Source organism: Asterias rubens, chromosome 1 (assembly GCF_902459465.1).
Source record: "Asterias rubens chromosome 1, eAstRub1.3, whole genome shotgun sequence".
Classification (NCBI taxonomy): domain Eukaryota; kingdom Metazoa; phylum Echinodermata; class Asteroidea; order Forcipulatida; family Asteriidae; genus Asterias; species Asterias rubens.
Genome location: NC_047062.1, coordinates 8,205,803 through 8,339,462, shown reverse-complemented (window position 1 = coordinate 8,339,462; position 133,660 = coordinate 8,205,803). Strand labels below are relative to the sequence as shown.

At 38.4% G+C, this 133,660-nt stretch overlaps 2 protein-coding genes across 2 annotated transcripts; one reads left to right on the top strand and one right to left on the bottom strand.

Moving 5' to 3' along the window:
- The first annotated feature begins 19,663 nt into the window (after nucleotides 1-19,663).
- Nucleotides 19,664-60,283, top strand: LOC117295979. Its single transcript, XM_033778810.1, has 29 exons — nucleotides 19,664-19,678; nucleotides 20,851-21,125; nucleotides 21,740-21,795; nucleotides 26,252-29,839; nucleotides 31,229-31,519; nucleotides 32,837-33,167; nucleotides 33,673-33,775; nucleotides 38,207-38,348; nucleotides 38,964-39,038; nucleotides 40,215-40,379; nucleotides 41,413-41,610; nucleotides 42,167-42,337; nucleotides 42,731-43,006; nucleotides 43,637-43,835; nucleotides 44,318-44,469; nucleotides 45,289-45,521; nucleotides 45,868-46,080; nucleotides 46,501-46,627; nucleotides 47,387-47,491; nucleotides 49,475-49,623; nucleotides 51,266-51,442; nucleotides 51,941-52,067; nucleotides 52,334-52,561; nucleotides 53,470-53,626; nucleotides 54,235-54,417; nucleotides 55,332-55,495; nucleotides 56,056-56,304; nucleotides 57,128-57,151; nucleotides 57,547-60,283. The coding sequence occupies exons 1-29, from the start codon at nucleotides 19,664-19,666 to the stop codon at nucleotides 58,125-58,127; spliced, it is 8,754 nt and encodes a 2,917-aa protein (XP_033634701.1). The 3' UTR covers nucleotides 58,128-60,283.
- Nucleotides 60,284-65,941: 5,658 nt separating this feature from the next.
- On the bottom strand, nucleotides 65,942-114,189 carry LOC117300096 (B-cell lymphoma/leukemia 11A-like). Its single transcript, XM_033783790.1, has 3 exons — nucleotides 114,062-114,189; nucleotides 86,735-87,136; nucleotides 65,942-74,356 (listed from the first exon to the last, which is right to left on the bottom strand). The coding sequence occupies exons 1-3, from the start codon at nucleotides 114,120-114,122 to the stop codon at nucleotides 72,258-72,260; spliced, it is 2,562 nt and encodes an 853-aa protein (XP_033639681.1). The 5' UTR covers nucleotides 114,123-114,189; the 3' UTR covers nucleotides 65,942-72,257.
- Between the last annotated feature and the right edge of the window lie 19,471 nt (nucleotides 114,190-133,660).

The following is a 133,660-nucleotide window of genomic DNA, read 5'->3' as shown; positions in this document are numbered from 1 at the left end:
TGCATCCCCGTCTAGAAGTTATTGATCAACTTTTAATAAAGTCACTGAACGCACCTATAGATAGCAACGTGTAATATCACGAGTACATTAATGCCAAGGTGGGGCTGACAGCAAACACTGTATATTCACACATCAAACATAATATAAACTGTTCTTAATAAAACACCGATGGTTAAATTGCAGGTGTTTTATTGCATTCTAATAGAGGTCTGAAGTATATTATATGTCTGAAGGACGTATAGACCTACAGGTATATGTAAACATTTTTGGACCTTCAATAAACGAACCGGGCACTACTGTACAAAAAGCTGTGACCCCTTTCTGTTAAAAACAAAATTAAAATAACTATTATTATTCTTTACTCGGCACTAAACCACACACAAAAAACAAACATTAGCAAAACAACAGCCAGGTATACATAATGCCCGAAATTAAAAAGTTCACCGAAAAACTGTAGCCCGGGTGCAATTTTTTTCCCCCCAAACGACATTGCAGTATTTTTTCCCCTGTCGCTGTGATTGGCTCCTTCCGTCAGATTACGTCATCATGAAATTGGCATGCTCTTTTACCAAATCATTGCAATGTCGTTTGGGGGAAAACAAAAAATTCGCAGCCCGGGGGCCTTCAATTCCAAAATATAGGGCAACATCAACAACAATTTATTAAAAAATCCATATTTATTTACATTTACGTACATCTTCAAACCTTGAGCCTAAATTTATTGTCACAAAATGAGAGCATCCCTGCGCTGCTGATTTACATCATTCAACACCAGCTTGATTTAGACCCGTTTTGATAAGGTTTCCTGACCCGTGTCTGTTTCAACATAATCGGGTTTTTTAGTTCGAAAATGGACAGGAAATTTAGCCGCTGTCCGTTTGGGCAGGGCATATGGACAATTGTCAAAGACTATTCTCAGTCGGTGTATCCCAACATAGTATGCACAAAATAAAAAACCTGTGAAAGTTTAGAATATTAATTAGCCATTGAAGTGGCAAAAAAAAAAAAAACTTTGGTCGCACAGAACTGTGAGCTTTTAAATGCCAAAAAGAAAGGCTTCATGCCCGAAGCCTCTCAGATTTGGTTATTTATCAGTGTTATACTGAAACTTTACCATTTATGTATAACTGCATCATTGCAAATGGGGTAAATATAAAAAAAATTGTGGCGTAATTACCAATGATATACCCTTCCTTTAACAAAACTGACGGATATACGTTTTACTTGGAACAGGATGCACTGCTGAACGTTAACGTACGAAGCTTCATGATGCATGACAGCGAACGCTCGATAGGTATTTCCCAACAAGCAAACAGAAATGGATCCGGTTTTAATAATGATATAAATTGCAGCGACAGAAAGTCCGTTCATACCTCCCTTTTCGTCCCATCTGATTGATTCATCATTTTATTCAACAAAACAAATCTAATCCCGTGCGAAGTTCAATGTCTCCATGTTTTTAATGTTATATTTTGCAGACAATATTGTTGTTACATCGTGGTTTATCATACTTGGCCCAGATCATAACATGAGGCATCGCACTGTTTTCATTTCTTTCTGTTTCTTGCTCTGTTCCCAAGATTTCGAAAGCTTACTATGAACCACAGGGGGCAAGCCGTTACAAAATAATCGTGGCTGTGAATTTAATGGGTGGATCAAGCTGGAAAATGCACAAAGGTGTCTCTAAAAACGTCTTTCATCATTGTTGCAGTCCAGCGGAATGAACTATTCTTTCATATTGTAAGGATAGTCACCAGTTGCGTGAAATTATAATTGAAACGGTGTTTTCTTTACTAAGAGATTATCCGTTTCGGACAATCTCTATTTAATTGAATGCTTTTTGTCCTTGTATGTTATTGCAATGACGTACACTGGCCACTGACACAGGCCATCGTGAACAGAAAAACACTCGAAAAAAGGAAAAACAATTCGTTGTCGTAGTAGACCCTTGAGCGGATTTCACTAGGAGTCATGGCCTTATCGTGAGTAAGGACGAGGTAGGAGTTACTCGTCATAGTTTAAGTTGTTAGTATCTGTTATTTTGAGGCATAACATGGCGAGGTATCAATATATATTTGGTTTGCAGTAACACCATGTGTGTACTATCTACTTGCCTGGTAGAATTTGTTCTTCACAGAACTCTCTTGCTATATATTTTATCTACCAGACTCGTCCTAACTCTTCTTGTGAAATGGGCCCATGATTGCCGATATCACAACACGAACTGTCCGCAACACGAATTACTGGAGAACAGATATCTGTATCACACAAACGTCAATCAAAATTTGTAGACTTGGCCACTAGTCCTTCCGAGTCAGCCTACAAAACAGTCAAAGTAACACCCTTTAACGGTAAGGACTTAGTACAACATCAGGGTCGCCAATTAGGACTAATTATAGACCCGGACTATTGGTCCCAGAAGTCCTGACTCATTACTGTGTCGACTGAGCCGGTTACTGGATCAAAATTCATTAACCCTCGATTCGGCGTCTTTTTGGATAAATTTCTGGGTCATTTTGCAAAAAGGTTCCATAATACATCGACTATAAAAAGGGAATGGATCTGTGGGACCGAGAAGCGGGTCAATACTTTGTGACCCACAGGAAGTTTCAGTGTGCGTATTTTGGAACTGCTTAATCTATGTCACGACCCTAAACTCCGTCAGTTCGAGCTCACGAAATATTTGGCTCGTCACAGAGAGTAGCATCATGTCAGAACAGCGTGCATGTACAACATTAATGCATTTGAAATAAAATTGATGATGAGAAAATTATCTTTTTCAATTTGGGAAAAAATCTAAGTGGGATGGCACTGCCGTGGTGCAATGAGATAACATCTTCGGAGGAGATTGGGACAGAAATGTTGCACTACAGCGAGGAAGGGAAATCGGTGAAGGGGAGGGTGATGGGGATACCAAGGTTTTTCGGGGTGTGCAAACATCTCCTCATAACAAAACTAAAATCGGCAGGATGGGCCCTGATGTGTCTCATTTCCTTTATTGTGACACACAATAATTAGTTTATGCAAACACAAGGTGAACCATGTGCTTATGTGTCATGATATTACCGAGTAATTATCAAGTAAGGATTTAGCCTTCAAGAAAGACTCTGCTGGGTCGACGAAACGTCATGACGTGTATAAAGGCAGTGGACACTATTGGTAATTACTCAAAATATGCGCGGCGTGGGTAAGTTACCTGTCAAGAAAACTACCCAGGCTGTTCGCAATGGACTTAAAATGGGTAAGTTACCCATTGGCTCGGTTAGTTTGCCCAAATTAAGTCCAGTGCGAACACGGCTTTAGCATGAACCCTTACGTGGTGACGAGATGGGGAGCTGTTGGTAGTATAAAACGTTGTGAGAAACGGCTCCCTCTGAAAAAAACGTAGTTTTCGAGAAAGAAGTAATTTTCCAAGAATTTGATTTCGAGACCTCAGAATTAGAATTTGAGGTTTCGAAATCAAGCATCGTAAAGCACATATGTGCTTTTTCTTTCATTGTTATCTCGCAACTTCGATGACCAAGAGCGTCGAGTGTCTTTAACAATGTTTTTTTATAACAGATGTCTATGACTTACAGATGTAACTCTTTATGTCCGTTATTACATTGAATATGCATTCTGTGTTACTGTGTTAAGTTTTGACAGTATGGAAATAAACGTGAATTGAATTGAATACAATATTATAGGCATATACTTGGATGAAGATCGGGAGACATCTGGCATCCTTGTGTGGGTCCGAAGGTATAATTATTATTCTTTCAAATTTAGAGGGAAATCCACAATCACAGGTATTATAAAACATTGTCTTGACTGTATTAAAGAGATAACAAAAAAGAGTTACATTAAAGCGTCCTTTAAAGGTATCATGGAGGTACACAGACAGTAGCTGGCAGGGTTAGCACTTTATGTAATCCTCTGAAGGGCCGGGGCGGGGGCCCGGGGTGGGGGGGGGGGGCATACACGCCGATGCTAAATACTTGTAGAGCGCTTTGCAAAGGAAAGGCACGAGTGCTTGAACATATGAATGATTTAAAGGCACTGGGCCAGTTTGGTAATATTGTCAGTATCCAACATTAGATAAATTTCACAGAATTGTTATTAATAACAATTCTGTGAAAACTTGTGGCGGTCATCGATTGCAAGAGAATACTTACAGAAACAAATATCCTTGTTGCATTACTTTGTGTGATTTCAGATGCACAATAAAATACTTTAGCTGAAGTATTTTATTATTGAATGAGAAACTAACTCTTTCTTAAAAACTATCGTTTCTTCAGAGGGAGCCGTTTCTCACAATGTTTTATCAACATGCATTGCTCGTTGTGACCAAAAAAGTGTTTATGCTAATGATTATTTTAAGGAGTTATCAATGGTGTCCAGTGCCTTTAAACAAAAAGTGTCGTTGTTTCTTAAAAGTCTGTTTGTGATTCACACTTCCTTTCGTATTGTTACTTTAATTTGAAATATTGGCGTATCCCTATAAATAATACCAGAGCCTACATCGAGAATGAATGACACGGCTGGAGGCAACGTCTAAACACGGTAATTAATCGGTATTTGGCGTTACCGCATCGCTTGATTCATCCGAGGTTCAGGTACTAGATCCATCAGTCAATATTGTTTACTTCGCAGCTGCCGAGATCCAGTCATACAATCTGTATTCTCTATAGGCCTTGTTTAAATTCACGGCTTCAGCTGTGGATTCGGCTTCAGGTTCCTTTCTCATGTCTGGACCCTGAGCACCCAGTACACAAAGCAGGCGAAATTGTAAAAACAACCGCGGGGCCAAGTTAGCCTGATTCTGGAGCCGAAGCCGTGGTTTCAAAAAGGGCCATAGAGCACACACAAATACACGAAGTCTTGTTTTGTTTCGTTTCATAAGCTGCATTTTAATGATTTATTTTTCAAAGCTGGTTCCAACAAATCATGAATATAACATAATGCTTTAAATATATAAGTTTAAACATGATCTACCGAAATTGACAGTATTAGTTAATGACATGCTTTCGATAATTGAAATGCTCTCCCCACAGGGGAAAAATGTGACGTTGTGGAGGCACATTCATGACATTTGGATCTTTCTTACTGTTTAAGGAACACATGATTGTCTTGGATCGGTCGAGTTGGTCCTTGTGAAAGCGTTTGAAACAGTTTGTTATTAAATACATATGATTAGAAAGATAATTTGAAAGTAGAATAGACTGATCCACACAAACATCCCTCGAAAATGCACGGTTTTCCTGTTTACGTCGCGAACAAACACGGTCGGCCACTTTGTGGGGTCAAAATTTTGACTCCTTAAAATGGCCGACAGTGTTAGTTCAAGACGTACAAGAAACCCATACAATTTTATTTTGAGGTATGTTTGTGTGGATCATTATATTCTACCTTTCAATTATCTATCTAACCATATGCATTTTATAACAAACAGGTTTCAAACGCTTTTGAAAGACCAACTCCCGATCCAAGGCAACGTGTTCCTTTAAGGGGATGGCTTATACGATAAAATCTAACAGCATTTTTTTTTTTTTTTCTTTCTTTCTTTTCAGGGTGATGGCGGTCCGAACTAAAATTTATAATGCAGAAATTAAAGCACAGACAAATGTTTTGGATACTAAAATTGAGTTAGAGCGAGACAACAGGACCCAATTATAAAGCTGTTTAGCAGAAAATACTGCTTGGCACGATTCTTGCTAAAGCGAAAAATGAGTTGAGTACCAGTCGCAACAATGTAACTTTGATGGAATGTCGGACATGGTTTCTGCTTAGCAAGATTTGTCTGCAATTACTAAGTGTTGTACCTACAGGGTTATTTAGTTAAGCCCTTTGCCCAATTCCATGATTCCATGTACAGAAAGCACAATAATCACTGCGCTTAAAAGGCAGTGGACACTATTGGTAATTACTCAAAGTAATTATTAGCATAACACCTTTATTGGTGACGAGTAATGGGGAGAGGTTGATGGTATAAAACATTGTGAGAAACGGCTCTCTCTGAAGTGACGTAGTTTTCAAAAAAGAAGTAATTTTCCACGAATTTGATTTCGAGACCTCAGATTTAGAACTTGAGGTCTCGAAATCAACCATCTATACGCACACAACTTCGTGTGACAAGGGTATTTTTTTCTTTCATTATAATCTCGCAAGTTCGATGACTGATTGAGCTCAAATTTTGACAGGTTTGTTATTTTATACATATGTAGAGATACACCAAGAATGAAGACTGGTCTTTGACAATTACCAATAGTGCCCAGTGTCTTTAAGGAAACAGTGAACTACACGCTTATTGAGGCATACGTCAAGTGTACTTCACAGCCATGAAATTGGGCCGAGTTGTAAAAAAATGATCTTATTCTTTTACCGGATATTTGTTTATGATGACTACTTTGTTTTCTCCATGCTTAGCCTGTTGAGTTTACAATCGTTGTAAAAAATGTGCCTTTTAGTACTACTAATCCAAACTGAAATGAATCGAGGAAAGACAAAAACTGCTGATATTTGTTTTAAATGGATGTACAATCCCATCTCTAACTACAGGAATATTTTTCTTCCACCTTAAGCACACGGGACGGGATGGCCTCTTCTGCACCTTCTTGGTTGTTAACTTCAGCAACCTCCAGACCGTCCCATTCACGGTGGAGGAGCATTATATATTGACGCCCTTCTTCAACCTTTGTGTTCGCACAGTCCCAGGACCCGCCAAAACCCTTCACTCCCTTCAGCAGAAGAGGGAGCTCTGCACCAGCACCGTTTGTGTCTTTATAGATGCACATCACACTGAGGTCTGCAGTGTAGGGACCTCTGGATCCATGGGGACCGGGGTAGACGGCATCGACGCGAGCAACGATGGCGAGATTGACCTCATCTAACTCGATCCGTTCCACGAGGCTCTTGGCGTGCCATCCTGGGGGAGGCAAGCAGAATCCAGACGTGGTGCTTGTCAAAGTAGTGGCGATCAACACCAGAGAAACAATTGCGTTGGAGATCATTGTTTGTATATCGTAAACCACTGTGGCACCTGTTCAAAAAAGAGGAACGAGAAATAACATTCTTTAAAAGTATGGTCCTACTAGCAAGCTTTGTATTGGCATCATGAAAAGTAAATCGGGCCCAGGTTTTTGTGTGTCCCCCCCCCCCCCGAAAAAAATCTCTGTTAACATCTTCGATTAAGTTTTTTCTTCTTTATAGACAGTTTATAAGGTGGCAAGTCAATTTCGCCAGTTTTTTAATGTTTTTATAATGTTTTGAAACTGAGCTGAAAACAGAAATACCGTTTTAGTTATTAATTTTATTGCAAACCAAAAGGAAAAACGAACTCAGGGTGTGCGCCTATAACGTTGGAAAACTGCTCCCAATCGGAAACGTCTTCACGTATTCTGGTATAACCTCAGTTTCATTGTTTTAAAAATGTTCGCAGCTGTTTATGACCCAAAGAAGCCTAGATTAACCGAAACCTTTGTTTTGTTGCATTATGGGTCTTCATTATGGCCGAAGTAGTATCCGGTCTACGTTAAAGGAACACAGTGCCTTGGATCGGTCGAGTTGGTCTTTGAAAAGCGTTAGTAACCGTTTGTTCCAAAATACATATGTTTAGAAAGATATTTTAAAAGTAGCATATAATGACCCACACAAGTATCACTCGAAATTGCGTGGTTTTCCTTTTACCTCGTCAACTAACACGGTCGGCCATTTATGGGAGTCAAATTTTTGACTCCCATTTTTGACTCCCATAACTCATGGCCGACCGTTCGCAAATTAGAAGGAAAACCACGCAATTTCGAGGAAAATTTGTGTGGATCATTGGATTCTACATTTAAATTATCTTTCTAACCATATGCCTTTTATAAAAAACGGTTACAAACGCTTTTCGAAGACCAACTCGACCGATCCAAGACAACGTGTTCCTTTAAAGGCAGTGGACACTATTGGTAATTGTCAAAGACTAGCCTTCACAGTTGGTGTACCTCAACATATGCATAAAATAACAAACCTGTTGAGCTCAATCGGTCATCGAACTTGCGAGATAATAATGAAAGAAAAAACACCCTTGTCACACGAAGTTGTGTGCGTTTAGATGGTTGATTTCGAGACCTCAAGTTCTAAATCTGAGGTCTCGAAATCAAATTCGTGGAAAATGACTTCTTTCTCAAAAACTATGGCACTTAAGAGGGAACCGTTTCTCACAATGTTTTATACCATCAACCTCTCCCCATTACTCGTTACCAAGTAAGGTTTCGTGCTAATAATTTGTTTGAGTAATTACCAATAGTGTCCACTGCCTTTAATACGGGGATGAACCAAACCCGTAAATTTTACAATAAAAATAGGGTCTTATAGCCCTCTACGGCCCGTAACTTTCTTGTTAAACACAGTGGCACGGTACCACACAAAGGAGGCGAATTATAGGGCATGGGCCCACAAATGCATAACGGTATTATGATGCGCTTTATAAATGCCGTTTGTTATTTAATTATTGTACAGACCATATATGTAACTTTTGTGTAAGTAAAAAATGAGAGTGACTTTACATTCCAGCACCTTTCTGGGGACTGCACTGGTCAAAATGCTCAAGTTGAATACTGTGTCGTAATTTCCATATACATTCAATAGTTAAAGTTAGACCATGATGTCCAGGCTTTGTGGCTATTTGTATAACGTATTAAGTCATTAGGATGATGGTGGTTAAATTACTCCAACCCAATGACGCCAACGAGTTTCTGCTTGAATAAAACATATTTAAAAAAAACAAGCTCGATAGAATGGCAAACCCAGTAGACAAACTCATACTGCAATAAACATCTGTAGCATAAAAATATATTAATATTTTACTTACCTCAAAGGTTTGTGGAGGAACTTGTGTTGTCTGGATGTGGTGATGCAAAGTGAAAAGCTGTTGTGTTTGGCAGAACAACTTCCCCCCAAATTTATACTTTTTTTCATAGATATTTTTTGATCACACGTGTCAGTAATGAATACCTTTCGTCACTGACACGTGGGTATTGTCTTCCTAAATTACAGCGATTTTACAGCATTCTTTCACCGAGGTCATGATTCACTTTATAGTGTCACGTTTAGTAAGAATGCGCAACTGTAGACAACTAGCCTTCGAAATTAAAGATAATTGTTTCGCAATACCCAAAATTGTGCCTATCGTTATTGAACCGGGGTCACTCCCCCCCCCCCCCAGAACACGTGGTCCTACACCAGACATAAAACCCGGTCCCAAAGTTTATAGGCAGTGATTCAAAGTTGGTTGGCAATTATTAGCCTCTTCCTTATTAATATTATAGTCTACGGGGACGGGCAGGGAAGGTAATACAAGAAAACCCGATTTCACAAAGCGCGGTAATATGGAGTTCAGCCATCAGTATGTTGGTACTGGTCAATTTGAATCCTTTCTATTAAAGGCAGTGGACCCTATTGGTAATTGTCAAAGACTAGTTGGTGTATCTCAACATTTGCATAAAATAATAAACCTGTGAAAATTTGAGCTCAATCGGTTATCGAACTTGCGAGATAATAGTGAAAGAAAAAAAACACCCTTGTCACATGAAGTTGTATGCGTTTAGATGGTTGATTTTGAGACCTCAAATTCTAAATCTGAGGTCTCGAAATCGAACTCGTGGAAAATTACTTCTTTCTCGAAAACTACATTACTTCAGAGAGAGCCGTTTCTCACAGTGTTTTAGACCATCAACCTCTCCCCATTACTCGTCACCAAGAAAGGTTTTATGCTAATAATTATTTTGAGTAATTACCAATAGTGTCCACTGCCTTAATTACGGTGCTGCTCATGGGACAGCTCTGAATTGCATAAGCCTAGAAATAAGTAACAATTCGTTTGCAGTTATGAGCAGGATATCAGTCAAAATTGTACATGCGACACAGCAATTTAGCTGGTAACTTTATTTTGGTAAGCTACCTTGCTTAAAGCAGCTGTATGAAGTTGGGCCCATGTGACATGATGGACAACGAATAAGATGCGAGCTCAGTGAAATGTTGTCACTATTATAAAGAAAAGGTTTTTCGACGATTTTGGCTGAACATTTGGAAGTTTGTTGGAAGTATAGTTGTTTGTTGGTAAACGTGATATGTTAATTGCGTCTGGGCTCAATGACTCATCTGTCTTCTTGCCACTGAAGTTAATCGTACCAGACACGTTCGTGTCTGGCACTAACCCTGGGAAATATATATTCCCGAAAATGGATCTCCGTTTGTGCCTGGGAAATATATATTCCCGAAAATGGATCTCCGTTTGGAAATAATCCATTCTGAAACTGAACTACTTTTCAGCTGTTTGCCCCTAAAAAAAATACAAAGAGAACTTCGACCTCGAGTTCAATGGATGTAGCTGAAATGGATCTCCGTTTGGAAATTTTAAATACAAATTCATTCTGAAAACTGAACCTTTTGCAGCTGTTTGCATTAAATATATAGACAACTTTGACATCGAGTTCAATGGATTTAGCTGATGGTTTACTGCAAAAAATAAATACAACACATGCACAATCATCAGGACTAAAGACAAACACTGAAGACGATGCGCTTGGCTTCTTAGGGTTATGTAATGACTATAAGGTTTCCCTATAATGTGACACGTGGCACGATGCATAGTCTGCTTTAATACAAAGTTTAAGGTTTACTTTACGCATGAAGGAAGAAAATTATAGACGATACGGAATACATTGTGCAGGGGCCTGAATATGCAAAGTCCAATCTCCTAAATGTTTTATCGGAACACTTCCACGCGCAAGCATTGACGCAATGGGAGGTACTACAAGTCACTATTAAAAGTATCTCTCTCTGTGTTCAGCAGGACACTTCCAAAATTTAAAGGCACTGGACACTATTGGTAATTGTCAAAGGCCAGTCTTTTCACTTGGTGTATCTCATCATAAGCATAGAATAACAAACCTGGATTGTGCAAATTTCGGCTCAATTGGTCATCGAAGTTGTGAGAAAATGATGAAAGGAAGCACACCCTCAAGGGACGAATTTGTGAGCTTTCAGATAAGAATAAAAGACTTCTGGCTAAAAGTCTTTTATTATTTCAGTGAGAAAAAAACCTTTCTCAAAATCTATGCTACTTCATAGGGTAACTACCAAACGTGTACCTTCCCTTTAAATGAAATGTTGAGTGATCATCGACGAATTATGTAAAGCCAAATGACTAACTACAAGTGCGCCTGTGAGTTTAGTTTTATTTGTTAGCACAACAGCAACAGTGTCCCTTGCAAGGATAAAGACACTAAATTGTTTCACAGAACCAGTGACTTAATTGGATACAATGATTTCATTGGATAAAAGTGTAGTGACGTAAGCTTCCCATATCTGTGTTTTGATTGGTCCGAGGTGATGTTTTGGTCAACTGCGCAAGCGTGTTTTATACATGTATGTAGGATTTGCAGCACACTCCACGTGAAAAGAATGTAAAAATGAAGGATGATTGACGTAGCAGATCTCTTTAAGGCTACGTTTCTCCCAACCCTCGTAGGTTCTCAAAGTTCAAAGGTCATTCTGTTCTGGCTAAACGTTAAATAAGTCTCATCACTCAATGGCACTCGTAGTTACTGCGGACTACTTGCATAACTCCATTTCTGTCATCTTGTCTTTTGACACAAATATTAGGCTGTTTGAGATATGGCGCACACCATAGCATTAAACTGTTTGGTTTGGGTGTATACAGGCAGATTCACCCAAACAATATCTTAAAAGGGTTTAAGGCCACTTTCCGAGAAGATAATAATAAATGATGGTAATACAAGAAACTTATAATGCACCATGTCTGTCACAGGAACCCTTACAAAGCTTATAATGTAATGATCCACACAAACATGCCTCGGTCGGCCATTTATGCGAGTCAAAAAGTTGACTCCCATAAATGGCCGACCGTGTAAGTTCGTGACGTAAAAGGGAAACCGTGCAATTTCGAGTGATACTTGTGTGGATCATTATATTCTACTTGTACCAAATGCATTTTATAACAAACGGTCACAAACGCTTTTCAAAGACCAACTCGACCGATCCAAGGCTACGTGTTCTTTTAAATGAACAGAAGGAGAAGCAGCTGATTAGAAGATGACTTTTGAGTTGATCCTCTGCTTAAGCACAGTGTCACCTCTATGAAACTGGGCCCTATTGTGCAGGGGCAGACTAAAGAAACATCCCATCGCGACTGAGAATTTTGAATGATTGTGGTTTATCTTAAAAAACAGGCAGTGAATTATCTGAATCATGTGCAGCACATTTGTCTTCGTTGTGGTTTGTTTTAATAATTTACATCACAATAATAGTTTATACAAGTGATTAATATTCCCCTGTGAAAACTGAAAAATATTCATCAAATAAAGTTTTCAAATACACAAAACTACAATAATGAGATTGGGGCTACTTCCTGTAAACAAGAACAACTCAAATAAAGCTATGGAATCCAAACAAATTGTGAAAAAAAAATGAAAATGTTTTTCTTGGTTGGTGTTGGATTTCACTAATATTGTTCTAATAAAGTGTATAAAGTAAAAAAACTAAAGACAAAGTGTTTTTTTAAAGACAAAATATACTTGGGAAAAGTATTTACACAAACTTTAAAACGATCGCAAACAATGTATAGTCCTGATTGGTCTCTTAAATATTTTTAGCCTTAATCACTTTTTGCCTTTACAGAAAAAGTAATTTCCTTCTAGTCATTGTTTCCAACCAAAATATATCTTTACGGCCAGGAATTTCATCTTTGAGAGGGCAAGGCCACTTTCATTTTTGCAAGGGGCACTTCCATTAGAACATCTTAAAGTCAATGGGAAAGTTTTGAAGGGACACCAAGGCAACGGAGGCCATGGTCTCCGTGTAATTCCAGCCCCCCCCCCCGCCCAAAAAATGCAGGTACGAAGTGTCCAGTTTTCTCATCATTTTAATCAAAAATTTTGAATCATAAAAAATGGCATGCCTCTAAGCTACTCATAATTATCTCTACCTGTAACTAAAGAAATAATGAAAAGAAAATCTGCAAATTAATGTACATGTTTACATTAGTGTTTTGTTTTTGTTTTTTTACAACTGTACAAAGATGTTGGCACACAAAAAGCTTAGATTCAGCAATAAATTCTTACCAGTCTGGCTTTGGAAATAATTGATATTAAAAGACCAGTATTTGCCTTTTTCTATCATGAATTCATGTTGGAGAAATCTCCTTTTGAATCAATATCAAATACATGTACAAAAAGGCACACACAAAAATGACACAAAGTGCAGGAATTCTGAAAAAAAGATTGCATTGTCACTGTTTCCTCCACATTTCTTGTGGACTAAAAAAAGAACAATCACGGTGCAGTGCCTTCCCTTCAGCCACTGCATTAAAACTTCAAAACATCAGACATGCAAAAACGTATTAAATCAGGGAGAGTTCAGAAAACTGGGGTGCGTTTTGCCGGTCGTAACAAATATCTGTTCTGTCGAAAAAGTTATTGGTTACGACTGCCAAAATGCACCCAATATTTCTCAACATGTTCAGAAAAAACTTTCCTAACAAGTACAGTAAGCCTCGGTTTAAGTGGTGTTTGAAGCTTTGCATGGTGTGGACAATTAGTTAAGAGTCGTCTATAGATAGTAAACTTGCGGGTACAACCGTGTGTAAAATCAAATTTTGAGGAGAATTTGTGTCCATGCGGTCTTGACGTTTCGAACAGTACACTCTGCTCGTCTTCAAGAGAAATGAGCAAAGTGTACTGTTACAAACATCAAGACCACACTCTTTTCAGAGTCAACACTCCTCTAAAAGAGATTTTGTACACATGGTTGTACAGCAAATTTATAATTTATCGGTAATTCTACGCATAAGTCTTGGGTTGTAGATTTACAAGTACTGTCTGAGTACAGAGCAAAATGCAGTGCAATGCTCAGGTACTCAACTCTGACTGAATGAAACATATCAGCACTCCAAAGATCCTGTATTTCCAACAAGGCACACTGGGTATAATTTCATCTACCCATTCACCAATGTGTGGTAAGCACTGTGTACTCAGTACCTTAACATGCATATTACTCAGATGGGATTCAAACCCACGACCTTTGCAATTTTGGAGCAGATGTCTTACCACTAGACCATCCAGATGGCCCCGTAGCTACAAGCAGTTAAGTTTGAACCTTATATTGCAGCAGCGGGTTTGACAATGTTATATTTCTTTGATGGAAGTTTAAAATCTATTCATAAATACCCCAGACAGTTTTGCTATTCCTATTGGTGGAGAGCGCATCACGTGGGGGTGGGGTTAATAATGACCAGCTGGAGCTATTTATAACCAGTTGTTTTCGGATACGTTTAAATGCATACTACTACGCGCACAAATGCATACCCAAAAACTGTCTCAGTCACAACAATGCAACTCACTTGCAGAGCTCAAGGACGTTGGACGTTTTCTTTCATTATTATCTCGCAACTTCGATGACCGATTGAGCTCAAATTTTCACAGGTTTGTTATTTTATGCATATGATCAGATACAGCAACTGTGAAGGCTAGTCTTTGACAATTACCAATAGTGTCCACTGTCTTTAACCAAATAGGCATTTATGTATGGGAATAAAAGAGTAGTGGCCCATTCTTAAACTGACATTTAAAACATTGCAGGGTCGACGACCCTGCCGGTTTTTAACGACCGATTAAGAACTCGTCGCAACCCTTTCATTCCCTTGGCTGCAATGCCATTGTGGCCATCAGCAGGCCGACGTTAATTCTGTGCACAAATCACCATGAATCATGTCCTGGCTTGATCTTGTTGCTGAATGCTAACCCACTCTGCTATCATCCCTCGATGGTCAACTCGTGCATCTCAATGTCTTCAAACTGTTCAGCCATCTTCATCGCCCAATCCTTTTCTGCAATCGCAACCTATAAAGAAGAGGAACACTAATCAGGAGGCATCAAATACTCACTAAAATGTTATAAAACATTGGTATAAAATTGTAGAGTGGGTGAGTGGTTAAGAGCATTGAATTCAAGTTCTGGTGCTAATTCACCAGAGTGTGGGTCCTTATCACAACTTTGTTGGGTGTTGAGAATTCAGTTTGAGAACAACACTGGTTGTACCTTATCGACGAAATGCTTATATGAATTTATAGATCCACGTAGAAAACACATTGAAAAAACTCAAACATTTTTTGACTCAGAACTGTATCTGTGTGACCAGTCATGTGACCCCAGTATACCAAACACACCTCAACTATCCAACACGACATTCAAATGAGTTTACACAATGGAGAAACCCACACAAGTTCCTAAGAATGAAATGAACAATTCCTCTTACCGCAGGATCCTGCTTCTTTCGCCTAAGTCTCTTGGCAGGCTGTTGATCCGTTACCAAACTCGTCAAGTCAAGGCTCGCCGACACTTTTCTTTTTACTGGAGGTGAGACTGTGTATGACTCCAACTTGGAGTTATCGGCAGCCACCGACACATCACCGAGAGATGATCTCGATATAGGCTGGTGATTAGGAGGTAAGACGTGATCAACGGGAGAGATGGGTGCCAGAGGATCCGGCGTTACCAGGCTGTCAAACCCAAAACAAGAGTCATTCAAGTCTGACCTAACGTCGCCGACCATGGAAGTTGGCGTGGAGGTATCAGAAGCATTCATCTTCGGCAAAAAGCGTCGGTGAACATTTGTAAATGGGGAGACAAACATGCCACTATCACTCCGTAGGGAAGGCTCATCATCTTTAGGGGTGTCATCCGATGATCCTTTGCTTGCATATTGTGGGGTGGTTGAGGTGCTTGACTTTCTGGATGTACGGCGCAGACGGGTAGTCATTTCAGGCTTCGACAGTCTCTCTGTTGTTGTTTCATGGGATGGGTTGAGTGCTCCAGTGTTGGACTTAAGAGCTTTACCTGAGTTTGAAAGCAAAGAGGTTGGCATTGTCAGTCGAAAACTAGTTATGAATGCAAAAGAACCACACGCAACTAGCAAACACAAATCATTGTTCGTTTCAGAACCAATCAAAAAAAGTGTCTCAAAAGTTGGTTAGGCATGATTGTTCATTGCCCCTAGTCATGGCCTTTGTGCCCCTTCACAAGTTTCCCATAGACTTGAAGATTTTCCAGTGAGAATGCCCTTTTCAATCTAAAAATGGCCTCGCCCTCTCAAAGATTAAATTCCAGGCTTGCCGTAGTAGTTTTTACAAGACACTGTTTGCCAGGCTGGTGTTAAGGGCAGGCCCTGGGCCCAAATAGAGCTGCTTTAAGCAGACATTATAGCTTGAAAACAATTCTGCTATTAAAGCCATTGGACAGTTTCTGAAAAGAACAAAAATTTAAAGTTCACAGCTTTACAAATGGGTTTACAGAAGGTAATGGTGAAAGACTTCCCTTGAAAAATTATTCCATGAAATGCTTTACTTTTTGAGAAAGTTTCCACATGTTAAATGGTGTTTTGGCTGGTTATCTTATTCTGAAAGCCACCTTTTGTGCTTAAACAGCTCTATAAAATTGGACCCCGATGGGGGAATGAAGACACAATCCCTAACCTTTATTTGAAGAGGTTGTTGAAGCATTAACCCGTCTAGATGGTGAGAGGACTTGTGTGATTCCTTGTGCATCCAAGCATTCCATGTCACTAGCTGTGTCTACTGAGGTTGCAGTATCGACCTCGCTTGTCTCCAAATCAGCATCATACGGATCAACCACCTTTAAAAACCAAGACAAATATGAAATCTTCAAAGGCATTACACAGGATTGGTAAAGATAACAAACATCTTTGTTGAATTTCAGTCTGAAAACTTACTGATTGTAAAGTTCACACTAGGACCACTTTTGCTCTGAAATTTCCCCCTGATATGAAATCATATTTGATGAAAACTGTACGAAAACCAAAAAAAACAAAATAGCTGATTTTGGTTGTTGCAACCAAAGTTGAGGACAATGTGTATTATGTGTTGTGCTGACCATACTCTGAATGACTCTCTGTTTGCTTCCTTGGGAGTACTACTACCCAACCCTTAAAAACAAACGATTCCAAAAGGATAGTGATCTTTATAGTGGCATTGGTGGCTAGTGCCTAAAAGCGCTCGCCTCTCACCACTGTGACCCTGGTTTGATTCTCGGCAAGAACAATATGTAAGTGGAGTTGTGCATTGGTTCTCTCCTACGCAGTGAGGGTTTTTGTCATGGCCCCTCGCTTTCCCTCCCTCCATGGTCATGGGTGGATGTGGCTGGCTGCTTGCATGCCTGAGGCTTGAACACTTCGTTGCTGCTCGGAGTAACAATGACTTGGTTCCTTAATAACATGGCGGTAACATGATGTTGTACGATTTAAGTTATGATTAGTTTGTTAAGTATAAAATTAAGTCACAAACTTACCCTTTGAGTTAATCTGTTGTTTTCTTTTTGATCGGAGTGCTCAGTGTCTGTGCTGGATTTCTTTTTTAAAAAAAGGAAAACGGTTACAAAACTAAAGTTGAGTTTGGAGCAACCACATTGATCATCCACTATACATGAAAAGTTACATAACTAAAATAAAAGTAGAAACAAAACTGCTTCATAGGCCTACACTTTTATATGCGCATTTTCAACTATGGAGCAATAAGTTGTAATGTAAATCTAAAACATTGGTGTGGTTTGCAGTAGCATCATACCTCTTGAAGATGATCAGAGAATAATGAAATGTTGAATTGTCAACTACCAGTTTTTCTCTGACCACTACTCAAAAGAAGCTTACACATAGTTTTGGTGCTACTGCAGACCTTACCTAATTATAATCCCACCATGCAATATTTTAAATCCCTACTTTACTTATCTCAATACAAAATAAACAGAAGATATGAAATCCCCCTGAAATACAAAACAAAACCAATTTATATTTAAAAAAAACGCTTGAGTTAAATGACAAATGAAGAACTTTGGGCTTTCTCTGAACCTCAGCTTAGGCTCCCAACTCTGGCTTTGGGCTACGATCCATGCTGGAAACCCTCAGCAAAATGTACACGGCTACAAAATGATAGCGTAGCCCATGCCAGAGCTGGAACCAGAGCAGAGATTTGTTAAAGTTCCTCAGAAAAAAAAAGCTCTAAAAGTATCGCCATAAAGACAGAAAGGAAAAACCAGTTCAAAGATCTTGTGGACACGACACAATCACTCATTTCAAAGTACAAAGCAATCATAGCAGACACATGTTCTAACATAATAATAAAATAATAATAAAAAGATATTTATAATGCCTCAAGGTACCAAATGGCCTCAAAGCACTAAATACAAGGATATAATAGGCAATTGCTAAATTATAACTCTAACAACATACAAAGGGGTTTCCGAAGAAAACAGATTGAAAAGGCAATTATAAAATGATATGATGTTCAAGGCAGTTTAAAGGGAAGGTACACGTTTGGTAATTGTCAAAGACCAGTCTTATCACTTGGTGTATCCCATCATATGCATAAAACAACAAGCCTGTGAAAATTACGGGTTAATCGGCCATCGAAGTTGCGAGAAAATGATGAAAAACAAAAAATACCCTTGTTGGACAAAATTGTGTGCTTTCAGATAGGAATAAAATACTTCTAGCTAGAAACCTTTATTACTTTAGTGAGAAGTTACCTCTTTCTCAAAAACTACATTACTTCAGAGGGAGCCGTTTCCCACAATGTTTTATACTATCAACATCTCTCCAATGCTTGTAACCAAGTCAGTTTTTAAGTTAACATTTGTTTTGAGTAATTACCAAACGTGTACCTTCCCTTTAAACATTTAATATATCAAATTTCTTGGCATTGTCAAATTTGTATCAGTATTTCAAACAGCTCAATTTCAAAGGAACGGATAGGTGAGAACAAATTTTGTAAACCTTTTTCAAAACAATGTTTGTGATTAAAAGGCATTGAAAAAAAAAGGAAAAAAAAAGACATAAATATAAAGAAATTAATACACACCAGTAGGTATTTCTTGGCAAGGCGAATGACTATGTCTTCTGCAGTGCATCGATCCATTTCTTCTGAGGATGATTCTGTAAAGAAAACAGTGGCATTTAAAAAATAAATTTAAAAGAACCTGTTTGCAGTCTTTTTTGTAGATGGAGAAGGAGGGGAGGGGGGGGGGAGCAACTGGAGCGGGGGCACAGATATTACACTTGTGCCTCCATGCAGAGTACTCCTAGAACTTGTTGTATTATGAGGTTCATTCCATTAGAGTTAGTCAAGACGATAGCGGAACAAACCTCATAGTAAGTTCTACGAGTACTGGAAACCCTATTGGTTGGAAACCTACATGTATGACACACCAGGATACAAACTGACAGGGACGCCAAAATGGCATAGATTAATGGCATGAGTGATTTTGAGACATTTTGTAGTGATAATTACATTATATAATACAGTCTAGACCCAATATTCAGTAACTGGGCAGGCGCTGTATTCCTTTTTTCCGAAATTTTGACATTTATATTTTAAAATTCCTTTTTTCAAAAGTTTTACATTATCGGTCACCGATATTAATTTAAATGTCAAAATTTTGAGAAAAACAAAAACAGCGCCCCAGTTACTCAAGGGGTCTAACTCTAAAATTTCGTTCTAGTGCCTGTATTTTTTGTGCAGACACCTAGTCGGACAACTCGTCCGTTCGGACAACTCGACGACGGATGATTTATTCAACCGTCAGACAACTCAACGGTCGAGACAAGTCGACGGATGGCCGTGACGGGGGTAAGCTTATAGACAGGGACTCAGTGCGGGGCGGGAGGGGTCAATAGCGCCCTCGGGGGAGGGGGGGGGTGTGGTTTACTGACTTGGCACATGCACGGGCATTCCCCGGGGTTGGGGGTGTTATGGTTGGTGGGTTTAATATCCGGGTGAACACCGCTTTTTAATATATTTTTTACCATTACCATTTTCATTATTTTTTTTTACCATACATTTTTGAGTTGTTTTTGTTGTAATTTGTAAAGTTAATAAGTAAACCTTGTAAGGCCACATAAAAAAAAATTATTGATCGTCCCCGCCCGACCGTTCAAAACCCCCTTCCCCCCTTTTTTTCCCCACCATGTCGGGATATCTCTTTATACAGCTGATATTTTTTTCAAAATGTACAGGTTTGAAAAGAAGGTTTTTTATTCATGTTGGCAAAGCAAGAACAATTCTTCAAATATTTACTTGGGCTCCACTGTGCTTAGGGGGTTAGTTGTTTGAAAAAGTTTACAGAAAATGTCATCTAGGAGTTAAATTTGTCGAAAACGTCAAAAACACAAAAACCCTCTGTGTTAAAGTGATTGTGATGATTTCTTTCTTCTTGATTTCATATTTGGCATGTCAACAAAACTTAAAAAAAAAATAAAATATAAAAAAACCTCACTCCCTCCCCCATCCGCAATTTTTATTATTATGTGGCCTAATAATACTACTATAGTAGTACACATGTAGATAGTCGAGCTGTATAATATAATTATGTTTTAATGTTTTTTTAACCTGTTATTTTGAACTAATTGAAGAGAACTGCAGCTTGGTAAAGAGTCATACACAAAGTCTCACCACAGGACATAGTCATAACACTAGCTAACAGATATTTCTTCCACCGTATGGCTTTATTCTGGCCCTTCATTCAATCATTCTACCTCCATGATTATGAATGATACTGGGACACCACACTTTCAATAATTGATAAATATTATAACGATAAATTATAGAATCGCAGGATTTAGTAAGGCTTCACAGGAAAATTCAGAAAAGTTTCAGTTTGGCGCCACCACTTTTTCATTCGATATGAAATAATATAGCATCTAATTTACCTCAATGAGATATCCCTTTTTGTAAAAATGCTCGAAAAAGTGGTGGCGCCATATGTAGTTATCCTAACATTCGTGTAAACATGACTGACGGAGGTCAGCCGCTCGAGTTGTCTATTGACAAATGCAAGTGCCTCCACCTCGGGCATAGAAACATCAAGAAACAACTACTCCATTGGTGACAGTATAATTCAGACAGTAAGTGAAGAAAGAGATCTTGGGGTAATCATCCATCAGTCACTAAATGCAAGTACCCACTGTGCGAAGGCAGTCAAAAGCGCATACAGAGCCCTCCCTAGGGCTAATCGACAGAACCATTACGAACAAAGACAAAACATCAATCATCATCCATCAGACTGTACAAAGAACTGGTTAGACCACACCTAGATTACTGTGTACAGGCGTGGAGGCCTCATCTTCAAAGGGACATTGAAAGAGTTCAAAAAAAGAGATAAGAGCATTGCGAATGTTTGGAGGTCTATCTCACTATGTCTAGCTATGTTGACAGACTCAGGGAACAAATTGACCACCCTGGAGTGCAGGAGGCTGCGAGGAGATCTTATCGAGACCTTTAAAAAAGATACTCAGGGGCCTCGAAGGCTTGAATCCGGAAAACTTCTTTGATTTGTCAACCGTGCAGCACAGGGTCAGGGGTCACCAACTAAAACTGTACAAATCAAGATCCAACCTTAATCTGTATCTGTATTGGTCTCCGTACAAACACCTGTTGAGGTTGTCGTCGTACGTCGGGTAGGGGTCTAAAAGACCCCTCAGGAAGTTCTGGTTTAGCCAGAGACTGGAGAGTGGTCAACTACTGGAACATTTACATTCTCCCTCGAAAGGCAATTGAAGCTTCAAGTGTGAACATTTTCAAGGGACATGTGGACAAATTCTAAGAACGTCGGGGGGCTCTACATAACTATATAAGGCAGCGTCAAGCCTAAGCTGTCTGCCCCAGTAACCAGAACCACCGTCTCCTCCCCAGTTGTGTGATGGCGTCGTTGGATTCAGTTCAAGCATGGAGGAATCTCCATGATTCAAGTAAGTTCAAGTAAGTTGTCCGAACGGTCGAGCTGTCTGAACCGTCAAAAGACAACTCGACCAGCGCAGTCACGATCGACATATTTTGCAAAACTGGTTGTATTTACCATGCCACGTTACTTACCTTTAGGTTTGCATGATTTCTGTTTCCCCTTGCCCCTAACTCGACCACGGCGTTTAGGTGGCATCCTGAATGTTGTGTGATTTTGTTTACATAAGCTCCAAAATTTAAGAATAAGTGCTTATAAATTACGGTTCTAGAAATTTGCTTCTGCAGTTATCTTTTTTGTTCCATGTTCTGCTGCTGTGTGTGTATTGTGAAAACAGAGCAGCGACGTTTGAATAACGCGCCGTTTACCACCTGTGACAGCATTGTGTAATTTTCATAGTCGCCGCCGGATACCAGTCACGCTCCAAGCTAAACTTGACCAAGTCCACCACCAGTTGAAACATACGTGGAGGTTGATTCGTGGACCTCCATGCTTTTTAAGTGATCGGGGAAAACTCATGGTAAAATGGAAAGCTTTTTCTTACTCAAATTAATATTAAAAGACTTTTTAGGACTCCCCGAAGCCTGTTCCAGGCATGTGGACATTGTGCATTATTCTCTTGCAACTTTGATGACCAAGTAAGAGTCAAAGGTTTCACTGACAGATTTGTTATATAGAGCAAGTTGCTCTATGGTTATAATATGCACGACAAAGATACACTAAAGTGAGAATACTGGTCTTCTAACAATGTCGAGTGGAAATAATAAACAAAACAGCTAACTTCAGATTGTTCTAATCTCACCGAATGATTTTTTCAGGTTTTATATCTAAGAGTAAGATAATTTAATTTTGAAATTGAAAGAAAAATCATTCTTGGATGACTGGGTTGATTAATTTAACCGATGCATGGAAAACCTAAGCTGGAATTATTAAATTTTCTGCACTGAGTGGCAGTGTTAATTACGCCTATTGTTACCGGTATAGCATATTATTGAATAAAACAAGATGGCGGATGACCTTTCCACCAGAAAGGGATTAGTTAACCCATAGTGCGAATGTTGCCAAATCGACCACTTAATCCGTCGCTTAGTTGTTCCTAGTGATAAAGCTGTTGCGGGTACCGTTGCATGTAAACAGCCACTGTTGAGAACAATCTAATCTCACGGATAAAGACATTGATAAAGATGTTGATGTATACAAAAATCACGATCGTTAAGTCATTGAGTTTGTCTGGAAAGAACATGGCCGTAACTAAGGCCTGTAGTGATGAGCCATTATATATCTGCTCTGACCATGTCCAGGAGGTAGGAATGCCTCTCTGAGCAAAGTCGTCCACAAGGTCTCGATGAACAGAATCACGCCTCACATCACATTATAGTTTTCCCCGAAACTTCCTCAGGATGAATTCGTGTTTTCATGGATGACAGGACAATAATGCTAACGGGGGAGCGCAACAATATAATGCAAAACATAATATGCTGCACTAACAAATTCATTGTGTAAAATTTAATTTGTATATTAGATTTATAGCTTCTGGAATATGTGAAGATGAAAATGCAAAGAACGGTGATTCAGTTTCAACTTCAAAGCCCGCACTTTGATTATAGAAAGTTCATATTCATATACAGGAACGGCGACATAAACAAAACACTCGGCTGTTAAACTTTTGAAGACACTGTAGGGTGTGCGCAGTTTTTCTATGGGAGCTTCTCCTATTGGTCAATTAAATCTGCATAGATTTATTTGCATCTTTCAAACCGAAATGTTGATTTTATATAGTAGATGTTTACTTTGCACTTCTTGGATAAAGAATACTCATTTTGGTTTTACCCATGATACACCGATCTGTGTAAGCACTATACTCTGACTCAGTACTTTCCCAGAGTTCTGTGGGAAAAAAAATCACAGGCATAGGCTATTACTCGGCTGGACTCGAATCCGCGACCTTTGACATTCAAGTTTAATAGCAACTAGACCACCAAAAATGTTGCTGTCATTTTTTTTTTTTTATGAGTGAAAATCTGTCGTGAAGGTCAAATCAAATCAATTTTGCTACGTGTGAGTATATTTCTAATTCCAAGAAATTTTATTTCTGTAATGTTGTTATATTCCAAAGACCCAGATACCTAACAGGGGGGGGGGGGATTACCAGCGGGAGGGACTGTGGGGTACTACGTGCCTCCTTCGTGACGTACCTGCAAATACTGTCAATGAACTAGAGTGGGAAAAAAACGTCGGCTAAACTTTGAATGAACATAACCCAATTATATAGGTTTTCACTCAACTGACCACAGATTTGGACGAACGCTTCATCGGTTAATTGTGCATGTGTTTTGAGAAAGAAGGATTTGAATTAATGCCGCATTTAAAGCACAGGACACCTTTGGTAATTGTCATGGACCAGTATTTTCACTTGGTGGTATCCAAACCGTCATAAAATCACAAACCTGTGAAATTTCTGCCCAATCAATGATTTGCAAAATGAAAACAAAACAAAAACAAACTTTCTTGTGCTTTACTTTGTGAGCTTTCAGATGCATAATAAAAGGCCTTCAGCTGAAGTCTTTTATTGTTTTGTGTAAGTATTTCTTTCTCAAAAACTACGTTACAAACTACACAGGGACCCGTTTCTCACAACGTTTAATCAACAGGTCTCCATTGATCGTTACCAAATATATAGGTTTCATTCAATCAATTGCTTTGAGAATTTTGTAGGACAAAAAAACAAAACAGATTTACATTAAACTAACACAGTTTGAAGATAATGATGGTAGAAAGCTTCCCTGAAAAAAGGTACTTGCTGAGGTGCTGTATTTTCTGAGAAATGAGTAAAACAATGTCGTGAAAATCATTTTCGTCTCAGAGATCATGAGACGAAAATTATTTTAGCATGTATAAACGTATTTTCGTTACATTGTTCTACTCATTTCTCAAAAACTACTGCACCTCAGCAACTAATATATTAAGGTACGCTTTCTACTATCATTATCTTCAAACGGTGTAAATTATATGTAAATCTGTGGACATTGTGTTTTGTGCAAAAAGTACCAAAATCCTCAGAAGTTCTCTGTTCGTTTGGGTTGTATTGTACAAATTTATTTACTTGGTCACTGCCTACTCACATCACATAATATAAATATATTTCACATTGTTTATTTTGTGTATGGATTGGACATAAAATGAATTGTAGTATTGATGATGATGACTTAAAAATTCCTTAAAACAATGAAGTTTCATCCTTACCCACAGGCGTGTATGTTTTACGATGGGAAGAAACAAGTGAGTCCAACGATCACTTTATAAAATTTACGATTCATGTGAACCTTTTCTTGCTTGATGCTAAAATTGGAGACCATGGTATTGCACCATCAAGCATTTACATAGACCCTTACTCTCTTTATGCATAGACCCGTAGTGGAATCAGGGAAAGTAACAATAAAAATGTGTTCGAAATATAAAATTAGCTGCTGATACAATCATCGAAACTTGGAAGGGCACAGTTTATTAGTTTGCGCGATCGGGCACCAAGAGATGGAGGTGGGGAGACTGTGAAGATGAGGATTAATTGTTAAATCGAAACATTATGTCACTGCCCCTGCTAGCTCCTACAATGAACGCAAGGTGACGCAATACTGACCATCACGTGGCAGTGGGTGGCACCGATGGACTGGTGCGTCTAAGGTGTTCAAATGGTTCAAAACACAGTCTGTCCTTTCGATTGCATGACTCTGGTGGGTGTTCATTTATAATTATAAATTGTGATACTGGTTTCAAGTAACTGAATCACTTATTTTTTTAAGTCTAGAACAATGTCCAACATCTTACATGTGATAATTATGATATTGTATGTATTTACTGTTATCAGAAAACCCCGAAAGCATAATATTATACAAAATAAGTCCAGACAAAAAATATACAAAATAAAAGTTTGACCAAGTTAGTCAAAATTTTCACATATTTTGTAATGTTGTGCTTGTGTTGGATACACCGTTAGTGAGAGACAAATTACCAAAATGTGTACAGTGTCTTTAACACATCTTTTTGATGCCAATTTCTTCAAACAAATCCTTGGATGGCAACCAGCGTACACAAAGAAATGCAACTTTTTTATAACAATAAATAAATCGATCAAGGACGGTAAAGTCTCGTGAAATGTTCCAGATAAGAATGAGTGGAAGTTCTTTATGGTGCAAACGCCGTAAATAATTAATGGCGATAAATGCCTGCCTGGAAGGTATTGAGATATTGATTTTTCTCTCGAAGCTAAGCTTCTGCCTCAAAACCAAAAAACTTGGATAGTAGTTGGTAATATCATACTTGCGATCGGTGCAAGAACAGCCAACTTTAGTTGGTTTGTCAACCTCATTGGAATATTATACCTACTCCAAGCTTCAACAACATGGATCTAAGGGGGAGAGGAATATTTCCCCTGATAGTGTTGCTTGCTCTTCCGCATGCCTCCATAGGGCAGGTAGATCCTGGGCGATTTGGGGGATTCGGTGGTGAAGAAAGAATGGATGATGTATTTGATGTGGGAGGGACTGACTTTGAGACTGCTGGTGAAACGGATGGGTTTTTGGGTCAATTTGACATCGGCGAACTTGAGGGTGAAGTTAAGATTGACCCCAATCAATTCGAGGAAGGTGGCGAGTTCGACTTGATGCAATTCGAGGAAGGTGGCGAGTTCGACTTGATGCAATTCGAAGAGGGGGGTAAGTTTGACCTGGGAAGGTTTGACGAAAGTGTTGAGTTTGACTTTGGTAATTTTAGCGACCCTGAAGATACGGGGCTAAGTTGGTCATGGAGCAGCGGGGGCGAACTTGACATAGATGACCGTTTATTCCCAAGTCCTGGTGTAATTTTTGATGACATTTCATTCGAAGATGTTGTGTCCGTTTTCAGCAGGGTGGTCAAATCTGACACAATTCTCCTCTCGGCCGGAATCGTATGCGAGAACTTGGCACCAGTGTCGTTTCTTCTGTCAGAAGAAGTGTTTGCCGCTTGTGATTTAGTTGTAGACGCGGTGTCCAATGACCGGCCCGTTACGGGTGTTGAAGAGTTCTGCGATGAGAAGTGGGTTGAAGGGGAACAACAGGAGGGTGACGATTTCAGAGGAGAAACGGGGGCTCCGGGAGGTGGTGAACGTAAACGGAAAAGGAGATCGGTAGACGCCGATGAGTCAGAAGATGATGAATGGGAGGAGTTCGAAGATGTTCCATTTTCTGGTGTGTTTTACTGGCTTCACGAACCGCTGAGCAAAGGATTTGGGTTTGACGTCTTTGAATCAAACGGTACTTGCATGGGAGTAACTGATTACATCCGCAGTGACTCCCAATCAGTGAAAGACATCGTCCGTTACATTACGGAAGAAATCATGCTATCCGTGGTGGAAATTTGGGCAAGAGGTTGCTATGGTAAAGAGGGTATTTTTGGTGGAAGTGATTTTCACTCTATGGGGTCATATTTTGGATCTGATTCTGGGTCAGATTCTGGGTCAGATTCTGGGTCAGATTCTGGGTCAGATTCTGGGTCAGATTCTGGGTCAGATTCCGGGTCAGATTCTGGGTCAGATTCTGGGTCAGATTCTGGGTCAGGTTCGGTGTCGTCATGGTGGGGTGAAGGTTCAGAACTAGACTTTCTTCGTCATAATGTGACCGGTGTCGGTGGCATCATTGGTCACATTTTAAGCGCTATCGCCGGTTATGAAATTTCATACATTGAGCAGTGCCATGATTTTAAGCAGTACGGTTATAACAACTACAGCTATGTCAATTGTACTGGTGACTATTCCAATGCTTCTGGTGACTGTTTCAATGCTACTGGTGACAATTTCAACGGTACTGGTGACTATTTCAACGGTACTGGTGACTATTTCAATGTAACTGATGTTCTGGTAGATCACCGGGGTCTTGCACACAACTTGACAGTTAATTTACTGAGTGCTTTGGAAGATTATGATCTTTGTGTACAGATTGGACAGCCAATATTTGGTGATCTTTTTGGTATCGATGTTGAAGAAATGTGCTTGGATGTGGTTAGCGCCTTCAACAATAGTGGGGGTAGCACTTACATTGATACAGAGGATATTCTTAACAAGATCGAGGACCGAGATGAGCATGACAGACACACAATAAGGGGATCTTACGAATCGAGCGAGTACGACTCGGTCGGGTCTGATTGGTGGGATGACGAAGATCAGTTGCTTCATTGGTACTCCGTGTTTGAGCCTCACCTGTACGGTCCATTCGCAGTTTTGGCGGAAGTTCCCGCAGAAAAACTCATCAAATTATTCGGCAGTATGTACTCGTCGAGTAATTCGAGTAAAGCCTTCCAGGTGATGTGCGACTCTTTCAACTCGTCCATAGTGGGTAGTGATTTTGAAGCTATGTGTGCGGCTTTAGAGAGCAGGGACTACAGTCATTTTGAGGAAGTCTGTCAGTACTGGGGTTGGTATGGTTTGATTGAAGTATTTGACTGGGAGAGGTGGGAGGAAGAGCAAGAGGATATATTCATCGACTTTTTCCTCGATTACTGGCATGAACATGAGTATTATATTAACGAATATATAGCATACGACGCCCTCTACACTGTAGCATGGACATGGCAAGTAGATTTGCATCCTTTTGGAGTGTGTGACTTTTTCTCCGAGCTTATAACACTAAACCAGACTGGACTCCGGGCCGGTGCTCATGAAGCCCTCGATGCACTCACGGTGCGAGTATTTTCCTGGATTGACGAACCTTGCTGGATTGCCACCGACGAGAATTACACTTCGATCTTCGATTATTTCAATTCCACCGACCGAGAGCCAATAGGTAGCCGAGATGTCTTGTTGAAGTTGATGACTTACCTTACCTCTTCCGATGATCCAGCCTCCTTCTGCCGTGGTGTTCAGGCAATTAATTCTAGTTTCTACGACATCACAGCAGACGATGTATCGGGCATGCTAGTCGACATAAGAGACAGGTGGGAGGATGTACTGAGCAGTGAAGCCACGTGTGGTGAGTTTTTCGAGTATGCCTTCGCCAATGAATTGACGTTTGACGTCTACAACAACACTGGTTTCCAAAACGTCGATGCACTGTGTGTAGCCCTTGTGGATGCTTACTTAGGAGACGGCCCGACTGTCGATTGGGATGCAATCGTCGACCCATCATTTGATTTGGCTGAGTGGGATGACATCTTGGATTGGACACCGGGCATGGTCTTACCAGGAGTGTCGTTTAAGTTGATTATTTCTGCCTTGGGTACGGTATGGAATAGTGACGTGATGGGAGCTGGGCTTGGTCTTGTGTGCACGCAGGTCAGTCCACTGATTTCACAGTACACCGATATTGAGCTTCAGGAAATTCAAGGCTTTTGTGATTCTATCTCTGAGATTGATTCCGAATTGGTCAGAAAAGAATGCGACGCAGTAGCCGTGCCGTTGTTCGAGGGCGAGGACAGTGACAACCGTCCCATGTTCCGGGACATTGATACCGACCGATTGCTGGAGACGTTGCTTGAGGCCATCGGGATTGAAAGCTATGAGAAGGACGACGTCTGCCCTGGCATAGAGGCCATTCTCAACAGAGACATCAGTGCGATAGACTTTGGGTTCAACGTAGCGGCCGCCATGTTTGATTTCTTCTCAGACTACCTCTATACGTTTTGCACGAACAAGGAGAGCTTAATTCAGTTCATGCTCGAGGAGGACATCCCATTTGAAGACATTGACAACCTGATAAGCATCGCCACACGGACGCGTGGAGTTGATGAGATATGCGACACCTTTCTTGAGATAGAGGAAAGTGGCGACCAGGAAGGAAAAGAAGATATGCTGGAAAGCTTCAAAGAGTCCATCTTAGACATTCCGCAAAATATTGACAGATGCAGCGTACTCGCCACTGAAGCGATAGGTATAGTGACGAAGGCTTTTGACATACCCATAAACTTTTTTACCGGAAGCTCAGCCGATGATTGGACGGAGAACCCCTTCTACTGGATCACTGGAGTCGCCAGCGGGAATGACATGTGTAAGACGATCGTGGAGATATTCACCGGAGAAGAAGCAGGTAAGATCAGCTCCTGTAATTAGGCCTATGTCTTTACACTGCAATAACTGGGGTATTAAAACTGATACCATGGATGTTGTCACATAATAGAGTATCACGGCCGAGTGGTTAAGAGCTTCGAATTCAAGTTCTGATGCCAAGTCACCGGAGTGTGGGTTCGAACCCCGGTCGTGACACGTGTGTCCTTGAGCAAGATACTTTACTAATTGTTTCTCTCCCCAGGGGTATAAATATGGGTACCTGCGAGGGTTTAGGTTGATATTGTGAATGACAAAGCCTTCGGAGCGCCACAGGAGCTGAGAAAGATTAAAGGGATGTTATAGGCCCAATGACCAGGGGACTAATGTAAAGCACATTGATACGGTTTATTGTGAAATGCGCTATATAAGAATTTGTTATTATTATTATTTATATACACAGAAAAGAGAATCAAAACTTACATCACACATGGTGTTAAAGGAACGCGTTGCCTTGGATCGGTCGAGTTGGTCTTTGAAAAGCGTTTGTAACCGTCTGTTATAAAATGCAAATAAGTAGAAAGATGTTGTAAAAGTAGAATACAATGGTCCACACAAACATGTCTCGAAATTGCACGGTTTTCCTTTTACCTCGTCGACTAACACGGTCGGCCATTTATGGGAGTCAAATTTTTACTCCCTTTGGACGACCGTGTTAGTTCGCACAGTAAAGGGAAAAACACGCAATTTTGGGGCAAATTTGTGTGGATCATTGTAGTCTACTTTTAAAACATCATTCCAACCAAATGCATTTTGAAACAAACGGTTACAAACGCTTTTTATAGACCAACTCGTCCGATCCAAGGCAGCGTGTTCCTTTAAAATAACACCAATGTAATTGTTCGGCAGTCACACATAAGTGTTATTTTAATACCCCTTGGTGTTAACAGTCTTTTGATTCTCTTTTCGGTATATATATTTGACATAACACCCATGGTGTCAACTTCATTACCCCATTTTTTGCAGTGTAATATACATGTATTGTTATCATTTTGCAAAATTGAGAAGTTTAGATTCCACCAGAAGGCATTAATGCAACATAACCTTAAGAAAAGCATTTTATAATTGTATAATGATATGAATATTGTGTTTAAACGTTATGGATCTGGGAACAAAAGAGATCAACACAGTGAAGGGACCGTTAGCCACATTGTGGACAATATTCCACACACAGCCATACTGAACCGGTTTGTATGGGTCCTGCAATTGTTTTCTTTTGTGCTATTATGCCCTTTTTTAAAGAGTTCCCAAACTCTCAATGACGAAGTGTTACCAAGTATGTTTTTATGTCAAAACAATTATTTTGAGTAGTTACCAATAGTAAACGCTTCCATTTCCTCTCATTTACAATGTACGTTATTCCTTTTCTCAGAGGTATGCCGTGGTATTTTTGACTGTGCCGGCGTCTGCAACGGTGACGCCCGGCGGGACTGCGAAGGTGTTTGCAACGGCGAGGCCACCTTGGATTGCGCCTTCTCGTGCAACGGAGGCGCTTACATCAATAACTGCACAGAGTGCGTAGCAGGAAGGACTGGCCGACCGGCAGACTTCGGCACCGACAGATGCGGGGAATGTAAGAAGAAACAAGGCTACCGCGAAAACTGGGACTGTTACGGAACATGTGATGGGTTCGCCTTCATTGATCGGTGTGGCGAATGCGTTGGTGAGTATATAGGGGATACAGGGTTTAAACCGTCTAATTTTCTTATTTTAACATACAGCTGTTGTTTCTCGAATATTTTGTTTCGTCCTCTTTGAGTTAGATTGTTAATGGTTGTTTGTTTGTTGCTTTTGTTTTGTAGTTGTCAGGCATTTCAAAACTATCCTTTCTGGGCCCTGTAAATGCCCCCATGCTGGTTTGCTCCGTATCCATTACATAACTTTTTTTTCATTAGTTTTCTTGACCTGTTCTTGCCTGTCTTTGACTTAAGTGACACTAGACACTAATTGTCAAAGACCAGTCTTCTCACTTGGTGTATCTCAACAAACCTGTGAAAATTAATTTGAGCTTAATTGGTCGTCAAAGTTGCGAGAAACAATGAAAGAACAACACCCTTGTCACACGAAGTTGTGTGCTTTCAGCAGATGCTTGATTTCGGAACCTCAAAATATAATTCTGATGTCTCGAAATCAAATTCGTGGAAAATTACTTCTACGTCGAAAACTACGTCACTTATTTATAGAGAGAGCCATTTCATACAATGTTTTATACTATCAACCTCTCCCCATAACTCTTTACCAATTAGTAAGGTTATTTGCTAATAATTACTTTGAGTAATTACCAATAGTGTCCGCTGCCTTTAAATAAATGTACTTTATTTGTTTATTGTTGTCCTTGTTTGGACAATTTATGGAAATAAATGATTGAGTTGAACAGAATAACTACCAATATATGAAGCCAAATTTTGTTCCTGCATTGAGCATCAAACATCAAGTGCCATGTAACATCAGAATCACGTCCAACCTATTTTCTTGCTCATGATTTGGGGGTTGCGACTTGCTATTGGCCTACACGAGTGTATGGTTCACATACTTAATTTACTTTGAGATATGAATGTTTCACACACACATGGAGTTGCAGTCTGCCTCATTTTCAGTCACGTCTAGCCAGAGGTTGAACATTTTATTTATCCACTTCCTGAGCACTGCTCTTGAGCGTTTGGTGTTATGGTAAAGGATCCACACTCAATGGTGGGTTGGCCACCTCATTCTTTCTTGGGTACATGAGGGGTATACAACACAAACTATCGTTTTTGCTCAATATTGACAAATGCTAAACAATACTTAATACCAAGCAACTAATTTATTTCTTCTTTAGAACCAATCCAATTTTATAAACGTGATCGTACAAAAGTGAATATGAAAATTACCCATAATCGCCCTTCTTAATTTTGTCAAACTCTGATATCGTACATCACATTATTGCAAATGCAACTAAATAACTTGACTCACAAAATCAACTGTTTTTTTCTCAATCAAGGTGGTCAAACTGGGTTCAGTTATGACACAAACGACGGGAGGCTGGACTGTAGAGGAGTGTGTGATGGAGGATGGGTACAAGACACCTGTAACTATTGCGAGCCGGCACCGAGGTTAGGCGTGGTCTACACCGGTGGTAGCAAGTACAAGGACTGCACTGATGGTTGTATCCGACCAGGGGTGCCACGAGCCGTGGAGAACGAGTGTGGTGTTTGCGTCGGTGGTACTACTGGACTCGACCAAGGGGCAGGGCAGAATGTTTGCGGCCAGTGCGAGAGCGATCCAAATGCAGATGAAGCCTCTTGTGCCGGATGCGATAATGTCCCCAATAGGTGAGTAAGATGTGCAATCGCAGAGCAAGGTCCCTTGCTAGTTTTTTTTAGCACGACTGCGAAATTTAGGAAACAAAGCACCTTGTGAGACAGCGACAACAATTTCGGTACTGTCCAATATTATTTTTGAAGATTCTGAATATTGTGAACTCTCGTCAAACCAATTATTAAGATATACAATTTGAACAAACCAAAGCGAATTATATCCCGAATATAACAAACAAACAAACAAACAAACAAACAAACAAACAAACAAACAAACAAACAAACAAACAAACAAACAAACAATCAATCAATCAATCAATCAATCAATCAATCAATCAATCAATCAATCAATCAATCAATCAATCAATCAATCAATCAATCAATCAATCAATCAATCAATCAATCAATCAATCAATCAATCAATCAATCAATCAATCAATCAATCAATCAAACAAAACAACCATGATAAACTTTGGTCTAATAGAATGACTCAGAGTCAAGTCTTGTGTTATCGTTGCAGTGGTGCCGTACTTGATACATGTGGTGTATGTGGAGGTGACGGCACAGACTGTGTAGGCGTTGGACTCCTGTATCCTAACATTGTGCCAAATAAGGAGACGCAGGTAAGAAGAAAATAAACTGGCCTATCCTGTTTGTAAGTGTGACGTCATGAGCCACGCCTACTTCTCACAAACTAGTTCCATTGATTACCGGAAGCCCATTGGCCCCTTAGAAATAATGATAAGAGTGCACCAGGCGTATAGAGACAATGTACCCCCAAAACCGCCCATTTATAATGGCTTATAGGACGGCATTGGGCTATAGTTTTCCTGAAGAAAAGTTGACTGGAGGAGAGTTTGATTAAAAGAAAAAGGGCACTTTCAAATTATAGGTTTTCTCGGTCAATTTCGGTAAATGAGCAGCCAATTTAACCGAAATCGAGTGCTATACTGAAAAGGGTAATTCGACTTCGTTTCATCATTCGATTTAACCAAATAATCATTCAATCAAGGCAGCATTCAAATTCGCAGACGCTTCTTTAGGCGTGTGTGTCACGCGAAAGAATGACGATACGCTAAATTGAACCGAGTGCTAAAGGTATTTGACTCAACTCAAAACAAACTTGAATGGCCGAATTCTGAATTTGAAACGCCGTAACAATTCGAACGCATGAAAATGAAATTGTCTGCTCATTTGCCGAATGTGACCGAGAAAACCTAGGTTAAAAGGGGTAGGGTGGGGTGGGGACAGAATCTCCGGCGGCCTCGTCGCTTTCATCGGGCAGCCTTGTCTCTGTCATTATGTAGATCGTCTTGAGTAGCGTACGCTCATTTCCATTGTTTGTCATCAAAGATGGCGTTGGTGCAAGGTGTTGACCATTACAATCGTCAACAACCAGCTATACCTCTTTATAATAACCACCGTGGCAATCAAAATGCTATATGCATTTGGGATGGGCTGCAAACCATTGATCGTTTAACAATGGTTTAACTAAACACCAACAATCCTTAAAATAGTCCAAACTAACATCAATACAAGAGGACGGAGAGAGACAATGGTGGACATAAAGGTTTTGCAGGGTGTAGACTTGATTCAAGTCCTGTTCTCGTGTGTGAGGGGTCTGACATATCGCGCCAACTATACACCACTGCAGCTGCTATAGGAAACTCATGGTCCCGCGTGCGGAATTACAGGTAGGGGAATGCAGAGCATCACAAAACAATAGTTTGCTGGCGATGGCCGGCACGGGATTGGGACTTGAGTCAAGTCTATGCAGGGTGCGCAGCATGATCTATCAATCTAACTCCACGGGGCCATCCCACTTCGTATCCACAGATCGAAGTTGCATTTGGTCCTATTATAGAGTCCCCCCCCCCCTGAATAGGATCGATCAGGCAGCAGCAGCACAGCGACCGCACGACACGGATCAATACTTTTAATTTGTTTATTTGTTTATGAGGGTTCTATTTTAGTAACTAAAATGTTTCCATTGTGATATTTAAAGGTTGATTTGATGTTACCATAGGGTTGCCTGGCCAAACAAATAATTCAGATTTAGAAAAAGAACCTGACAAACCGCCAGGCATGGACGGATGAGTCAGCAGAAGGTGCCAAAGCGCGCAATGGCTTTGGACGGCAACATTCTGCTGGAAAATACAACAATTATTTTGAGGCAAAATTTAGGCCCGTGGAGGGTGAACGAGATAATAGATAGGAATTAATAAATTTAGGTAATAAATCAATTTTCCAAATTGGATATATATTGTTTTATATAGCAAATCAATAATTCAGTCATTGACAATAAAAATGTTGCATTATTTGGACAAAATTCTGAATGTTAGTATGTTGGGTCTTTTAGGCCGGCTCTATGAGTATTAACTCAGCGGGTTTCACTGACGCACTCTATAAAGAAACCCCATCACCGCAAATTATTATCCTGCGGCCACTACTGACGGAGTATCTTGTGGCAACAACCATAGAGGTCACAAACAACTTACTCGATGGCCGCTATTGGACACTATTGGTAATTGTCAAAGACCAGTCTTCACAGTTGGTGTATCTCAACATAGCCTATGCATAAAATAAAAAACCTGTGAAAATCTGAGCTCAATTGCTCGTCGAAGTTACAAGATAATAATGAAAGGAAAAACACCCTTGTCACACGAAGTTCGTGTGGGTTAATAAGGTTGATTTCGAGACCTCAAATTTTAAACCTGAGGTCTCGAAATCAAATTCGTGGAAAATTACTTCTTTCTCAAAAACTATGTCACTTCAGAGGGAGCTGTCTCTCACAATGTCCTATACTATCAACCTCTCCTCATCGCTCGTCACCAAGTAAGGTTTTATGCTAATAATTATTTTGAGCAATTACCAAAGAGTGTCCACTGCTTTAACGGGTAAAAAATATCGCAAATACCAATACGCAAGCGCAGACTGTTGAATGAGGTGCATTGTGGGATATATATGGATCAAATTTGGATACCAGCAAGACCACAATGCACCTAATTCCAAGCTTTACGCGCGCGCCCCGGTATTTGCGAAAAGGTCTATAGACCTTTCTTTTGACACGTCACGAGTCACGTGACAAAACAATTCCGCCATTTTGGTTGGCAAAAGTTTGTTTACTTGTGTGTGAATGTATACAGATACGAACTTTACAATCGAAATTCTTCACGAAATTACTGTACGATTCTATAGCGACTTGTTAAGTTGTAAGCCCAAAGTCTCCATGTACTGTCAGGCGACATTTTTATAAAGTAACTTGCCAACCAGAAACTGCGCATGCGCTGGTTTCGCCCCAATGTTTATCAACAAAAGAAAGGTCTATAATATGAATGTAGTGCGCCCTCTCTAGTCATGTCACGACACAGTGCTACAATCTAAGATGGTGGCATAAACGGAAGTCGACGTGTGTTTACCGTTCTTTCAAGTTGTAGTGGCCTTGGTTGGTTTGTAAAATGGACGAAACAGGATCGATGATGTTATTTCTGAGGACTTGCTACAGATTTCGCCAGCTGGACTGTCATGCGTCTCAAGTACCTTTATTGTATGATTTTAAAGTTCATCAACAAACTAAAGCAGAAAATGCTGTGTTTAAAAAAAAAAAAAAAAGCAGACGACACCGGTGTGTCGACAGCAGAATACTATTATTTCAGAAATTGGAAATGGCTTGACATCATGTTGGGCACTGCACACATCATCGTCAACAGTTCTGCATGTAGTATATATAGTGAAATCTTTCCAGATTTTTTTTTTTTTACTTAAAAAAATATATACATTTTTTTAACTTATAACTTAGAAAGTCTTTAGACTATTCTAAGTTTGATATTCTCAATCAATTAGACCCAGTTACTGTGGGGCTGTACGATACAGTATCGTAGCGTCATACGTTATCGACCCTCATATGTTTTCGGTCCCCAACTTTGATTCCCGTTTACCGCGAGATTGTGCAAGCTGCACCGGTGACAGAAGCTATGCAGTTTACTCACGGTCTGTATTTTCATCAGGCTTAATCATGCTGAGTATAAAGTTTCCTGTCGTTGGTTATGCTCAAACATTTATAAAATGATTGATTTTTGGTATTAATCACTAGAACATTATTATGCCAACATTCAAATGAGTCAAAGAAACATCATCCATTCTCGAAAGTTAAAAATAAAATTGCTATCTGCTAGATTGAGTTTCATTCTGCTTTAGTCACTAGATGGATCACGTGAGGTGGTTACTATTTGGGATTCTATGGTGTGCAAATGTGGGGAAAATATTGAAATATTTTAAGTGAAAATGACTGCATACTGTAATAAATTCTGATAAGCGTAATAAATATTAAGTCTACATTTAAGAGAAAATATCATAGATTGGTTTCTTATCTCCTGAAACCAAACATTACTGGACTGAAATGGGGGAAAACGGATTGTTATGAAGTGTGAGTGCATCAAGGGGGGTGGGGTGTTTTACTTTCATGCCTTATGATATCTCTGGATTCTACTATATTAGCCATAATGCCTTTAGGACAAAAATGTAATTAAATTTGTTAAGTAGTTATTGAATAATATTTTTGATTTGTTTTGCATGCCATACTAGCTTCTGAATATTCAATAAAATACCAACCAATAAAAGGTTGCTCCAATGTCGTGCATGCATAAGCGCTGTTAATGGCGGACTGTCTCTCGCAAGGTAAAACCAAAACTTAAAAAATTTCAACACACATGAAGTGTAAGTGTTATTGTTAAAAAATTGGATAGATGATTTGATAAAAAATAAATTAGTTTTTGATTGTGAACAATTTTCCTGTTATCCTACTGAAAACACATGACACCAGGATACTTCTTGTTCATGAAATTTGTCATTATCGGTCAGATTAATCCCTTTTTTTCAAAATTTGTCATTCTATATGATTATGAAGTTTTTTATGGCTATACGATAGCGGAACAAACCTCATAGTTCTAAATCTAAGAGTTGGTGCCATAATGAATCCAACACTCACATGCAGAGTTTTCATGCAAGTCAACTTCACCTCTGACCTTTGACCTTGAATTGCCCTTTTGTTACAGATCTTTGTGATAGGTGCTGGATTTACAGAAGGGTCTATCCTGTCTTGTCTCTTCACCGGTTCTGATGGACAGACAGCAGAGTCTAGTGCCAGAAGGAGATCTGTTGTCGACCTTGTGTGTGAAGTCCCAGTCTTGAGTCCGGGTAAGGGTTACCTTTGTAATCAATTATAATTAACAATAGGCCTAGATGTTAAAATGTTGCATGATTCGAACTGCCTGTACTCTAGCTACTCACTCCCGAGTAATACACCTTTGATTTTTGTCACAGAACTCGGGGAAAGTACTGAGTATACAGTGCTAACACTAAGTATAGCTAACACACATCGCTATATATGGGTAAAGCCAAAACGAAGATAATAAACAAGAAATGAAATATTTTACCAGATAAAACTACATCTCTGGGGAACTGGCTTGCCCTAAAAAACGTTTATCTGGGATCAACTTCAATTCAGGAAGTCGCAAGGCATAAAAAGGAAAGAGGGGAATAATACATTTTGAGTTATAAAAACCAAAACATGAATGGTACAAATTAATTTTAAGACAAAAAGTGGGCTCACCAAAATTCAGCAAAACTGAAAGTGAAAATTTAGAATTTAAACTCCGAGAGAGCAGTTAACATACTATCAAATTTATCTTAAAATGCAAAACAAAAATCAACAAAGTTGGAGACGTTTTCTTGAACAGGACTAAATTTGTTCATATTTTACGATAGATTTTATTTGTAAAAAATAAATTGTTTTGATTTTGTTGCAAACAGGGGATTATGAAGTTGGAGTTCGTCGAGACAATGATGTACCGACAGACATCACAGCTACCCTTAGGGTCTTTGCAGGTAAGTTAAATATCGACAATTGAGATAATCATCTCCTCTGAGATTTTTAAAAATAGTGAGACCAACTCAAGAACTGACTCTGATCCTTAAAGCTAAAGTAGTAGTTCCATAGTTAAAAAGCAGGACAGTTCTTTTCAGACCTGGAAAGATCTGATGAATCTGTTTCGCGGTAGTAGAATAAAGAAAGACGGTTCTGTAAAGAACAAACTTTACCTGACAAGTAGATACACACATGGTGTTACCGCAAACAAAATATTAACGAAATTTCAAGTCTGCACTCGGGTCAACAACCACTATTTGTGTTTAATGTTGTCTTGGATGATTAAACTGTATTATGAGCTGTTTGACCTAACAATACTAGTTTACCGATCCAGAGAACAGCTTGTGTTTAGGCATGTAACAATAACAACTGATAATAACAATAATCGGCACTTCTGACTCCTTAACAGTGGTCCGCCGGACGAACTAATTCTGAGGACCATTCATAGTTTTGTCCTAGTGTTCCGACAGGCTAAGGCTACATATAATTAACTGACTGCACTGATTGTTGGTGTGGTCTCAAACTTAGGATGACAACTTCAAGATAATAGTAGTAATAATAATAATATACAGCACTTATGAAGCGCACAGAATCTGACAAAGAAAATGCCATTCAAGGGCGCCGGTTCCGAAAATCAAGAGTCCATGATTAAGATAATTGTTTGAAGAGATGTGTTTTGAGCTGCCGTTTGAAGATTGAGGGATTACCTTGTGTTCTGAGGGCAAGCGGCAGTGAGTTCCAAAGACGAGGTGCAATGCTGTAGAAAGCTCTGTCTCCATAGCTAGCGAGGCGGGATATGGGTACGTGGAGTGTGAGAGCCGATGACCGTAGACCAGGCCCGACATTACGAAGATAAGGACGAGTGAAAAAGCTTGGGGACTGGACTGGTGGTTGGCCTTGTTGTTCCTGGTTTGAATGGCTGCATATTGTGCCACAGCACCCTGTAAACCTTTATAACATAGTGCTACGAAGGAGTAGGTCTCATAATTCAAACGTAGTCCCGCATGCCTTGCAAGAAAATACTGAATGTCGAAGCGTCTTGAGTGTCACTGAGTGACAGATATGAGCGCTATTTAAGAAACCACTATTAATGTTATTATTATTATAATTATTTGTGTCATTATTTTGTATTGAAGACATTGCCGTAGTGAGTTTGCAGCCGGATAGTATTATAGTGAACCGGTCTCTGGATACGTTCAATGGTACTTTGAATGTGGCAGCTGGAGCATTCTCAACACTGCGATCTTACTCTACCAGTGAATGGACCGTACAGCCTGCGATAGCAGTCACCCCTGATGACGGTAATGAATAGTATAGTCGAACAAAACAAATAGTGTAGTTTATTTATTTATTTATTTCTTCTTTACCCTGGGGAAACCTCTCAGTGAAACAATATTACCAAATTACTTTTAAATGCCACCATTTAGAAAACAAACACAAATTAATGAAGAATTTTAGTTAGCTAGGATTTTTTGTACAGGAAGACAGAATGAGCTTGTTTGATACCTAAAGGCAGTGGACACTATTGGTAATTATTCAAAATAATTATTAGCATAAACCATACTTGGTAACAAGTAATGGGGAGAGGTTGATAGTATAAAACATTGTGAGAAACAGCTCCCTCTGAATTAACATAGTTTTCCCAGAAAGAAGTAATTTTCCACGAATTTGATTTTGAGACCTAAGAAATAGATTTTGAGGTGTCGAAATCAAGCACACAACTTTGTGTGACAAGGGTGTTTTTTCTTTCATAGTTGTCTCCCAATTGAGCTCAAATTTTTACAGGTCTGTTGTTTTATGCATATGTTGAGATACACTACAACAAGTGAAAAGACTGGTCTTTGACAACTACCAATAGTGTTGAGTGTCTTTAACATTATAACAAAATAGCAAAATAATTAAGTTGTTAAGGTGCTGTTCCATTAAGATCATAGCGCACTTGAAAGAAGTTAACATGGAAAAAGGTGAGTCTTTAGGACTTTACGAAAAGCAGATAAAGTAACAGATTCCCTAATGACAGTAGGGAGATTGTTTTAACCATTGACCCAGCTTCACTGGAAGCTTTTTGACCTAGATTTTTGTTTGCTTTCAAATTCCCTATATGAGTTCATAACATTTCAGGTCATTTGTCTTTTTCGTTGGTTTGCAGGATATCGCCAGATATATTACGGAGTCTTTGATTTTGATGATACTGTCACCTTCAGTATCTTCAATAGCAATGACAATTTTATTTTAACACTATATAAAATATGTTAGTTTAATAGATTTTAATTCTCAATATGACTTCATAACATTTCAGGTCATTTGTTTTTGTCTTTTTCCTTTGGTTTGCAGGATATCGCCAAATATATTACGGTGTCTTTGATTCTGATGATACCGTAACCTTCAGCTTTGGTATGCCGTTCAACTCGATGCATGCAACAGTGTCTCCATCACTCAATGGTGGAGCGTCTATTCTTGGTGATATAACACAGGAATTTTACGCTTACTTTGAGGCTCCTACCGTCCAGGAAATGAAGTTTTCACCAATTGGTAAGTTACCCAATACCCGATTGGGGATTGACCTGACTTCACAGTGAACTTAGTCGATCCATTTTTTGAGCAGTGGCGCATATCCAAATTGTATTGTATTGTATTGTATTGTATTGTATTGTATTGTATTGTATTGTATTGTATTGTATTGTATTGTATTGTATTGTATTGTATTGTATTGTATTGCATTGCATTGCATTGCATTGCATTGCATTGCATTGCATTGCATTGCATTGCGTTGCATTGCATTGCATTGCATTGCATTGCATTGTATGAAATACTAAACTAGTTTTGATAACCCTTATCTCATTATTTACTTCCCAATAAGTGAAACTGGGGTTATCCTATGTACAAACACAAACAACAAATTGGACCAACAGCTTTACGTTCTGTCCGAAGGGCAAAGCAATATATTGGATACATGTGTCTGATGAGTTTGATGATTGCAGGGTCTTGGAATTTGTATTGTTATTTTCTTTCTAGAAACCAGTAGACAACACTGAGATGGTATTTAACTAACTCCATTGTTCCAAACCAATTCTCTCTCCATTCACAGGGGCTAGTATGTTTGTCACCTTTGACAAGCCCGTTGATTATGAGAGTCTGACGTCTTGCGGGGACATCTTTGCATCTGTCAGCCTCCTTGGCACTGGGGCTCGGTGTCTGTGGCTCAACCCAACAGTCCTGTATGTTCTTACCGGCAGAGGGAACTCATTGGTTGAAATAGGTAACGTACTTTCATACTTCATTTTCAATGACAATTTTATTTATTGGCACTGGACATATTTGGTAATGGTGAAGGACCAGTCTTCTCAAATGGCGTATCACACAATGTGCATAAAATAACAAATCTGTGAAAATGTTGACTCAATTGGTCAGCGAAGCGATCGAGAATAATAATGAAAAAAATCACCCTCATTCAGATTCCTAAAAACAAATATTAAAGTACTTCAGTCCTGAAGTCTTTTAATATTCGAGTGAGAAATTATCTCTTTCTCAAAACTTTGTTACTTTAGGGGGAGACATTTTTCACTATGTTTTTAACAGCTCCCCATTGCTTGTTACCAAGTAAGTGTCCAATGGCTTCAAACAATTCCAACCCGATTTTCTTTACCTACAGGGAGTGCTCTGCAGATCAAAGCGGACTCAGTGAGGTCTTTCCGTCAGGACTACTCCCTGAGCACTGCTTCCGACAGCTTCTCCGTTCAGGGACCAGACACACCTGTCCAGCCGGTAGCCATCCTCACCGGTCCCCCTAAGCTCCCAAGCTGTGGTAATATTCAGATTGATGCACGACGCTCTACTGGTAGCGGTGGTCGACAGATGACGTATACCTGGTCGGTGTCCAGCACAGGAAGCACAACGGCATTGGATTCAGCTTTAGCTACTGCCAATGGTTTGTCATCTTTTATTAATAATAATTATTACTAACAGGAGTTTCTTATAATAGCGCTCAAATCGGTCACTCAATGGCGCTCATGGCACCCCAATAGTAATACCCTGGTCACTGAGCCAGTTGTTTCATTCATTAAACCATTTGAGGGGCGCTTGGGAGTATACACCCATTGTTTCCAAGTGTACCACACCAAGCTAATCATATAATCACAAGAACCTTCTCTGCCCCCACAGTACCAATTTACCCCTGGTCCATTATGCGTTGTACATCAGTCCATCCCAACACCTCTGGATGAGGGGCTTGGACCGAGTGAACAGTCAGTCCTTCATTTCCCTAGTGATTTCAGCTCATGCATCAAACCGTTCAGAGAGTTCTCATCAGCCTTCTATTCAAACAAATAATAATACTACTACTAATGAAGACTTGTATTGCGAACATAATAATATCCACCCTGTTGGGTTTTCAAGGGGCAGTAAAACCAAAAACAAATAAAAGGACACAGACACAACTAAAATCCTTGAAAACCTGTGACATAAGCTAAGTTTTGAGCGGGGATTTGAGTTTTGTGGTACAAAGACAAGATCTAAGATTAGCTAACCTTTGACCCTGTCTTACCATCGTCTTCTTCAGGTGATAACCCATCTTCCTTGGCCCTGGATGGAGACCTGATGGATGCAGACACAGACTATGTCTTCACCGTCATTCTGACCAACTTCCTTGGAGGGAGCGACAATGCGTCATTGACTGTACACCGAACAGGCATCGCAGCACCAGAGGTGAAAATCCTATCGCAAGGAGTGGATCTGGATGCAGTCCGTGTCTCAGACAGGTAGAGTCAATTCAAAATGGCCTGGAATTATGTAAAAGCCATGGCCTTTGTTGCCTCTGGGCCTAAATTCATAGAGCTGCTAAGCGGCCGATTTGATTTCCATTTCATAGCGCTGCTTACCGTAAACACACAGAAAGGCGTGCTAGCCTTCTCTGGTGCAGGAAAATAAATGACGTAACAATACAAACTCATGGTGAATGTGCAAGATGTTCCTCTAGTTTAGCAAATCTTTCTGATACAGAAAGCATACCAAATTGTGTACTGTTAAGCAGTGTTATGAAATTGGGCCCTTGTCTAGGCTTTGGTGCCCCTTCAAAAATCTACCATTGACTTTATGATTTTCCGATGGAAAGTGCCCTTTGCAAAATAAAATAAGTACTTGCCATGTCAAAGATAAAGTTTCTTTCCTGTGAAACTGTTACCGCCAATACCGTCCCTCTTATGAGCTACTGGTTATAAACCTAATAAAACCATATTTTCAGTTTTGAGCTGACTGCCTTTGTGAAGTTCTACTCAGCATGTGTCCCTGCTGGTGCGACGTCCTTTGAGTGGTCAGTGGACAACAGCGAAGTGCCACTCAATCTGAAGACACAGTTTACAAGATCTCTGTATGTTCCCTCAAGCAGTCTGCCAGGTACAGTCACTTTTATCTTACAGGCATGATCTTATTCCTACTATAGTCTGATTTCCGATTTGTTTGCCCTTTGACAAATTGTGTTTATTAAAAAAGCCAGAAACTTATATTAAAGACACTGGACACTGTTGGTAATTGTCAAAGACCAGTCTTCTCACTTGCTGTATCTCAACATATGCTTAAAATAACAAACTTGTGAAAATTTGAGCTCAGTCGGTCATTGAAGTTGCGAGATAATAATGAAAGAAAAAAACACCCTTGTCACACGAAGCTGTGTACTTTCAGATGCTTGATTTCGAGACCTCAAATTCTAAATCTACGGTCTCGAAATCAAATTCGTGGAAAATTACTTCTTTCTAAAAAACTACATTACTTCAGAGGGAGACATTTCTCACAATGTTTTATACTATCAACCTCTCCAATTACTCGTTACCAAGAAACGTTTTATGCTGATAATTATTTTGAGTAATTACCAATAGTCCACTGCCTTTAAACCCAAGGTCAGATACTGAGACCAAGGACATAGGGTCAGGAGACAGAAACTGAAACCAAGACTCTACGAGACCCGAAGGTTTGAGACCAAGACCAAAGCTAAAGGGTTTTGAGACTCACACCGGGACTAATATCCAAAAGTCACATACTGAGAGCAAAGGGTACAAGATTATCAAGACCGAAACCGAGACCAAGACCTTACAAGACCTGAGGGTCCAAGACCGAGATTGAGACCACAGAGTATCCAAATTGGAACTGAGACAGAAACCAGCAAAGACACTGAGAAATAATTTTGTTAAAAAATGTCATCCTTTTTGGTTTCCCCAGGTGGAGAGACAATCACTTTCACTGTACGTGTGTACAAGACGGACGCCCCGACTGAATATGTAGAGGCTTCGATCCAGGTTGTTACAATCTCCTCACCTCTAGTGGCTGTACTGAAGGGGGGCTCTGAGATCACCGTGGGTAGAGACAGTGGGGTTGTGGAGCTGGATGGATCTCTGTCTTATGACCCTGATGAAGAGGCTAGAGACTGGGTGTATGAGTGGCAGTGCTTACAGGTAAGAGAGTATCTCAAGAGTCGGGCATGATCTAGACGTGAACATGCAACTGGAACGCATTATTGGGCCACCCTATGGAAGCAATCCTACTTGAGTTAATACGCGTTAGTATTTTAAATGGTCTAATGGAACATTCTGGCTGTCCAGCAGAATGGTGTGAGAGCACGCATTGGAATATTTGAGAAGGTTCCTACTGTTCTGAATTTTTTAGAGGCTCCTTAATAAGCGCTGGAAAAACCTAGATGGATTGTAACGTTGATTCCAACCCTTCACCAACAAGATTAACAATACTTTTCTGCAATGAATCCTAATTGCTTCCACTACTCTATCCTATCTTTGCTTCCAGACAACTGATAACAGTGCCTGTTGGTCCTATGACTCGGACAGTATCGGCACCTTGATTAACAACGGTACCAACGTGGACGGAGCTTACCTGACATTTACTGCTGAGAGTCTACAGGCTGATAAGCAGTATCTATTCACTTTGATCGTGTCTAAGCTGGATCGATCATCCTCAACTTCGGTCACCATCAATGCCGTCAATGGGGCACCACCCAAGGTAGGTTTGAGAAGGGATACTGTCCTAAGTTGGGCTGTTTGATACAGCCACAGAAAACAAGTCACTGAAGGAGCCCTTCCCCCGTAGTCTTACTCTAGCTAGCTTTATTTTGTTGTGCTTAGCTACGTTTTTTGTGCTTAAGAAGCTCTATGATTTTTGTTTTGTTTTTACCTTCACACTGATGTCCGAAGCACTGAATACTCTATACTTTCCTGAGCTCTGTGAACAACATTCACAGGCATATTACTCAGGTGGGATTAGATTCTTTGCATTTCTAGAGCAGATGTCTTCCCAACTAGACCACAGCTCTATGAAATAGGGCCCTGGCTGTCACACCTTGACTGAAGTTTTCCTAAGATGCTTTTTCACAATATTTGAAGCTAGATTCCTATGTAATATTCTTGTACCTCTCGATGACAGATTGTGATTCCACCGCGTCGAGATAAGGGTGTGGTGAAGGATACGGAGCTGTTGTTCATGAGCGCGTATATCGAACACGCTACAGATCTGATTAATGTTACATGGGAAACCACTGGCACTGAATCAGGTACGTAAAGAAATTTGTGAACTGGGGCCAATTTCATCGAGCTGCTTAGCACAAAAATTCGCAAAGCATGAAATTTCTTCCTTGATAAAAACATGCGGATTACCAACAAAGTTTTCATTTGTTACGTATTGCTTGTTACTGGTATTCAGCTGTTGTTTGCTTATCCTGAAAATCACGTCAACATTTGGTCGGTAATCCTGTTGTTATCAAGGAAGAAGTTTCATGCTAAGCAAATGTTTGTGCTTAGCAGCTCTATGAAATGGGCCCAGGTGTGGGGAGGCAGGTCTACCGACCACAGTAGTTAGTTTGCTTTTGTTTCTCGATGCTTATCTGGAAGTATTTTTATATTGTCTTGTATCGTCGAAATGGCTGAAGAAACAACAATAACCAGTATCAACCAAATGTTGAGGGAATTCCATCTAGAGTTCTTCTGAAGTTTGACCCAAAATCAATATTCATCGGGCATCGGGTTGGCTGAGTGTTTCTTTGTTACCTGCCTTTCCTCCTCTGGGGACCCTGGTCTGAATCCCTTGCAAGTGGATTGGGTTTTCAGTCCCTACCTGGTGGTGCGGGTTTTCTTCATTTGAGTGTTCAATCATATAGTTGTTTTGGTAAAGTTTTTGGTAACCATACGTAATCTTTCATTTGTTTTTAAATCTTGAATCTCCAGTGACTGATATATCTTTCCTTTAAGCCAGGAAAATAGGACATGAGATTTCAGGATAAAAAATGGTTTTTATGATTCTCACTTCCTTTCAGGTTATGGTTTTATTGATTTTGAAGCATCCTCCAATTTCTTACTACCACCGACCATTTATCCTGTCAGTGCAACTTCATCGGCTGCAGTTGTGGGACTTCTACCAGGTAAGCTCTTAAATTAAACAATTTCCAGATAATAGCGAATAATTTTTATGAATCATGCACTTTGAAGATATGGTCATATTTGGGTAACTACTCAGAAACTAATGACCAGGAAAAGTTTCTTAGTTCGAAGCACTGCTTCTATTGACAGCATATTGAAAAAAAATTCTCTTCAAAAAAAATTATTTTTATTTTTATGGTTCACCAAATAACATTTTAATATAAACCACAGGGGAAACTGACTGGGTAAATTTTGAAATGATTTTTGGGGTTGAACAAAGAATTGACTAGAGTGGGATTCGAACCAACGACCTCCGGATAAACGTGCCGGCGCTCTACCAAACAACAAAGATATTGACAAAAATAGGGACTCCGCCAATATAGGGCTAGATGACGAATGGCGACCGCTAAATGATGAATGATGATGATGATAGCTCAGTTGGTAGAGCGCCGGCACGTTAATCCGGAGGTCGTTGGTTCGAATCCCACTCTTGTCAATTCTTTGTTCAACCTCAAAAAATACATTTTAATCTGAGAGTCGATTCATGCACTGCACCTTGAGAACTCCCAGCAGGGTGGATATGTGCACATTACAAATCTTGGGTATTATCTCAGATTTTTGAGGTTTGGCGTCAGTACGTGAATGCTGAGATCAGAGATGCTGTCACCTTACAGACATGCCAACTAGTACGTTTTCCCGTATTTCGTACGGGTTTTTGTAAAAAATATGGGTACACGGGTTTTGCAAAAAAAATACGGTTTTGAGCATCGCCACCGCATTTTTTATCCCAGTTGGCCGTCGTGCCCTTTTTTAACTCAAGTTCAATATTTTTTTTATTGACACAAAGTTTTCGGCCGACTACTTACGGCCGATAATGATTATCCAGTGAACTCTATTATTCCACTGGGGTATTCCTTATTCAACTTTCACCACACATCGAGCGAGCGCAACGGAGATTCCAGTTTATCTGACGTCCCGATTTCACAGGGAACCTGTCTAACACAATTCATTGAACAACAGAGGGCGCTGTTGTCAAATGCCCTTATATGGTATCGGTTGTTTTGTGAACGGACGAATCGAGTTTGCAAAATAATTTTTTTGCCAAAATAAAGACACAAAAGATATAGAGCGCCTGAAGCGAGATTTTTATAAGATAAATTTAAGAACTATGCCCCCAAATACAACAAACGAAACTTTTTGGGATGATTTATTATTTGTTTTTCTTCTTCATTGAAATTAAATTGTACTTGTCTTCTTTTGACAAAGAAAATGATATTTAATTAATTGACAAGGGTTTCTATATGAAATAGGATATGATTAATCAATTTTTTTAAGATATGATTATCAATATCTTTTTTCCATACAAAACCTGTTCCATTGGGTTAACCACCCGTAGGAAACCTCTGCCCAATTTTGTAATTTTTTCTATTATTTTTTATTTTATTTTATATTTTTTATTTTATTTTTATTTATTTTTCTTCAAGTTTTAATTAACTGGTTTAATTAGGCTGTTTGATAACTAAATGGCCTTCACACCTTCTCTATTTTGCCTGTCTCGGGGCTTAAAACTACGTTTACGCGTGTTTTAAAAAAAAATAACAGGTTTTTGATGCAAAATACAGGTTTTGGGGTTTCAGAATACAGTTTTGTGATCCCAGAGGTTGGCATGTCTGACCTTACTAAAGGTGGATGGGTTGGGCGTTCTTGTGAAAATATTTTGTTTCATTTCTACAACTTTTAGTCAGCAAGAAGACACTGTATTCAACTGAAACTTTCACTTATGACTTGTATTGTGTCGTGCCTTTATAATGTTGCCTATAAATTTATCAACGCTACATTTAATAGTAACAAAAGCCAATGTATGACCCTATCTTTAATAGGCATTTGTAAAACACACGCTTAACGCCTGAGTGAATATTTGCCAGACTCAATGTTCCTTGATGTGATTGCACAAAGCCTAACCTTTGTATTTTGATGATGTGCAGGTGTTGTGAGTCGTGGTACAAGCTACTCCATCCTCATCACTGCTAACTCGGTGGATGTAGCTGGACTTGTCAAGACTACCATCAGTGTCCTGACTGGACCAACATCTTGTGAATTCAACCTGCCTGCCAACTACACAGAGTTTGACGAGGTAGTTATGCACACTTGCCTGTTGCACCTACAGATGTAGTAATTATTATTGTTTATTAATTTTGTATGTATACTTCTGGTAATAAAACCAAGGATGCCTAACAAGCCTGAGGAAACTTGTATAGTTTTAGGTGCTTGCTGTGTTTACCAGAAACTACAGTGTTTTAACACCCTACTCTTCCACGTTAAGCGTTCTGTGTTCTTTTATGGGCACTACATTCACAAAGAACCTTTCATCTGAAGGGAGATGGCAACTCAATTTGAAAAGAAAATAGAACCCCACTCGTTGGCTCAACCTTTTTCCTTTTCCAAGATTACTCAATTTAAACCCCAAAACGTGAAGTAACTATATCTGCTAACTAGTAAATATGACTAGTAGGAAAACTACTAACTAGTAACTATAACTAGTTACTAAACTAATGGCTATAACTAATAACCACTACCTATAACTATTAAGTAAACTAATAACTAAACTGCGCCAATAAAGTATCTAAACACTTACAAATGGTCAGATATATCGGAACCTGAAATAGTATGCCAAAAAATAATTATTCATTTCGAGTCACCGTTAATTTCTGCACATTTTGACACATCTTGTGTTGCGCTACGATGTTGTTTGGTGGATTTACGGGCACTTGAGTGGCTTAAGGTCGAATTTCAAAAGTTGCAAAAGCCCCTATTCAAGCTAAATCGTTGTATTGTGACGAGTAAGATCAGCGTTTCTTTTGCCCGCCTTTTATAAATGATTTTTTCTTTGGTCGCGTGTTGGATAAATCGTTTGCGATGAACATCAGCAATAGTTGTCAGTAACCAAGCAAAGGGGTCAAAGATGGGAGGCATACAACAATGGTAAGCAAGGAAAGGTGTTTCAAGATAAGATGGCTCAAATGACCAAACAGGAAAGAGGACGGATCGTTGGTTTGATAAGCCGGTACGTCGATGCAAGCTGCAGCTCATCAGGTAACAACGTCACCAGAGACGGTCAGTAAATGGTGGAATCGCTACCAAGCTCAGGGAAATGTGGACGACCTGACAAGGAGTGGCCGTCCGAGGGTGACTTCTGCAGCAGAAGAAAGTGAACAAGTCCATCAAGCCTGACACCACTCTTGAGGGATTGCGACGCATCCTGATCGGTAAATGGCAGGGGATTGACCAGGGATAGATCAGAGGTCTCATTGAGAGTATGAGAAGACGACTCCTTGGCGTTCATGACAGTGTGATGGAGGACACACCAAGAATGGGGGACAGGATATCAGCAGTTTTAAAGTTAAATATACGGCAATTAATTTCATGGTCATATAACGAAATGAGTTTGTGTCTTTTGTCTTGATTTTGTCTGAGTGTGATGCTTATGTGAGTTCCCTTCTGGAATTGGGGTGAATGGGGCTTTTGCAACTTTTGAAATTCGACCTTAAGCCACTCAAGTGTCCATAAATCCACCAAACAACATCGTAGCGCAACACAAGATGTGTCAAAATGTGCAGAAATTAACGGTGAATAGAAACGAACAATTAATTTTTTGTATACTATTTCAGGTTCCGATAAATCTGACATTTTGTAAGTGTTTAGATACTTTATTGGCGCAGTTTATAACATGTAACTATAGCTAGTAACTGAAACCCAAATGTTGTCACCTCCTGCAGGTAATCTTCAGTCTTGAGAACTGCGTCTCTGAGGCTGAGCCGTTGAAGTACCAGTTGTTTGTTGAGGAATCCGATGGTAGCGTGTCTGCCTTCAAAGACACCACCTCAGAACCAACCTTCACTACGGTGGGTGCACCTAGATTGACTGACTCCACAACACGTGTATACATCATGAAGGTAAGGTCCCAAGCAATACTACACATGTATACCCATAGCAACAGCAGCTTCTTGTCACCTAGATGTTGAGGTACCTAGCATAAGCAGCTTCTTGATGCCCAGACATCTAGGCACGTTTTTGGGATCTTATAAAACAAATATTGATGCTTTTACTCATGCTATGGTTAAAACTGCAACTCTCTCAGTAATCACTAAAGCAGTCCATCTCTTGACTTCGCCTCAGAAAAATAGACATTCTGAGATTACCTCGGGAGTCAAGGTTCTAATAATAGGACTCAAAGCATTGACTTAAAGTCATATTTGTCAGGCATGTTATTTTTCCTTCTTTAGTCTGATAAGCTTACACCATGTGTCAGTTTATGTCAGCCCCTGTTCCTAACTAAATTTTCCTACTTTTTTCAAGGACTAAATATCATGCCTGTTCTGCATATGATGATAAAAATTAAAGAAATGCCACATACACGACGTATTTACTTGTTTATGTTCTGAATGCTCCAGGTATGTGATGCGAATGACATTTGTTCTACGTATGAGACAAACTGTACTGTCCTGCCAAAGGCTGAATTCTCTACTGCGGAAGTAGCGGCCTACATAGACGATCAAGTCAACACACCAAAGTTTGCTGGTAAGTCAGAACTCGCATAGATGAGACGCTTGTAAATAACTCAAACAAAAATGTTATTCAACTGTTGGGTTAAAACACTAAATAATTTAAATATGTAGAAATGCACATAATTATTGTGTGGATGCTCTTCACATCTTTTGGCTCACTAGCTTCAGTAAATTTTGCCACAAGTGTCCACAGACTGCAGGCAGTGATGAATTTCTAGCATTTTTAATGTTCTTGGTTCCTAACTCTTCTAATGTTCTTGATATCCTCCATTGTGTTAGGTGATTTCTCCCTGGCCTTGACTAATCTGAACATGGTGAGTGATCGTGGTCTAGTCAATCGGCGTAGACGTCGTGCAGCAAGCGCCAGTACCTCCTCTAATACTGAGGATCAATTGGAGCTTATTCAGCTGACGTTGGACGAGACTGTACTGACCACAGATCGAGCTCAGCTTCTTCTAGATCAGACGGCATCCGTTGATCCAGCAACCATGTCACTCGCCGACCAAAGTAAGAGATGTGCCTAAAGATCAAAGAATTTGCTGTTTAAAGGGGTTATACAAGATGGGTAGAGCTAACAAAATAGTAGCAGACAGTGATCATGTTTTGTGTGATCAACCATAAATATGAAATAACAAACCTGTGAAATTTTTGCTTAATTTGTTGTGCGATTTCAGGAGAAAACTGTGAAAAATCATGCCCAATTTTTAAGCTTGTAAACTCACTTTTTTAGTATGACTTGATTTCACAGGGAAATGTCTCGCAGAAAAAAAAAAAAGGTTCTAGTATGAGCTTTAAAAAAAACCACATATGTATATATATATGAAATAGTTTTATCCTCGCCAATATTGTAAAATACCTTTTAATCAATTGATTTGATTTATCCAAGCCTTCTAACCAAACGTTTTTATTGCCATTAATATGAGAGTGATCACCAAATGTATATCTTCCCTTTAAGCTTATCATTGAAGGAACATTACAAAATTGGTTTTTGCTAACAAAACAGTTGCTGGCAGTGTAAACACTTCAGGTAATCCATCATATACAGAAACTGACAAACCTGTGGAAGTTCGAGATCGATTGGCCATCTGGGTCACGAAAGAATAGTGAAAAACTGATCACACATTTTGCATGACATCAATTTAAATAAAAAATTAACAGAACGTTCACTGAGCGCTAAACTTCAAGCAAGAAATTAGTTTTATTTATTTCTCACCAAAAATGACATTTCAGACAGAAATATTTCAAGGGATAATTTATACTATCATCATCATTAGACTGTTTAAGTTTTATGTAGATATGTGATCTTAGACAAGTTTTGTTCTTACATATTCTGCAATGTTCCTTTATTCTACATGTAGATCAAAGTTGACAAGTCACTAATCCTCCAATCTCCCCGTGTTCTTATTTTCTGACAGGTGACTTTGTCGATCAGCTGGAAACCATTATCGATGTTTTCATCTTAGATGGAAGCTCGGTGCCCACCACTTCAGCTGAAACCGTGTCAAGCAAACTTGATGTCATTAGCGATGGTCTACAACCATCTTACAACGCAGCCATGTTGAGCAGCATCAAGTACGTTCCCCATCATCATGAATTGATTTTTTTGGAACAGCTAAATATCTTGAAGAACAAGTTGACAAAGATCTGTATTATATTCAGAAATTGTTTTCTTCATTCATTCATGATTCATTTATTCTTTTATTTGTTACATATTGTACACATGTACATGTGCATGTACGTTTATTTATTTTGTTCACAGGTAGAGTAGCCCAGTCAGTTTTAAACCAACTGTTCTCCTTGGGGCCCTGAAACACATTGTCAATTAAACCAAGATGTTAAAAAAAATGCAAGGATAGCAATTATGATGCGGTCTATGGGAATGACGTTCAAAATATGTGTTTATTATTTAGCAAAATCATTACTAATTTTTCATTCATTAAATCAAAAGGTGGTGTGTGATAGGAGTGGAAACATTTCGGCATGAAACTCCAATCAATAATTCTCAATTCTGTGACACTTTGTATTTTTTGCATATTCCATTTTCATTGAGCAAATACTTACAGTTAACAAACATTTTGGAACATGTTGCCAGTAATTGACCTCTTGTGACATAACCCTAAGCTATTAAATAGATAAATATTATTCCTAACTTGATATCATTTGTTTTCCGTCTCTCGTAGGAGCGTAAGGAAGAAGCTCAGTCGGTCCATAGCAAGCTCGTTAGCCGTTGGATCACCTCGTAATGAGATTAGCGGTACTGACGGTGTGTCTGCGGTTCTTAAGACACTCTTGTCTGATCCCATTGATTCCAAATTAACAGGATCTCCAATCTCAATCAACTTTGGATCAGAGTTAAATGCACTGTAAGTTTCCTCCCAAAACAATCTTGTTGTTCTGTTATGTTTTGAATAAGTTTCTAATGATAGATGGTGTTAATTTTGACCAGGTGCATAGAAAGGTGTTTAAAAGTGGGGTGGCAAATTTAGTGGCAAGCAGTGGTGCTAATATGTACTAACATCTTGACAACAGTATCCATCAACCATGGTAGTGGCTGGGGGGGGGGGGGGTGGGCTTATAACCCCCTCAAGAGAAAAAAAAGAGAAGAATTTGTGCGTATAACATGTATCCGGGCAAAACATTCCGAGAACATGTACACACATTACAAATATTTTTAAAACTTAAGTTAAACAACAGTGGGATGCCCAGGTGAGCGTAAAAGTTAAAAATAAAACTGTCACCTTCAAGCCTTTGTGTCTTAAAAGAGAATATCGTGTCAAGTGCCGGTGCTCAGCATAATAAATCAACTGTATAGGCTTACAAAGCTAATGAAATTTTCCATCTTTACCTAGGTTTCATCTTATATTTTTAATGAAGACTTAAAAGAAGATCCAGACTCAACACTGCTACTTGGTTTGGGCTATTTTAGTTAAAAATGTTCATCATGTCTGTTTCCTTGAATTTGCCAAAATTGGGGCTGCTAATGACTGACAGCCAATGATAGCTTTTCACGCGTGCACGATTCATCAAGGATGGCACTAAATGCAAGAGGTGTATAGGGAACAAGTTTGTCAACTTCCACTACCTTGGGGAGATAATATCGACTGTCCACCCCTCAAAACATATTATATTTCTAAACTGTGTTTTTCCCGTCCTGTTAGACCTCTATTGGGTCTAAAGAAAACAAGTTTGTTGTCTTCAAATACCTCTAGGAGCTAATATCGACGGTCCAACCCTCAACCCATATTTGTAAACTGTTATTTTTCCCCATCCTGTGTAGGTATGGTGCGGCATGGACCTGTAGTTCAGGAAGCACATGTTCTGGAGTAACACTCAAAATCAATCATTACAATTCCGATGTTGATTACTTGTCCACCAGTCAGGATGATATTGACAATCGTGCAGCTGATATTCTTGGCATTGAGCTGTCGGACCCAGAGTCAGGTAAGTGTATTGGATTGAGATGTTGGCCACAACTCATAATTTATCCAAAGGCGTATTCTTTTGCCCCATGTAAATTTTCGGTTGTTATCATTTTTTCCAGTCAATTCCTTAATCTAATTCTATTAGTATTCAAACTGAATTGAGCACCCTCAACACCAAGTTTAGCATAAAATGCTGCTCAGCAAGTTTCTTTACTGAGCAAGAAATGAGTAGGGCACCAGTGGCAGTAAACTGTTTCTGCCAAGCAGCATTTTGCTAAGCTTAGCAAGATTTTGTGCTATAACAGGCTTTATGAAATTGGGTCCTGCTGCTAAACATCTTCATGATACCGTGATGAAATCGCAGCAATGATTATACCTTGAATAATATATGTGGCACATGTTAACGTCGAGGTTTGGTTAATCTCTCTAATTCTTATATGTGAAAATGAAGACAGCGATGAATGACATGTTAAATATGTCTTCATGGAATGGTATAAGAGGAGCGAAAACTTTATGAAACAGGTCCCAGACCACTATTTGATGAACTAAAATGAATTGAATTAACCGTTGATTCAACAGATGTGACACTGAATGTTTCGGGGCTGAGCACCCCCATTGAGCTCGGCTTTACTCTGGCCAGTGTTGATATCGATGTAGACTACAGTTGCGTCTATTGGACTGGTAGTGAGTGGAGTACAGATGGTATGGCCACCACTGATAACTACGACGGGACCGTGACATGCACCACTGACCATCTGACGGAGTTTACCCTCATGGGAGTTCCCAGGCCGACCACTGAGGCGTCTGACCTGAACATGACTACCCCAGGTAATCCTATTTAATAACAATAATCAGAATAGTTTTTTTTTTTCTTTGTTTTTTTAATACAAAATTTTGATCAGAAAATAAGGTCTATTGAACAAAGTTGTATAAAGAACTACTACGGTTGTAATTGTACTTATTATCACACTGAATCAGAGGTATTTATGGAGTCATATTCAAAAAACCAATTCTATTAATCATATTCAGAACTTTTAATTTTTCGGGTAGATAAAAAGTACAGTATATTTTATATTTGAAAAGGCACAAAAGCCACAAAAGACCTACCACAAAATCAAGGAACACCAAGAAAAAAAACTCCATTGTTATTATTATAAGACAACAAAAACAGGACGAGAGCAAAAAAACCCAAAACGGCCCGACCAAAATGAACAAAACCAAACAAATTATGGTGTGAGCTATGGTGAATATGAGCCAGAAATAAACGGTTTGAAAAGCTGAAACACCCAAGATTTCAAACCAAAATATTGTAGTGATGTATAGTATTATGTTGTAGACATTACGATTTGAATAATAAAGTCACCCAAGCGTGCCAGTGGCTGGACTGTGCGAGCGGGCCAGCCACGAGGCAGTCTTGAGTCAGCTGTTAACCTTGTAAGACGTTCGTCCTCTATACCTTTATTCAGCCTAGACTCAGGACCCAACCCATAGCCAAGCGCTATACTACAATATTATTTCCCTGTACAATAGTATGTTATGTTTGAAGACAGTACAATATAATTTTTTTTTTTAAATATCATAAAAAAAGTATGCTTTAATTCAAACAAAATGCTTATATCCTCTTCTCTTCTTGTCTCTTCTTTTATTGCAGTTACTTTTGGGGATGATTCAGGATGTAAGTATTTCTTTGTTAAATGTTTTAACACTGTTCTCTGAAAAATTCAGTGTGAATTACAGTGCCAAAAATCTGTAACATTATTCATCACTTCTTTTTGCAGTTATTTGCATGCTACACAATGGAAGGATTGAGTGGACAAAAATGTCAGCCAAAAATAAAATTAGGAAAATCTTAAGTTGTTCAAGGCGTTGGAAAACGCCTGCCGTATTGTTTGTCCAAAAACAACATGCCATCCCATGTGAAGTGGTTAAACTGTCATTATCAAGTTGCACATATCAGGTTCTAGTCGAATGCTGTTTCTTGAAAGAATAAAGACTGTTTCATATATTTATGAACATTTATCAATTTCATGCCAGATCTTTTATGAAGGGTTTCTTACACTTTGTTTTTAGTGACATTAGAAATGATCATCATTATCTCCGTGGGATCTTTCTTTGGTGTCATCGTCCTACTACTGTCAACAGTCTTCTTCGTCAAACACTGCAGCAAGGACAAGAAAGGTTCCTCTTCAGGAGCAGATGAGGAGCTGCAGCCGACAAGGCAACCAGAACCACAACCTCAGCAACAGGCACCCATGGTCATGGCTGTGGGGATACCGGTCATGGCTGCCCAGGGCTACAACCAGGGGTACAACCAGCCAATGGGTGGTCCATTAGAGAACCCAATGATGCCCGCAGCACCCATGTACAACATGCCACCACTGAACTTCAGCCAGCCTGCCGTGATCGGGAACCAGTACGGTAACGTCACCGCTGTGGCACCCCCTGCTGTCACCATGGTTGGGCAGAACAACAACCTGATGCAGGTGGGTATGTCATTGGAGCCACCCCACTACGAGAAGAAGGCGACTGGTGAGATGTCCAGTTTCATGGATGCTTGTACTACGGGTCTTCCCAGTGTGGGCGCCACTGAACACATCCCCATGAAGTCAACTGTGGCTGGTAGTAAGGCTTCTCTTACTGGTCATCATTAAAGAACGGACAAACAATCAAACAGACAGGATTAAGACAGGTCAGGTCAAGTTTTTTATGATCCACTCTTTTTCCAATAGAAAGAGACCTATTTGATACTCTTTCAGAGCGAGTTTTGAAACATGATGCCATCAGAGAGCAAACACAAATTGGTCTTTAAATTCCACAGAGACTTGTGCCAAAACATAAGCTCCAATTCAATGTCGATTGATTTCATGGCATCTGAGTTTAAGAATGAATAGAAAATTAAAAATGTACAGACCATTTAGAAATGTAACGCCGTCGACTGTTTTGGACTTGAACAAAATTGACAGTGGCATTTTTCACCATTTTGGCATGAGGTTAGAGACTTAGTATTTTTTCTCCATTTTTTAAAGACTCTATTTATTGGAAAATGAGTGGATCACAAAACTGAATTTCACCTTGGAGCCACTCTTATGGTATAATTTTGCATGGAACAAATCATTTAAAATGACCTCCGCTCAATAAAAAAAATACAAAAACAATTGAAGTTGTGATTTGGATAAGAAAAGATGGATCCTGTTCAAGTCGTTCACCAATGATTGTTTCGATTCATTTTGTAGAATAGTGACTGGGTTGTGGTCAAGGCTCTTTCAGAGTGTTGTCTGCAAAAATTTAGTGCCTGAACTTCTGTAATCGGTCGTGTTTACTTTTCATTTGATCAAAAACATATGGAAATTGAAAACTTTAGTTTTGTAGTTTGATTCTAGATTTCAAAACTTTTTTTTTAAATAGAAAATTTATTCAAATAGTAAACATTTTATCTGGTGGTCGATGCATGAAGCAGGCGCTTGGGAACGGGAAACGAATAATTGAAGTAACCCTAATTTTGTACATTTGATGAAGTAACTTCATTTCATTCTAGGGAACCCAATTCAAATGTCAAATAGACAACTTACTTGTGAGATATAGAAAGGTTTGCGGCAACACCATGTAATGACTAGCTCTTATGAGTTGGGGTGGTTCTGAAAAGAACGGTTGGTTTCAACTCGACGTTTCGATCAGTATGCTCTGATCGTCTTCTGGAGAAAGTGAGATTTTCTCATTTGTAATGAAGCTTGAACTTTGTAGACTTGACCAAAAAGAGCTTGAGAACAACATGTGTATTCAATAGTGTCAAGAAATTTAAATATATATATATTTTGAAAGAATTAATTTTATTTGATGTGCTTAATGATTTTATGGACCTCTTGTGTGTACACTTACCATGTGGCTTGGGTTTGGGATCTGGCTTACTTTCCGCTAAAAAGAAATGCATTTGTGATTTAAAAAAAGGGCCATAGTTACCATGAGTCCACCATGGTGGTCAAATTACAAAGACGAAATCTAAAAGTCTGTATGGTTCAAGGTTCACATGGAACTCACCTGGGTCTAATTTCACGAAGCATGTGCGCACACAAAATTTGCTTAGCATGTACAAATATTGCTTAGCAGAATCTGGATACCAGCAAAAATTCCACAAAGTTGAAATTGTGTGACTTGTACCACCTTTTCTTTTGTTAGCATAAGATTTGCTTGCAGTATTTTCTGCTTAACAGTTTTATGAAATTGGGCCCTGTGCAAAGATTATGCACACATTGTGTCATGATATGAAGAGCCCCAAAATAATCACAATAGGTTCGAACACCCACTCAGAAACACCAGAGGTTGAGTCCAGTGCATAGACACACGATTTAACTTAGCTGACAAGGCCGAGGAAACCTGATCAGGGGTTAACTCCTTCTATCCAAAGATCAAGGTGATACTACATGTAGTTAGCATCATTGAAATAATATGTAAAACATGGTGTCCTTGTCAGACCACTCAATTGTGTGACGACCGTAATTAAAACCTATTTGGTTGAATGTGACAATAATAGATTGTTTGATAGGTCCAATATTGGCAACGGCTACTTCTAATTACCACCACACTTCCTCTGAACTATACATGTAGATTATACATGCTCATTAGATTGTAGGACTTCCAATTACATTGGTTTGTGATAATTTGATATGTTTAGTGTCTAGATAACAATTTTAAATTTGGGTGTTGCAATGTGTTGTTTTGAAAGCTTAATTAAATTTTTCACAGTTTAATGATTTGATAAGTTCCTGTAACTTCTAGTTGAATATTAAAACGTTTGCACAAAATTGATAATGCTAGAAATAAAAAGATTTTTTTAACTGAAATCGTCAATTTTTGATATGACGCTACTTTGTTTTCTTTATCACTGTAGTTGGACAGCCAAGGTGTACAATGTATACACACAAAAAACTTTGCTATAGTCTCGAGTGAATTCAAAGAAAGACTTGTTTTCCCCTAGGCCGTATTTGAATTGTTGGCTAAAGCTACGGCTATGGCTGTTGCCAAGGTGTGTTGCTACGGATTTCTTATATTCCAATGCATGATGAAGCGGAGATCTAGCCGTAGTCGTATCCATAGCTGCCACATCAGACATGGCCTTGGGTTACAATATCCATTGCATTAACATGTGAAGGAAACACAACTTAGCACTTTGAATGTTAAAGACTTTCAATTTTTCTACTGATTCAAGTGAGTGTCACTCATTAATATTGAGGGTAATGCACAACAGAGGGTCAAAGAATACATGTCGGTGACTAGGCATATGTTTTCATTGCTGTCCTCGTCATACAATGGGAGAAATTCTATCTCAACAGTTAAGCACGGGGCAATATCATTGGCCGGTAATGTCAATACATGCACTATGGTTAACCGGAGTCGGCCAATTGGGCAATGGGTTTATTGGGGGTGCCTGATGCATGTGCCTGATGCATGTGCATGCAGTGTTTACTCTCCCGATAATGGATCACAATTTGGACGGTCAGGCTCGGTCCGTTTCACTGCAAAAAGAAGGTTGCTTTCACTGAGTGGAGAGATCAATGCTGGCCAATCAAAGTCAACATTCCAAGGGTAATTGAGAAGTACGCTGAAGCAAAATTTCAACCTGTTTTAATGAAGTGCAGTTGCTCTTCCTAATTCTTCTATCAGAACCTTGGAGGTAGGATCTGAACCATTAAGTTAGGATCCGAACCAAATACTTAGATTGAGTTGTAATGGAAGGTACTTTTAACGCTACATTTTAGAGACGAACACAATTACACGGTTTGAAACTGCATGGCACAAATAGAGAAGTTTGCAATAACACCATGTGAATATCTCTTTTTGAGTAGGAAGTGGTTCTGAAAAGAACTGGTGGTTCACTGCTCATCTTTTCAGAATAAACACTGCTCAAAAACATATCTTATTAACAATTACATGAAATAAGTAATAAAGACTATCAATCACATAGCTTTGGTCTTACTAGGAATCCAAAGAGTCGAGTCTCACTCTGAATAAAGGTTTCAACCTAGGTCAGAGTCTTCAAAACATATGAAATAAAGATATTTCAGGTATTAAAGGCAGTGGACACTATTGGTAATTTTCAAAGACTAGCCTTCAATGTTTCTCAGATTAAAACTTTTGAGCTGCAGTGCTTCTCATTAAGTAAGACTTTAAGTAAATTAACTGCATGCTGGAGTAGAATATCAATCTATACTTTCAAATATCATGGACTAGAAGAATAGACACATGAACAAACATCTATTTTTCAATCATTCAATATTTATTCCAAGAATAACACAAAGGACAAAAAAAAAGCATCTCCGAGTCTCAAAAGCGAAAAAAGAAAATCATAAAAAAAACAAAAAACTGACCGAAAGATCGGCCTACATCATATGCAAGGCCGATCATAGAACATATACTGGTTTGTAAACTAACACAAGTAACCTACTAGGTACAGTCTATGATTACCATTAGGTTATTATACAGTAGGAAGTGGGCCGAGTTTCCCTCCAAAGCAAAATGCTTTTCGAGAATGAAAAAGCACAACATATACAGCTTATGAACAACAAGCAAAAAACATGGTACATAAATTATGTAAAAATAAAAAAAACTAGTAAGCAAAATGGGCTACAAAGGCTTATAAGCTTAGCTTGATACTTGCATTAAAACATTAACATTTATCCACTTTATGCGGGCAGTACCATTTTGATTTTGTTTAAAAAATTCTTTAAATTTTCCCCAAAGTATTATATTTTTTCCCTACCCAGTTGCTGAGTATCAAGGAAACATAGAAAGATTGATAATTTCTTTCAGCAAAAAAAGAAAATGAAATGTAGATCTTTTAAAATACACTGACCTAGCATTTGTAATCGATTATTGATTGAAATGTATTTATCAGACCTTGAAAACTTCTTTCAATCCAATTCCTACTTTTATAAAGTATTTATTGGTTTCCAATCGGTCAAATTCCATGGGACTGACTGATTTTGCTGAAACGGCACCATTTTCTCAGTGGAGAAACGCTATTATAAGTCTCAAGCCAAAATCACTGTGCAGTCTTTCTAACTCAAGGACCTACACCATCTAGTGTAAAAACAACCTGCACGAACGTCTTGATTAAAGACTAATAATCCAAAATCTAGGTCATTGTATTCTTTCATCCCATTTCAGATCTTTTAAGCCAAGACAAAAATAACTGACTTCTTTGTCCTTACCCCAATCTATCTTTTAAGATTAAAATACATTAACAACAACAAACTTATGAAAAAGGTTCAACAATCATAACCACCCGACTCGTAAACAATACAACCATTATCTTAATCACTAGTCAAAAACCGTTTTAACATTTTTACTTGGTTAAACACTAAAATTTTAATAAAAACTTAATCTCAACCAATGTTGTTACACCATCTATGCTTAGTGCTTCTTAGTGTCCCTAGAATAAACAGACAAGAAACTTTTGGATTCCTTCGTGTGAACAGAACTTATGAATGTCTACCTTGATGGAGCGCTCTAGGGCGCAATTTCGTGGAGCCGTTATAACAGGAAATATTGCTAAGCAAAACTGACCAGGATACCAGTCACAAGTTGTACTTGAGACATGATTGTTTGGCTGGTGACCTTATTCTAGTAAGCATAATTTAATTGTGCTTAGCTACTTTTTGAGCTTATACGCAGGTCTATGAAATTGGGTCCAGCCCACATGCAGGCATCCTGTGGGTTTTTATGCTAGAAATAGCTACACTGCTAAAACCTTTCAACTTGCCCGAGCAGGAGGAAACCACCTAAGGTCTAAAGTCAACCTCTTGACCATTAACTGAAACCCAAAGGTGACAGGTTGACTGGAGCTAGCATCAACTACAGTCAAGTTCAGATTCTCTAAACAAGTTCTCTTTAAAAGTTCAAAAGTGCAAAGTCTCCAAGTTCACAGACACCTTTTCAAGCACCGTGTGCAGAGAGTACCCAGATTACACAGACACACATACCTGTTTATCCAATAACTGATGCAGGAGTTTTATTAATAATTAACAGGGAAACGGGTTAGCTTATGATCGCGTCTTATATTGTCCAAGACTACTTCAAAATGTGAAACTCAATCTTGTCCTGCTTTAGTTTTCCGTTAATCTGGTTAAAATGTGTGAGACAAGCAATTTTTATTTAAAGTTCTTTCTCATAAAAAAAACTCCAAACTGTTTTCTTCCTTTGACAATGTATAACATTAGAATCTGTTTTCATTGGGGGGGGGGGGGGGGGGGGGTGTTCAGGTACCTTTTGTCTTCAGCTAAAAACCAAGCACTTAAATTAATTTAGGGTCATGCAAGTGTATTGTATTGGTCAGCAAAGCTCTGTTGCCAGCATAGAAATTTGGTGCTTACTTCGTAAGCTGAGAATGGTCACGTAAGCTAATCATGCAGCAGTTGATGCACCTGACTAACCCAAGCTTTTGCTCCCATTGCTGCTGGGTTTCATTAAAGCTGTTTAAGCAGAGAATACCGCTTAGCAAGCAAATTTCTTTGCCAAGCAGAAAATGAGTGTGGCGCCAGTTGTAACAATGTAACTTGTTTCTTTCAGCTAAGCATAATTTTGTGTGTGTTAACCATTGATTTTTGCTTACAGGTTTAATGAAATTTGGCCCTGGGCTTAATTTCATGGCGCTGTTTACCACAGAATTGCAAAGTTTCCCCGTTTACAGCGTCATAAATTTGACCATGGGTTAGTCACTTCCTTTAAAGGGACGATGGACAGATCTATCTATACAATGCCAGTCAATAGTTTGTTCTGACTGACAGTGAAGGAATTAGTGCTTGATATTGGTCCTGTAGAACTTGAGGGCAGTAAAATAGTAGTCTTTATCAGGCATTAACCGGTCAAGAATTCTTTTGATGCATTATAGGTATTAGATAATCGCAATGAAGGCATTGGTAGGATTCTTCATTAGAACAGGGGAGCTGAAAGTTTACTTCCAGAGCGCTTTTTGGCTTGGAAACATTTTGCAATATTTTGATTTCAGTGAGAATTTTTTGTTCAACTACAAGGTCACTGGGCCCAATTTCATAGAGCAGCACAAGAACAAAAGTAGCTAAGCGCCTCAATATATGTTTAGCAGAATTGCGTTACCAGTCAAAACATGACATGTCATGTGTACAATCTGTGACTGGTATCCTGTTTCTTTTTGCTTACAGCTGAGTAGCTCTTTGAAATCTGGCCCGCGTGGGTGACCACTCAGTACTCAATTGCGTAACTGGTGTTTCACTCTGAGCTTGGAACAGAATGAGTACATTATGCACAATTAAAACAAACAGAAAGTCTACAAATTGCCATGAAGGAACCATTGCTTGCACAGATCTAACTTTGCATGATGTTATTATAGAATCATACAAAAAGTGCATCATGGTTTTGATATAACAACATCCAAATCACCATACAGTTTTCTAAGGGTCAGTTGGAACCACTGCATTTTGTTTGCAAATAAAAACAGGGTTTGTTTTTTTATTTATTATTAACCTCATTGTTGCATCATGAAAATAAAACAAATGAATTGAGAGAGGGACAGTTGGTGCAAAGCATGGATGCAAATACAACGGATTAGGAAATATCCAGACTGCCAGTTCTGACCGGACCTTTCAGCATAATAGTCCTTGCTCCATGATATCAGCTGTACTTTGACAAACTGACTTCACAATCCCAGTCAATGATCAAAGTAAGCTATGTCCGGATTGACAGATTTGGCTCTGGCTTAAGCTAGATCAACCACAGACGTAACATCACCACTGCAGCAAACGCCACAAGCCTAAAGCCAAATCCAAATCCACTCACTGCAGGCATAGGGCCAACCACAGCCCCATTATATACATTATTATACCTAAGGGCCTTGTCACACGGGGCAACTTTTACAGGCAACTTGGAGGCAACCAACTGCAGTGCTTGCTGCAGGACCACTTTGGTAGCACAAGTGAGCCCAAAGATGAATATGTTAGCATTCAAATGTAAATGACTTTTCTTCATTGAGATGCCTAGAAGGGGTTGCCTGTAAATTGCCTTGTGTGACATGGCCCCCTCACAGTGCAAAATATCACCAAGTTTCTTGCCTCTGAAGGTCCCATTTGGTTTTGAAGCGTGGTAGTACACCAACGTCACTTTCTGTTCATACCAATGGGAGCCTTTCATTAGCTGCCGTAAACACATTTAACAAATAACCATCAGAACAAATTGAATAACTTACTGTGATGTATAATATTGAAATAAATCGTATATTATTCCTTCACCACATAATGGCTCCATTTAAATGAGTTGCTGTTACATAGTGATTACACATAATTCTGTTAAACCTATTTTTATAAGACATGTTCTCGGTGCATAATGAACAACACTATACAGTTAGAGAAAGTGGCAAGAGAAGATAGTATGTGTGGTTTTTTTTTTAACTATTTTTTTTGCAATTTTGTCATATATTTTACCTTTTTTTTTTTGCATTTCAATTTTTTTTATATTTTTTATATAAAGGAGTTTTAAAATATCAATACACCAATAATTGTATGTTTTATTTAAGGATACAAGTTAAAACTTAAGCTACACTTTCAAAAATACTGTGAAAAAATCACCCCATAAAGTGGTCATGTGAAGTTCATTTTTTAATGACACGTTTACTAAAAAGAGTACCCTACGAAATGGTTTGCTATAGTAATCACTAGGCACATAACTCAGTTTTGACTGATGGGTCGTTTAGATCGTTAATAGATTTACAAATCATGAATAGAGGGCGGTATTTGCAAAATTCATTGTCTTGTTTGCGTTGTTGATAGTTTGTGGAGAGGCACGATAGGCTGAAACACTCAAGGGATTAAGAACATTAGAGTCAATGGTAGACTAACAAAGTCAAAACACAAGCATAAAACCACCAGGGAAAGATTCAACCATCCAGGTGTGTACAATGTGGACTTATGCTTTCTCAATTTACTGCCATTTTTTGGCAAAAATCCAAAATATTCTCCTTATTTGTGATAATTTATGTTATTCTTTTAAAACGGTCTTCTGAAAGTATATTCACTTTAAGAGCAGCAGTATGGACCTCTCTTCTGAACCTTAATTAGAACTCCATCATAAGTCTGGATCAGTGTACATTTCGCACGTTGCTTCAACACCAATCAGAGCCTGGTCTGGAGCCTCGAACCCCATGCCCGGAACTCGTAGCCCAGATTTGGAGCCAAGGTTTAATAGAAGCCTCAATATGACCAATAAATGACCAATGCTGCATCCTGCTGCACCCGGAGTGGTTTTTAGCAGTTAATCGAGGATAGAGTTTGGGATTTTCGTCCACAACACATTCATTCTCAAACTTATTGAAGAGCAGTGGATCGGACAGTAAAACATTTGTGAAATATTCTGATAAATGTAAGAACAACTATAGGGCCCAATTCCACTTAGCTGTTAAATAACTTCTAAGACTTTCTCACGCATTTGAAAACTTCTATGCAATTTCGATAACCAATTGAGCACAAATAACTACCATAAGTATACCCTGCCTTCAAGCAGGCAATTCTGCTCAGTAAGTTTCCTGGCTAAGCAGAAATGATAACTGTATGGTATTGTGGCTGGTACTTTTGCTAGGACCAAATTGTCTGTGCTTAGCAAATTTTTGTGCTTAACAGCTTTGTGAAATTAGGTCGTGTTGTGTGTGAGTGCTTTGTGACATTACATCCAATCTCAATGCAGTGAGACCTACCATGGTAAATTGCATACGATCAAGTTGCAGATAAACAATGATCAGAATCTTACTTAGTGAAATTATAGGAGTGAATTAGTAGCCTCCAATGGTTCAAATGTTACAATTTATCAACAATTATTTTACCTCTAAAAATGCATATTTCATGGTCATTGTCACAGGTTTTACATTTATTATCATTTTATACTTAGAGGAAGATATGTAACAATCAAGTGAGATGAGTGAAGTATTAAAACAAATATCATTAAAAAGTGGAACAATTGGTTTTTCAAACTGTGTATAAATGTATATTGATTTTGTATTTAAAAAAATTCAAACTCAATAAAATTCTGATGTATGCCATTAATTGGTATATTTCAGTTTTTCAGTTTTTGGATTTCAGTTTGTCAAGTTTTATAATAGTTTGAACATGTCATGAACAGTTAATATGTTGACAACAAGATGTGTGCCGTTCCTAAGGAATATGAAGTTAGGGTATAGCATACCCCTACTGGTTATCATCATCCATTTCATTCTCTTACGGAAGTCAGAACAAATATTTCTTGAAATGTAATAGTATGCATAGATCTTTAAAAATTATGTTACTTTTGATCAACAGTCATTCTAAAGACCAGATACATGTGCCTTTATAGTTTAGTGGATCAGTTAACCTGTATAGATTAGTGGATCAAATAACCTGTATAGATTAGTGGATCAAATAACCTTTATAGATTAGTGGATCAAATAACCTTTATAGATTAGTGGATCAATCAAGGTGTATCCAATTAGGGAGTAAAGTTTCATTGTAATTAGTCGTTTCATGCAAGTGTTCCAAACATTCTTCTATTTTGAATAATGAAGAACTGATTTTTTGGCATACATATTGAGTTAGGTTTGCCTCTAATCCCAGACAAGGTAGATGTAGGGAAATATCTGTAAAATTTAAAGCCCCCCTTTGAAAGGATTGGAGAGCAATGTAATTTACGACCCTATTTGTATCAACTTTACCTTGACTTAGTACAACCCAAACTAAACACAAGAGGAATACCAAAAGGCTTAGGTATAAAATATTACAGATTTTTGTCTCCAAACGGGATCAACTTTTGAAGTAATTGAAGAATAAAAAATGAACCCTCATAGAAACATCTTACAGTTTGGAATTGGTCGTTCAATCTGTGATAATTTTGTCGGTGATAAATTGTACACTTATTGCATATTGGTATGATGGGAGACATTTTTGTAGAGTCAAGATGATAGACCATAGAGACAACGGTAGTAGAGTGAGCCTCAAAGAGGACTTGGACTCGAATTATTCGTCCAACAAATTTTTATATATTTTTTGTTTCAGTCTGGAAAGAGCTGTGTTGAACATCAATTCAAAATGCAGGTTTCTACCTTAACACCATTTTAATTTCTGATTAACAGGATCTTAACAATATATCTGACTTTAAGCAACTAATTGTAGATTATTGTGTCCTCACACATGGAAGTACAGAGCAAAAAAAAAAAATCTAACAGTTTATCTTATACATGCATGATATTATATAATAAGTGCAGCAAATAAAAATAAGACTTAAACATAAACTTTTATAAAGTTTTTAAACAGCATTGGTATTATTTATCTCTTGGAGTTAAAGGTAGCAATGAATTGCTTCAAAAAGTCTAGGCACTGGGGAGATTTCCAAACTGTTTATAACAGAGTTCATGATAGGCTTACAATATTTCTTTTATTCTGAGACTATAATCTCAAGGGTGACAATAGGGAAATATTGAAAATCTTTTTAGGAACAAACAAAAAACTATTTAAACTTTGTTTAATGAGTTCCACTCAATAACCCGAATGTAAGAAGAACATGAGAGCAATAAAAGCATTTAACAAGCAAGCTAAGTAAAATACATATTGTAAAAAACTGTTAAAAACATTTTGTGAAACACAAATTTGACAATAAAGACATTTTTTTAGACTTACTTAATTAATTAATCACCCCCTTTTCTACATGATGACTAAAGAAGAAACACTGTATGAGCCATAAAATATTGAACTCCAATAATTGGGTCTACAGTGGAACAATTCATGCCATAATAGTGGCCACTCCGGACTCAATAGTGTACTTTTCTTGGCATTTAAAAATGACACAAAAAATGTGCTGAATTTGATAGAGATAATGGATGCCGCATTATGTGTGACATATCCACAGGTTATTTCAGTAAATTTGGAAAAAATTCAATTCTATTACATGTTCGTTACTATGTAACTATTAATAAAACTCTATTATAAAAAAAGCAGCAATATGTGATTTAAAATAGACCATCTTATTTGGATGGTGGTTAAGTCTACAATGTCATAAAAGTGAGATGAGTTGTGTTTAAATACTTGCATCAGTGTGTTAACTAACAAGGGAAAGTTGGGACCTTGCATTTGGCTGTGCACTACACAAACATACAGTCCATGTTTAAAAACTGTATAATTAAACACATCCAGCAGTGCACCCTGCCATGGAATTTCTGGATTTCCAGCAGCCCTGGCCAAAACCTCTCATGAACAAATCTATCGTCCCTGACTGGCCATGCCCCAACGATGTGGAAGATACACACAAACTAGTGTGTGAACCTCGTTCACTTAACGTGAATGCATTCTTCAGTCAGAGGTTTTCACCGCTGATCAAAGAGGGTGGGGCATTTGGGTTAAGTCGAATCGTGACCACGACAGAACGACACCAGAAAATCCTTCTAGAACCTTACGCTGACTCCTACTTTCTAAGCACCATCTTTATGGTATCATAACTTGCATAAAATCACAGTTCAATTGTATAGTTGCAAAGGCCAAACGACAAATAAAATTCCTAGATTTTTGAAATCTATACACCTTAATAATACGTGTTGCTTTTAGCTTGAAATCACTTCGTTAACAAGGTTTAATTAATTTTTTTCTTGTCTCAAAGACTTTTTTAATATTTTTATTTTGTTTAATTACGTCAGTGCTCTCTCCTCTCACATTATGATGACAGTTACTGACAAAAACTCAGCTGCAATGTGTCTCTCTTTTACATATCTGTTGTTACAACCTAACCATGTATTTTATACATGATCGGATGCCTTCATGGGCTATTATACACAACACCTACCTCCATCTAAAACTCATGCTTAATAATATATAAAAATACACACAAAAAAAGCCAAACACCATATTTCTTAATTCACGCAACAAGTGTAATTATAATATATATTTTATATTTATATTTGTAACAAAGAGCCCTTTTTTTTATTTTTGTTTTTTAATTGGAAGCCAGCTGCATATCACAGTAATATTTACAAGCATAATAATGCAAATTACAAACTAAAGAGCGATAACAGGTTCAAGACAAAAATCAAACCAGAAAAACGAGAAACACACATTTCAGGAACCAAGTTCCAAGTAACACAGCTTTGGCACAAGGACGTTTATAAAAAAAAAAAAAAAAAAAAAAAAAAAAAAACACTTGCTGACTAGAGCTACCGTCAAGTGTAACATACAACTCTGGTTTAACCAGCTGGAAGATACGAACCACATGAAAGAAAGAAAGAAAGAGCCACCACCGTCTCTAACGTATGCCTTAATTATCAACTCTGTAAATTTCACAATATACTTTACATATAATAACGTTTGCAGCTGCAAGTGATTAAAAAAAAAAAAAACAAAAAACAAAAAAACAACAACACCCCAATAAAAACATTATCACCATCACCCCCACTATGAGTTCCAGAAGAACCATAGTCTATACTAAGAACCAACTGGTAGTAATATGTCTGTGTACAAGTTTGTACTACACTTTGAAGTATGATACACATTTTCTGTTAAGCCAGAAAACCAAGAATAGTTTCTAAAATATTGCACAAGTCAACCTTTACGCGTATCACATCTCAGCTATTTCATTTATAGAAATAAGGAAGTCCACGTATAATATGTACGTGGGCCCTTATTACGCCATTCAGTGTGGGCTAGTCAGGTTTGGGAGAACTCTTCACAAAAGTCATCCCCAAACGGCAACCCTTTATTTATAACCCCAGTGTGGATTTTGCTATAAGATGATAGTGTGCATGGGTGTGCCCTTACAGGTGCCAACTTACGGGGTACTTCTTTGTTCTAGCGGTACCAACAGAGAATTTCTTCAAAAAAGGGAACAATAGAACAACAATGATAGTACCTTGTAACTGCCATTAAGTCAGGGTGTGAATGTGTGTTTGTGCTTGATGAAAAGGTGTGTAACAAATTACATTTGGTGCACACACTCTTTTGTCAAATTGATGTGACAACCAATTGCAGCAAGGCATCGCGCTATTCTGTAACCATTCATATGCTCACTAAAGATCACATGAACATTCCACTTACGCCCAATACAAAAATCATTTCATCCAACTTCCATCCCAAAATTCTTTTGAAAATAGAAGGAAAAAAATTATTGTGGAAAACGATGCTTCACAAAGTGTTGTTGACTTGGTGCAAGGAGCTTTAAAATCAGAACTATTGTTGATTTGTATTTTCCCCATACCACAACTTAAAAAAATATCAGAAATAATTTTGTAGTTTTAATTCTTTATCAGAATGTACCCTTAAAAGATTTTAAAGGAGTAAACAAAAATATTATTTTGTAAATTGATCAATTAAACCGATATATAATCACCAAGAACAAATGGAAAAATCAGGAACCTAGCCCAAGCACCTAATATCCGCTAACTTATTCTGATGTAGTACAAAATTGCGGTAGTACAAAGCCAACATTAAAGAAACTCTGGATGCTTTGTGCATAACTGGATCCTAAAGAGTTTCATCAAAATCAAGAAAGCTTCTGTAAATGTATGGTCAATTCAAATTTGGGTGCTTTTTGTTGGTTTTTGTCTTATTAAAGACATGCCTTTTTTCCCTAACCCTAAATGTCATCGAAGTAACCACATAATCAACCCAGAAATTAAAAAATAATATGTATCTTTTAGATGTTTGACACATTTTATTTGCAGCTAAGTATGGCATTAATTTTGGAAACTGACGCCATACAAATCTGGATTTTTCTTGACAAGAACCAAGATGGTTTTTGTGGCATTTGAGACGTTGTCAACGAGTGGTACCTCTAATATTACCCCAATGATTTTTCTTCATGTGTTTCTCCAGCGTGCTGTAAACCGAGAATGGCATGCCACACACCTCACACTTAAAGACTTCCTTTGCACCGTGCCCATGCGTCTTCATGTGACGTGTGAGCTTACTACTCTGGGCACAGGCATACGGACACAACTTGCACTTGTAAGGCTTCTCGCCGGTGTGACTTCGTCGATGCACCGTCAAGTTGCTGCAATTCTTGAATACTTTGCCGCAGAATTCACACGTTCCACTGCGCCGGTCCATTGCTATCTGCTTTGGGGACTTGTGCATGCCAAGACTACTGTAGGGCAGAGTGCCAGATGGGCTGGAATGCGGGGGCCTCTCCGTGGTGTTGCTTCTGCTGTAGTAGCTAGAGAGTGTCCCATTGGTGGCACTTGTGGAAGGGCTACTCTCCGAGGGGTGACCCGGTGAGTGGATGAAAGGGTCTTTACTGGGAAGGCTGCTGGACTCCGACGGCCAAGTTGGAGATGACGGCTCTACTTTGATACGCTTGGTCACCTGTTCCAACCCCATCATGGCATTTCTTGGCGACAATGTTGGTGATTCCCGAAGGTAGGCCGACTCCTTCTCATGGTCTCGGAAGCTGGTGCCAGCCAAGACGTTTTTCAGAGTCTCCTCACCGGATCCAAGTTCTATCTGATGTCTGTCGGGTATTTGTCTTGCACCATGCTCCTCTATTCTCGATGAACGATGACAGTCTACAAATCTCTCAGCCATGGCCTGACGATAGGCCTCATTATACTGTTGAATCTCACTCAGACCTGTACGTTTCATCACCTCACTCAAGAGGGAAGAGTGGTTCTCTTTCTCTCCGTGGTGATCCTCCCCAGGATTCCGACTCGGACCTTCTGTATCCGAGGAATTTTCGCCAGCATTCTCGTCTTCATCACTGATTTCCTCCATCTCATCCTCATCTTCAAACTCCTCTTCTCCTTCTTCCTCCTCCTCCTCCTCCTCTTCATCATCGATTGATGTATCTTTGCTGGAATATTTACTCTCACTCATGTATCTGTCCACAGCAGTTTTAATGAGAGAGCTTGCACTGGTCTCCCCACCGCTGGCCTCATCTCCCAGGCTTTGATGTTCCGAAGATGGTGATGTCAGCGTAGATGGTGGCTTGTTTATATGCGTTTTCATATGTCGTTTTAGCTTGCTGGCCTGACTGCAAGCGTGATCACACAGCTGACATTTATATGGTTTTTCCCCTGTGTGAGACCTACGATGCACAATCAGGTTGCTTTGAAACTTAAAAGTCTTCCCGCAAAACTCGCAGGCCTTCACTTTGGGTGAGAACGGGGACTTGAAGCGGGGAGCGAACACCGGGTAATGGAACCCCTTCTTTTTGGGATGCATCATCGGACCCGCTGCAGCAAGGTCTCGTAGTCGCTGTGAGTACATGTCAATATTGGCTTCCACAATTGAAGGATTGGTTGGTGGGAATGCGTGATGGGAATTATGATCATAGCCTTGCGACATCATCATGTGGCTATTCAGACCCACCCGCTCCATGTTGGGATGGTCTGGTGCTAGAACCTCCCGTAGTGTCACGCAAGAGCCAGGGTTGACAGTACCACTGTACATGTGTCGCTCATTTGTTGGCGGTCGCATGAACATGGAGAGTGGATTTCCATCGAGGGAATGTACTGGAAGGTGGGCATGGGAGCTGTGGACCAGCAATGGGGGGTGGTGGATTGACGGAGGAGCTGCAACAGATGATGACACTGGCATGGAAACAGCGGGTATTGGAGGAGGAAGTGGAGGAGGTGGCAGAGGGATTGCGCTTGATGAGGACGACGATGACGAGGACGTGGGTAGGATAACCTTGACGTCGCTGTTAGGAGACTCCGGTGTGTGAGTCTTACGGGACGTCTTGGCCTCCGTTGAGCATCGAGAGCTGCATTCTGATAGCGTACTGTTACTGTCACTGGTCTTCCAGGGCTGTTGGTAGATCTGCATCCCGTGGTCACACTGGACATGTTCAAGTAGACTTGCAGCATTTTCAAACAAATCTTTACAGGAGTAGCAAATGTAAGTCTTGGACTGTTCAGGATCTGCAAATGTAAGACAAACAAGAAATGATTGGTCAGTATCAGGAATGCAAATTCAAACTCAACTTGTAAATCGAATGAAGTATTACCCCACCACAACAAATTCAATAGCCAGTGTGCGAGAGAGAGAGTCTCTCCAACCGCCAACCCCCCTCCCCGCCCCCCCTCCCACAAAACACCAACAGATAAAAAGGTTAGACCTTCATCCTCGTAGCACCTCCCTAGAAAAGAGGGTGAAGGAAAGTTAGGGCAACCATCAAAAAAGAAGTCCTGCCTAAGAAAATGTAAAAATTATCAACAACAATGTCCTTAAAGGCACTGTACACCTTGGTAATTGTCAAAGACCAATATTTTCACTCGGTGTATCCCAACACTATGCATTATAAAATAACAAATCTGTGAAATTAAAGTAACAAGAGAATAATGAAAGAAAAAACAAACCTTGTCGCACAAGTTTGTGTGCTTTTAATACTTGAGTGAGAAATTACCTCTTTCTCAAGAACTATGTTACTTCAGAGGGAGCCGTTTCTCATAATTTGTTGACTATCAACAGCTCCATTGGCCGTTACCAAGTCGGTCTTTATGCTAACAGTTCTTTTGAGTAATTACCACTAGCGTCCAGTGCCTTTAAGCCAGGCTTTGGTTAAATATACAAATCAAATTGTGTTCCACAAATGTGAAGGGCAGTATCAGGGCAGCACTATATAGTCATTATTAATCTCTCCTATAACTGCTGTATATTTCCGAGGCACATACACAAAGTTATAACAGAAGTTTAAAGACACTTGACTCTATTGGTAATTGTCAAAGAGCAGTCTTCCCGCTTGGTGTATCTCAACATATGCTTAATATAACAAAGCTCTGAAAATTTGAACTTAATTGGTCGTCGGAGTTGAGAGATAACTATGAAAGAAAAAAACACCCTTGTCACACACAAAGTTGTGTGCTTTCAGATGCTTGATTTTAAGACCTCAAGTTCTAAATCTGAGGTCTCGAAATCAAATTCGTGGAAAATTACTTCTTTCTCGAAAACTACATCACTTCAGAGGGAGCTGTTTCTCACAATGTTTTATACTATCAACCTCTCCCCATTACTCGTAACCAAGAAAGGTTTTATGATAATAATTATTTTGAGTAATTACCAATAGTGTCCACTGTCTTTGACCTCAGCAAGCTTTATACTCTTCTCACATGAAATTTCCATTTGAAGAAGACTTTTATTTCATTTGCTAACCCAAAGTTTTAAGTATGAACTTCATTTTCTTCCTCCCGCCTGACAGTTTCATTGCAAACGATCTTTAATTTCACCATTTAATTGTGTCTTACAATCCAGGTTTTGGACAACATTTTTTTCGGGGTGAAGAGGGGGGGGGGGATAAGGGTGGTTGGTCTTCTGCTCTCTGTGTAAAAATGTAGGCTCATGAATTCAAACTAAATAAATGACCTCAAAAACTGTACAGGTAAAGTACAGTTTCAACAAGGATAGGCGCGAGAAATCCCACGCCACAAAGACCATTAAAAACAACACGCATGTTCAATTACTAATCTACACGGGTATGTGCGAATGCAGCCTCAGTGGGAGTGTACTTACAAGCTACATCTCTACGAACGGACAACTTTCTTGAACTGGACTCATCAATAAAATGTCAGTCGTTCCAGCCACTCTCGGAGGTATTTTGAGGTTTGGGGAATTGAGGCTTATTGCCTTCGAGCGAGGGCTTATTTTAGACTACCCAATACTCAAAGGTTTTTCAGTCATACAATTTTCAAAATATATTTCTTAATAGCAATCAATTTTACAAAACTACTCTCGTTTATTTCAATTGTTGTCCCAATTGCATGTAAATGTTAACATTATTTTGCGTTAAAAAGAAACTCAACTAAAAATCCGAGTATAGGGGACTAAGCATCAGGAAATAGTTTATACACTGTTTCTTTCATGTTCAATAACTGCTTAATCTTTGTGCGAAGCTCAGGTGGGAATATCTATATGTTTCGTTATTTCTTCTACAAGTATGTCAGAATGGCACTGCAAACCAAAGAAAAATTATTATATTTCCTTAGAGAGCATGTTGCCTTTGCATTGAGAGTGCTTGGTCTATAAAAAGCATTTGTTTTGGAATGAATATGGTTTGAAAGATGTTGAAAAAGAACAAATGATTTACTTAAAGGCAGTGGACACTATTGGTAATTACTCAAAATAATTGTTAGCAAAAAAACTTACTTAGTAGCGAGTAATGGGGAGAGGTTGATAGTATAAAACACTGAAAAAGCGGCACCCTCTGAAGTGACGTAGTTTTTGAGAAAGAAGTAAATTTCCACGACTTTGATTTCGAGACCTCAGATTTAGAATTTAAGATCTCAAAATCAAGCATCTGAAAGCACACAACTTCATGTGACAAGGGTGTTTTTTCTTTCATTATTATCTTGCAGCTTCAACGACCAATTGAGCTCAAATTTTCACAGGTTTGTTATTTTATGCATACGTTGAGATACACCAAGTGAGAAGACTGGTCTTAGACAATAACCCAAAGTGTCCATTGTCTTTAAACATGAGGTCATTGTTCTAACTCATATATAACCTGTACTTTGGAACTCTCTGCCAAACCACATAACAACTGCCAAGACTGAAAATCAGTTCAAATCCCTGCTGAAAACCCATTTAATAACACAAAAAATCTACTGCTTTTTGTGTTTATGCTTCAATTTTTTACTTTGTAATAATTTTTCTTGCTAAGCGAATTTTGTATGTGTGAAACGCTATATAAAAACTGTGTATGATTACTATTATTATTATCATTGTTAATAATGTTTGGCTTTTGTGTAACTTTATGACAGTTCAAATTTGTCAGTCCACAACTTTGCTTGTATGTTCTGCTGGGTGTATTTCAAGAGGTAAATTTGTGTGTTTTACTCACTACTCACTAATTTGCAAAAACGCAGTAGATGTTTTAATTTATGATTTGTGTGTGTGTGCTGCGTTGAGAGAGAGTGTTTAGTTTTGTTTAACATCTTTATTACTTAACAGCAAGAAAACAGCTAATGGCCTTACGTTTCGACCCAAACAGAGTCTTTCTAAAAGGCTAAACAGGGCGACATAAAGTGCATCACTATCAGCCTTTTTCTCCACTGATTTACAAACTTGTCCACTGACTCCGTAGAGCTTTTTCCTCGTCAGAAATAATACAAACGAAGTGTTGATGTCCGCGTGGTGCCCATAAGAAGAGTGCAGCAACGCTTCGACACTCAACACCAGGGGTGCTCTATCACGAAGGACTAAGGGCGTCTTTGGCCACTGCAGAGGGGTACCATCACAGAGGGGATGGGTCCCCTCTTGGCTTGGAACATACCCTAGGCCAAGGTGAACAAGAGCGAGGCTAGAAAGCCCTCCACTGTAAAGGGAACAAGCGTACGGCTAGAAAGTCCTCCACTGTAAAGGGAACAAGCGTACGGCTAGAAAGTCCTCCTCTGGGCTTGCCGTGAACTGCACAGCTTTACTTTTAACACATGGTCAAGAACACTCTCATCTTATCTCAACTGAAATTTTAAAATGCCACTGAAATATATTTTCTTGCGTTCAAAATGATGTAAATCACAATTTGGTTAGGCTAAGTCCGAATAAGTTTACTTTTTTTTTTTGTAGCTAGAGGCACTTGTACAAATACTAACTTTCGTCAAGTTCACAAAGCTCCCCTTAACATGATTTGTTTATTTATATATTTGTTTACTTGTTTGTTTAGAGACTATATGATCTTTTTTAATTTCCAAGCAATAAGCTACAAGGGATGAGCCTATAAAGGGTCAATTTTCATTCCATTTTGGTGTGAACAACGAAAAAAGAGGATCTGGAAAAAGAAAAGAGAATACTTTCTTACTCTGTCGTACATATTCTGAGGCAATAGTCGAAATGACTCCTTCTGTCTCCTTTTATCTTTGCCAAACATTCCCCGATCATAAATGAAAAATGTTGAACATAATAAAAGGCCATGGACCCCCAAATTTTTTCGTCACATTTATGCTTTATCTCAAGTCACTAGTCAAAAGATGTCACTGATTTGGACAACTCCCCTCATTTATCTTGTACTTTTCTAGTTTTCTTTGTTCACCCCAAAACTTTGTTTTGTTTTTGTCAACGGTTGATGTGATCGTTGCATCAGAGTAAAACAACATGTCACATCACAAACAAATTCAACCATAGATATGGATCTCTTGAATATAAAGTGACCATCTGTACCTTGCATCCAGGCCAACATTTTGATAGCTATTCTCTAAAACCTTGATAAGCGTTTTAATTATTTATTATCACATAAAGACCAGAAAAAATGCGATTAAAACCAAAATAGAAAAGTCAGTCGCATTTGCCAGGCAATATATATCGTCTTTTACAGGCTTCAACTCCTATACCGTTGCTGGCTGAATTTAATTTTAATAGTTTAACTTCTTATTTATTTATTAGCTGTTTCGTAGCGAAGCGCAGCGAAACAGCTCTTGTTTTTGTTAAAGTTTTTTTTATTATTGTTTTTTTTTTTTTTTTTTTTTTATTTTATTTGTCTGATTCAGTACTCGCAATTTTTTGCATAGTTCCCAAAGAGCAATTGCAATGAAACTTTCAGGGATTGAAGGTTATGGTGCAATAATGATCCTCAAGCAAGGATGTCATGATGACGTCATCACTGGTCACGTGATGTCATCTTAAAGGTGTTTTATGTTAAATGTTTGAAAATCTATATCAAATCAGCCAAACGAGACCGTAGGTTTCTGTTTGCGGGATGTGGTAGGGATAAATTAGGTCTTCATTTTGTTTTGTGTGCGTGACCTCACATGACCTCTACTTCCGGTTGAATTGGGCAAAAAATGGAAGTGCCCTGTAACTCAAAAGTGGTAAAAGTTATGAAGTTGCTTTCCAAGGACGTAAGTGTCTAGCAAGGGTGGGCAGTTCAAAAAAAATATTGATGACGTCACAAATTGCAACAGCGCCCTCTAGCGGCAGGTTGAAAACTCGTCAAAATGGACTTTTTGAAGATGTGTGTGGTGAAGTTTTTTGTAGTCACTTCAAATTTTACACACACGTTAACTGTCAGGCAGCCATCATATGTGTGAAGTTTCAGATCAATGACGTCATCGGGGGTCACGTGACGCGGCCTTAAAGGTGCACTTTTTGAACTAATATAACTCCCTAAGTGATTATGCGATCATGTTGAAACTTGGTAAGTTGTTGGATATTGACAAGTTCTTTACAAATGTGAAATGACGTCATGATGACGTCATCAAATGATTTTTTATGATTTTTTCCATTTTTGCACCTTTAAATCATAAAATGCTATCCGAACATGGTATAATCCAAATTATTAGTTTTTTAATAGGCTGGATTGGTCATAACTACTTTTATGCAAAGAGAATTTCAAATTAAGTGGACAAAAATTGAAAATTTTCTTAACGAAACAGCTCTGCATTTGTGCACAAATGCAATCATGTCTAGTTTTATCTATTTCCCTTATTAATTCATCTACCTGTACTTATTTATTTCATTTGGGTTAGGAAAAAAATAAAATAAAAACTACTAGTGCAAAATTTGTACCAACGAACTCCGGTTGGCCTATGTGTGCGGTCTCCCTATTTTGTAAATATATCTTTTTTTCGGCGGTGCCAATCAGAAGCTGACAATTAGTGGGAGGAGAATACAATAGAGGGAAAACCCACACGACCAGGTAGGGATTGAAAACCCAATCCACATGTTGCCTGAGATGGGATTGGAACCCGGGTCCTTAAAATTGAAAAGGCCAAGAAAGAAACCACTGCTTCCATTATTAAGGAACCACTGAGCCAATCTGATACAAAGAAATGTATTAGAAATTAATAACTTTCCAAAAGTCTTTTAAAACTAACTATTTTGTTTGTTTATAACCTAACCTGAATAAGGCCCAGCGTAACAATAACTGGAAGGCAGGGTGTGGTGACAGATTTAAAAGACTTCAAACAGATTGAGTTACAGGGAAAAAAATCCTTGACATTCAGACACAGTCTAACCACATGGCCACTCGGGCCGTCTCTCCAACCGAATGGCCCACAAGGTTAGGGTACAGTACTCTATGGTCAATCATGCGACAAGGTGGCTACTACTTTTTGCAATTACCATTTTGACAGGCGCCCTTTGATTGTTAAGCTCACGTTCACTGTTGGGAGTGGATTATTAGATACTAGTGGGTGTGCAGTCCTAGCCTGTGATTGACCAATTCAAACGTTACAGCTCTCATGAGCTGAAACCTGTGGATTTGTCAGAGAAATAATAATCGGTCATAAATTGCACTTAATCCTCCGAGAGACAGAGATGAATCTTAAAAAACCTGCAAAGGTCATCACATCAGAGAGAACCTTGAAATAATACCATGCAGCAGCATGGAAATGAATGATGAGATGAATTGAATTAGTTTCTTCAATTGAGGATGTTTTATACATTTCAGTGGCTCTACGATCAATGATGCGTGCAGCCATGGTTTGCGCCTTGAACATTTTCAATGGATATGTGCGCCCTATAAATGTACATTATTATTATTATTATTATTATAGTATTTTGATGTACTCTTTTTTAACCCCTCGCACTGGTCCAGCTTTTCTCTAGGTAGAAACTTTGTGAGGGGACAACTCTATAAACAACGTTTGTTCATAACAAACCAAGCAACCATTGATCAAGCAACCATTGATCTACTTTAGTGACCATTCATCACTGTCTGGTGTTTACAGGCTAGCCAATAATATCTATATGACAATATTGTGCCAGTCTACTGACTTCATCCACACTTGGCCGACTTTGAATGGCTGTCCTGAACTGTAAAAGTACATCACAAATTTAATCCCAAACCCCTTTTCCCCCCTAAGAAAAAAACAACAACAGAAAAAGGGCAGTGTAAAGGATATAAGTCACACAGTGCAATTTTTACAGGCAACTCGGAGGCAACCAGACAGCATGCACAAGCAATACTCCAGTAGCACTAGAGACATCAGTAGCTCACTATGCCCAAGAAAAATATCTCTTAGGTCTCCTGGCAATGACTAGAGCAAGCTAATAGAAACTTTGAGATAAATTTTAAGAACTCACTCCGTGGTAGTGCAGTCAATAATGATCCTATGAGCTAAAGTAGTAGTTAATGTATATTTGGTTTGCAGTAACACCATGTGTGTATCCTAACTTGCCAGGTACAGTTTGTTCTTAGAGAACTGTCTTTCTGTATTCTACTATCGTTGAGTAGATTTATCGGATTGTTCGGGAGACTTCTCAGTTCTGAAAAGAACTGTCCTGCTTTTTAACTACTACCAGAGTGGTAGGTAAAGAGAATTAGCTGGGACTACTTCTATAGCTTATAGGATCATATAAACTGCACTACCCCGGAGTCAGTTCTTGAATTGATCTCAAAGTAGTAGTCCCAGCTAATTTTCTATACCTTCCAGAATCCGCCCAGATAGAAGTTAAAAAGCAGGACAGTTCTTTTACCGAACTCAAGTCTCACGAAAACCTGATAAATCAACTCCTCGGTTGTAGGCAAGACAATTCTCTAAAGAACAAACTCTACCTGGCAAGTTGATACACACATGGTGTTACTGCTAACCAAATATATATTGATACCTCACCATGCAATGCCTCAAATCATATAAAATATGTTTCTTCTGGGGGATTGCCTGTAACTGGTTGCCAGTAAAGTGCCTTGTGTGACACAGCTTTAGGGCACAGAAGTACTCAGCCCTGGAGTTCATTTTTTTAGGGGTTACCTTTTTTAGGGGTGATTGATTCTCATTATCACAAAAATGGTGACATAGTTATTTCCCCAAAGCTTAAATTTGTCATCAGGAAAACTAAATGGCGGTAAAGAATAAACTTTGGATTAAACAGGAACTCGATTAAACAAATCTGTAAAATAAGTTGCCATTTGAAGATGGGCATAATGTTCTGTCCTTGTATAGGCCTATTTCTTGAGGTTCAATTTAATTGTACTATACAGAGTTGTTAGAGCTAAGAAAATAGTCACAGACAATGTTCATGTTTGATGTGATCATTCATATTTGATTTAACAAACCCGCAAAAATTTGGGCTTAGTCCATTGTGTAAATAGAGAAGAACACACACAATTTCAGCATGTAAACACATTTGCCTTAAATTTGGTCGTAACAACCGAAATCAGCTGTTGCATTTTTCTTTAGGATTTAGGATACAGTTTTCTCGAATATGAAATTCAGAGAGTGATATAATACAGAAACAATAGTTCTAGGCGTTCTCATAATCAGTATAAGCTTCCTGACTAAAACATAACAAGGATGTTTTCTATTCTTAACCACCCCTTTACCATTGAACTTCAGGGAAATTTTTTAAGAGTTCAGTGAGAATTTTACTGTGTGAAACTGCACGTTTGATATGGGATAAAAATTTATAGAGCTGATACATGTACAAGCTCAAACAGACTATCCAACTTTACTTCAACTGTAAGAATATCAGAAAATATCTTGATGTTTTGGAACATAATAATAGTCTTAGATAGAAAATATGAAAATACTGATATAAAATGTATACACACGTACATGGATATAAAAATCATACACAGCCAAATCCAATTGTTATTATTATAGATTTTGAAACTTGTAATAATTTAGGCAATGATGTGTAACTTGGCTGCGCCGTTTCACCCCATCGCTAAATAAAACCATGTCTGCTCTGAAGAGTTGTGTTGAAAATACGTTCACAATGTCCTATTCGATCCCCCACAGGTAAAAAGCTTAGCGCTGCAAAATGGCTAGAGTCTAAACTAACACTTAATGTTAGGGATGGTTGACCCCAAGTTCATGATCTGTCTGGATGATTTGACCTTTGACATTGGAAAGCAGAGGGCGAACGCATATGGTTTGCTCCCTGGCTAGCTATATGTCGTCATAGGTCATAGACTGTGTATAATATCTTTGGGTCATATGTAAATGGTTTAGCTGGTACAACTTCTACACAACAAGTATAAGCCATGCCGCTCGCTCGACGGGCGATAGATTGTCATTTTTATGTTTGAAAGATGTTTTTCAATCTCGCTACATGTATGATTTATCGGGTGGTTATTGCAAGCAAACATTTTCTGATCACCTCTTGATCGATGGTATACAAGTATTAGCATTTCAGCACTATGTGTTCTTGTGTTTTGCTGTCTATGCTTACAGAGCATTGCTATAATGCTGCCTACATGTATGTATAGGTATTAGAACTTCACTGTCTGTATGCTCATTGCTTGAGTACTTGTGAATTTTAGAAGATGACAAAAATTCCAACTTTGAAAGTATGCATAATTTATGTATTCAAAAGTAAAACAAATTGAAGATATCAACAGAAACTGTCCTCCGTTTCCGGTTACTATTAAACAATGAAGATTTTGCCCAACTGATGTGCATGTTATCGTTAAACCTATGTAATGGTAGCACACATTTTGGGCGTGATTAGCAAAAAGGGTTTCGAAAAATAATGGTAAAAATTACTATTCATGGGATTCACCATCATGTGTGTTAGTTTAATATGAAAACCATGTAAAAGCAGCAAAAAATCTTTTTTTTTGCATTTTTAACACATTGCCATGTTTTAGTAATAAAAAAAATTGTTTTACTGTATGTAGTTTCATTCTGTGTTTTTATTAAGTAGATGAACACAAGACAAGTTTATCAATCAGTCTCTGATCAGCCAAGATGGACTGTGAATTGTTTTTAAAGGTCAGCGTAAAGGTTGGTGATTAGAAAGATAAAAACAAAAACTAATAATACAATGTATTTTTTAAAACTGATCAGTTTCAATGTGAAAGCTCACTCATTATAAAGCTCAACATAAGTACCGATCCTTCAGACAAAGATTTCCATCTGAAATACTTTGGATGTTGCACACCTCACAAAAGGCTGATAGCCAATTTGATTGCTTGTGGCGAGCCTGGTGCAAATGTGTACAAAATACCTGAATAAACGTCAGAAGTGTTTTTGTTAATATATGCTTCAGAAAATTGAAAAAATCAAAACCTTTTCAGTTTGGTAATCTGTGATGGCGGATAGATGTTCATGTAATTTCTGATAAGATTTGATTGTCAAATCAAAGAGTGTAATACTTTTTGTCAAATCTTTACTTTCAAATCCTAAATTTGTCTTTTAATCTGTGGCAAAGAAGATAAAGCACAGACTCAAAATTCACATGAAATCTGCTTAAAAAAGTAGACGACCAGTGGGGATCTAGGTTGTTACTATCACCATAATAATAATAATAATAATAATAATACACAGGTTTTTATATAGCGCTTCGAAGCGCTTTACAAGAAAAAAACAACAACAATATTATAAATTAACATAATTAAAGATAAGCATATATACACAGAAAGCGGCAGAAAACAACAGAGAACTAATTGAATAAATAGGTTTTGAGCAGTGATTTGAATTGATTAGCAGTTTGGGCAGTTTTTATGTGGTTTGGCAGAGAGTTCCAGAGTACAGGTGATGAGTGTGCGAAAGACAATGACCGTATGTCTTTGTACGTGTGACTGGTGTTTGAAGTTGGGATGAAGAGGCAGATCGAAGAGCTGGAGATGGTTTGTGAGTGTGAATGAGTTCTTGAAGATACTCAGGTGTTTTTACCATGGCAACTAAGACCCTCATCTGGGAGCCAGACAGAATGGACAAGGTAGTGAATCAATACATTTCACGCATCATTGTCCACAGACAACATTGCAATGTGGTTTCATGTACTACTACTGTGCCATTGCTTCGTCATGAACTCATGTGTCTATTAATTCTGCTGCTTCAGACACAGGGGTTAGAAGAGATGAAAAGTAGCGGCGCTTGCATAATTTAAATGAAGTACACAAGTGTCTCTTGCAAACAGTGAACCTTTGTGACAATTCTAGAGACTTTTAAAGGGTAGGCGCACATGGAAAAACACCTGCTGTCCTCGGTAAAAATTGACTTTGATGTAAAAAAAAAAAAATAGCTATGCAATCAAATAGACACAGGTGTGTATATTTGATACCTGCAAGACAACAAGATAAACAATATTTCTGTCATTGTAAACAGTAGTGTAATAAGCGAGAATCAGCAAAATGGCAGAGTATTTTATGATGCATTGTATTCCAACATAGTCTTAAGGAGCATACTGATACAAACACCAACAGGGTCTCACCAAGAAAATGACAAGCGTGAGCCCAAGTTTGGTACTTTGTTCACTCAACCGTCCCCCACCCCCCTCCCCAAAACAAATATGACAAAATATGGTTGGATGTGAATTCATTGTTCCATTGCATCCCGGAGCTGCCAACATTTGCATCTTGCCAACATTTGCATCTTCCAATCAGGAAGATTTTGTACAGCAATCAATGAGGTGTTTAGAATAACCTTCAACATAATGGGAACAAGTTTCCCTGATCCAAGAAATTGTCAAATGTTTTCATCAGAAAGATTGGTTTATTGTCAGGGAACTTTCTGCAGATACAGGGAGAGTTGCCAGCTCTGGCACCCACATCTCCTATAAAGACCACAACTCCCTGCAAACTACAACATATGAATATGCCTCTGTATTCGCACTGAGCTGGCCTGGGCCCACCAATCTCATAAAGCCATCGGCTTAGTGTCCAGCAATGGTGGTATTAAAAACCATTTTGTTCACGAACACAAACTTGTGTCAAGACTGGGACTCGAACCCACACTCTGCTGATCAGAAACATCTGAGCTTGAGTCCAGTGCTCTTAACCTCTTGGCCACGCCACACCGACATAGGAGGCCAATATTGGATGCTTCGCAGCGTCATTCCCAAAATAATTGTCCCTGCCCTTTTGTCCAATGGAGGCAAGAATGTGTCGAAGCAGACAAGGTTGTGTCAAATGAAGTTTTGTGATGCACTGAACTTCCAATATATAGAGTCCTCATGAAAAGGGGGAAAAAGGGTTACAAGTCTCGTTAAAAAGGTGTCAAATGTCATTTTATGTGATACTCTTTCAGCCAAAATTTTGAAACATGGCATCAGGCAGGAAAAACAATTTGGTCTGTACATTTCAAAGATAAATTTATGTATCTCATTAGCTTAAACTTAATGCCATTTGATTGAATAGACCAAGCATCAGAATTCTGAAATGAACTAAAAATTCTCTGCACAAAAGTGTACATACCACATTACTTGAAATGTATGATGTCATCGAACATTTTAGGATTTTGACAAAATTTGCACTTGAAGGGTATCGAACACATAATGGAATTTTGCACCATTTATACGTGAGGTTAGAGACTTTCCCCTTTTATATGGCAACTCTTTCTATTGGAAAATGAGTGGATCACACAACTTAACTTAACCTTGGAGCGCCTATTTAAGTAAGACCTGTTGGAGTAAATACCAACCTGAAGTTTGTGTTTGTGTTTGCTTGACTCTAGGTGAGATTAGATCCCTCTGCATTGATGACGTTGATGATATCCTCTTAATAGGTGTGATTATCTTTGGCTTTTCCGACCTCACTACCACATCCATGATAGTGACCTCTTCCTTGTCTTCCTCCACAGTCTCTGTGCTTTCTCTTGCCTCGTCTGTGTCCGTCTTGCCCAGGGTTGCATCCTCCCCATTTTCCCCCTCTTCCGAAGGTGGCGACTGTTGTATGTGATCGTTTCGTGGGTAGCATTTTCGTTTGTGTTCAATAAACTTGACTATATCGGCCAGGGCAAAGTCCTTGTTGCACTCGCCACATTTGATGAGGTCATGGGGTGGCGCCTCGTCCCCTTCCAGGATTCCATGAGCCTCGTCTTCATCTGTTTGAAAAGAAGATCGGGAGATTGTGTCAGGTTAGAACGATAAGACGACAAACATAAACCTCCAGATCAGGTGAAAGACTGATAATGTTCGCATAACCTTCAATAGCCAGTTCCTATGTTTTTCTCTGGTGTTTCTGATCAGCAGAGTGTGGGTTCGAATCCCCAGCCGTGACACCTGTGTCCTTAAGCAAGACACATAACCATTGCTTCGTCCTTCGGATGGGACGAAAAGCCGTTGGTCCCATGTGTTGTTTAAACGCATGTAAAAGAACCCAGTGCACTTGTCGAAAAGAGAAGGGGTTCGCCCCGGTGTTCCTGGCTGGATTGGCAGCATATTGCGCCACAGCACCTTGTAAACCATTACATTGTGCTTAAGGATTAGGTCTTATATTATCTCAAAAATCGCCCCAACTCCTTGCAGTAATAATACCTGGCGCTTTGTATCCTTTGGCAAAAGGCGCGTTATAAATACGGTTATTATTATTATTATTGTTTGAATCACGATACGCCAAACCGGACTGTAACGCACCAGATCATCGTTCTCGATAAGAACATAGTCTATTCATTACTAATTTGATTAAATTTAGCAATTTCATGTTAATTCTGGCTAGACATTCATTCACTCTTCTCTGCTAACTGTCAGTCAGAGAGATAGAAAGAAGGAGAATCGGAATCAAATGGTACCTCTGGCAGTACTCCAATAAGTACTGCACAGAAAAACCTCATCATGTACAACCCTGATCCCAATGTCATTGCACTGCATACCGCAGAATTTTACTCTTACGGCTCGTAGACTTAAACACTTTCAGGAACCCCCAAAAGATTTGGATAATTTGTCACCAACCCAAAAAACATTTGAGTCAGTGAAAAATGAATCATGCATGAATCGTTTATCAAAGTTCTGAGGATTGGTGCTCTTGACCAGAGGTGCACAGGTACCTCACAATGCACACAAGCACCTCACAAAATGTGGATGAATTTAAAAGTTTTGTGAACAAACTGTGATGGTTTCTGCTGTTTTCACAATACACCCGGATATGAGGGTAACATTTTCATACGTAGCTTTTGTGATACTTTTCTTCACAATGCTACCTATGAACTACTTTTATTGTAAGCTGTCTTTTAGATTTCTTTACAGTCCTGCCAACCTTATCCAATCTATGATCCCTGCCATTAACCCAAAGCAGTGAGCCACAATAACAATACTGTACCATGTCCACTGACCCTGACCATGATAAATATCAGCACTCTTTACAATTCACTTCAAAGTACCCAGCACTGAGCTCAGGCTACTGGAGTGGTCTCCAGCCTGTAAACACCATACAACCTTGTATAATAGGCTGGCTGTTAATCACATACCACTAACCCAGACAATGTCAAGGTAGAAAGGAAAGGCTGTATTGTCCTGAGCTGAGGTCAAACTCCCCTGTGTGGACTGAAGTCCTTGAAATGATCCTTTATTGAGCTGGCTGGACATTACCTGACCATGATTACATAACCTTGTTGACATTATTGCAAACCACAAGGGTAGCTGTGTCAATAGACAGAGGACCTTGTCCTCAACTAGAGGTCATGTAGCTGGCTGGACCAACACACAGCTTGGGGTCCCTGGGAACTGCAGGGGAGTGGAGATTATCATAACCAAGCCTTGGGGCCATGGGCTAGATCCTAGTCATTGTCTGACACTGACAGGAATAGTTACAGCTGACTACCACTCTCCATAGAGCTCCTCGCTCTATGCTCTCTCTGACTACAGCTCTACTGACTACCTAGCAACAGCAACTGCTCAGTACTGTCTGTGCAGAAAATGAGCAGAGTTTCATTCAGACATTTGTGGAATACCTAGGCTGGCTTGTGCCCTTGACCAACATTGCAAACTGGTCTAGTTTAAAGGGAATGGGTAGGGTACAATTATGGGTTGCAAATTAAGGAAGTTATATGCCATTGCCATGTTATGCAAACATAATATCGCTTTAAACAAACAGTGTAACGTGTGCATATAACAGCGTCAAGAGAAAGTGATTTTAATTAGCCCCACTTGCATTTCCATTTAATAGCAAAGTATGTTTCTTTTATAGAAATATTGTCAAGTGTTTTCGGCATTTGAAAAAGCATTTAACAACTAATTATATGTGCCTGACTCCACTACTAGGAGTGATATGTAGATCCAATCCAGGTTCTTTTTAAGGAAACGATTACCTTGCAATACACTGACAGATATTTGAAACATGTTGGTAAACAATGTTTAACCTGCAAATGTTTAGTGAAAAATATAAATGTCACAAATAACTTGACACTTTTATTCAAAATTTCATTTCCATCATTTTATTAACGGTACCTTTTACTCTTTTTATCCTTAATAAAATATAAAAGAGATAAACAAATCAGAAAATGCAGTTGAACATTTGTGTCCTTAGTCAAATTTTCCGGAAGGCAGAAAATATGTTGGCAATATAGTTTAAGATAAATTATATCATAGGCTACCAGACAAAAATATTTAAGTGATGATTTTTAATTGTTTTATGTAACAAGAAATGTTTGTTTAGGTCATAAGTTTGTACAGATTTTGTGTAATAATATTGTGTAATAATAATTTGTGTAATCAAAAATGGTTTAAAACAACACTTTGTAGTATTGCTTAGAAGATTTAAATATTTGTTAAATAGGAGAAAAGAAGAGCAATTAATATTTCTAGCTGACTCATCCAATAATGTTTAACACAGGCGAACAACAGCACACAATAACGTCTTTAATTCCCAAATGCCGAACAATACGATACAGTCCTTTAATTAGAGCACAACATGTCCTCCCAATGTAATTGCTATATTATCCGATGCCTGGCAAAATCGTCAGACCTCACCACATGATCCTACCCATGTACAGATCCTCTTCTTTGGTAATATCTAGGCAGGGCGATCCTCAGTCACTCAAAAAATCAATACCACATCTTTAATGGTCAGTGCAGTAGATGATTGTGGGGGGAGGTTTGGTTGCCAGGGGGGGGGGGGTTGTTAGTTGCAGGGGCTTGCGTTGGCGGCTGCACTCGGTAGCGCAGGGGGCAGACACACACACATGTCCAACGAAGCATGAATAAAGGGAGCGACCCAACTAGCCTTATTAAACCATGGGTCTCTCCTCTGTGCAATAATTGAGTGCCAGACATGTGATGGGGGACAGGGCAAGTCCATCTGGTGTTATTTACATACCTGCAGACCAGGCTGAAGTAGGCCAAGCGAAAGCAATGTAGCCCCAGATAATGCGCAGTCTGTGGCTGTGAGCTAGGAGAGCCCGCGCTACTGCCGTCGTCATTGCACAACGCCTTCGCAGATTGCTCATAGAAAAATACTCTGACAATGCATCCAAGTAGGTCATCGTTACTGGCGTTGCTGAGAGCCATTTTAGTCTGTATTAAAAACCTGTATACTGCCGCTGATTTCAAATACTCAGTTGAGTGATTTTACATGTCGAGTGATGATGACATTTTAACTTCTTATCAAATACCGTTTTCCATCATTGGCACATCATATACTTGATTGCACCAATTTAACAGAGCCTGAATGCATTTCAATTTGTAATTTAAAAAATTTAACAAGTTCAAAACGAGCACAACATTTTCAGAATCCCTTCATGCTTGAAAGACTATGGATGAAATGTGATGGTCTAAAATGATGCATTGTATTTAATAACAACAGCCTAAGTCTAAATGGATCAAGCGAAAGAGTCTTTATTGCGAATTATGTTTGTTTCTGGGACAGCTTGTCACTTTAAGGACTGTATGAAGAATGGTCGAATATTATAAGCAAGCGCACCATGAGCATCAAAACTTGACAGATACCGGCGCGTAGTAAGTTCTCAAAATATATTATTTTGGTTACCATAAAATATAAAAAATAATACAAAATAAGTAAAACAAAATGAAAATGTAAAACCAACAGGAAACTGGTGTTTATAAGATTTCTTAATTTCTTTTAAATGAGAAAATCTTCACGGAGGAACTATTTATCAAAACTTCCACTGCTATTATCAGTGTCATAACCCAAGGTGGGGGAGGGGGCTTGGAGCCCCACCCCCCGAGTCCTTGCCCTTCTTGTCCAAAATGAATGATCTTGTGTTTTCATTCCAAAATGAATGAACAAACTCCGAAATGAATGAATGATCATTCCAAAATTAATGATCCAAAATAGCCCCACCCTCTACTCGAAAAAACATCCGTCTTTCCTCCGCTTGCCTCCCCCCCCCCCCCCCCCCCCTCACCCCCAAACGAAAATATTGGTTACATCACTTCTGTCCAGATTGAGATTTTACATTTCCTGACTCAAGAACATACTGAGTCTAGAACAATGTCATGCGTTATAAATGCAGATCGGAAAACATTTTACTCAAAAAGTGCACTTTGGACTGAATGATTTTTTTTTGTTAACACAATCCCCTTTATTTTTTAGGTTTACCTTTCACGACATCTTAATATTAAATTATCTGAAACTAAGGGACCAAACTGTCCCGAGCAGGCACAAAGAATTACTGGGAATTCAATTTGGGAAAATATGAGCTGGACGAGTCGCCTATGCTTAGGGATTCTCACATTATGTAGTCCTTAAAGGCACTGTAAACCTTTTCTAATTGTCAAAGACCAGTTTTCTCACTTGGTGTATCCCAACATATGCAAAAAATAACAAACCTGTGAAAATTTTGACTCAATTGGTCATCCCAGTTGCAAGAGAATAATGAAAGAAAAGCACAATTGTTGCCCAACTTTGTTTCCTATCAGATAAAAGGCTTCAGGCCTTAAAGTCAGTATTACAATATTGAGTGAGAAATTACCTCTTTCCCAAAAACTACGTTACTTCAGAGGGAGCCGTTTCTCACAATGCTTTATACTATCAACAGCTCCCCATTGCTCGTACCAAGTAAGCTTTTGGGCTCACAATTATTTTGAGTAATTACCAATAGTGTCCAGTGCCTTTAAAATGTAGACCTATGCATTTCCCACCATGTTAACTGTCTGGCTACTGAATTCATTACCTCAATGTTGTTACATGCTGGGTATATTACACAATCCGTTTTTCTTTCAACACTTTTTGTGATGTACAGGGTCTCCAATTTTATTTGTTTAACTCTATAATGACAGGGCTGGAATACACTGGACCACCGGCCCGAGGCCACTGATGTCAGTGTTGGGCCAGTAAACTCAAAACAGGACAAGTCAAGTGGTCATGTTTCTTCCTTTCAATTCAACATCTTTGTCTATTGACCCATTTCACCTGACGTCATCATCAGAAAAATCTTGAATGCGCCATACTGGTGGGCAATTTCACTGTGCGTTTTCATATATAAATCTATGCTGTGCGTTATGCAGTGAAGTGTGCATTTTAGGCGACGCGGCGTTAATACACGTAAACTGCCCACCAACATGGTGAGCATGGCATCAGTCGCTGCGTGTGACGCGCGTGCAAGGGGTCAATAAACTAAAAGAAATGTTGAGTTTCAGTCCTCCTGACTTTCAATCCTCCTGAGCATCACCGAATAAAACAGACGAGGATCGGAAGAGATAAATCTTCTCTTACTGTCCCTTTTTTCAGGCTTAGATTTAGTATTATTTAAATAAAACAGCTTCAGAATGTTTGCTGCGATGATCAATTTAAGGATGTATCTTTAATTATTCATCGAGAGGATCTGACCTTGAGGAGTTATGATGTTTTCCCCGACAACATTCAGTATTCTCTTGGGTTCTAAAACATTTGTTTATCCTGAATTTGCATTTTAAAACTCAGCAGTCTGCACGAAGCTCTGTCTTGTATCAGATGGTCAGTAACCATGAAAGAGTTGGTAATTATGCAAATAAGAACAGCACAATTGTGAAGGTGAATGCAACGTATCACATTGATTTTGGGAGGGGGGGGGAGCAGTAGGGGGAGGCAACCAACATTGTTGCAACACTATACATTTCTGGTCGATACATTAATCAGACACTACCAGCATGTACATTATGTTACTGTTAAGGGTTCCTATCTTGAAGTTCAGACTGCTTGAGTTATTAATATCATGTTGTCTCTTCAAAACCATACAGGTGGGCTTTAACAGTTTTAGAGAAGCAGGCATCTTTTATTAATTAAGTATGGAAGAGGGTTGTCCAAAGTTTTCAATCTCCATGGTAACACAGATCAGGGTAAAATTTCATGGCTACTCTTGTAGTCAAATTCTGCGCTTACGATCAGCCTTCTCCGCTTACTGTGCAACCTGCTGCTGCAAGTGCTAGCAATTCTTTGCTTACTGTAAGCAGAACCTAGATATTGGGTCCAGATTGTGCAGTGGGTGAGAGTCAACAGTGACCACAAGGTCTGAAACTAGAATCAAAATCATTATATTCTACTTTTAAAAGATCTTTCCAGCCATATTTGGTTTATAACAAATGGTTTTCAAACGCTTTTCATAGACCAACTCGCCTGATCCAAAACAACGTGTCCCTAACCTTGGGTTCCCCGAACATGCTTTGATAAAGAAACAAACATGCACACCACAGTTGGAGTTCCCATGAGACTTGCAAAGTCTATCGGCATTACAATCAACTTCATGAAAAATATGGTTTGAATTTTATTAAAAGCCCTTGATTTGGCCAACTGGTCATGACCAAGAATTAGGATTGACCACTTTATGAAAACAAAATGCAGGGTTTTACCTATGCACCAACTAGCATATGCAAAAATTGCGCACCGCTATGCACAATTTTTACGATTGTGCGAAAACAACCCCCTTTTTTTTTTAAGAATCACCACAAAACAATGTCCTATAAATTGCACAGTAGACCTTTTAAAACCAAGATAATTTCCAAGTAGAAAACTTTCTGAAGAGCTTGTTTCAATTCAGCGTGCTTTGGCAAAACATAAACAAAAATTGGGTCTAGAATGTCTCTAGTTCTAAATTTTCTTAGGGACAACCCAGTATAATGAAATGACATCCCTACATGGATACTATATAACATCACCTCACCATTTACATATATTAATTTCTTTTCACATTTGTTTATTCTTATGAATTTATACACATGCAGAGAGGACCCCCCCCTCTGAGGTATTTAAAAAACATTTCCATTGTCTTGACCACATCGTCAACACCTGTTAACTCATACGTCATGATATAACCAGGATTTGGAACATAACGGTCAATAATTTGCATGATATATTTAAAGGCAGTGGACACTATTGGTAATTGTCAAAGACTAGCCTTTACATTTGGTGTATCTCAACATATGCATAAAATAACAAACCTGTGAAAATTTGAGCTCAATCGGTCATCAAAGTTGCGAGATAATAATGAAAGAAAAATAACCCTTGTCACACAAAGTTGTGTGCTTTCAGATGGTTGATTTCGAGACCTCAAGTTCTAAATCCGAGGTCTCAAAATCAAACTCGTGGAAAATTACTTCGTTCTCGAAAACTATGGCACTTCAGAGGGAGCCGTTTCTCAAAATGTTTTATACCATCAACCTCTCCCCATTACTAGTCACCAAGGAAGGTTTTATGGCAATAATTATTTTGAGTAATTACCAATAGTGTCCACTGCCTTTAATGATTGAATGTTTTACCAAACGAGGTCAACACATGCTTTTGGTTTTAAAAACACAACAGAAAACAAAACAAATTTGGTTCATACAGAGCTACCTGGACCAAAAAATGTTTTTGCAGGAAATCCGCTGCTACCTTGAACATTTTACATCAACAAAATAAACAAAATAAAATAAAAATGAACAAAAAGGCAAACTTGTACTTGGTTAAAAACATAAATTAGAACAGAGCTTTGTTTATTGGTTACTTCTTAACAAATTGTTGTTATGACTTTGTACTATTTTCGTGAAAGATGGAAAGAAATGTGAGTTTGAATTGATTGAACAGGGTTTACACTTCTGTGGAATCATGCCAGTTTTAAAACAGCCAGTTTTTGTCACAAATTGAATTCAATTATAGACACCTTTTTCTATCACCACAGTTGGCATTTCTGTCTTGCTGAGCCTTAATTATCCGAGCATGGAAGGAAGATGCGTCACGCCCCCATGCTAATTTTTTTCTTGGGGGGGGGGGGTTAGATTCATACATCCGCTCTAGAAAACATGAGTTGAAGGGTGAAAAACGCAGCGATGACTTAACAGGGATGTGGTCATCAAAGCAGGTCAAGCTGAAGCATTAATGTGCCTTGGGCAGTGAGACATCGTACTATGATCAATCTCATTTCCAGAATGAAAGGGAAAGAGTGCAGGGAAAAGAGACGAAAGAGCCGACCATCATGGGGGGGGGGGGACTTGTGGGCAGATCAAAATAGGACATCAGCCATGCGCATACCCAAATCATTATGGATGGCCGGATATGTATGCAACATGAGTTCAAAGGCTAGGGTCTGTGCACAGCATTGTGCTGCTTCGTACAGAGTGGATAATGTTAATGGATGGCCGGATATGTATGCAACATGAGTTCAAAGGCTACGGTCTGTGCACAGCATGTGCTGCTTCATACAGAGTGGATAATGTTAATGTTGGCTACGATAACACCACAGAACTTGTTGTCTGATATAACAAATTGAAAAAGTATTTAGGTTGGAATGTCATGAATCCACTAGTCTGCTTTGGGGCCATTTCGTGGATTCATTTGGACAACATTTGTCGATAATTATGATCTAAATCCAATTCAATGTCTTCTTGGAATCACTCTCAATCCATGATTCACAAAAACAAAAATACTCACGCAATTATAGTAATTGGATAAAAATGGATACCAAGAAGCAAAGAAGAACACCGACGAATCAGGAACCGTCACAGGCAACATGCACTTTTTTTTTTAATTAGTTTAACTCTCCGCAGTCCAATGTGATGTCTAATTTAATCACGACTAATTCCTTCATACAGAAATTCCTAATCTATAGACACTGTTTCATTAAAAACTGGTACGCAACATGCACTGTTTGGTAGAGCTTGACACAATCTCGGACAAGTTTTGTGTTGAAATATTTGTGATTATTCTATCACACTGGGTCAAAATAATTTTTGTGGTGAAACATTTTGTGATTATTCTATCCCACTGGGTTGAAATAGTCGTCAACCTTTTTTGAGACATGAGCCACGTCATTCCCCTATGCATATCTGATAATGTATGTGTAGATGGGTTCACAGGTTACAATCATCTGTGTGAACGCTTCTTGGTCATGGCCATGGCCGGCGCCATGATGAACAAACCTCAAGCCAGGTAACATGAATCAGGTCACTGTGAGTGGGCGGAAACGTCGCATAAAGACACATGAAATCTAGCCTTGACAGCAGCAGTTCATGTCTGTATCACGGCCACCGAGAGTACATACAAGATTTTCCACGGAAATCAGCAGGAAATTTTGCCAGTAACATGTACATTGTAGTGACGTGAAAGTCCCCAGGCAACATAGATTGAAAAGCGGAAACATAGATTAAATGCTGCTCCTGAACTTAAGGAAGCTAAAGAAAATAAGATTCATGTTGTCAAGTTTACAGACAAATTGAATGTAATTGGATTGAAGTTTAACACAAGAAAAGTGACTCAAAGTCCTATACTTTAAACAAAAAGTTTGAGGAGAGATTTTCTATTCTAAAGAATGTAATGAGATATCATTCCTTTATTTATAAAATCTGAGGAGAGCTACAAACTACAAAACTTATTAGTCTAAAAAGTTATATTAAAACAAGGTTTTAACAAATCTCACCCTTCATTATGGTAAATTTTATATGAATATTCAAATTTAGATGTGCGTATCAGATTGACAGTTTTTATTTATTTATCCCAAAACAGCAAATAAACATGTTACAAAGTTTGTTCCTGCTATAAATCCAATTGTGTTTTTTATTATTTTTTAATTCCCATTTAATTTTTTTAAGTGCTATATTTAGTACTTTTTGGACAAAGTAAGGGAGTGCGGAGTGAGAATGACACTAAAGCACTCTTCTCACTTGTTTCAAGGGGTAAGGTAATGACTACAAGGTTTTTGTAATAAAGCATGTGTCTGTTTCCGAGGGTATCAAGGCAAGGCATCAGGAAAACTAAGTTGTTCTGAAGAGAATCAATGAATGTATGGAAAAAAACAGTCTCAGAGTTTTAAAAGCCAAGGTTTTTAAAACTCTTGTATAACATCTACTCCAGCCAAACACAAAACCTTGTACATTAGGGTGGGCTATAATGTATAATCCAAATGTCTTCACATTTTATCTTTTATTGTCAAATCAAATTAAGATTCACTAATCAATTGAAAAATGACAACTTAACAAGAAAAACAATACAATAATAATAAAATTATTATTTTTGATAATCTTCAAAATATTTCAACATTGATTGATTTAGTTAAAAATCTATTTCCTCCCTACCCTCCAGTCAATAACTGTCTGGATATGCCCTTGCAACTAATGATGTTGACTTTAAAATAAAAATAAAAATGAGTACCTAAACACGTGAGCATGTCAACATAAATGATACCATTCAGTCTCAATATGATTACTGCTTGCCAAAACTGATTAACAAACTAAAGTTGTTTTCCACAACTGTCTCTGAATGGTGCATCACATTCTTACTGAGACTCGTATCTTCATCCACATCTGGGTAGAGAGTCTTAAGAATCGGAAAGGCGCATGTACTTTCAGAATACTCAGAAGTTCCTTAAAGGGCGACAACACCAAAAGAACTAGCCCTGCTGCGTCACCCTCTGGGGGTAACCATAAGTACAGGTGTTTGTTACAAAGCGAAGGAGGGCTATACAAATATTGGCATGGTTGTACAAAGAGAACAATAAAGGGTGGTTGGGGGAGGGAGAAACTGTGTAGAACTTTAAAAGGCGTATACAAATGTTGATGTTTCTGCAGTAAGAATCAAGAGGGAAAAAAGGCAGACAAAGCCCACTGAGAAATCTAGCACGCATTGGGAGAGACTGAGGGAGAGCGCTACTTTAACAAGTTTTACATGCACTCTCAGAACCACTTTACTTGCAGCTTTGGATAACCCCCAGCCGTGGAAGGACTTCAGTGCCACTGAGGGGTCTAACCTGGGCTAGAGGACCCCTAGCATGGTATGGAGTGACACAGAGCCGATGTAAGCTTGACCTCTATAACCCCTGACCTTTGCCTTGGTGTCCCTTACTAAATGGCAATGTTACCATTTCAGTAACCTTTCTCAGGAATGAGGAGGCCTGCTGATGATGTGTCCGTTGTGCCTCTTTTGAAACCCACTCTTATCACAACACTTAAGTCAAAGAATAGATGCTGTTTCTCTGAAATTTCGACCAACAACATCATTGGTCTTCTACAAATGAACAATTTGAATTCAGAATTGTTAACACTTTACATGGTGTTCTTGCACTTGTTTTAAATTCCATTGCAAAGGAAATATAAATGAAATACAACAAAACACTTATTAATACTGCAACAAACCCATCTTTGATGAGGATTCAATTTTTCGGGGGAAAAACCACAAACAAGGCCATAGGGCTTGTAGCTCAAAGTATTCACTGGAACAGAAACATTTTTGAATCACTATTTTGTTCTTTTAACAGAATTGAAAGTCAAAGTGAATATTTGAACATAACTTATTTTAAAAATATGATATTTGAGTGTAAAAAAGCCTGCCAGATTTATCCAGTCGTGAGCTTACTGTCCTTGTGGGCCCGCAAGCCAGGGTACCCCCAGTGATTATATTGATAAACTACTCGCCCTCTTTGCTTTTGGAGCAGATTTTGTCCGACTCATCCACTCCCCTTATCAGATCAACTCCGAGCCTATAATGGAAATTTTTAAAATTTGATCCACCTGCGGTCAAGGGAGCCAATTATACAAGCATTCCGTACCGAGGGAGCAGTGGAGGACAATTTTAAATCATGCACCACAACACATTTTATCCCTAAAAGAAAACCAAGATGCTGTGGAAACAACCAAATCCAGACTCAGTATAAATCTGCCAGAGGCAGAAGACAAATAAATATGCATTAGGACATTATGACTACATTACCTAAACTTGTAGGAAACATTGCGATTTCTAAAGGAGTGGTTAAAAAAAAAAAAAAAAAATTGAAATGCTAAACAAAGGAGTCAGCACCAATGGCCTATCTCTTTGAGGTATGAAGTTGGGATCATTCAAAACTTATCCAAGGCTTTTTATTTGTGTTCATCACCTTCCGTCTCCACATACGACCCCGGTTCGAATCACACCGGGGGCAATAATATGGATTGGGTTTTCAGCCTCTACATTATTGCGTGGGTTTTCCCTGAGATAATTCTCTGGAGTTTTCCACCCACATCTTAAACTGAAACTTCCCTCTTTGTCTTCTCTCCATTAGGGTTCTTTGCTAGTACAGTGATTAAGTTTGCTTTTCTGTAAAAGTCCTTGGATTCACAACCCGAATAAATGAAATAAAATGAATAGAAATGTCTTCTTTACTTTGTGGCAACTCATCTCTTCTCTCACAAACATTAAGAAGCCAGGGCAAGACAAGTGAAAAGTTAAACAAAAAACAAGAACACCCCTGACAAGTAGCACGCCTGTTAAAAACCAACATGTAACTGATTCGTTCTCATCAGTTATTTTCTTCATCTAGTCATCTCTTAAATTGCTTCTGCTGATAAGCTGGGCCCCGCAGAAAATTAGACCTGTCTGTTTGCAGCTCCATGTGAGTAAGAGTATTTTTTTTCTACTAGGGTCAGTTTGCTTCTTAAAAAAAAAGTTTCTGTCAAAATCCTGAAATGTTCCAGCATCTTCTTCATGCTGCTCTCCATCTTTCATGTCTAAAGTGACTAATTTTGACTGACGTGTACGCGTATCTTTAATGGAAGCTTCAAGCCCGACAACGTATAAATGCAGCATGTCAATTTGTCATCAATGTTCCGTATGGAAAGACATTATTTTAGGTTAAGGTCACGGCTAGCGGAACTAGCCACTAGAAGTTTAATCCTTGAACTGTAATCAGTCAGACGATGGTATTCCAAGGTTTCTAGATCAATTTTAATGAAGTAACTGCTCTGTCCAGCTGATAAATATCATACAGTTGATTGTCATGTTTTTCAAGTTCTTACTTCATAAAAGGAAATAATTTTTTGTTGTTCAATTACAGTATTATGTTAACCATGATTTATTAAAAAGACTATCCATGTTTGGTTTTGATGGTCATATTTTTGGTATGTGTCTAAATATTTATGTTGTTGTGGAGTGGTTAGGTGTGGTCAGAGTAGTTTGGGATCAGTTCCTGTTTACTCTTTAAGAGTCTGTATTATGATATACTCATTCCTAAAAGGACGCGGCCAATAGACCAAATTGAATATGGCATCACCTTTGGTCACATGGTGTTTGCGTGCATGTGTTGTAGCAGTCAAACTGGGAATGCTGCGTGCTTCCTTAATGTACGCATCTGGACGCGCATAAGGTTTGCCTAACAGAACAGCGACTTTCATAGCAACGAAGGTTTTTTTCAATACGGTCTATTGTATCTGTCAAAGAAACCAGTATCCGCATGCTATGTGACCCAACACAAACATGAAATGAAAAACCTGTGAAAGTTAAGCTCAATCTTAGTTGCCTTGTTCTTGTCTTGGTGCCCCATCAAGTGTTTTCCATAGGTTTTACAATGTTACAATGGCAGTGCTCTTTTAAAAATAAAAACATCCTAGCCCTCCAACAGATTATTGGCAAGAGACGGTGATAACATCTTTCTCCAATCTGTTTGACCTCTAGGAGAACATCTTATCTACATGTACATTATGTAACCTTTAAACCCAGGATACATTCCAGAGTCTTATAAAAGTCATTCAATATAACTGCAAATGTCTTTGTCATCAGGCATGGGAATGATTTTTTGCTCAAATTAGAAAACAAAAAGTGTTAATATTGAATTATTGGGAAACATTCCATCGCGGCCAATGGCCTATAGTTGCAAAATCTCTAACAGCACACAGAAAAAGAAAATCAAACACAAGAATTCAAATCAATAAAAATGAAGTATACATGAAGTTGCCGCTAGATAATGCGTGCCCAGAAAGGACTTATAACCAGGACTAAAAGTTACCGGATAAACAACAAATTATAAAGAGAATAGGACCAGTTTAATGAGTGTCTAAAGGCAACACAAGAACTTGGGAAGGACAACAACAAAATGTTCAGGGAAAGAACCAACAAAATGTTCAGGGAAAGAACCAACAAAATGTTCAGGGAAAGAACCAAATAAAATTTTCTTTGAGTAAGAATTGTCAAACAATTAAGAACAGAGCCAGACATTACACCGCAGACAGAAGAAAAGTTTCATCCTTGCCGGTAACCAGCACTTTTCATTAAATCTTAACAGGCATTCACAGCTGCATTTATTTTCCCGAGAAGGGTAGAATATTATGAAATAAAAGATTACTCAATCAAGCCACAACAAAACACCTCGCCCACCTAAGTTATAGTTAATGTCTTCATATAAAAAGAGCTCCTGGCATATTTGATGTCGAGTGTTCGCCAGTATTTCAACCATGACCTTTGACCAGACATCATGTTTAGAAGATGGTTGTCCACACTTTATGATTAAAATGTGAACGAAGAATTAAGTTTTAAATCTGTCTGGCGGTTTACCATGTTTATACAAAAGACATCAGCCCATTCATATGCGATATTAAAGAAACCGAAAGAACATCACTTCATTTGGCCTAAAGAGTAACTCCAAGGTCAAATTCAGTTTTGTGATCCACTCATTTTCCAAAGAGAGCTCTCTTGAATGAGAGGGAAAATTTAAGTCTTGAAAATTGTGTAAAATGTCTTTTATTCTATACTCTTTCAGAGTGAAGTTTGAAACATGATGTCATTGGACATCAACAACAATTGGACCTGAAGATAATTAATGGGAATTTTTTAGGCTAGTCAAAAGATGATTTTTTTGTTGCTAATTTGATTGAATATCATCAAACATTAAGAAAAACTAAAATAGTCCTTGTCCTTGTACGGACCATATTTGAAATTTGTCATTTATCAACCATTTTTCTATTTTTTCAAAAATAACATTTGAAAGGCCTACTTTCATAGGTACTCTATCTGTTGGAACATGACGGGATGACAAAGCTCAACTTAACCTTGAACCCCTCTTTCAAAACAAACACAGAAACAAAAGTACAAGTCCCTCCCAGTGTCCAACTATGACTCTTAAGGCCGGTTTATGGTCGGTCGCGCGATGGTCGCGCGATGGAAATCTTGCGCGCAATCCTAAGACCGAGGCCTAAACACTGTGTCTTTTTATGATCGCGCGTCAATATTTCCATCGCACGACCGACTATAACTCGGCCTTTATACCAAGACCAGTGTTTACTCTTCCATTGGTCATATTCACAGGTTGTTTGTGTGGCAGGTTTTGTGAAAAGTAGAGGCCAATTATCATGCTGGCACCATCTTGGTCTTGTTCCTTGTATCAAACAACAGTTATGAATGCTAATATGCATGGTACAAAAAGGAACACGACTGTTTCTCCTGGCAGCCTCGGTCTGGTTATATTTATTTGAATTGGAGGAAAATCAAGATGGCTGCCTCATGATAAAGGTCTTTTAGAGGAGTGGAATTAACTTATTCCTCCCAAAACAATGATGTTCTTTCCCTTTAAGTAGGCTAAAGTTTTCTTATTTCCATACCAGAACACATTGGTGATTGACAAACACTAGCTAGGGAATCGCTTTTCATCACATAAAGACGAACTAACCCGAGATACGGATCCTGATTTGAGACATCCAGTTTGATATCCAGTTTGAAGTCAAGATGTCGACAATCTTGGCCAACGAATCACGGCCTATCTTAAGAGTTGCAGAGAGCATGTAACAGGATACCATTGCATCTTATACAGTCATGACAATCTCTGAGTCATGTGGCCCTCTAACCTTGAGACATAAATACCACTATGGCCACAACCAAAGCTCATTGCTAATATAACTGTAGAGGGGTAATGGTTCCAATTAGAAAATAATTACTTTTCCCTTTTAGATGTCAGCTTTCTGAGGGATGTGACTGTGGTCTGCGCACTCATGTCTTCTCCCGAGATTTTGTGTTGTATTCGTGCCAATATTAGTATTGACAGCCACAGCAGAAGCATCCTGGTATGTACGAATGTTGATCAATCAATTCATTTGGTCAACTTAAACTGTGCCGTCAAGAAGCTAGAGGGAGATGATTTCCAAGATAAACAAAGAGAGAGTGAAATAATGAAAGGCACCATGTTCGGGACCTGTCCCCAAACCAAATTATTTGAAAGATAATCTTTAAGTTTCTTCCCACAAATACTGCCTAACTATGGAATTCCTCCAAAAGTTCCCAGCAACTTGCAATTTTGTGGAGCTGCTTAAGCAGCCAACATTGCTTGTAAATTTTCTGCTTAGCAAAAATAAGAAGACTACAATTGGTACATGTGGATTAGTATTTCTGGTAAGCATGATTTTATTGGCTGAGCTTCCTTAGTAATTAAGCAACTCAAAGAAATTGGACCCCGTTCTTAAAGGTAGGGTGATATTGGTAAATAGGCCTACTCCGAAAAAATAATAACCATAAAAAACTTACTTGGTAAGAAGGTGTTGAAAGTAAAAAAGTATTTTGAGAAAAAATCCTTTCTTAGTTATATGGTTTGGAATATTGTTCACCCAAAATCTTTTGAATCTGAAGTAACCGATTCCTCATAACCACAATTTTTGTCAACTTGAGTCCAAAATTGCAAGTTTAGTCCCATGTGACATTGGTGCAGGGTGTCTATATCACCAATTTAATTTGCCAAGACCTCAGGGAAACCTAACATCACATAGCCCCCCCTCCCCCACTAGTCTTAAAACTCGCACTGCTAAGGGCCCATCATTTATTTTGTAGCGGAATTGGAAGTGGCTTCCTGATAGGCAATTAAACCAGCTCAATGTGTGAAATGACAGAAAAGTTCAAGGTTGCAAAGGGGTCTAGAGAGGCAGTCTGTCGCCACAAAGATATCATTGAAAGATGATACTAGTGACCATTGTCATAACCCAGGCCTGGGATTTCATCTTTGAAAGGGCAAGGCCGTTCATTTTGCAAAGTCAATGGGAAACTTTTTAAAGGGGCACCAAGGCCAAGACCAGGGGGCAACAGAGGGCATGGCCTTCATGGCCTGCATAACCCAACATTACTTCATCACCCACCCCCCCCCCCCCCCTTGCGGATATAACCAGGCCACCCTTCATGGCCTGCATAACCCAACATTACTTCATCACCCACTCCCCCTTGCAGATATAACCAGGCCACCCTTCATGGCCTGCATAACCCAACATTACTTCATCACCCACCCCCCCCCCCTTGCAGATATAACCAGGCCACCCTTCATGGCCTTCATAACCCAACATTACTTCATCACCCACTCCCCCTTGCAGATATAACTAGGCCACCCTTCATGGCCTGCATAACCCAACATTACTTCATCACCCACCCCCCCCCCCCCCCCCCCCTTGCAGATATAACCAGGCCACCCTTCATGGCCTGCATAACCCAACATTACTTCATCACCCACTCCCCCTTGCAGATATAACCAGGCCACACTGTTGAACTAAAGAAAAGGGAAGCACTATACACCTGTACATACAAAAAGGATGCATCAATTACTTGTTAATTGACTTGGTAATCTTATCACAAGATCTAAAGTCATTTAAAGTGACATCCATAGATCATGAAGGGCAGGGCGGGTGAAGGGTGTTACCTGCCCTCCTTTAAGTTAGAGAAAGTGTTGTCAAACTCATCTCAAAAACTAAAAAATGACTGAGTCAAACATAAAGCTCCAGTCCCATCTGTCTTGGGGGTTTATGACCAATCCATCATAAAAAGAAGTATTCTTTTGGTAGCATCAGCAACTTCCACCGTTGGGCCGGAAAAGACCCCTAACACAAAAACTGTTTCTTCAAAGTCAAGAGGCCTTAGACCAAATCCAGATTGATGTGCCCCAATGAGGAGGGCTGGCTGGCCAATCCAAAAGAAATTAGCCACGGCTATGCAATCTGGAGTACACCCTTCATAAAACCAGCCTAGATAATTACTGCACATAAACACCCAGGTTGGGGCCCAGGAAGATTGATGGCTCAATGAGGCACACATGATGTTGCTGTGGCTCAAACAGAACAGGCAACCTCTCCTCAATTTTAACAGGTGGGGAATAGTAGGGGCGGTTTTTAGACCAGGGAAGTCGCATTGTGGAGTAGCAATGTCTTAGTAGGTGGTATTGGTTATTTTAGTAAAGTTGCCCTGTTAACTATCATCTCCAAACTACGCAAGTGATTTTGATCTTCCACGTCGGCTTGCATGTACTGTAATTATGTGTGTACACAATATAGGAAACCATTATAATATCTGTGCTGAAATATCCCTCTGTTTTGTGTAATGAATACAAACGGAACCCTTGATGATAAAGTGTTGCTTCCTTCAGAGTGAACCCTTCACCCCTAACAAGTCAGATCAAGACACTCCAGCTAAACCAACATTATTCTCCACAAAAGATTACTTTCACAAGATGTCGGCAGTAGTTTGACTCCTAAAGTCTTGCCATTTTAAAAATAGCCCTATCAATGAGTCCAAAGCTGCTGGAGTGTGTACAGTTGAAAGTGCCATGCCCTTGGACTTGGCCTGTACCTCTACCCAACTTCTGATGTGCCTAGTTTTCCTCCCATTAGTCTCATTTCCGACTTGATAATAGACCTCCCTAACATTCTTAATGCTACATCCCATGACTCTATATCCTTCAAGTTCCTCTAGTTCTTCTGGAGGGATAGAGGTTACATTCGACATCCATGTTGAATGTTAAAAGTTGAATCTTATTGGCTCAAACTTTTAAGGGTGAAGTACTTGTAAATTAAGGCAACAAAAACTTGGTGGCTGAACTTGTTTTATACAGCAGTAGTATATTTATATACAGCGTTTGAATCATAGTACTACTAGAGTCAACTTTGGGTTTGAGATCGTCACAGTGTTGAAGAGTGAACTATCAAAATCCCATGCTAAGATATCATGTGCATTATTTTATTCACAAATGTCATTACTACCTCGCCCCCCCCCCCCTCTTTTTTTTAATTGTGGTGGATTCTTGTATAACCGATTGAGATATCGACCGTCGAACTGGTTCTGGGAACCTTTGGGATTCAACCAAACTCAAATATTCACAGAAATAATGTAATGTCAGGGTAGGTGAATGTGCTTTGACAACTGAAGCATGAAATTGATGCCGCCACTACCACTAGACTCAGTCCCATGGTCTGACTATTTTCAAGCTATTTTGGTGTCTTTTCAACAATGTGGCACATGATTTGTCCGACCCGGACAATAATGAAGTAGCAATAAATGGCGTGTGTTTACTCATGTGCAATACCTTTGTTGCAATTGTACGTAAAGACATGACCATGACATGCACATGTACTTTCTGCCCAATAATAATAATAATAATAATAATAATAATAATAATAATAATAATAATAATAATAATAATAAGACTTGTAATGCGCACATATCCACCCTGCTGGGTGTTCAAGGCGCAGTATATATGGATTATGTTTAATACATGCGATTAATGTTCTGATCGTATACTGTTAAACAAGAATGTTGAATAGAAGGTGGTATCAAAGCACCAATTTGCATGCTGAAGAAATTTAGTTACAGAGTTTCCTACTAAGTGTTTCTTCATTTAGTAATGTAATTTTTAATGGATTTTTTTTTTTTTTAACATGAATAGTATTTTTAAAGTCACCTGGAAGTGGTATTTTTTCAAAATAAAGCTTTTGTCACTAATATATGTGTTTTGATGAGTGGAATGTGAATAAACAGTTAACTAAGGTTTTAAAAAATCAGTTCTTATGTTATTTACAAATTTAAGAGTAGACCCCGACCCGAGAGGGCGCTGTTCGTGACGTCAATCGAGGCAGACTTTGCCTGTAATGCGTAGAGTAAACACAATTGCAAAGTACATGTACGGACCAAGTTGTGAGTTTGTACGTTTCGAAAAAAAAAAAATTGTGTCTTTTTCCGGCAATGCCGACCAGGTTTATTGCTGCTGAATGCAAATAAACACTTTTTGAAATGTACCAACTCACGACTTGGACGTAAATGTACTTTGCACGTGTGTTTACTATACGCATTGCAGGCAAAGTCTGTCTCGATTGACGTCGCAAAAGGGGTAGGCGGAGTCAGCCCCCCAAACAACTTTATATATTTTTTAAACATATAAATCGTGACAAACAATTACTAAAAAAATTGTTTTATTGTTCGTAAGTATATACTCTTATGTTTGAAAGAAAAAAAATTCTATTTCCAGGTGACTTTAATTATATTTCTGTATAATTTTATGTCATTTTTTACTATTATTTTATTTTATTAATAGAGTTTGTTTTTAAATCAGGCAGGGTATTTGGTCCTTTGGAAAAAGTAGGACTAGAGTACTATCAAGAAGTACAGTACATTACCTAGATGCAGATAATATACATGGTATATAGCCTAGGCTTAGACATTCCTTGGCTATTTCTTGCCATTTTTTAAAGTTAATCCTAGGGCAAATAAAAAAAAAGTAAACCAGAAATCAGACTAAAGAAGGAAGAATACCATGCCTGAATATTTATTTTACTGGAGGTTTTTTGTGCTTTCTTGTTTGATGATACCTGCAAGTGGAGGTTAACCACTTCTGGTTATCACAACAAAACAACAAAAAATATATTGGCAAAATACAATAAGTTGCAGTTTATCATTACTTGGAGTAAAGAGGAACTTCAAAAGGCGCCAAACCCCTTTTAAGAAATATTCAAATTTTACACCATCCAGTACCAAGAGATTGAGACTTAGTAGGTATTTTAAACACGACAATTGTTCCAATGAGTTTTTCTTGGTAAGAAAATTAATTAGAATTAAGCAAACCAAAACATAGTAAATCAGAAAAAATGCTACCAAAATCCCAAACTGCTAAAAACTGACAAAGTGATGCTTTACATTTTACGACAGCATCATTTGCTATAAAAAAAGGTAATAACATGATTAATTTATTGACACTGATGTGACATTCAAACATAGTTTTGAAAGCTGTGCCAACGTCAATCTAATTCCCAAACCCAGTGTTGACACTGCACGGCCACAACTATTTAGGAAAAAGACAGATTTCGTACTTTCAATTATTTTAAAAAGGTCTATGGTTACTGCACTTTTTTTTTATGGTAAAAGTACGCCACACGGGTGGCCATCATTGAGTCCGAAGCAGGGAAGTGACACGTCCAAAGTACATATAAATTAGTGCTTGAACGGTGATTAATTATTCACTTGAGACAACTTTGGTGGGGGAAAATCTGTATTCCGTGGTGCACCGATAGCTGCTCACGTGTCTTATTGACGATGGTACGTCTTCCGCAATGTTGTTGTCACACATAGCTTGTAAATGAAGCGTATCGAAGGAGGTTGATATAAATTACCTCTTTGGAGTTGATTTACCAGACCAAGGTTACAGCAAGACATTATCTGTGAGTGTAAACTTGTTGCTCTCCGCATGTTATTGCTACTAGTCCACTGTTTTAGGCAAAGTGGAAAGAGAAGGTGCATTTTATCCCAAAATTTCCAGTGAGAGAAGAATTGACATTTTAAATTTACCCATCGATATCAACTTTTTGTAGTGTATTTGCCAAGGGAACTTATCACAAAAAATCGGTACGCGCGAGTTAGGCATAGAATGAGGTGAGTGCTGGGCCCAATTTCATGACGCTGCTTAACGGTAAGTAAATTTGCATGCTTACTGTAGCAGAAAAACTTGATTAAGCCTTAGCGTATTTCAAAGGTTAGCAGAAAAATTGGGCGACCATATTGCGTATTTACCGTCATTTATTGTCGTGCGGTAAGCACCCGAAGGTTAGCATGCCTTTTCGTGTGCTTACGGTTAGCAGCGCTATGAAATAGGAATTGAACAGTAAGCACAAAATTGACCGCTAAGCAGTGCTATGAAATTGGGCCATGATCTAGCTAGCGATAAGACCAGCACGTACAGTAACAGTAGCGCTTGTGCAATGGTTATTTGCGAAAAGGTCTATATAACTCCCCTCTCCTATTTTCAGTGGCCTTTTTGTAGGGTTTGAAATACTGTGTAAAATCGATATGCCCATACTGCCATACTGTGGCACCCTCAACCAAACTGAAGCCAATCTGAAACTAGCACCAGTGATTGAGCTATGGGGTGGGATACACTCTCCCCACCCATCTCCACTCAGCAGGTGCATTTTGTCCCAAATCCCCAGTAACAGAAGTATTGAAATTTGAAATTCACACATCGATATCAACTTTTTGTAGAGTATTTGGCAATGTCACTCCCCTCTCCTATTCCCAGTGGGCCATACTGCCAAACTGTGTCACCATTTTCAAAGCCAATCTTAAACTTGCCCTAGTGGTTGAGCTCTGGGGGTGTGATACACTCTCCCCACCCATCTCCGCCCAACATCATTAACCCAACACCTGTAAACACTGATACCACAAAGGATCAGTAGCCTACCAGCCCCCAAGGCAAATTGCCCCCCCCAATGCTCTTCAACAAATGACTTTTTGGATCCATCATGTGCCACACTCTCAATGTTTGCTGCCTTGTTACATTCAGAACCAACCACATGGTACAACCTTCAAAATCATACAAATCTACCAGAACAGTACACATTTACCAGATTTGTATTTTAAACCAAATGAAATCACGTAAGTACACAAATAGGGAGCCATTTGACTCAGACAATTTTTTTCTTCTTCAAAAAGTCCTTTATGGGACCACAAACCAATTTGGGAGTTGTTGGAGTAATGTGGGTGAATTACTCTAAAAGGCTACAGTGACAATTGACTGTATTTTTGACCACATAATGGGGAACTTTCAACTACCAATTTCCTTCCATAACAATTACAGTTTTATCTTTTTTTGACTGTCTGTATGCTATAATAGATATTAAATTTGCATCAGGGATAAAGAATATTTAATTTGGAAACTACTGAGTGTACAGTGCTTACACACATTTGTGAAAAGATAAAACCATTAATATTCTTTATCCTGATGCAAACTTTGTTATGGTACCCGCTGCTAAAAAACATTCAAACTACCTCTAGCTACCGACAATTTTGTTAGTCTAGTTGGTAAGACACTGCTCTAGAATTGCAAGGGTTGTGGGTTCGCATCCCACCCAAGTAAAAAGCCTGTGATTTTGTTCACAGAACTCGGGAAAGTACTGAGTATTATACACATAATGAATGTTTATGAGTGCAATGGTGCGAATATGTTCATGAGTTGAAAGATGGAATGTTCTATTCAACGAGGCGGAGCCGAGTTGAATGGAACATTCCAGCTTTCAACGAATGAACATATTCGCACCATTGCACGAATGAAAAACATTCATTATTTGTTTTATATAACATCCAAGTAGATCTTTGTCATTTTGATTGAAAGATACAACTTTCAAAACAAACAATTTCAACTGTAGAAGCCGAATGCTAGTAATTTTACTATGCCTTCTTGCAGTAACACCTGCTGCGTTACCAAAGACACGCGCACGCAGTGATGTTTTTACTCAGCTTTTTCGTTCCATCCGAAAAGTACCATTGCACGCTGGCAGCGTGCCAGCGTGCAATGGTACTTTTCGGATGGAACGAAAAAGCACGGTGAGTGACTCAGCGTGCAATGGTACTTTTATTTGCTATCACGTGACGGACAATCCTCCAATCAAATGGCAAGGATCTGCTTGGGTGTTATATAAACAATGCTAACACACATCGGTGTAAGGGTCAAACCAAAGTTAGTATGTCTGTATGCTGTTGTCTTGTATCAATGGACGACTAAAATAATCCAATTACTACCAACAATGACACAAAAGATTCCCAAACACAGTTCGCTGAACATGTTTTGCATCACATATTGAGCCCAGGCACGCCCTTGCACAGTCAAAGGAAAAAAACCTGTAAATTGCCAACTAAATTCCAATATTCAGTGTGGTTTGAAGGCAAATGATATGAAGAAAACGATGTCTCGTAATTTCAGCTAGAGTCTGGTTTTGTGTGCAATGTCTGGTATCATTTAAGACACTGGACAATATTGGTAATTGTCAAAAAACAGTCTGCTCACTTAGTGTATCTCAACATATGCATAAAATAACAAACCTGTGAAAACTGGAGCTCGAGATAACTATGAAAGAAAAAAACACCCTTGTCACATGGAGTTGTGTGCTTTCAGATGCTGGACTTCGAGACCTCTTAGGTTTTAGGCTAATAATTATTTGGAGTAATTACCAATAATGCCCACTGCCCTTAACCGACGACAGTAAACACACAAAAAAGTCAATTAGAACTTGAACAGCCATGCCCAGACATGGTATACTAAAGGATGAACACATTTTTGAAAAAATATGGCCTACAGTTTTCAAGTTCAGTACCATAGAGAACTTAACTGACTGTACATACCTACCACTGATGCCCAGACAACAAATAATGCAGGTGCCAGTACTTTTTAAATCTGTTTGCTAATTATATTTCTGTCATTTTTTCAAATCAATAAAACTTGAGGTTTGCAATTTCAAAAAGGCTTAAAAAAACACACACCAAATTTAGCATGAGAGAAAAGAGCAAAACAACACACATGGACTTCTGGATCTGGGTTGCTCATGCTGGACCGGGACGCAAGGAAATCAGACCATCAGATAGCATCGGCTGAGACAACCTCTCGCACTACTACTGGGTTCCCCCATATTATAGATACGGAACCTCCCAGATATTACAATTCAGAAGGTTTACATACTCTGCGAATCATAAGAAATCATCAAAACTAAATGGGATATTCCGTTCTCCCTTTGGCTGCTTTACTTCTTTCACAAACATTTAAATCTTAACGTCACTTCTAAGGAAATGGTTCATTAAATGGTATATCATGGCCGAACGGTCAAGCGCACTGGACTCAAGCTCTGGTGCTTCTGAGCAGCAAAGTGCGGGTTCGAGTCAGGGGTCTTGACAGTTGTGCCCTTAAGCAAGACACTGAACCATTAGTGCTCCAGCCTTCGGATGGGACCTAAAGCCGTAGATCCCCTGTGTTATGTAATGCACGCTAAAGAAACCCAGAACACTTATCATTAAGAGAGGCTGGATGGTTGCGCCACAGCACTTTGTAAACTGTTACATTGTGCCCCGTAAACAAGTGGGTCGTATATTCCAATCATAGCTTAGCAAACCCCTGAGAAAACTAATGAACACTTTGATACACTATTGGATGTGATAAAGCGCTGCATATTATTAATACTATTTCAAAAAAAGGTCTAGGAATCTTGTAGGGGTGAGTATTTTGGATAAAAGTGCCTCTATTTACGTCTCCAAAATAATGTCACAAGCCGAATTAATCTATAAATACAGATGGCTAGCTGGGAGAAATGTACCAAGAATGCACAACAGTTGACATCTACAAGTTACATGTTGTGAAAATCCCCTTGATAATATAGCTCAACTCCTGGTTGTCTAACTCAAAGTTATTGAACAAGTATTGACCCTGAACTTGCTCAAATAACTAGAACAACTCAAAAATTATGTTTGACAGAAATGGGCTTACATAATAAAACGTTTATAGGTTTTACTATCTTTTGATAGTATTTCTTTGAATCCAAATTAAAATCTTTACTGTGGAAGAGCTTTTAAAGTGTCTTTCAAGAGCAAGAAATACTTTGAAAGTCATTTCAATCCTTGACCAAACTCCATCCTATTTCACAATTATATTTCACATAAACCAAACCCTAAATATTGCATACAAATCCTAAATCTCTTCCAAAAAATAATGGAACAAACATTCAAGGACAACTTGTAAATTCATACAACTTGTAAATTCAAATACAACCGATAAGGGAAACATTCCCATTATTTAGAATGTCAAGAAAAGATTCACATCAAGACAACAAAAAGATTAGTGCCTCAAAAGATGCACCTAACAAGATAATAATGCAATTTGTTGACAACCTGGATAAACAACTTCAATATGGGCGTATGATACAATATTCGTTAAAGACCTGCTTGAACGAAAATGTCAAGTCGTGAACGTTGCTGAATTCCACTTAAAATGTTTACGATGAATAAGGAAATCGAGTCATATAATTGTAAATAGGTTTCAATTGTATAAAAAAAAATCATTTTGTATGCCCTTGTCCAGAGCTTTTCTGCGAAAAGCCCCGTTACGTAATCACTTTCAAAACGTCATAAGTAGATAAAGCCGCTTTGTTGCAGCGTGGATGTATAACAAAGCAAACTCCCACAAATGACGTCAGCGGCATTGTCCTTTGACGCCCGCTCTCAACGGCAGAAGTGTTTTTAGTTTTTCAAAAAACCTTTAGGTAGGGGCCTGATTTTTGACTCGATAATTACGAAAAGTTCAGAAGTGTACACATATCAAAATTACATTAAAATGGTGAACAAGTGCATTATAAACAAGTAAAAATACCATTTCTGTTGAAAGCATTCCGCTCAGGTAGCTGTTTAACAGTCAACAATGAAAGGAAATTTGATTGATTTGGAATTTCAAAAAAAAATCACATGTTCATAAAAATTATTACAATAAACGAGAAAAACTCAATAGTTCAAGTCTGCCACGTCAACTACTCATTTTGAGAGTATGACATGGTAAACATTTTAAAATTTACACTTCTATAAGCTCAAAAATACCCCCCAAAACCAAAACAAAAACAAAGAGTACAGTAGAAATATCACAACTTCTCAAACTGCTCTCATTCCCAAACCTGTACAACAGAATGGGAAATATAAAGATAACTATGAAAAGACGTGCAGTGAAATACCTCATCGAAATGCTCATGCTTTGAGCAAGTTTGTCGTGTAACAACAGCCGACATTTTGGGCTATTCTTAACGTTTTTTTCCCACCCCCCTCAATGCAAAAACCCCTGTGACTATCTTACCATAAGCATTCATATCGTCCGATGTGCAGCGGGGGCCGCGGATCCATTCAACCTGTCTCATTGGCTCAGCTTTAGTCAAATATAACAGGCTTTTGATTAGGTCAGCTGGTTGTAAAAGCCAATCAAGATAGCACAATAACCATGGACATGCAGCCCTAGCCCTGCACAGGCGGTTCAGCAGCCGCAGCACGCTCTACACACTCTGTGTGCGACTGTATATCATTCTCAAACTACCTATGTTGGGGGTCAGGGGTGACAATAAACACACAGCCACCAGGTTGGGGGCGATGCTTGCACATGGTCTACTTATTTTTTGTCCTCCGATCTAGCACACCTGTATGACTTGGTCCTTAGGCAAGCCTAATCTTCGGTATCACTGCTTTTTTTTTTCTTCCTTTCATCGTCTTCGATTCACTACAGGCTATTTCAACTTTGAGCTTGTCACACATATCTGCCTATTTCTGGAGCAAATCACACTGTTACACTGCAGTAAAGTGGGATATGCCATTAAAGGGAATGAATGACCAAATGCACTGCAATATGAATTATATATCATATATCCAAATCATATTAGCAGATGTATTTAGGAAAAAAACTTAACAAGGAACATGATTTTGATTTGATTTTTAAAATATGGTGACAGAAAAATGTATTAGTTATTTTGTTTTTCGTCATGTATAAACCGATTGGGCGCTCTAATTGTTTCATGAAGCTGCTGAGCAAAATTATACTTCGCAAATTATACAAACAAATAACAGGGTATACCAACCAGTTATATTGCATGGTATATTTGACCGGTATCCTACTTAATTTTGCTTAGCAGCAAATTGTTTTAACAATTTGCTAAAAGCAATGTTCTCTAATTTAAGCAAGGCTGAGAAATTTAGGTCACAATTTTGGGAAAATTCGAAACATTAGGATGTGGCGGATGTACTAAGTAAAATTCCACTGTTTACGTGTGCTGAGTGTGCGCATATTTACCAAGAACAATAAAGAAGTCTCCTGCTACCCTTATATCTAAACTAAGCATCTCCCATTGGAGAACAGTGCATTACTGTTTGCTGGGGTGATGTTTTCCTTTCATTTTCGAGTGACTGAACCAGCTGGATTTATATAATATCAGTTCTATCAAATGTGGTGCTTAAGATTTTCAAGTGGTGCATTTAAATTTTAAAAACATGGGAACATTACTAATTTAGTAGCACTTTTGAAAGTTTGATTTCTAGGTCACATGCCCAAGGTAGGTAATGAGGTCAGTGATTTCAGCATCGACCCGGTTAATGCATGACCAGGCAATTCTGACTGTCTTTTGCTTGCGTTAAAATGTTGACTTTCAGTCTGATAAATTTCATTTGTTGATTCTTGAAGAATTCATACCCATAAGTAAAACAGATAACTCTTCTCTTATTGTTTAAACAGCTCAATTGTTGAACTGTGACATGTATTTTTTCCTTCTCATTTCAATGGACCCTTCCCATGAAATATGCTAATCACATTCACGCATGCGTACAGACCCTGTTGGTTGGCAATTGCCATAGAGTTGTGCACTAAGCAGACGCGCAATTGCGTCTGCATCACGCACCCATTAGCCGTGTACAAAACAGCGCGATGTTCCCTCATTTTGCCAACCAAAACGTTAGTGCGCAAGCGCTATGTGCAATTGACATATTTCATGGGAAGGGTCTATTCTGGTCTTATATAGCACATTCTGGTCCAGTAAATATATTTTGATCTACAAGGCCCTGCGGTCTCTTTGGGTTGCTTCCACTTTGAAAACTTTGAAACTGATCAATGATTTTGCCATTGACCAAGAGGAGGACAACTTCTCCTGTCACCAAATGCATTCCACTGGGGGCTACGCCTAGGAAATGAGTAAACCGAAAAATCAAGAAATATCATAATTTTCCCGTTTATTATTACTGTTTTGATAGACATTTAGATCAATAAAAGGATGTTTGTAATTCACTATTTGCCCTACTATAATGTCAGTTTTTGAAGATTGTACTAAAACCAAAATGGAAATATGTCAGATTTGGGCAAATATGAGTCAGCGAGACTGCCGACAGAATGTCGCCAGCAGAAACACCTCAAGATGTAAAAATAGCCAGCCTGCCCACTTGATACCCGTTGTGCATCCAGAAGATGCTTAAGGTGATTGAAGGTAGGAAGAATTGTAAGAGAAAGAGGACAAAATGTGTGATGGCGCAACAACAATGAATTTAAATAAAATGCCCGTTTTTCCTCACAGCTTTTATGAATGAAGTTTCGAGGGGGGTTTGCACAATTCATTATGAATAACAATATGTACTTCAGGTTTTGCATGGGTTGTGAGCTTTCCCAAAAATGGCCTAAAAAGATGAGGCAATTTACTATATAGTACTTCACAACCAAACTTTGCCAAGTTTTCAAAGGTACAGAATGATTAAACATGCCAAATCATATAGCACCACTTGAAATAGACTCAAACAATTAAATTTAAATCCAGAATAATTGCTGGAACTCATTCTAAGAAATTTTTAGTTTAGAACTTATATTGTTGTGAATAAATCGGGAAATTAAAATAAACAATTTTATTTCAGTACTGGTTTGATTAAATGTTTTAAATACCAATTTTATTTCAAAAGCTCCCTGTAAAACTGTCATCAACTGTTTTGGCAATCATATTACCCTTGTACTATAAAACACGAGTTGTAATCCCCGATCTGTAAGCTGACTATACACGATTAAAAACAATTACTGTATGTCCACAACAAAATAATGCTAAAATTTGATTGAATTCAATCACAATTTTGGTATAAGTCCCAGTCAAAAAAAAAAAAAACACAAAGCCCAGCCTATTTCACTTTACGTCATGCATTCCCGTATCAAAGCAATTTTCCCTTTTCAGTTGACACCGTCATTCAATTTCACTTTGAGGCTATAGATTTGTATAGCATTATTCAATTAAACTTTGAAGGCGTTCTTTTAACCATGAGAAATCGGCATTCAATTTAGCAGAATAGGCACAGCTAGAGAATTCTGCATAATGCTGAGTGCTATCCGAGTTGCTTGTTAGTTTGAATGTTATCTATTTTAATCACACGGCGAAAGAGAAAAATTGCTTAGCCTACGCATTACCTTAAATTGAATGGGTAGGTTTCATTTTTGCGCAAATAACAATTTAAATTGGCCAGGTTTTTTTTTCTGAACTATTTATTTTGTTATATTTGCAAACTTTTAAACAGTTGATTCTTTGAAATGGGTCTAGTAATTAACAAGTTGATTTTAATTATAAATTATTCTCATCCATCTACAAAGAAACTAAAATGAATGAACCTCTTTTCATGTTTACTTTATGGTCATACTTTGAATGACAGACCTAGCAAATGATAAACGTCATTGAACTGCACACAGCATGCAGCACTCACTCTCTTCTTGCCTTTTTGCAGTATAGGACTCCACAAGTATGGTACGTGTCACTCATTCCCTATAGCCTCATAGGAATATCAACAACATGAACTCATTTTACTTTACACTGTACTGTAACACGACACAATATAGCCCCCTCTATCTGATGCAGTGCCTTGGGGGAGTGACATCATTAGTGCACATGTATGAAGCTCAAAGCTCTATTCAATCAGCCTACCTGCTATCTGCATACTGTATTATCGCTGGTGATGTCACACACCAGGGTTATTGTTGTTCAATCCACAGTGTTGGATGTATCACATAGTGAAAATGTATTATCTGTATGCACTCCTTGAAACAAGCGTGTAACCCTACCCCATGTGTGTGACCTCAGCAGTTGAAAATGAAGAAAAAGGGGACGTCACCGCAATGAAATATCTTATATTGTTCTTTAAAAAATTTCCCCAAAACACAACATAAAGATGACCTGTTCCCGCCAAATTTGAGCTTCACGGCTGATGCAGCACAAAGGTGCCCAAGTTTTATCATCTGATCGATCGGATATATCATTCTTGAAACCACAATATTTGCATAATGAGTTTGAGTTTCGCCTTTGAAGTTCCAGTCACAACTTGAAGAGAGTGCATAAGAATTCCACCCAGTGGGCGCGTTACACCTAGTGGACGTGACCCACCCATAAGACTTAAGAGATTCTCTGTGGATCATCACTATCGAGGGACTTCAGGCAGCGAGCCACTCACAAATATTCCCCGAGCCTTGCGACATTTCTTGGGTAGAGATTTGGTTATTGATGATGATGTAGAGCTTTTCCCACCATCCATCACATGAGTCTCCACATGATGGGACGATGTTATCTCTTAATTTTATACATCCTTCACATTTTCCCAGGGTGACCGAAAAAAGTATGATTTCAAGCAAGAACATGAAGAAGTCTTAAAGCCAGCTATGTGAAATAAGTGGTGTATTAGCAGGAAAAAACCCAAACATAATGTTTGTTTTTTGTTATTTCAACAGAAGCAGTGTATCTGTTGAATTAAAACAAACGATGATGACGGAGTTAGCAGTTTCATACAAGTCATAATCTACAATGATTTTGTTCAGAGAAGTTTACAAATCAATCAACCACTTGGAACTAAAAACATCTGAACAGGGGAAAAGGTCTAATTAAAAAATGTTGTAAACACTTTTTGGGTGACTGCTTGAAAGACACATCCTATTGAGGGTTTACACTGAGATCAAATTGATTAATAGGCAGATGATAGGCATATAGTCCATTTCACTCAAAGTAAGTTTGAAGTGAGATTGATTATAATAATAGTATCAGACCTTGTTGAAACAACCCACATCACCAATAGCACACAATCCCTGTGGTGCCCTGGGCTTTTGCTGTGGTGGCCCTCTGCAAGGTTCCGATAGTTTGTCTTTGGTTTTAAAGGCCCTCATATGCAAATCAGGGGCATTGTGATTGGTTTTATCTTTATGATTTTAGGTGAATTCGATACAAAGAAAAGAAAAACAAACCACAAAACAATTTGCGCGTATCAGGCTGATACACCAACTTGTGCATGGGGGAACACCCTTATTTTTGTTCATATTAACACAGATGCTCGATATAGGACAGGCTATGGCAATGGTGAATCACGTTAATCTATTCTGGAAACCTGTTGAAGACTTTGCGACCCATTTAAACAAGTTTACAGAGAGAAAACAATGTTGATAACTTCTGTTTCCAAATAAGTCAAATAAATTAATTCATGAAAACAAAAGTGTCTCCACTACAAAACTTTCAGAAAATTGTTACATTTCTGTTGAATTATTTTTAGAAGATTTCAGCTGGGGCTGAGGTCACTTTTCCTCGAGACAGACCGCATCCACTGGTTTAATCAGAACGCCCCAATTAGTTTAAAGGGCACCAAGATCATTGGCTGGAGTAATGGAGGCCATGGCCTCTGTAGAGACTTCCTACCAAGTTAAAGCTATCTGAAAAGTTTCCAAACCAGGATGTTACAGATTCTAATCAGAGCTACGATGTCATACAATGTTGTGGCGCTGATGATGAGCACACCATCATGTTAACTTAAATAGTACACTGTTCTGTGATGGCACACATGTTCAAGTTTGCCATGAGTCCAAACTCTTTCCTGGAAGGGATTGATCAATGTGTTGTGGTGGGATCTTTAGCCTTGACCTTTAAGCGAGAGATACCATCCAATGTGCCGCTGTTGCCTCGTCGCTGTGCATTCCCACCGACAGCACTGACCAATGCATTATGGGATTATTCTGGCTCCATTTCACAATACAGGAAATTGGAGAATCTTTGTCATTTTATGAGTTCAGCACACACTTGAAAGACTTTCTCTAACATACCCCCCACCCTCCCCGACAACATTCTTAATTCTTTCCAACCCACAAATTTGCTGTTAGTATCCACCCCTGAAAAGTTTCCTCACAGGTGAGCAGGAGATCCTTGACAGTTTTGGTGTAGATCGTCAGACTAATCAAATGCATCCTGAGATATTGTCTTAAAAAATCAAGGATTTCACCCAAAATAGTCGTCTTGAACATACAGCCTCTTGAGGTTATTTGTGGCATCTGTTTGGCTTTGGGGATGTCTAATACTATGTGGGTTTATTTCCAAACCATGTTGTCCCATTACATACATACACTGAGAAGATTAAATTTGAGCTCTCTGCACTTCCTTTTCCTCCAGCAGTGGCTGTTGGGTAGTTTACTAAACAATTCAAATAAGTTGTTTAAAGGCACTATTGGACATCTTTGGTAATTGTCAATGACCAGTCATGTCACTAATAGTGTATCTCACAATGTGCATAAAATAACAAACCTGTGAAAATTAGAAATTTTGAATTGGTCGTCAAAGAGAATAATGAAAGAAAAAATACCTGTGTCGCACAAGTTGTGTGCTTTCAGATGCTTGAATTCGCAAATCAATTCAAAATTTTAGTGAAAAATTACTTCTTTCTCAAAACTACATTACTTCAGAGGGATCCATTTCTCACAATGTTTTAAAGTATCAACAGCTCTCCATTACGCGTTACCAAGTAAGTTTTTATGCTATATGCTATTTTGAGTAATTACCAATAGTATCCAGTGGCTTCAATGCAGCAGAAGTGTGGCTAGGATGGACTATGTGTTGATGTCAATCAGCAACATTTGGATCTAGATGACTGGAGTATCAACCCCTGAATTATGTTCATCATTAAAACAAATTCTTCTTGTAGCCTCTTAAGAGTGGCATAGCCATGTTTGAGGGAGTTTTGCACAAAAAAAAGAAAGAAGAAGAAAAAGTTAGGAAACAGATGTCCTGACAAGCCCTGCTTTTTCGGAACATGCCTCCGCATTATCTAAGTCATTGTATCCTCTCATTACAAACATTAATGAGGGAATAAATGTAACTTTGAATTAAATTGATTCAATCTCTGTAGCCCATACACCAAATCTACTGGCCTATGATCCAGTGTAAAAGTCAAGCCATGCTGCCCATTGTTTCTTTCAAAACATCACTTCCCTTTAAACAAAACCATAAAATCCTACAACTAACGGACCTAATGTTATCATAAAGGTAATACTTAACATTTGAACAATAATATTTATGCGGTTATACTACAACTTTTTGAATTGATTTTTGTTTTTCACCAGATAAGATTCAGAAAATGTTTATGTACACTGAGAATGATAAGAGGTCGAACTTGACCTCTAATTAAAAGATAAAATTTACATTGTCTGTATTTTTGTCTCCCACCACCCCTAAAACAAAAAGTAACCCAAAACCCAAACCATCTGATGACATGAAATATTGGCCCACACACACAGAAACCGTACAAATAAAGGCTGAATTTTCCTAAATGTCATTAAACTTTTTCTGACCAATATTAAAATCTGCGATCCAATTTTTAAAAGTTTCATCACAGTTCAATTTTGAACGGAGGTTAAAAAGGTCATTCAACAGATAACAGAAGGACCGGTCTCTCTGTTATGGTGGAGATTCCACCAAGTTTCAAGTACATGTAGCTGCGGACTATAGGTACAAAGAACATTTTAGTACACACAGTGACGTAAATGGGCCACCAGAGGGACAAGCAGGAGGCCACTATCTTTATTTGTATCTTCATGAATTAGGTTAAACATGATGAACTCATGTTATTGCCCATAAACTGAAATTGAACTAACTTTTATCTTTCTACACCAACTGAACTCATGACCAAAAAAAAAATCTCTTACTAGAATCGTAGCGTTCGTGGAACGAAACACATTAAATGTTCAGGTTATTTGAAAAGAAGGTAAACAAATAAAAATCTATCATTATGAACATGACAAAATAACATTCCGAGGTGCCTGGCCGCAAGGATGTTTGATGCGGTTGATTTTATCAAAAATGCCGTTAAATCTTACACTCATTAGCTTCCACTGTATTTAACTTATAACTGTCTAAGCAAATTGATAAGGTGGAACCTGTATTTAAACAGAGCAACAATAGAGTTAACCTTGATGTGAGAAGTTTTTACCTTTAAGGACAACGCTTTAAACTCTAATATGGTATCTCCATTAAGATCAGGTGGTGAAAGGGGCAAAACCACCAACACCCCCACCTATGTTGAAAATAATGTCATTAAACTCTTGCGACAAGGGCATGTCAAAGCTCCATGCATGTATGTAAATGTAAATTGGAGTTACATGGTTGTTTAAAGCTAGCTCCACGGTGACGCTGCTTGCTGGCAGCCGTTTATCCGAGGTTGTGATGTTTTCAAATGGTGTGGATTTCTTTTTCTTTTGAAATGGTCTTCTCTTTTTAAAGTGGAGTGTATCCAAACACTTGCACAATACCCCCCCCCACCCCACCCCACCATGATTTAATTGATCACCCATTTGTAGGAAAGGTTCATTTAATGAGGTCATGAGGGTTGGTAGTCAATTTGCTTACTAAAACTTCTTAGGCAGTTATAAGTAAAATACAGTGAAAGCTAACGAGTGTAAGATTTAAAGGCATATTTGATCAAATAAGCCACATCAAACACCCTTGTGCACATTTTGGTACACAAAATGCCAACAAAGATGCAAGTATTATTCCTCAGGTTATTGAAGTTGAGAACCTTCATCATTATTGAAGTTGTTCACACAGGTAGTCCAATTAGCTTGAAATCTAGCTTTTACCAGTTTTAATTTATTTTTACCAACATGGGCATGTGATCAATGGAAATTTTTTACATTCGGCATGAATTGAGGCATGCACATTTTGTCAGTGTGACAAAAAATAAATAATTAACTGCGTTTTAGTTCCTAGTGATGCAACAGATAGTTTTCTACTGTGTTTTTCTAAACGTAAAACAATGATGCACAGGTTTTGATGTTGTCAACCGCAAGATCCAAAAGCTTTATCAACAGAAAGGATGACAACCTGCAAGTTCCTTCCCCATAGTCATTCCAACCCACACATGACAACATTTATAATGCAGAACTTCAAGCTCATTGCGACCCCACAGGCTGCTCATCACCATGTTTAGTCAGAAAGCTGTTTTCTCTCAGAAATATTCAAAAGGAAAAACTCCCGGTTTCCGTTACTCATTAACAGCTGGATAGGGCAGACATTATAAAGTACCCATTAATGCTCAGTCTGTGAAGTCTCTAGTGATAAGCCGTCATGGTAATACAACTTCCTGCAGGTTCACCATTTTTCCCTTACCATCTGCACTCACCTAAAAAATGACAAATCATGGTTGTTCTTCGATACCCCTCTTATTCTTAACTTGCTTCCTCTTTCGTTTTAGGAATGGGGCATGAGTGAACACTTACAACATCATTTCATTAAAATTGAGTGAGAGTAAGTTGCTTTTAAACGTAGAGTTTTAAATGATTCTCAGATTTTTTGAATGGCTGATAATGTAGAGCTTAGCACTATTTGATAATTTTAAACAAAGGCAAAAATTTACTTAATGGTCTGACGTTTTGACCCTCGCAGAGTCTTTGTATTTTAATTAATGGAATGAAAGATTAAGGTGTTGATCGTTTTAAGCGGCTGTTCAAAACCAGCAGCAGGGCTTTTAAAAGCTGGGGGAAAATCCCCTTGACCACAGGGCTCGTAGCTCAAAATGTTTACTAGGCCAGAGTTCTTTTGACAGGACGAGAATCAAAACAAGAAAACACTACCTGACCAAGGTCAACATGCATATTAACTGTTTTTTGATTGTTAAAGCCATTATACACTTTCGGCACAGAAAAGAAAGAAAAAAAAAGTTCACAGATTTACAAATAACTTACAGGGTTTACAGAAGGTAATGGTGATTGGTGAAAGACTTCTCTTCAAATATTATTCCATGAAATGCTTTACTTTTCGAGAAAACATTAAAACAATTATCAATTCTCGTTGTCGAGAATTACAAATTTATTTTAAACACATATCATGCACGGCGAAACGTGCGGAAACAAGGGTGGGTTTTCCCCGTTATTTTCTCCTGACTCCGATGACCGAGGTTTGTTATTTTTTATATCAGTAGTGATACACGAAGTGTGGGCCTTTGGACAATACTGTTTACCGAAAGTGTCCAATGGCTTTTAAAGGGTTGAGACAGTCAAGAGCAGATTTATTTCATCTTTATTATAACAGTATTCTTTATATGTCAATATATAATAGAATTGAAAGGTATTTTATCAGACTCAAAGTCAACATTTTAACATACATAATTTTTGTTTCAAGATGTTGCTCAGTTAAGTATTCTTCTTCATTAACATTCAATTAAAAGAAAAACGCCAGTCAAAATGACTCAAATATGCAGCGACTTAGTTGAATGTATTCCTCTGGTTTTACATTTGAACTTTAATGTACATTATTGTTCATGCCATTAGTAATGATTGCTACTCTCCCAACACCATGTTAAGAATGTTCAAACCAATGTTCAGCTCGGCCAAAGCACAAATGGATCATACAGGCGTGTGGAAACCGGGGTCAAAGTTCACCTAAAAGGCGAGACACATATGAATTAACACAAAAGGATATGAAAAATGTGCAGCCAGCAGTAACGTGCATTGTTATTGACAGACTTGTATATGACGAGAAAAGGCCAAAATATTACGACGACCAAATTTGCTTTCAGAATTACCAGCCACGTGGACATTTTACCATAACCCATTGCACTTTGGGGCTTACATTTTAAGAGGGACTCCATTTTACTAAAGTTAGGAACTTTCAATTGAATTACAAAAGAGTTTTTCCTTTGACAAAAGGTTATATATCAAGTGGGAAATAAATGTTATCGACAGAAAAATGTTATAAGCTTTACAGAATTGGTAAGAAAACAAATTGAGAAGATCACAGATTTACATGAAACTCACATGGTCTAATGATGATGATAGTAGAAAACATCCCATGAAATATTTCTGTCTGAAATGTCATATTTGATGAGAAATAACAAAACTAACTTCCCGTTTGGAGTTTGTCGCTCACTGAGCGTTTCATTCATTTTACTTTGAATTGATGTCATGCAAAATGTGCTATCGGTGTTTCACTGTTTTCTTGTGACCCAGATGGCTAATCGATCTCAACCTTCTACAGGTTTGTCAGTTTACCGTATATGGTGAATTACATAAAGTGCTTACACTGCCAGCAACTGTTAAACCAATTCTGCAATGTTCCTTTAAAGTTTCACACATATATCAAAATATTGAAAATCTTGATTAATAAGTGACTGTTTTTATAGCAGTAGTCCGCTCTGGAGGAAAACCAACAGAGAATGTTAAACTTCACCCCAACCTAAATATTGTCATAAACTTAAATGTATTTTCATTATAACTTTCGAAAATGTAGTCCTATCTTGAATTTATTTTGTAGCTGTAAACAGTGTAATGATAACGTTTGTAATTGAACAGTAATAATAATAATATCAAATGTTTATAGAGCGCACGCAAGTATCTACAAGCAAGGCACTCGAGGCGCTTAGAAAAACGACAAAGTTGAAACAAATGTACTATATTGAACAGGAGGATTGCCTAAATTGTCCGAGCGTACTTTTACCCGATACATAACTTTTCCAGAAAAGGTTCTGACATTATTAGTTATTACACAGGAGCAAGTGGAAGAAATAGCACTTTGACGTCCCAAATCCAAAGTGATCTCTGAAACTGGAATCCAGATCTTAGGAGTTGTGTTTAAATGGTGGCATTTCAACCTTTTGGAAACTCATGGAGTTATAGATTCCAAGAAGCTTTAGGGAACAGATTCATCAGTGCTCAAAAGTATACCAAGAGCATGGGTTATTTATTCTTGGACAAATACAGCACTGTTTTGTTTAAGAGGCAGACTTACAACATTTCTGTAAAAAGGTGCCCATTTATATTCCCACCCAAAATGTGTAAATTAATAGGTACAGGTGTTAAAAAAAAAACACTTCAAATCTCAACTCAAAGCTAATACTATAGACCATTTGACCTGAGACATCACATCAACAGATCCACAGAGCCTGGACTTCCTGCAGGCTTGATTTGTACGCAGCTCAATGGAAGAAGACATCAAATCTGATACTTTATGGAAATTAACTTTTGATATATAGGAAGGGGGGATTGTGTGTACAAGACTGCTGAATAACTTGTAAACAGCAGTTCCTTCCTTGACCATTGAATTTGAGATGAAGTTATTACTTAAATTTTCCGTGTAGCTTCTTTCTTGCGTGCAACAAAGACCCTGGACTATTCAAGGGAAAAAATAATATTAAGTTTTCTTCTCCAGCAAGAACTCTATGGACGATTTCTTATTCAATCAACGTTTCCAAAATGAATTTCGACTTTGAGATCTTACAATTGTAATTTTGAAAGAAAACATGCCAGCAATTTGTCCTCTTTGTTTTATCTCAGAAAACACACCACCAGATGATTGTAAAAGGTAATAATTTAGAGTTAAAAACATCATTCTACAAAATTGGCGACCGTGTGAGTTCATTAAGTTGAAGGAAAACCGCACAATTCGGAGCCACATTTGTGTGAATCATTATATTCTACTTTAAAAACTTGTCTATATTAATTTCATAACGAATGCTTTTTGTAGCCTAAATTGCCCAATCCAAGGCAACGTGTCCCTTCAGATGCTCTGCCCAAGGGAGTGGTGGGGTTACAGGAGCACTGGGTACAACATGTCTCAAAAACAGTTGATGAGGCTCTTGGCGAAACAACTTCACTTTTAACATAATCGTCTTCTGGTGTAATCATGAAGTTCCACTTTTTAAAAAATTTTTTTTATTGCAGATGGGTTTAGTCCAGCCATATTTATTTCAAAACAAACAGTTTTTGCAGCCTACATTTGTGTAAAGCGCCCAATAGGCAATGTGTCCCTTTACAGATACTCTGCCCCAAGGGAGGGGCAGGGTTGCATGAGCACTTGGTATAGCGAAGCTCAAAAACAGTGGATGAGGCTCTTGGTGAAACAACTTCAATTATAGTATCATGATATAGTAATCATGAAGTTCCACTTTTTATTCAACGAAAGAAAATAATTGCAGATGTGTTGGGAACGGGAAGGGACAATTCAACAGTTATTACTCTGATAGGACAGACCGAGTCATTGGGCCAAGTAAAACAAATATCAGTTGATCGTCCAGGTTTTTCCAAAAAGAGGAGGTTAATTTTTTTTTATTATTTAAAGGTGGCTGTCCAGCATTTTCATTCAAACTGGCCACCAATTCTTCAGTTTAAAGTCACCACTTACTGTATTTAGTTCAATATCTTAAAAGATTATTAGCGTTAATGAGAAATACACAGAAAATTTGTCCAAAAAAAAAGGTTAAAAAAAGTAATAAGAAAAGGTTGCGCCTCAAAAAAGGATGAAGGAGGGGACGATCAACTGGTACTTTTTGGTATTTGGCCTTATGGGAGGGTAGAGGTGTAGGTCATTGGAACTAGGTGACTGTAAAACAACAAAAAAATAAAAAGAAGGGGGGGGGGGGCTAGATCCTATTTGATGGATTTATCTCAGGAGAGACCTATGGATGTTTGCTGCCTGAGGGGGAAACCATCATTTGAGCGGGAAACCAAGTCAAGGACTGTGATTAACAATTTATTAACCTATAAATCTAAGACTTTTTCCTCTTCTTTTGCATTCTCTCTCTTGACTTAGCTAGTAAGAAATTAGTCTACATATTATTGTATGATAAAATCATGTAAGTTTGTATAAGGGAAGGAGTCGAATTAAGTGTGGGGGCTTGACAAGTTGCAATGTACTGAACTTGTTGACCAAATAATTAATTGTAAGTGATATTACTAGTGGATTTTGATGAGGTCAGTTTCACAAGGCTAATTGTTTGATATAATCATTATAATACACCCGTCTAACAAATTATTGAGAAATGTTTATGATGTTATCAGGAGCTAAATATTGTTTGAAATTAAATACAATTTGTGTGTAATTTATGTCCAATCTGCATTTTTAACAACATACAACCCTATGATAAGCCTGTGGGGTAAAATCCCAGTTATGGTGCTTCATTCTTGAACAGGCAAGGGCACCAAGGTATTTTCTGCTTGATAAATGGTATACATCCGTGAGAAAATTGTAAATTTCTTTTGGACCATTAGAGAGGAACCAAGTCAATGATCATGGACAAGTATCTGTAAACTGGTTTATATGCACATTTGTTTAGTCCCCAAGATATGGTGTGACACTATAGGAGTGTACTGTTTGGTTTAAAGCCATTGGACACTTTCGGTAAACAGTGTTTTCCAAAGGCCCACACTACCACAACTTATAAATGAAATAACAAACCTGTGAAAATTTAGGCTCAATCGGTCATAAGAGTCGGGAGAAAATAACGGGAAAACCCACCCTTGTTTCCCCACGTTTCGCCGTGTCATGACATGTGTTTAAAATAAATCCATAATTCTCGCTATCGGGAATTGATATTGTTTTAATGTTTTCTCACAAAGTAAAGCATTTCATGGAATAATATTTCAAGATAAGTCTTTCACCATTACCTTCTGTAAACCCTGTAAATTATTTGTAAATCTGTGAGAACTTAAAAAAAAAATTCTCTACAGAAAGTGTATAATGGCTTTAAGTGTACACAAAACATTAGCCAAACTAATAAATGTCATTGTATTGTGTCCAATGTAGTTTAAATTGGCTTATGGCACGTTGGGTATAATCACTCTTAAAACTAATGGCAATTAGTTTCTATTTTGGTTAGAAGCCTTCAGCAGCTTTCGATAGTAGAAAGCATTTTGAGAAACATTTCACAATGAATTCTTTTCTCCCAAATTTGAATCTAAGAAACGTTGCTGCCAGTAACGCTTCTCAGATTGTGAATTCCTATTTAGGTTTGTTCTTCCTGCACGGACATCACTCCGGATTTTATGCGATATCTGATGTTACCACTTATTGAAATTAAATTTGCACAGGTAAGTTTAATCACATACATCTATGCTCGTGTAGGATTAAAACAATAGATTGGTTTCAAAAATCAAAGGTATATTACATTGCCTTTAAGTGAACTGCCTTTTCATTTTACACAAAAAAACTCTCGCACTTTCCCAAGAATACATGTATACTAAGGCTTAGTGTATACAGCAGGTTGGATTGAGAGTTAGATTTAGGATCTAGACAGGGGGATGGATACCTTGACAACAAACCTCAACACATCACTGGTCCCCAGCAGCCAGCTGCAGCCACCCTTTTCCGTGTTGATGACAAGGTTGTAGGTGGCGTAATTGGGGCAGATTTCTGACTAAACGCTAGTCCGGGTTTATAAATAGTTTGTGGTGACAACATGAATGAATAATCGCGGAACTCTTCCTTTTGAAGTATTGAAGGAACGCAAAACAAAATAAGTGGATTTTATGCTAGGAATGGTTGTATTGCTGAAAACAAATTCACAGATAAAAGCTGCCGTTAAGTCTGTAGATATTTGAGATATGTTGCCCAACCAGTAGATTATAGATCTCCAATGTTGTAATGGAGGCATAAATGCATTTTTTTTCTTTTTTTGCGATTTTCAAGTATATTAAATTTCTAGTTCATAAATACTTAATTGATAAAAAATAAACGACAATATTGTGAAACAAGGCAGTAAAATGGTTTCTAAAACCTTTAAATCTAAGAAATGATTCATGTATGAATCAATTCTCAGATTTCAGAGATGCAGTTTGTGCAAGCTGGCATTTTGCTAAAGGTGGATGGATTCAACATTCTTGTGATTATACCAGGACAGGTTTTATATTAATTTTGCTTTTTACCCATACACCGATGTGTGTCAGCACTGTATACTCAGTACTTAACTTTACCGAGTCCTGTGAAAAAATATCACAGGCGTGTTACTCGGGTGGGATTCAAACCCACGACCCTTGCAATTCTAGAGCAGTGTCTTACCAACTAGACTACCGAGGTTGCCCGGTAGCTAGAGGCAGTTTGAATCCTATGTTTTAGCAGCGGGTACCGCAACGATAGATGTTAAACTTGCATCAGGGATAAAGAATATTATTTTTGGTTTTTACCCATACACCGATGTGTGTTAGCACTGTATACTCAGTACTTTCCGAATCCTGTGAAAAAATATCACAGGCATGTTAATCGTTGTTGCTGTTTTCTCAGCAAGTTGAGCTAAAACTTTCACACGTGACTTTTATTCTTTATAATTCTGCCTACAACTCATCATTATGTTTACCCCAAAAAGACCCAACATTTAAAGACTTAAAACCTGTATTGTGAAAATACAAGTCTATCAGCCTGTGTTTCTTAATCAAATAAAAATTTGCATCCACTCAGTTTAAAACAAAACATTGATTTTAAAACAAGCGAATAACATGTTGCTTTTCACATTGATGAATGTTAAACATAAACATAATTTCCAGGCCGAGACAGAACTGGAACTTTCAAATCTTCATGAAAATTCAAAACACATAATGACCTAATTCTTTGACTGTCTGCTGTATGGATGCGTTTATAAATAGTGAATGTGGCAGGCAGGTCACATGATCACACTTATAATCCAGAAATAGCCATTCCTTTGTGAAATCAACAATGAGCAGTGTGACTTGACACGTACTTCCTTATTATACTACTCCACTTGCGTACATTTATCATCTTAATGTACTAAAAGGCAAAATTAATATACCTTTGTTGATATTAAACTGTTTGATTTTTTAAATCCTAAATGTAGTTATTATACCTAAAAACCAACCAGGTGAAAATTCATACCAAAAGGAGGCATTGTGTTTGAGATAATATTGTCAAAAATCTGGAGCGGTTAAGTGTCCATTCAGGAAGAATAACCAGTAATTGGAATACACAATCTGAGAAAAGTTTCACAAAGTAACATAGATTCAACAAATTTCTCTAAAAACCACATTCATTTGAAGGGAATTATTTTTCAAAACGTTACATTATTAACAGCTGCAGTTCTTCTTTGGTCATTCAATGGTCATTAATTGTTTGAGTACTTACCAAAGGTACAGGTATACCCTCCCTTTAAAGGCAGTGGACACTACTGGTAATTACTCAAAATAATTATGAGCATAAAACCTTACTTGGTAACGAGAAATAGGGAGCTGTTGACAGTATAAAACATTGTGAGAAATGGCTCCCTCTGAAGTAACGTAGTGTTCAAGAAAGAAGCTTTTTTCAACGAAATTGATTTTGAGAATATGAGGTCTCGAAATCAAGCATCTGAAAGTACACAAGGGTGTTTTTTCTTTCATTATTATCTTGCAACATCGATGACCGATTGAGCTCAAATTTTCACAGGTTTGTTATTTTATGCATAATATGTTCAGATAAAGCAAGTGAGAAGACTTGGTCTTTGACAATTACCAATAGTGTCCAGTGTCTTTAATGATATCAAGCCCCACATTCCTAATGTTTTTGACAAAATGAATGTACTTTGGATTCTATTGCCACTCAGGTTTGTTCAGTTTATGTTTGTTGGTCAGAGCGTACAAAAAGAGCCCCTCGCAAAATGAGAAATGTGCTTTAGCCTAAATGTGTTTGTCTCTTGAGGGAAAGCGCACTATAGGTCATACCTTGGAGGTCTAGCCAACTAGCCTCTGCTCCCCTGGTCTTTAAAGGTAGGGTCATGGGTCATAGATTAGTTTTTGTCAACGTAATGCTGATTTATAGGCAAAATTATAAAGAAATATTCAATAAATGTCACGTACACATGTGAAAATTCAGCTGAGTGTCTGCTCAGAAAATAAACAACAAACTGTTACAATTTCAAATGAACGCTGGATTAGCTAGGTGACAGTGAGGACCAAGCCCATCTCCTGACCACAGCATCGTTGAATGAACACCATCCCTCAGAAATCGTTGGTGAATTATTTCTCAGATTCAAATGTTTTATTGAAGATAAATTGGTGTTACTTCGCAGGGAATCCTTTTCCCAAAATACTTTATTTTATCAAAAAACGGATATGCTTCTCTCCAAGTAGGTTATTATGTTGATTAATTTTTGGAGTATCTTCAAATCTATAACCAAACCTTTAAACCACCGATGTTTCCTTTTGTTTAAAACCAAAAATGAATTTAGTGAATTTAATTGAATTGGGCAATTACGTTTACCAACAGCTTCTGCTGAATGGGCCACTTCGTAATAATAAAGTTTGATGGTTTGAAACCAACTTCCATAGTTTATGTTTCATCTTAAAACTTGATGTTTGACAACAGACAAACCTCTGCATATTCACAAGGAGAGAAGAGTTTCTCAGGATCAATTTCGAAATATTTTTTGCAGTTTAAAAAAAAAAGAGTATTATAATTCAGTCATAAAAACCAAATAGTACAAAATAGGCTTATTTTTCTATATTAAATGTAAAGAAGGCATTTCACTAATTTTCCAATAGAAAGAGTCTTCATGATAGGGGGAAAACATTACAGTAATCTAACCTGAAAATGGTGTAAAATGCCATTTTATTGAATTCCAGTAAATTAAAATTGCAGGTTCATATTTGAAATGTCTTAAATGCTGAACAAATTCACATCTGAAGGGTATAAAATACAAGGTCGTTTTACATCATTTTAAAACATGAGGTTAGAGACATTACTTTTTCTTCCACTTTCATAAGGACTCTTTTTATTGGAAAATGAGTGCATCAAAATAACTGAATTCGTCCTTGGAGCTCCTGCTTAATTGACAAATTCATGTTATTATAATGTACCGAGTACATTGCTGGCTACCCTCATAATAATGTTCATTACGTATGTTGCTAGGAAGGGATACTTGGGCTAGAATGTTTTCGGATGCGTTGTTGTAATAGACTCAATGGCATAACTAAGGAGGGGGCATGTGCCCCCCTCCCCTCTCCCCCAATTGATTATAAAAAAATAGTACACTGCATAACAAGAGCCCTGAAAAGTGGATCGATTAACAGGAATTTTAACTACAATTTTATTTGACCAAATAAATGCCACCCTAGTTTCGCGCTGAATATACTGTGGAGTATGTTCAGGTACGGTATTCTCCAAAGTGTAAAGGTCAGCTTCAAAAAGATAAATGGCAACTGGATAATAAACAGAAAATGTAGACATATTCATTGATTCTGGAGCCTATTTTGTCATGGCTTGAATGCACATGTAGCCTGTGTGTAGGTCACGTAGCTGTCCTGTGTGTTTATCTTTTTAGCAACAATTTACTGAAATACTCTATTAGGGTCCAACAATCCGCACACTATTAACCATTTTGTTTGCATTTCGCAAATTTGCAACAACTTTACTGAAATTACTTTGACTGTAAAAGACTGTTACCAGGAAAAGCTGAAGTTTCACAAATCACACCAAATCAAAAATTAAAAACAATATTCACTCAGGACAAAATGGTCGCCTCACGCTCAAAAATGTCCCTTTAACTTTAACTCTCTAGAAAAATCAGTTCATAAAGGTATGCCTGCTTTGGGGCATGCAATCCAAACACCACATTAGGTATAACGCATTTCATACACTTCTGTTTCGTGTCCAAAAACTTTGACCCACATACATTTTAACAGTATGCGTAGGCCCCTATGCGTCTGTAGCACCAGCGACCCCAGACACTGCAATGGCCAGTGAATCATATCTGATTCATGTAACAGTACATCCACAATTTTCTGAGCTGAGCCCTCAATATCATAGTCAATGTCAACACACAGGGTCATGTACTTGTACGACATGCACTTATGAAGGCATACTCTCAGTGGTCACGTTTGCCTATGCAATAACCTGTGTCCAGACTA

Bases quoted from the DNA above. Each gene is read 5' to 3' on its own strand.
- LOC117300096 (XM_033783790.1), bottom strand. From the start codon at position 114,122: ATGAGACAGGTTGAATGGATCCGCGGCCCCCGCTGCACATCGGACGAT. The intron at 87,137-114,061 runs GTAAGATAGTCA...CTTTTCAAACAG, and splicing joins GGACGATATGAATGCTTATG to ATGAAGACGAGGCTCATGGA. The intron at 74,357-86,734 runs GTTGGTATTTAC...TTACATTTGCAG, and splicing joins AACACAAACACAAACTTCAG to ATCCTGAACAGTCCAAGACT.
- LOC117295979 (XM_033778810.1), top strand. The intron at 21,126-21,739 runs GTTAGACCACAC...TCTCCTCCCCAG, and splicing joins TCAGACTGTACAAAGAACTG to TTGTGTGATGGCGTCGTTGG. The intron at 54,418-55,331 runs GTAAGTTTCCTC...CATCCTGTGTAG, and splicing joins GGATCAGAGTTAAATGCACT to GTATGGTGCGGCATGGACCT.